We start from the raw sequence: 144179 nt of genomic DNA, 5'->3' as shown, positions 1-144179 counted from the left end.
AGTTGGGGCAACTTTGGTGTATGTGATTCAAAGTGCTCCGTTGGCAAGGTACACAGGTATCGCAAGATCACTAGCCCGGCGGTGTGCAGAGGATCGTGCCCGTACTCTCTTTCGGTACGTATCAGCGCTCTCAGTTGAGTCTGGGCAACACTGCAATCCCCATGCACATACATCTCTTATTTTTGTGTCTTGCAATATGGCTGTCCGCAGCCAATCCCGCACTAGTTATGGCTGATGTATGTAGGAAGAGGGAGAGGGAGAGGGGGGGGGGGGGATTGATGACTGACATGGACAGTCATAGGTGAAGGAAATTCTTGTGTACACGTATCTACTCTCATTCTAGACGGACAACCTGCTTGCATGTACCTGCTTTCAGGCATGAAGCACCTCCTAGTATTTTAACCCTCCTTTATTAGTCTTGCCTGTCGTTATTAATGTGAACTCTCTCTCCCTCTCTTCCTCTGTCTCTCTTTCTCTGTGTGTTTGTCTGTCCGTCTGACTCTCTCCTCTCTGGCAGGATTCAAAATCATGTGGATTAGTCAACGGTGGTTGTGACCAGCGCTGCAACAATGGAGTGTGTAGCTGCAATGCTGGCTACTATCTGACCGGCACCACTACGTGTCAGGCAAAGTCCTGCAGCGCTCCCACAATCACCTCCTATTGCCCCAGTGGAAAACTCTGCAAGAAGCCCTCACCCTCCTGCACCAGCAGTAAGTGCCCTCTACCCTTCTCTCTTGCACTGTTAGCATTGTGCTGCTTCGTAGCAGGCGGAGCTGGTGGTCCTCGGTACTTGTCAGTGGGTGATGTTTAGAAGTGCATGGCATCATCGTTGCCGGCAGATGACGTCGTCTGTGCATGAGCCTTGACGGCAAGTTGTTGTCGTCATTGTTGTCGCTGTCGTCTCCAACATCCTCATTAGCGTTCTCATTGTCATTGATTGTATAGTTTTCCCCGGGAAGTTTGAACAGACTGTCTCCCAGCCTTCTTCCTGGGTGCCCCCTAGTCGATTGTATGATTCTGATTCGCAAGCAGCCAAAGTGGCAATGGGGGAATGAATGGTTAGCGCTAGAACAATTGCTAGCTAGATGTGCAGCAAATACCAGTTAGGTTGTTATGGGCTTCGGGGAGTGTGTTTGACAGGTATGGGTCATTGTTCTCAAGTGGTCCAGGTCCACTTTGGTCTACAAACCGTTATTGTGTGTGTGTGTGTGTGTGTGTGTGTGTGTGTGTGTGTGTGTGTGTGTGTGAGAGAGAGTGTGTGTGTGTGTGTGTGTGTGTATGTGTGTGTGTGTGTGTGTGTGTGTGTCTAGGCAAGTACCTGTACTCCTCAACATGTACACTGAAGTGTCCGCAAGGTTACAGTTTGAAAGGTAGCCCATCGGTCATCATTTGCCTGGCCAGCACAGTTTGGACTGATCACAGCACTGCCTATTGTGAACTGGATAACAAGCCACCTACTGCTGTGAGTAGTAATAATACTACCCGGTTATAACGTTGTTCAGACATTTCTTCATCCATTATCACATTGGACATTGGACATCTTAATCTTTGAAAGGAAACGGGTGTGACTTGTCGGAGGAGATGTCCTGCACCATAATAATGCATGGCTTGTCATGCTCTTTTCGTGTGTGTATATAGACTTAGGAATATGCTGTGATGTGCCAGTTGCGGTATGTACATGTATCATTCATCCCTTACCTCTATTACCTGTCGCGTGCTCTCTCTCTCTCTCTCACTCTCTCTCTCTCACTCTCTCTCTCTCACTCTCTCTCTCTCTCTCTCTCTCTCTCTCTCTCTCTCTCTTTCTCCCCTCTTCCTAGCTAGCAGCTACTTGTGCTGGATCTTGGTAACAAACATTAATGATGTTTTGAAGTTAATTGGTCAACTGATCGTGCAATATTTCTCTGATTATGAATGGCCTTGCGTTACTGTTTCCGCTCAGATTTCCATTTCCAGGACGTACGTCAATGAGAACTCACCCAGTGGTACCGTGGTCGGCTCGTTCACAACTGCAGATCCTAATCCTAGTGACTCGCACTCGTACTCGCTTACCGACTCTGCCGGTGGAAAGTTCCGCATCTCTGGCAGCACCCTGTACACGCTGTTTGTGCCCAACTACGAGACGCAGGCACACTCGTGAGTACTCGCCGTCCTACCCATGCTATGCCCGGCACTTTCTAGGTCCGGTAATGCTGCACTGTGAAGATTCAGTGTAATGTCCAGTGGAACTCATTTAGTACATACCAGTGCTCTTGCTTAGATCCAGAGCACGAGTGCATTGATCCATCCTGAAGTATGTTGGGACAGGAAGTACGTTGGGTACTAAGTACGCATTCCAGCTGCCCATGGGGCATGCCTCATTACAATTCTATTGTATTTACAAGGTCCGTACAAATCTGTACTGTGCAGCCGGGTTTCGGTGTATCCAAGGTCAATCGTTTGGCCTAGTGTAATGAAAAATCATCAAAAATTGTATGTAATATCCCAGGGTAGGTTTTATCCATAGTACATGTACGATATATTTCACTGTATCCAGTACTATCCACAGTCCACTCAGATGTTCCTCTTTACACTGAGTATGATGATCGTTAAAGCATTCGACCTTCCAAAAATACAATGATGTTCCTCTACTCCTCTACTCCATGCACTCTTCAGCTAACTAGCTGCTACCCTCCATAGCCATTCAGGGGCGTCGCACACGGTACGGTCACTACGGTATTGACGGTACCACTTTTTGCCCCAGATACCACGTGAATCAATAAAATACACTGATCTGGGATCTAAAATTCCACAACTTTCGTCTCACCCACCTCTCCCCCACGAGTAAATTGTACTTCAGATGGCTGACCGTACCACACTAAAATACCTTCCGACGCCCCTGCCATTACATACACCAAACAATTCCAACAAAGAAGGGTTATAGGTACTGATACTGAAATTTCTCCTGACAGCTGTTTCGCCGACAAACAAAAGGCTCGTCAGAGAAGGCGATACTGTAGAAAGATAGTCTGATAGATGTGGCCAATTTTTTATACCGTAGAAAAAGGGCGCAAGATACTGGGCCAGGTGTGAAACTGAGAAAGAAAAGAGAAGACTGGCTGCGATGGGTCCATGCTATTGTCACACTGCAGTCGATATCACACTGCAGTGCATTGAGTCAATAGTGTGATGCGAACGTGGGTGCTTTTTTTTACTGTATCTCTTCATACAGGTATTCGATTAAAGTAAAGAGTACGGACACTGGTGGATTCTTTCTCGTAAAGACGTTCACAATCAATATCCGCGATATCAATGAGAAGCCGACTGCTTGCAAGGTGGGTCTGGGTCTGGTCAGCACAGTTCACTTTCTCTTCTTTCGTGTGCTGCCTACTTGGGGGAGAAATCGAACTAATATTGTACATAATGATTGGATTCTTTGTAATGATTTTGCATAGTTATTTGAAGGCGAGCAGTCCCAGAGTAGTATACATGTGCCGGACCATGACAGGCTCCTCAGTTGATATAGAACATTTATGAAAGGAGTTGTTGAGATAGTGCTCTTCGCCATATCCTCTCGCAGCTGTCATCGACCACAGTCAGGGAAAACCCCTACCTGGACACCACCGTCGGCACGCTGTCAACATCCGACCCAGATGCATCCCAGAGCTTCACCTACTCCCTGTTGAGTTCGGCCAGCGGCAGATTCAAGTTGATTGGAAACACAGTCAAGGTGAGCACTAAAAATTAAAAATGACTTATAGTTATACGCCCGCTTGTTTGAGAGACTTATCCCCTCTCCCCTGACTCACTTTTGAGACGGTCTGCATTCAACACTGATGATATATGGGCGAAGTGGTGGCCCACCAATCCGAATGTCTTCGCTTGATGTATTCCTCAACACGTAAGGTGATGTGGCCGCAAATCCGGCTAACTTTATTTACATACTTCCATAGCCATAAGGTCTTGGTAAGCTACAGTTGTACGTTTGTGAGTGAAGTCAAAAACTAGCAATGCATATCTCAGGTTGATGTTGACATTTTTATGAACATAAAAATGAGCGGGCTCCTGGCAGGTCTCCCTCCCAGGTTTTCGAGCAGCTTTCTAGCCATACAAACGTTTCCTGCAGACCGATCCCAGCATTTTTCCATACAAACGTTTCCTGCAGACCGATCCCAGCATTTTTCCGGACGCATTGTGTTGTTTGTGACTGCTGCTGTATCATCTGTGTTCTCCCCTCATAAAGATTGCCCTGGCCAACACCAGATGCCTGGCAGAAGGTGGTGGCAAGTGTGTGATCAACTACGAGTCGTCATCGCTCAACAAGTTCTCCATCACGGTTCGCACCACAGACAACGGTTCACCTAGTCAGTACTACGATTGTAAGCTGACCATTGACGCGACCAACGTGAATGATCAACCCAGGAATCTGCAGCTCAATGGATACACGATTAAAGAAGGCAGCGCCATCGGCACTCAAGTCGGTACGTACGTCTTTCAGGAAATCACCGCGCTTCTTGGTTGGGGTCCCACTGCAAGTGTCAGTATGGTGATTGGACCTAACATTTTTTATTTGAGTGCATGTGTGTGTGCGTGCGTGTGTGCCTGGGAAGTGGAATGTAAATGTTCTGGGTTTCTCGAGCTCATTCACAAGCTTACCCAGTATTAACTCCATGGAATTGGAAGGCATCCTAAGTTTAGTTTGGAATGGTAAGCCATTGGACGCAACTCTCGCCTCCCCCCTTGAAATGCTCGAAAATTAGACCTGGAAGCATCCCACTTCATTTATTCACGGCAACACGGGATAGAAGATGATACTATGTGTACTACTGTAGTGATCATCGTGATCTTAGTGTGTCCTGCATGCCTATACCTGTGTATCAATCTATAGTGTCCTCTAGCATGAATGCATGCCACTGTGTCTGGGAGTAAGCTGCATCAGTTTGGAACGCGTGCATGTCGTACGGGTATGGCATCACTGGAAGCACCTTAATTAAACTATGTGACTGGATATCGGAATCACGATGCTATGGTGAAGTTTTGGCCAAACCTCTGAATGTTCATTTATGGTACTGTGGCGAATTGTTCATCTCATTCTTTTCCACTGTAGGTTCTCTGAGCAGTTCAGATGAAGATGTCAGTCAATCAACAACCTATTCACTTGTAGACGACGATGGTGGCAGGTTCAAAATTTCCCAGAACAAGTTCATTGTTGCGGCAAAGGTGGCTAACTTTGAAACGCAGACTAGCCATCACATCACCGTGAGAGCCACTGACAACGGCTCACCCGCCCTATACGTAAGTCCTGCATGTCTTGTGTGTGCTAGCTGTTAGTCTGTTGGGCTGCGCGTGCCCAATTCACCACAATGTCGTACAGGACTGATATCGTGTGTTTCTGCCCAGCATGTTCAGCCTGTGCATTGTGTAGATATCGTACATGCAGTTGTATGTAGTACTATGTACGCACGTGCAGGCATGCACGTGCTTGTACCGCTTTATGTATAGCACGAGAGAGATGACATGGCGCACTTCTGATAGAGAACTAAAGAAGATCTGTTTAGCACAATGGCTGTCTTGTGAGTGACTGAATAGATGTCTACATTGGCGCAGTGAACGAAAATGACAAAGGGCAGGACGCCCAAGGAATTTATTCCTGACTATGCTGCGAGCAACGTCGGTGCTGATTTTGAACTCTGGCTCGAGGACATAAATGATTTCCTTTCAATCAGTGAAGTGACGGCAGCAGCTGACAAGAAACGCTTGTTCTTGAATCTGGCTGGATTAGCAGTGAGGCGCATTGTGAAAGGTCTGGTTGTCACGGTGGAGCAGACACAAGATGGCTCACCTGGAGATGAGTACCAAGCCTTGACGGACGCATTGTTGGCACACTTTCGACCGTCAACAAATGTCACGTCTGAACGTCACAAATTCCGCCAACTCCGCCAAATGGAGGGCGAGTCGGTGACTTCGTTCGTTGGGCGGCTGAGAGAAAAGGCAGATGTTTGCGAATTCAGCTCCACTTCTGTGGATACCATTGTCAACTGCCAAATTCGAGACCAGCTGATCGTGGGCCTGCGTTCTGTTGAACTTCGAAAGGAGCTGCTGAAACAGTCGAAGCTGACCCTGAACGACGCCGTCACCAAGTCAGTGGCGTTGGAAGCGTCGATTACTGACAGTAAACTGTACGATAGTACCAGAGCTAGTGACCATGGTGACGCACCGCCTGTGTTCCCCGTGCCCATCCAGCGTGTGCAAGCTGTCTCTGCAGCTGGTTCTGGATCAGAGGGAAAGAAGTGCAAATACTGCGGACGTAGTCACAAACCAGGCATGCGTAACTGTCCTGCGGCCAACGTCACCTGCAACAAGTGTGGCAAGCGAGGGCATTTTGCAGCGGTCTGCATGTCAAACAAAGTGGAAAGACACGAAGAAAGAGCCCGGCCAGTAGAGGATGAGCCTGATGAGTATGAGCATGCAAGTCGCATGTACGACTCCGCTTTCGCCGTCAGTAGCTCGGCACTCGCAGGCGACAAGACATTCCAGACTACACTCAAAGTCAATGGTGAGCTGTGCACTGGACTGTTAGACACAGGTGCAACTCGGACGATCCTCACTGATGATGTGATCAAGCCCACGCGCAAGAGTGACCGCTTGCTGAAAGCGTACAATGGCGGTGTCGTAGAGACTTTGGGCATGGCTGACGTCCACATTTCACATGGTGGCAAGAACGTGAAGTGCAGTTGTTTCGTGGTAGCAGCCAGTCAGCACTCCGTTCTCTTCGGACAGGATGTCATCAAGGAGCTGAACCTCCTGTCACAAGCAAACGTGGTGAACGTGTCACCCATCGAAATCTCTCTGGAAGACGGTTCAAAGCCTCTAGCCCAGCCACCACGACGCCCAGCTTTCAGTATCCGGGCTGACATCGAGACCGAGCTGAAACGGCTGACCAAGTTGGATATCATTGAACCCGTCAAGGAAGCCACGCCGTGGGTGTCACCACTTGTTCCAGTCCGCAAACCGAATGGAGCATTGCGACTATGCGTGGACTACAGAGAACTGAATAAGAGGGTTACACGTGAGCGCAACGTTCTTCCAACCGTTGACGAGATCACAGCTCAGCTTGATGGCGCAGGGGTCTTCTCAGTTCTGGATGCGGAATCTGGATTCCATCAGCTTCTCTTGTCAGAAGAAGCAAGGCCTCTAACGACTTTCTCATCGCACTGTGGCCTGTTCCGTTTCAAGCGTTTACCTTTCGGTATTGCATGTGCGCCTGAGATTTTCCAGCGAGTGGTGTCCGACATTCTGGAAGGCCTGCCAGGAGTCATCGTCTACATCGACGACATCCTAGTGTTTGGCTCCAATCAAGCAGAACACGATGCACGGCTAGAAGCAGTCAAGCAGCGACTGCGAGCAGCTAACCTCCAACTCAACTGGACCAAGTGCCGACTGAACCAGGACCGTGTGAAGTATCTGGGACATTGGCTAAGTGCGACCGGCTTGTCCCCAGATGATGACAAGTTACAAGCCATCCAGGAGCTGGCCCCTCCGAAATCTATCTCTGATGTGCGACGGTTCCTGGGGATGGCTACGTACCTTGGAAAGTTCATTCCGAACTTGGCCCAGATCACGGCTTCTCTGCGCAGGCTAGCAAAGCGTGATCCCTTCAGTGTGGATGATGAAGTCCTGCAGGCATTCACCTCAGCAAAGGCTGGTATAGCGTCAGCTTTGCAAGCGTTGGCATTCTTTCAACCAGCATTGGACGTCCCTACTGCTATCAGCTGTGATGCATCGCCAGACGGTTTGGGAGCAGTCCTGTGGCAGAAGAATACCAGTGGCTGTTGGGTACCAGTGACATGTGCCAGTCGCTCTCTATCAGATGTTGAGTCACGCTATTCTCAGCTGGAACGAGAAATGCTGGGAGTGGTATTCGGCCTGACTCGCTTTCGGCAGTATGTACTAGGCCGAGAAGTGCAAGTGTTTACGGATCACAAGCCGCTTATTTCTATCGTCCAGAAGCCGTTCGACGAAGTGCCACCGAGGCTTCAGAGATGGCTGGTCGCATTGATGCCCTATCGCTACAGCTTGGTGTTCGTCCCTGGCCAGCAGATGGTTTGTGCTGACACCCTCTCTCGAGCTCCTCTACCTGATCGCACAGCTTCACCTGCAGAGGCACGTTCAATGGCGGAATTCGTTAGTCTCATTCTCGAGGCTTGTCCGGTTCGTTCCAAGGATATTCGCCAGGCCACGGACTCTGATCCGACACTGAGCAGCGTCCGACAAAGAGTGGGCACATCAGTTTGGTCAGGGTGCATCCAAACGGAAGAGCCTTACTTCCTGCTACGCCATCAGCTGACAGTCATTGAAGGGATTGTCATGCTAGACAATCGCTACGTCATTCCAGAAGAGCTCCGCCCAGCGGTGCTGCGACTAGCACATGAAGGTCATCCAGGCATCGATGCATTCCGGGATACCCTTCGCGAACGGGTTTGGTGGCCAGGTCTCATGAAGGATGCCAATCTGTTTGCAGAGAAATGCTCTGAATGCTGGCGTAAACGCTCCAATCCAGCGCAACAGCTCCTCCCTACAGAGATAGAAGGTGTCTGGCAGAAACTGGCCATTGACCTTGTTACCATTGAGGGAGCCACGTTCCTGTCTGCTATTGATTATGGTTCCCGCTGGCCAGAGCTTCTACCACTGTCCAATACTACGACAACGGGTGTGATCGACAAGCTGATGGAGTTGTTCGCACGGTTTGGTCTGCCTTCAACACTCGTCTCGGATTGGGGCCCACAGTTTGCATCCACTGAGATGTCCAAGTTTCTCGCTCAGTTGGGTGTTGAGCATTGCAAGTCTAGCCCCCGGTATGCCCGCTCTAACGGTATGGTGGAGCGACTACATCGTCTGGTGAAAGAACGAGTTGCCAGCCTGAGACCTCATCTACCGCTACACCGCCGCATCACTCAAGTCTTGTTCGACATTCGCAATTCGCGGCACCGGATGCTAGGTACATCGCCGAGCGAAGCGTTGTTCAGCAGAGTCATTCGGACACGGGTTCCAGCATCCATCACCCCACAGATCGTCAACCCATCTGAGCAGATCAAGGCGAAAGCAGCAATGGTTGAAGGTCATGACTCACGCCGAGGTGTCCGCAAGTTACCCCATTTGCCATCAGGTACGCGGGTAGTGCTCCATGATGGGTACAGCGACCCTCGAAAAGAATGGAAGGTAGTAGAGCAGTATGGTCGTCAGGTTGGGGTCACTGATGGGTCACGCATACTGCTCCGGAACCGTCAGCATGTTACCGAGTTTGTAGCACCAGCAGCAGCAGCAGCGGAGAAAGCACCCATGAGTGAACCTCCGGCACAGTCAGAGAGGGAGCATGTGCCAGAGCCAGTGTGTGCTCCAGCACTGCCAGTGTCCGACCCAACAAGCCTTCCGTCAGCGAGCAGCGCAACATCCAGGCCCGAAGCTCCGGTAACTGCGCTCACATTGCCGTTGTCTCCTGCAGCTTCACCGGAGACGACAGCATCACCTGCAACACCGGCCTGTATGTCACTGTCACCGCCAACATCTCGTCCAAGTGTATTCCGCGAGGGCGTACAGACCAGAGCTGGCCGTCAGATCAAGCTTACAGAGAAAGCACGTGAAGCTGGCATCTGAGTCGTCGAGTCATGCATTACCAAATGAGTGGCTTCAATCGCTACCAGATTGGCGTTGTTTAGAATCTTCTAACTACCTTGTGAATATTTAGATTTTTCTTTATTTTTTCCCCTTATTGGTCGAGTTTGCATTGTAACTCAAACTCCTGGTGTTTTTGCCTCAAGTTGCGAGTCAGATTATTTCTAATAGTTGCAACACTTCCCGTCTCTCTTTTTACTCCAACACATGTACGTACATTCCTCTGCTTTTTTCTTTTTTCTTTTTGAGGGAAGGGGGGTAATGTAGATATCGTACATGCAGTTGTATGTAGTACTATGTACGCACGTGCAGGCATGCACGTGCTTGTACCGCTTTATGTATAGCACGAGAGAGATGACATGGCGCACTTCTGATAGAGAACTAAAGAAGATCTGTTTAGCACAATGGCTGTCTTGTGAGTGACTGAATAGATGTCTACACATTGTACTGATGTGCCATCTAGTCGAAAGCAAGGCTACCATTAGATGTCACTAACCAGCTAACTTACGCTGTAGAGATGTGTACTGGAATCTTTTTGAAGGAGTGGCTTAGAGTGGACGCTCACAAACTACTGTTTCCTTATCTTGCCCCGTCCAACTATAGGTTCAGAAGGCGTTCACCGTCACTGTGCTGGATGTAAAGGAAGCACCGGTCGCCATCCAGGTCACATCCGCAGGTAGGCGCACGCGTGTACTGCTTTCAATGCCGTGTACCGCTGTGACCATTGCATCCATGCATGCGCAGGGACTGCACGACTTCACCATTTGAAGACTGAGTTCCATGCTAGAATTTTTTCTGATTGTCTGTGTTGTGTCAGACAGAGTTTATTTCGTAAGCGGCAAGGAGACCAACAAACGAAGAACTACATTCCAAAGCTGTGTGCTGTGTGCGAAGGAGTGCGTGCGAACACAAAAGGAATGTGTACGAACGCATAAGGAAGCAGGAGCTCTAGGCGCATGCATATGGGGTGCAGCAGTTTCACCATATACAGGAGTATGCCATATACATCAGCCAGTAGCCTGTAGCCAGTATTTTCCAGCTCGCCGTCCTTTGCATGACACGAGGGAGTTCAATCCACTCAGCATGTTGCTTACATGGGTTCTTTGTTCTTTAACCAGGTGCTCAACTAACCTTCGGAACGAATAATCCGACCGTCAACGAGAACTCGGTCAGAAACACGGTGGTGGGAACAGTGGTGGCGTCTGATCCGGATCACAACGCCGTGATCACATTCAGCCTAGATGACAATGCTGGCGGCCGATTCAAGTTGGACAGTCCTGGAAACGTGCAATGCAAGACGGCATCTAAAGCTGATCCTGTAAGCTGATGAGATTGGCGCACGGACCTGTGGGCAACTTCAGGAATCTGAAAAAGCGTAATCACGTTACAAATTCAATGTACATGCCCCGTCATCAGTCTATTATGCTATTGATTGTTGCTTTCGTGGTCAGCATGTGTGTGTGTGTGGAGTGGGGTGTGTGTGTGTGTGTGTGTGTGTGTGTGTGTGTGTGTGTGTGTGTGTGTGTGTGTGTGTGTGTGTGTGTGTGTGTGTGTGTGTGGAGTGGGGTGTGTTTGTGTGTGTGGAGTGGGGGGGGGGGGGTTAGAGCTGTTAGAGAGGATTAGAATGATAACTATGAGGATATGTGTTTTCTTACCCCCCTCCCCCCCCCCCATACACACATCGTACACACACGTATTGTACACAAATCTTTCACACACACACACACACACACACACGCACACACACACACAGAAACACACGCGCAAACACATGCCAAAGCTCCTAAATTTTCATTTTGAAATTGAAGTGAACAGTCCAGCAGTTAAAGATGGATGGGGAGGGGGGGGGACGTGTTCTCTACTTCTCATTTGGTACACGCTCTTACTTTGGTTACATGCCGGTCTTGGCCGTCTTCTGACCATGTCCTGTACAGACTGCAGAAACCGTGTGCTCCGTCAGAGTCCTTGTAGCTGGCATTCTCAATCATGAAGTCGATGCTCTGCACACTATCATTGTCAGGGCGACTGACAACCATGGCCTGTTCAAAGTTCAGAAATTCTCCGTCAAGATTGTGGATATGAACGATGCTCCTCATGTAAGTAGTAATGACGAATGTGTTTTTCTTCATGCCACGGCTTTCCCGGTGTGTTACATTCACGATTATTCTTCTGTGTCTGACATGAAATAGCATTATTATATTTTCTTTCGCAGATGACACCGGACTATATATCTGTTTCTGGGAGACTGGAAAGTTTAACTAGCCTAAGACCTTGTGACCATTTGCCTCCTCTGCTAGGACATTACCTCTGTCGGAGGTGCACCGCACGTCAAAGAGAACCTCAACAACTTGGTGATAACTTCGTTCCTCTCGAGCGACGAAGATGCTTCTCACAAGCACACCTACACGATCACATCAGACCCGGACAAGAAGTTCAAGATTGTGGGATCTCGCTTGATGACCACTGCATCAGCCAATCTGAACTATGAGGCGAAGTCGACATACTCTGTCGTGGTTCGAACTACAGGTGAAATGCTGTTGCTTAATTAATTATTTTATTTTTATTTTATTTTATTTATTTCTGCACCTCGTGGCATTTCAAGACGGCCAATTGAATTGAGGAGAGGGTGAGACCAACCACGGAAGAAGAGAAAAAAGAGAATGAAGAGCACGTACACAAAGTGGGAAGGGATATCATTATGAAAACTTGTGAACACCTCCATCCCCAAACAGGCTCTCAGCTGCACAACAAGAAAAAATTACTGCCAATATTTTGCCCATTGGGCATCTTCAGGGTAATGATAAGGAAGGTCAGGCAAGCATAAACTATAAAGCAAGAAACCAAACAGTTTGGGTTTAAGGAAACATCACGAAAACCGTATAGGAAAATTGTATAGGAATAACCCCGCGCACACCGAGGCTATGTGCAAAAGGGTGGTGGGGAAACACCCGGAAGAGAAGATTTCCTGATTCACACTGAGAGCTATGCCAATGACCCCTTTCCCTTCCTTCAGAGCTCTGTTTCCATGCCCTTAGCCCCAAGGGGTTCCCACCACTTTAAAAGTCCACGACACTTTTATATGTAAAGTTTTAAGACGGCGTTAAAACATGTGGTCTTACGGTATATTCCAGCATTCTCCGCTGACATTTATCATGACACCAAACAATTGCATCAATGTATGTTGTCTGGCTTACTTGAACTATGCTGTGTTATAGATAACGGTTCACCGGCTCAGTACTATGAGAAAACGTTCACAGTTACCGTCGTGGACGTTAATGAGGTTCCAACGTCCGTGTCGCTCAGTGCTAGCGATGTAAGTGGTGTCTTGCTATTTATATTCATTTTACTTCACTCAACTCGTGGTCCATGATCAATTGGTACAGAAAGTGCGAGAGAGGGGTGATAGCCAACCACGGCAAGAAATATCACTGCGACCTTTTAGCACTGTAGATTGTGCTATATTATCCCAGATGAAACAATGTTCAAGCTGAGGAGTAGAGTTTGCAATTCGGACACTTCAAATTTTGTTTCCTGCCCAGAGTTGCATACCGTATTTTTCGGAGTATAGTGCGCACCTTTGTATAACGCGCACCCCCAATCTACATTGGGGGTGCGCAATTCAATCTTCATTGAAGTACATGCATTTCATATTCGGAGCATAGTGCGCACCTGCGATCTCGGGCCTAAAATATCACATCTAAAGTGCGCACTATACTCCGGAAAATACGGTAGCTGACTGGTGGCTCTCTTCACAGTTTTTCTCTCTCTCACAAAGGCACCTTTGCTATAGACCAGCGATGCTCTAATCACTAAGCTATAGTTTAGCCCCATGTTTGGTGCAGCACAATGTAGCTCCTCCATCTTTAGTAGATTGTCATATATTCTAGAATTCCCGAGTCACACAATGCCGGATTCTTTCAACAGGCATTTTCTAGTGGTGTTGGTGTCGCTATGTCCGTGTAAGCATTTTGAGTTGATCCTGATTATAATTATTATGTATATGACTTGCACTCTTCATCCAGTGACTGATCAATGGTACATTGCTGTTGTGCTTCAGGTGTTTGAGAATTCCGCACCCGACACTGCTATTGGTACATTCAGCACCATTGATCCAGATAACTATGCGTCAAAGAGGCAGACATTCAAGTACTCTTTGGGAGACTCGGCACAAGGCAGATTCCAGCTCTCCGGAACATCGCTTCAGGTAGCACTGCGAACAATTCCCTTGTCTGTTCCATGCTGCTGTTGTTGTCGTCGTTGCCGTTGTTGTTTGTTTGTTTGTTTGTTGTAGTCTGAGAAACCTGAGGACACTTTGGAAAGTCCACTTTCCCAGCAGCCTCATTGCTTGCTTAGCTGCCCTTATGAACCAGTAGTTGCACCAACCTGATGCTGTGCTGAAACTGTGACACCCCCTACTGGCCTTAGGCATTCAGTGACCATCATGGAATGGGTATGTTTTTTTCGTAGATAGTCCTTGACATTTGACTTTTGCAGTCTTCCACAGATTTCCCTCCCCGTGACATTGGAATGCATGTGATTGTGCATATTGCAGGTCAAGGCACCTAATGCTGAATGCCTCAAGTACGGTGGTTTGTACTGTAAGCTGAACTATGAGGCGGCCAAGACGCACACTATCATCGTTCATGTCACAGACAGTGGCTCACCACCTCTGAGCAAGGACTTCAAACTGACAGTCAACGTAAAGAACATCAACGACAAGCCAAGGCACATTGATGTCAGCAACACGATTGTAAGTTCATTTACTTGCTTTCTTTTCCAGTCATTCCTACTATGTTCATTCTGTGTGCATATTATGCTGTTTTCTACGTGTGAGGATGCTTTTAGAAACGTTCAGGGGCCGCTCAAACAACTTGGATAGTGAAGTTTTTTGTGTATTTTGAAATTTAGTACGCTGACCATGCTGACTACCACCATCATGGGGGGGGGGGGGGTGATTAAAGAAGGGCCTATAGATGGTATTCGACACCATCATGGGGGGGGGGGGGGAGTGATTAAAGAAGGGCCTAAAGATGGCATTCGACACCATCACGTACTGCCCTGTCGTACCAGAGTGAAACTAGCCACACATGCTACTCATACCACAGGTAATTTCTTGTTGTGGAGCGTGCTGCCCTCTAATGTGTTCTACATAGCAACTCTATTGACAGCAAAATCTTTCGATTGTACAGAATCTTATGAACGGAGTTTGCTCAAGGAAGAGGTTTTTAGAGCAGACCCGCTCTTTTCCTTTCACTCTGAAACAATCTCGAATTCGTTTGGCAATCAATTATTACAACGTTTCGCCAAATTTGCCCACATCAGGTATGCAATCGGATATGCAAGACTATGCTATGTATTGCTGTTCGTTTCTCCGTCCAGGTGAAAGAGAATGAGCCGGCGGGTACGAAGGTTGGCACGGTTTCGTTCAAGGACGAAGACATTGGCCAGAAACACACCGTCACCATGACCGACACAGACAATGGCCAGTTCAAGCTTAGTGCCGATAGCTTGAGCGTGCTCAAAGCCAAGCCAACCGACTACGAAACAAAGAAGGCACATAAGATCACTATCAAGGTCACCGACAACGGTTCGCCGCCAATGTCAGTAAGTTCAAGCCAGATCACGGGGCGTCTGATTTCACTCATGCTGTTCATTCTTTACTACAGTGTTGCTCAATGAAATCCAGTCACAGTGTTGCTCAATGAAATCCAGTCACAGCGTCGCTCAATGAAATCCAGTCACAGCGTCGCTCAATGAAATCCAGTCACAGCGTCGCTCAATGAAATCCAGTCACAGCGTCGCTCAATGAAATCCAGTCACAGTGTCGCTCAATGAAATCCAGTCACAGCGTCGCTCAATGAAATCCAGTCACAGCGCCGCTCAATGAAATCCAGTCACAGCGCCGCTCAATGAAATCCAGTCACAGCGCCGCTCAATGAAATCCAGTCACAGCGCCGCTCAATGAAATCCAGTCACAGCGTCGCTCAATGAAATCCAGTCACAGCGTCGCTCAATGAAATCCAGTCACAGCGTCGCTCAATGAAATCCAGTCACAGCGTCGCTCAATGAAATCCAGTCACAGCGTCGCTCAATGAAATCCAGTCACAGCGCCGCTCAATGAAATCCAGTCACAGCGTCGCTCAATGAAATCCAGTCACAGCGTCGCTCAATGAAATCCAGTCACAGCGTCGCTCAATGAAATCCAGTCACAGCGTCGCTCAATGAAATCCAGTCACAGCGCCGCTCAATGAAATCCAGTCACAGCGTCGCTCAATGAAATCCAGTCACAGCGTCGCTCAATGAAATCCAGTCACAGCGTCGCTCAATGAAATCCAGTCACAGCGCCGCTCAATGAAATCCAGTCACAGCGCCGCTCAATGAAATCCAGTCACAGCGCCGCTCAATGAAATCCAGTCACAGCGCCGCTCAATGAAATCCAGTCACAGCGTCGCTCAATGAAATCCAGTCACAGCGCCGCTCAATGAAATCCAGTCACCGCGCCGCTCAAGTGCGTGCCGGGCGTTGCGCAGCCCTAGACCTGTGAACACTGGGCTGCAAAATGATGCCAGGTGCAAACTTGAGTGACACAACTGGATTTCATTGAGCAGCACTGGACTTATCATGGAGTCACGGTGCTGGAGATTTCATGCACTGTGCAACTCATAGTGTGCTGGAGATTTCATGCACTGTGCAACTCATAGTGGCGAACGCTTGGGTAATGCCTTCTGGGGTGCATTTTCTTGCCATGCACAGATCTCCAAGGATATATTCATCAGTGTTACGGATGTCAACGAAGCTCCGATCAATTCCATCTTCACCTCTACAAATGGTCAATTGACATTCGCTGATGACCATGCTAGGATTAACGAGAACTCCAAGATCGGAACCATCATTGGTACCATCGTTGCCAGAGATCATGTAAGGACACTATTCTTTTTGTTCACAAGTGTGTATGTTAGTGTGTGCTTGTGTGTGTGTGTGTGTGTGTGTGTGTGTGTGTGTGTGCGCGCGCGCGTGTGTGTGTGTGTGTGTGTGTGTGTGTGTGTGTGTATGTGTCGTCGCGCGAAGTGTGTGTGTGTGTGTATGTGTGTGTGTGTGTGTGCAGAAAAAGTCACTTCAAACAGCTGTGTGGTGGATACCAGGCTACAAATAGTGGCGGTCAATTCATCAGCCTTGCAAGCTGTTGAATGGTGTAATCCCAGCACAAGTTGCTATGTCTAACATAGCTGTTCGCTATCATCGCTCCCGCGATGGGCATGTCTGAGGTCTGAGGTCTGAGGTGTGTGTGTTTGTGTGGTAAAGTACAGGGATAGAATGATAACTCAGATCAGAAGTGATATTACAGTAGCAGAGCAGAACGGGGAACAAGACCGTTTTGTTTATTCATGCCGGTACATGAGAGCATGCAAGGTTACATGTACCTTATAGCATCTGGGTGTGCATGCCAGCGGGTGGATGCTGTGTACATACCGGTTCTGGATGACACATGATTTTCTCTATCCCTGTTATAACTTTTAGTCGTTCTTCTAAAAGATTTCGTTGCGAGAATGTTGAACTGTCGTTGCTTGGATGACGACTACACCATAGGTCAGTGGTAGAGCATCGCTAGCTACAAGCGAGGATCCCTGGTTCGAGTCCTGGTGGTGACAGTCAATTTGTTTCTTCAGACTTTTCCCGTTTGCACCTTGACCTTGAACTAATGAAATTCCCTGGTGTCATTGTTCTATCTTCTAGGATGCCAACCAGCAGCTGACATTCTCCCTGGACGACAACGCTGATAACCTGTTTGCCGTAGCTCCCACTTCTACCTGTGACTTTGTAAGTACCACTGGCTGGCTGGGGAGTTCTCACGTGAGCACTGCGCCTGCTGAGGGCATGTAGAACAGCTGCAGCTGGAGAGGTCAGGGGCCAACCTAGTTGTAGTTATGCAGTGCACATGTCCGACCTGTTGATAGGCAAGGCCTGCAATTTGGTGACATCTTTTAATCAGTCATTCGCACGTCAAGACAATGTCATGTCCAATATTTCGGGTGGACCCCTTACTTGGTCACTTTCATCGGAATTACCGAAGAGGATTTCGCTCACAGGCGTGTGTGTTGCATGCATGGTCTATTCTACTGTAATACATCCTCGCAACACTCTCCAAACGGTCTCTGGATTGCACCAATCAATGAAAAGAATAAAATTATCCGAATTTTCGGGCAAGGCCCATTTCGCTCTACTCTATTGTAATATACTTCTATCATAGCATTGCAATATGACCACATAGTATCATCCTCCCAGGCCCAGTTACTGGATAACAGTTATGTAAGGGTGTGTCGCCTCTGTGTGAACGATATGATGTACCCCGCAACCCCGTGTGTCCTGTCCCTGCACTGCCTAGACGTCGGGCAGTCTGTGCAGTGCCCCGCTGACCGTGTTTGGCTCACTGGATCACGAAGACACTGATCAAGAGTACATCGTGGTCCGTGTCTCCGATCCGCACGGCAAGTTCAAGGTCACGAAGTTCTTCATCACCATTGTCGATGTTAACGACGCTCCAAACGTAAGTAATTTTTTAATTTTTTTTACAAGATGCACAACTCACCAGCAGGCACATGGGACTAGCATGGGGCTAGCATGGGGCTAGCATGGGACTAGCATGGGACTAGCATGGGACTAGCATGGGGCTAGCATGGGGCTAGCATGGGACTAGCATGGGACTAGCATGGGGCTAGCATGGGGCTAGCATGGGGCTAGCATGGGGCTAGCATGGGACTAGCATGGCGTGAGATGGTGTTGATGAGGAATATCTAATTATGTGGTACAACCCCCCCCCCCCCATCATCACTCAGACCAACACACACACAGAGGAAACCATGGAGGTGCATGCTTGATATGGATAAACGGAGACACTCTAGTTATATTCACCTCTAAACGTTAAGCCCTCGTATATTGCTTTTCCTTTCGAGCAGGTCCAAAGCAGGGAGAGAATGAGGGATTCTGCAAGGTACTAGTCACGCCGTCTCTCTGTGTCTCTCTGTTTTTCTTGCGGTAGAATATTGATGTCCTTGCGACAACACACCATTGCCTATTCGTCAATCCATTCTCTGTTTCTCTGTCTGTCTGTCTGTCTGTCTGTCTGTCGGTACGTCTGTCTGTCTGTCTGTCTGTCTGTCTGTCTGTCTGTCTGTCTGTCTGTCTGTCTGTCTGTCTGTCTGTCTGTCTGTCTGTCTGTCGGTCTGAATGTCTGTCTCTCTTTCTCTCTCTCTCTCTCTCTCTCTCTCTCTCTCTCTCTCTCTCTCTCTCTCTCTCTCTCTCTCTCTCTCTCTCTCTCTCTCTCTCTCTCTCTCTCTCTCTCTCTCTCTCTCTCTCTCTCTCTCTCTCTCTCTCTCTCTCTCTCTCTCTCTCTCTCTCTCTCTCTCTCTCTCTCTCTCTCTCTCTCTCTCTCTCTGTCTCTCTCTCTCTTTCTGGTTTGTTTGTGTGTGTGTGTGTGTGTGTGTGTGTGTGTGTGTGTGTGTGTGTGTGTGTGTGTGTGTGTGTGTGTGTGAACCTTTTTTATTGTTCAGAACATGACGATAACCAGTGCACAAGTATCCGAGAACCAGGCTGGTGCATTTGTCGGTGCTTTCCTGACTGATGATGACGACCCACGCCAGACCTTCAACTACACCCTGGTGAATGATGCCAATGGAAGGTTTGCCGTAAGTACCATTATCCTTTCACTTCTTTCTGGCAGTTGATAAACAGCAGCAAGATGAGCAGCATTTGTCATTACCCGAACCTTAGGTGTTTTTAGCCGGAGGACTACCAACTGCGTATCTTCGGCCATCTTTGGGAAGCGTGTGAACGCTGTACTTGGAAGTAGTTGTGCAGTAGAGGTATTTCAAATATATCTGACATCGTTAGTATAATTCCGTGATGCCATCTATATTTGGTCCATCCATTCATTTAAGGACCAGACAGGACCACACGACACTTGCAGATAGCAGCACACACTGCTGTTGTGGAGTGGTACTGGTGGACTGTTCGTGCTGGTGTCTGCAAACGTCGTGTGGTCTCGTCTGCTCGACAAAAAGACTATTACTACTATTGTGAGTATAGCTGCTCCGAGGCTCTGCGGCTCTCAGCCCGTTCTGGCACTGTGCGATGCCTAGAGCCCAGAGGATGTAACAGCATGCCTGCTTTATTGTATGTTCTACACCTGTAGTAGTTTGATGTGGTGTGCATGTCATTAATAACGTTTGATTTAACGTGACTACGGGACTTGCATTGTGTGATCATCTCTTTCAGTTGTTTGTTGATGATCTGCGCACGGTGGGAGCTCTGAACTACGAGTCCACGCCGACACTGACTATCAGAGTGCGTACCACCGATAGCGGCACGCCACCACTCAGCTACGAGAAGGACTTTGTGATCAGTGTCATCGACGTCAACGAGATTCCCACCTCGCTGCACATATCCGGCAACCATATCGACGAGAACAGCCCGAGCAACACTGCGATTGGTGCACTGTCCACGCTGGACCCAGATAACACAGGCAAAGTGCCATGGCAGACCTTCAGCTATGCCCTGCTGGGCACGGCTGGTGGAAGGTTCAAGATTGATGCTGGAGTGCTCAAGGTACAGACTATGGTACTGCTGCTTACGATCTTGAATGGTTCTGGCAAGGAGTTTTGTTTATCTTTAGGCCATAGCAGCTGATGGTAGAAGGTAACTTGAAAATGACCTGAAACGGGATGTTTGCACTATGCCCTACATTGTGTACTGTGTTTTTCATTACGATATTCCTTGCTACAGTGACAAGTACGTTCCAGAACACTACTTGTCCAGCCATAGGAATGTGTGTGTGTGTGTGTGTGTGTGTGTGTGTGTCTGTGTGTGTGTGTGTGTGTGTGTGTATGTGTGTGTGCGTGCGTTTGTCCTGGTGTGCATGCGCCTAACACTGGCCTTCTGTCTATTATGTCCTGACAACACAGGTTCGCTCGTCCAATGTGGCATGCTTAGCTCTTGGCGGCACGGCGTGTTGGTTGAACTACGAACACCAACCTGTATACACGGTACTGGTCAGGACAACCGACTCTGGAAGTCCACCGCTTTTTGCCGACTTTACTATCAACATCACGCTGAGGGATATCAACGATAGGCCACGTAAACTGCAACTCAGTGACTACCGCGTGCACGAGAATCAGCCCGTTGGCACGGTCATCGGAATGTTGAGCGGCTTCGATGAAGACGCCAAGCAACATCTATCGTATGTCCTGAGCAATGACAATGGTGGAAAGTAAGTATGGCTGTAACAGTAGGCACAGTGGGCGTACACAGATAAGCGTTAATACTCCTCTGACTACTAGTACACAGGCCTTCGCATTAGTATCATCAGTGGTTTGTGCGTTCAATAAAACACCTTTTAGTACAGTAGAATGAAGTTGAAGACACCACTGCAGCTGTACTTATGGTGTGTCTTTACCACCATACTATTCAACTTTTAGTACAGTAGTAGATCTACTATCTTGTACAAATATCGACGGGCACGGGCATATCAGGTTCACTCATGCCCTTAAATTAGGGAGTTGTGAAGTACCGTGCACAGGGGAGATGACTTCCGCAGGTCTGTTTGTTATTCAGCATTCACCCGCACCCCTCCGTCTTTCACAGAGAGTGCTGCATGAATGTCAGCTTGTCAAGCCCGGCACAGCCAGACACTATGATTGGTATGTGTTCTTACGAAACCCCCACACCATATCTGTGCTCGAAAACGACGTTGTCATAGCACACCACCAGTAAAGCGACACATCCGTCGGTACTGAATTCCTTCATAAGCTGTACAGGGCCGAATGCTGTTGCTTACCCATTTGTTTGCTCTTACCAGTATAGTTTCTGTTCTGCACCATCTTTTTGCAGGTTCAAGATCGTTGGCAATGAACTGCAGAAGGCCATGCCGGCTAACTATGAAATCTTCAAGTCACACTATATAACTGTAGTGATGAAGGATGATGGCACGCCCAGCCTGAATGTAAGTGAACCAGTGTGCTACGGCTGTATGACGCAGGGGCGTAGCTGGTCCCCCCTTTTTTTGGGGGGGGGGGGGAGGGTGCACGGCCGCATATGTGTAGGATGGCATATGTGTAGGATGGCTGGTGCATGTCATTCATGGTCAATGTGTGCATGCTGAACCTAGGTCGAAATGTTTAGGGGGTGCACATGCCCCCCCCCCCCCCCCCCCCCCGGTGCCCCATGCCGCAGGGCTACGCGTCTGTAATTGTCAATGCGTATGAACATACCGTGCCCGCTCTATCGCTGGTTTCTCCTGCTCTTGATTGCGTTGTCTACAGATCAGCCAAACATATCTGATTGAGGTATTGGATGTCAACGAAGCACCGGTCACCACCAACATCACAGATACTGATGGTCAGCTGACCTTCACCACGGTGAGCCATTTACCTTGTTGATGATGCGAGTGGGTATGTGTATGTATTTAGTTTAGTTTCTTTCCAAGCAATCCATGACTGGGGCAGCCACTGACTTCTTTGCATGGCGGTTGCAGGGTTTTTATAGCCAACCGTATTTCACACCTACCTGCTACCTAATCAAGTTGTAGTGCCCAGTGAACAGTCTCTCTCTCTCTCTCTCTCTCTCTCTCTCTCTCTCTCTCTCTCTCTCTCTCCCTCTCTCCCTCTCTCCCTCTCTCCCTCCCCCCCCCTCTCTCTCTCTCTCTCTCTCTCTCTCTCTCTCCAGCAAGGTGCATATCACCCAGAATGTATGACGTAATAGTTGGGCACGTTCATCTCCCTCTTACCAATGTCTTCGTGGAGTTTCAAAACCTTGCTTTGTGCTGTGTGTCCTCTGTGTCCCCTGCCTATTGCAGGACATTCCTGAAGTGGAGGAGAACAGCGCAGTCGGTACAGTTGTGGGTACAATTGTGGCTGTCGATCCTGATTACAATCAAACTCTGACATTCAAACTGGATGATGATGCTACCGGCCTGTTCTCACTGAGTTCTTCGGTCTCCTGCCAGAAAGTCACTGATATACACGTAAGTCCCAGAAGCAACTGGTATTCACTTACTCATCTGATGAGGTCATAGTCTGTTTTCCAGGTGCCTGTGCTGAAAGAAGGCACACGCAGCTATGTTGGTACAGGGGCAGCCATTCCATGCAGTTGCAAGTCATTGAAGTTGTGTTTGGCTTGTACCTGTTGTTGGACTCTGGTGGAGCAATACTCTCTCTGCCTTACCACTTAATCTGGGTGCACGTGTCTATTTCAGTACTGAATACGAACTGATTCTTTGTTAGTGTTTGATTTGGTAGTCCAGATACAAGTTTACATGTTTATAGACAGTGAAATTCTCATCACTGTTCCGCGTTTACCTCTTGTCTGCGATGCAGGGTCACCATTCTTCCTGTCAGACAAAGCTGCTTGTAGCTGGCGCATTGAACTATGAATCAGTGAAGACACATGATGTCGTTGTGCGAGTAACTGACCAGTCAGGTCATTTCAACGTGCAGAGGTTCACGGTCAAGGTGGTTGACGCCAACGATGTGCCACACGTAAGATTCTTGACCGAGTGTTCTCTGTGTCCTCTGCTGGCCAATCTCAGGCTGAATTGTCGTCAATTCGGCATTACCGGAGGATGTACCCAGTGTGCTGAGAGTGCTCATACCGCGGAGGCAGCCCTAGCCCTGAAACTAACACAGCCCCCACATCAGTGCACACAGTTTTTCCACACTGCACGATAGGTTTAAAAGTACTACCAAACCGCCACAAAACCACACGTACTCCCTCTCCAGGTGTAAATACTGGCATGGCCAGCAGCATCTATATGTCTCACCTGATGATTGCATAGCATGAAGCTAAGAGTTGCACCAAACTAACCTTGTGCCTTGTTCTGTGTTGTCATTGCATATTATGTAATGTGTTACGGTTGCCTGCTATGCTGGTGCTGGTGATTATGAATGCCAGGCTAATTTCACAGTGATGCAATATCTGTATTCCAGCTGCTCATTATGATTGTGGAGGGCGGCCTGAAACTACTAGCACAATTTTGGCTGTGATGGCAATTTTAGTTCAGCCAAAGTCTGTTCTCTCCTGATGTACAACTTTATAGGACATTCAAATCCTGGCCAGGACTATTGACGAGAACTCACAGATGGTCTTCATCACAGACTTTGTGACTCTGGACGAAGACAAGACACACACTCACACATACAGTCTGGCCTCCAATCCGAGCAATCAGTTTGCCATTGTCAACAACAGTCTGTACACCTCGGCTACAGCCACACTCAACTATGAGAAGCAACAACAATGGGTGAGTTGCTGGTAATGGTTGACCGGATTTTGCTGAAGAAGTTTCAACATGTTATATGCACTGGCATCAGATTCACTCTGGACCTCTGGGCAGTCATCATTAAGCAAGGATCTGCATACAGGGTAGCAATGAATGAGGTTAATGTCAGCTTGCCATTCGGTCTCGTGAATCTGGTGCTGCTCAGACAGCTTGACCTTGACATTGGCATTTTGGTCTGATTGCTAGCAAAGAATCAGATGAAAGTTATAATATCCCTCTCCGTCATGAAGATAATACTGGCTGAGTTTCCAATGGACATATTGCCGTTTTGTGTAATTTCTTGTTTTCTGCAGACGATTTCTATCCTGTCAACTGATGATGGAGTGCCACCGTTGAGCATCAAGGAACAGTTTGTTATCGATGTTATGGATGTGAACGAGGTCATCAGCAGCATCAACATCACTTTAGACAAGGTGAGTGGAGAGTGCCTCTCCGAAATGACCACGGTGTGCTTGGAAAATGGCTCCTTTCTTCTTGAAAGCGAACACTGTGCATTGCACGTCTACTACTTAGCTGTGAATTATGAGACATCAACTTACCGGCACTTCTTTATCGTGGGTATTGCTAGCAGGAAAGTATCCTGTGTGTAACTGTGTTTGTTTTCTTATAAAAGCCTAAACTGACTGCTGTGGCATGTTGTTATGCTGTGATAGATCGATGAGAATAGTCCGGTCAACACTGTCATCGGCGAGCTGCGCACCATCGATCCAGATAACTTCGGTCCGAAGGGCGTGTGGCAGAATGCGACGTGCATGGCAAGTGACAATGCCGATGGCATCTTCACTGTCTATGCCAACATTCTGAAGGTAAGGTGAACGTGTTTCGATTACAAAAATGGCCATTGTTCTTTTTGCTAGTTGTGCACAAACAAGAAAACTAAGACTTGTGCATGAAGTATTGCCTATCATCATATTGTTAATCTAGTTATGTACTAGTGAATTTCTAGCTAGTTTGTATGTCACTTTTGTCTTGTGTGTGTGTGTGTGTGTGTGTGTGTGTGTGTGTGTGTGTGCTTGCAGGTTGCTCAAGCTAGCATTGACTACGAGCAGAACAAGTCGTTCACCGTCACAGTACAGTGCACTGATGATGGTCAGCCGCCGCTGACGCAGTCGTGGACGTTCACAGTGCACGTGATCAATGTGAACGAAGCGCCAACATCCATTTCCATCTCCAAGAGTGAGTGGTCCTCACACAGTGTATAGATCTCATTCGATGCACGCAGACTGCACTGCTGTATTTCCGCGAATATACGTCATGCCTTTTTACACTTGACTTCTTGGGCAAAGAAGGGGATACAACTTACAATTGAGTGTGCCGTCCTACCTGTATGTGAATATATTGAAACATTAGGTAGGGCTCAAACCGGAAAGCGGGGGTGCGACTTATCATCGTACATATACGGTACCTGTTCATGTCCAAGTGCCGTCCATAGTTTGCCAATCATTTGGCACATTCTGACTATTCCCTAAATCCTGCACAGTTTTTCTGTTATGCACAAAATTAATGATACGGCCCTAGACTTTACGTCGATTATCAGTGTTTTTTAAGCATGTATTTCGTCAGTTCTATTTATGTCTGTGCAGAATGTTAGAACTGATACGTTGTGTTATCAAACTTGTACGCTCTACTTTGTGCAGCTGAACCCTGTCGCAAAACACTGCCAACTTAGCTTTGTGCTATCTAACATGACATACTTTCTGTTCATTTTGTGTTTACCCTTTGCAGATGATATTGATGAGAATGAGCCGACTGACTCTGTTGTTGGTGTGTTCTCCACCGTTGATCCCGACAACAAGAACTCCATTACTCAGGTACTGTGTTGTTCGTGATTTCTGCTTTGTATTCCAACCTTTTAACTAATGTGTTGAGTATGAACACTTCAGTGGCATGAGATCACGTGTGATGTCACTACATCAGCATGATTTCAATATGACATCAATATGACATCACTGATCTGGCATGAAATAAGTGTTACACGAGTATGTGAAATGTATGCCACGCTTATGGAAATAGCATGCCAGCAGTATTCAGTGAAACCTGTCTAAGATGACTGCTCAAGGGACTTTCAAAGAGTGGTCTCTGTAACCAGGTGGTCTCCTTATCCAGTGCCATTTGACTGGAAATAGTATCCCTTGGCCCTGGCTGCAGTGGTCTTCTGGGACAGGTGGTCGCCTTGACAGGTTTTACTGTAATTTGGTTTTTCAGCTGTGAATAGATAACAGGGTATATGGGGCTCCTAATAGCGGCAAAAAGGCATGGCCTGTTAGGAGCTCCCTAGTAAATAGTAAGAATCTTATATACTTCTACTACTACTGTTGCTGCTATTATCATGGCTTCTGCTGTTTTTTCCTGTACATGTATTTATTTTCTGGTGTTGTATACGCAGACATTCACGTACAGCTTTGTGCACCCGCTGCCTGGACTGCCATTTACCATCGTTGGTAATCAGCTGTTGACAGCGCGTCCGTTGGACTTTGAGAAGACGGCTGTCTGGCCGGTCGTTGTGCAGTCAAAGGATTCCGGTGGCCTCTCAGCTATACACGTGTTCCAGGTAAGAGATTACGTGATAGTGGACACCAGGGTCGCACATCTCTTTACGTCGATGGCTCTATGTGGCATGTGTGACCCCCCCCCCCCCTCACCATGCACACATATAATATTATATTCTTCGACGTCGGGACTTACCGTTAAGTCGCGGATAAAAGCCGGGCTTATAACCACATAAGCCGCTTTCTGCATCAGGCTTTAATGCAAACCAGGCTTGTATGCAAACCATGCTTATATGCACCACTGATATTTTTGCCAGGCTTGTATGCCAGGCTTCTACGCGCGACACGCGTAGATCTACCACTGACTACCGGTATGGCGGCAGTTTTACTATGCACCGTACATAGCGCATGCACTCTTGACCTACCCGATCCGCGCTTGCATAGAAGCCAGGCTTCTACGCGCGACAGGCTTATATGCATTCGACCCGTTTGATTTTCAGGCTTCTATCCGCGATGTGCTTGTATGCAAACCCGGCTTTTATCCGCGACTTTACGGTATTAGGGTGCAACAATAACTTCGTGTTAGTCACTACTATCCTGTAAATGCTTGTTCATTGTGACTTATGGCTTTCAACTATCATATGTTGTCTCCTATAGGTCATTGAGCTTTAGAATTAAAAGTGTTGTGCACGTGGATCACTGAGCTGGGGATGGCTAAAATTCTGCTTTCTGGGAACATCTGTTTTGTTTTAGGTCAACGTGAACGACATCAATGAACCGCCGACTGGATTCCTGTTGATTGCTGCCGGCGATGTGGCGGAGAACAGTCCGGCTGGCTCGTATGTCGGCGATGTCCTTGCTGTGGACGAAGACGCCAATCAATCTCATACGTTTGTTGTTCTGGGAGCTGCACCAGGCACTCAGTAAGTTGATCTCAGCAGGCAGTGTCATACTACACTCGTCTCTTGTGGGCTTGTTATCAAGTGGGTGGATCACTATCCGAGTAGAAAGTATATATAAAAATCAACCAGTCTTTTGCGACATGCAGAAAACTGGTAATATTGAAAGGTGGTGCCTCTGCATAGATGAAAGTGTATGCTGAACCATGTTCTGTCACCTGAGGTTATCTGTCCCTATAGACAGGTGATCTCTACAGAAAGATGGTTTGAAAAGACTGATTGTCTCTAACTACAGGTGACCTTTTGAAACAGGTGGCCTCTACAGAAAGGTTGGCTGGAAACACAATACACATGGTCTTGAAAGACAGGTGACCTTAAAAGACAGGTGACCCTGAAAGACAGGTCTCTTCTTGCAATGGCTGCTTAGCCCAGGTTTACTTAAGCTATGTAACACATCATGCTACTGCTCCTTCTCCACGTACAGGCTGAACAGCTCTTCCATCGATCCCAGCCTATCCGATGCATTCGAGATCAACCAAACTAACGGCGTGCTGTCAACGGGTAATTACACGTGGAACTATGAAATCACACCCAACTACACTGTCTGGATACAGACCAGGTGAGCTTTTTAAAAGATAATTCTGAACCTTTGCTTATCACTAGCGCTACGAATGGGTTGTCTTCAGTAGAAAAAATGTTCTTAATCTAGCTGCAATCAATGACATGGCTTACTTTGAAAATTCTGACGCGATTGTCTCTATTTACTGAGTTGCTGATGACTGTTGTGAACAAGTTTGGTTGGAAATTTGCCTCTTAATAGGGTGCCCCGCTGGTTATCGGGATGCTCTTGGAGTTGGAAGCCACCTCTCTTATATTATTGACGCTTTGATTGTTGTTCTCTGCTCGTGTAGTGACCATGGCCTTCTACCCAGCCTGCGCTACACCGACGTACTGGTCGTGCACATCAGCGATATCAACGAAGCTCCCACAAACATCACACTGGATAATGACAAGGCAAGTGATGAATGTTGGCAGGCATAGCCGCCCTTTAAATGACCACCTTATTATACATAGGTACTGGACCGTGTTTATAATGTGCATGCGCAATATGGGAGATGTGAACAAGGTAGTCGTAATATTATAACTACATGTAAACAGCAGGTACCCAGTGTACAGGCAGTCTGTACATAGAGATGGTCAAGTTATGATCAAGTTGCGCTTGTAGACATGTGGTACTCGAAGTACATGTATCTGCAATTCAGTGGATGAGAGTGTGGTGCATGAGTTGTCTCCGAATCAAAATGCTCGCCTACTTGTTAAAATCGAGCCTCTTGTGTGGGCAAAATGGTCCTCAACTACTGCCGAGATCAATTTGCACAGGTTTCACGGCGGGCTCAAGCTTTCCCAGTATCATAGGACTCTGCTCTTGTACAACATAAGCCTGGATGACTTTTATTCACTTCTTTTTGAATTCCTTATCCTTGGCTCCGTGCTTAGGTTGCGGAAAACAGCCCGATCGGCACAGTGGTGGGCAACCTGGCGGTGACTGATCCGGATAACTACGGTGTTCATGCCGGATCTCAGGGTTTCAACTGCCTGGTGCTGGATGCATTTGCTCACTCATTCAAGGTACTGTATGCCATTGGATACCTCCTCCCCTCCCCCCCCCCTCACTCACACACACAAGACTCCGATCAGCGATGTATGGCCGTGCCGGGTTAGGCAACACAATCTCCAACTTTTTGGCAGTAGAAACCAGCTCCCTACCTGTCAGGCATTACCATCATAGGAACACTGTGCGACATTCACTGACTGCGAAGTTATTTATTAGCCGTACGGTTAGGCATGAGTTGGGATATGACAGTATCCCTGACATCATCTCTGACATCATCTGGATTGTTGTGCATAGGTTGTCAACCACACCGTACTGGTCGTCTCCAAGGACAACCTGGACTACGAGAACGAGGTGTCACATGACATCGAGGTGAGTGCTGCATTTACAAGTACATTGTATACCTTATCAGGGATCACATCCAGAGCCTGGTGATTATGGCATTTTGAACTTATTTTACTTGTGTTGTCACTCTCTTCCTTACAGGAGGTGGAGAGAAATACAGAGACAAACAGATAGACAAACAGAGAAACAGAAGAATATAGATAAGCAGACAGACAAATGACTGACTGACAGACAGGCAGACGGGCAGGCAGGCATGCGGACAGACAGACAGACAGACAGACAGACAGAGTGCGGAGACAGAGAGACAGAGGCAAACAGCAGGAAGACTGAATGAATGTCTGTGCATTGATATTGCTCTCGTGCAGATTCAATGCTGGGATGATGACAAGGTCAATCCTCTCTTCATGAACAAACAGTTCACCATCAACTTGACCAATGTCAATGAGGCACCGATCAAGCTAGCCATGTCAAACTCGACCATAGATGAAAACCTTGGACCACACGCTGAGGTAAGCTGCAATTACGATATTTCGTGAGCTGCTCCTTTTGCATGTCTCTACAGTCACAGTCGAGTTAAGTGACCACCTTGCCCTTGCCAGGGTGCATGGGACACCTGGTGCTTATAGACAGGTGATCTCTTTAATACCGGTCAAAGTGCATAGCAAGCCATGATCGGGGTCCTCGGAAGAGTCTATCTGTAAAAAGTGAATCGTTTCTTATGGCTTTGATTGCTTAGCACAGGTTTGTACCTACATATGTTGCCCTGGCTGTTCTATATCGTTGAAGAAGACGAGAAATTCTTGCAAAGTCTTTGCCTTTTCCTTACCTAGTATGTAGCTGATGTGATTGTGAGCGTTCAGTATTCTTTTCTGTCCTTCGTTTCCTTTAGCTTGGCATTGTCACGGCCATTGACCCGGACAATGAAGTCGAGCAGCTACAGAACCTCACATTCAACCTGCTTCAGGAGAACACGACGGACGTGCCGTTTGTACTGGTGGACGGCTACATCATCGAAGCCACCACCGACCTGGACTACGAGACCAGGGACTTGTACACGCTAACTGTGGGTGCCACAGATACCGGAGTACCGGCACTGACTACCCAAGCGGAGTTCAATATCTCGGTAAGTACCAAGAACGTTGTATTCGGGAATAACTTCAAAGGTACTCCTACTGCATGCGGTAAAGACAGTGAGGAGTGATAATTATGATGTAAACTCGGAACTCCCCCCCCCCCCACCCCAGGAAAAGAGAAAAAGTGCTATGGGAAGTGCTATGGGAATCACTGAGCACCGACCTGCTTTTAAAATACAATTGAGTTGGGATATTACGAAAACAGAATTCAGATTGGAATTTTCTGCATACATTGACCACACCATCACCACCACTGTTCCGCTCTGTGGCCGACCACACACACACACTTCCAACAACAGGAGGTTCCTTTGGACTTCGGATATTCAGACTGGAACATGTGTCTGTAATTAACTGGACAAGCTTCCGCTGACAGCGTGTTCCTTTACTGCAATCATGTGACAAATCACCATAATTTCATTGCATATTGATGTCAGATTCGCACGAGGTTCATAGTCACCTGAGGTCATTTGGCTCAAGAGCTTGATGTGAAACGTTTTGTTTTTTCACGGCTGAGCGTAGCGAAAGAGTGCAAAAAACGTATTTTTCACTCACAAATATTTTCGTGCATTTGCTCTTGTTCTGCGCAACTCCGTTGAACCTGCCATCGTGGTCTTTGTTTTTCCTCGTGGTAGTTGAAGTTGCCCGCCCACCCACCCTGGTTTCATGGGAGTCGTCCGCTGTTCTTCTTGACAATCTATGCCTATGTGTGTGGCTTATGATTATGACATACACCGGTTATTACATACCATTTCTTGCTATCTCTATTCTTGGGTCTGACTGGCAGCGGGGCAGGAATTAATGAAAATAGAAAGGTTTTTTGGCCGAAAGGCGTGTTTTTCCTCTAGCCCGGTTGAGCGGTCGCGGCTAGGAATGTAGGGAGTCATTGTTTTTCAGGCGCTCCCCTGCTGCCCAGTCACCCATGCTCACCACTGGCCATGCTGTTTCACTTGATTTCACGGCCTTTTCTCCCGCTTGCTGGCGGTTCTTTGATGGATTTAGATGTTTTTCGGCTATTTATCTATTCTGTGGCTGCGAGTGTGGTTTTTTGCTTCTACTCATTTCTGGAAAACCACCACGGTGGTGAGTGTGATTGCTCTGGTAGACCACTACCCCATGTACTGAACAGTCGCTTTGTGAGTGAAAATGTGCTGTTGCAGCGTTGAAACTGAGACTACACGGAGAGTTGAAGTAAAAACTACATAAAAAGTTAGCTGGATTCGTGGCCGCATAGAGTTGAAGTACAGTACACTTGCTGCCATAGGAATGACACTTTCTGGTCTGCGGTGTGTGCATGCTTGTGCGTTCGTATTTCTTGCTAGGTTATCAATGAGAACGATCCACCGACTGAAGTTGTGCTGAACAGCACCGGAATCTTGGAGAACTCACCGTTGGGTACTGTGATCGGCACACTGTCCACTGTAGATAGTGATATTGGACAGACGTACACATACAGCGTGCAGGAAATCGTCAACATCAGTGACGACAGTGAGTTCAGTATCACCTAGCTAGAGTCTGTCTAGGTTTGATATGCTTCTCCATGGCTGTGTGACAATAGTCTAGCATATGTTATCCTCTCTGTTGTACAGCCTTGGCCAGAGAAATCAGACCTCGTGAATACGATTGCACTTGGGGCTACGTGGTCCTAGAACGACGCACGCACACACACACACACACACACATACACACACACACACACACACACACACACACACCACACACATACACACACACACACACACACCACACACATCGCTCTGCGCACTTGATCTCGCGGCGCTACTATTCAGGAGGTCAGATTTCTCTGGCCAGAACTGTAGTTTTTCAAGTACTCGCAAACTCCTACTAGCTCCCATGGAAAAGTCGAAATAGCATGCCTGCAAACTCCAGATGAATTGTTAAACACTGCACACCTGATCCTCCTATGTTGCTTTCGAATTTGTTCTTTATTCTGTAGGCATGTTTGGTATCCGTGGCAACCAGCTGATCCTGTTGACCAGTGTGGATTATGAGACCGAGGATGTGTGGCAGGTGCTGATCCAGACCACTGATAATGGCCAACCAGCACTCAGCCACCAGGTATGCTGACCACACACCTGAGTGTGTAATGTAATAGTGTACTGTGCTATTCAAAGGATCTGTCGGGGAAGTGAACTGCCTGAAAAGAGAAGCAGGCATTCCGAGTAGCTTCAGTCGTCAAGTTAAATATTCCAAACCTTGGCCTATACACTACTCCAGTGCATGTGCACTGCGCCACACCTGGCAATCCACTTGAAGCAGACATTCCGAGTAGCTTCAGTCTCAGTCGAGTTAAAAATTATTATTTCAAACCATTTTTCTGGCACGTGCATCCACACCTGTCACAGTGGATGATGGTTAGAAGGATAAGCCTTTCCACTCTTCAATCCAATCCACCTGGTTGTTCACTAATTGGCTTATGGACTAGAGCAGAAGGTAACCATACTCGTATTTCGTTCCCGACCAGTTTTGAGCTTTTTGCTAGAACCTGGGTCTGTGTGCATTGGGCTATACACTCCACTGTGTGCCTTGGGCTATACACTCCACTGTGTGCATTGGGCTATACACTCCACTGTGTGCATTTGGGCTACACATTCCACTGTGTGCATTGGGCTATACACTACTCCAATGGCTGTGCTTTGTGTCTTGACCAGAATATCGTATACGTCAAGATCCTCGATGTCAACGAGGCACCGTCGGAAATCCAAATCGATTTCAACACAACATTCGACGAGCATCCAGCACCCGGCACTGTCGTGGCAAACTTCACAGTCATTGACGAGGACTTGAACCAGACGCACACGTGTCGACTGATGACAGGACAGGACAGCTTTGTTATTCTCAACGCCACCATCAGTGGCGAGGGAGAGATCATCTTGGAGGTATGTACCTTGGCGACATGTAACAAGTGGCCTGCATACACTAACATTTGTGTGTGTGTGTGTTTGTGTGTGTGTGTGTGTGTAACTGTGTGACGTTAATGGGGTCTGCACGCCATGGGAAACGGCAATGCATTTACCAAGAGTACGGAAGCCAGAGTGGGCAAGTTCCTGTGTGGGTTCAAGGCAACTCACATTGACGTTTACGTCATCCCGCTGTGTATTCATAACAGTTCCGCTGTGTGTCCCCTAGGTTCATTTCACTCCCGGGGTGTTTTCTGTAGTTCATAGCAATTCTGCTGCTGTGTATGCCCCCGGTTTATAACAAGTCCCGATATGTGTTGCCAGGTTTATAGCAATTCTGCTGCGTGTATCCCAGGTTTATAGCAATTCCGTTGCGCATTCCCTAGGTTTATAGCAATTCCGTTGCGCATTCCCTAGGTTTATAACAATTCTGCTGTGTATTCCTCAGGTTTATAACAGTTCCGCTCTGGACTACGAGGCCGACCCCATAGTCTACGTCACAATCAACTGCACCGATGACGGCGAGCCACCCCTGTCCATTGCCAAGACGATTGCGTTCAACCTGAAAGATGTCAACGAGCAACCAACCGGAGTGGCCCTGTCCGGAAACCACACTGTGCCGGAAAATTCATTGCCTGGATACGTTGTGGGCCAACTGTCGACCATCGATCCAGACAAGGGACAGATCTACACATACGCTCTCTTCGGCAATGGTTCAGACTCTTTCTTGGTAAGGAATGTTGTGTCGTGATGATTTTTCCATCACCGTCATCACTCCTGGATATGCTACTGCTGAACAAGCCACGTAATGACTTCCTTTTTCACACAGTTTGTTTACATAGTCAATGCGCTGTCCACTGCTCCTCGTCTGTGTGTGTTTGACATCAGACATTGCAAATCTACTGGAATTTCTCACTCGTCCGATTTTTACAAAGGTTGACCGTGTCTTCCGATTCTTTTGTGTGCTTCTTCTGTGCCAGATCAACGAGGGTCTGAGTCGACTGGAGGTGGAGAGCTCAGGATGGCTCAACTACGAAGCTGTCACCAATCCGTACCTGGAAATTGTGATTGAGACCTCGGACAACGGCAGTCCGCCCTTGGCGTTCAACCAGACGATCAACATCACCATCATCGACATCAACGAGCCACCATCTGCCATTCGCCTGATTCACATCAGCAACTTGAGAGAGGATGCGCCGGACGGGACAATAATCGGGCAGCTGGTCTGCACGAATCCAGAACTCAACCAGACGGTATCCTACACCATCAACGAAACAAGTCACCAGGATGGCGGCCCAGAGTTTGGCACTTTCACCAATGCCACTGGCACGTATATTCAGATGAAATCCCGTGGGAACTTCACAGAGTACCAAGACAATTTTGTGTTCGAAGTGAACGCTACCGACAGTGGTTGGCCGGCGGAGTGGACGCTGGGTACTGTCGAGTTCAACCTCACACTGCTCGATCCGTGCTCGACGGGAGAGCTGCTGTGCGGTAATGGCTCCGACTGCGTGCGTGTCAACACATCGGCAGGCTACTGTGAATGCCAGAGTGGATTCCTGCTGGACCCGTACCTATTGTCTTGCGTGGAGGTGGATGACTGTTTCTACAATCCGCAGGTTGTGAACTTTTCACCCGACGAGTTATCAACCGTGGTCACCACAGTTGCTGTTGGTGCAACCCCCATGCCGAACAGTACCATGCAGCCTATCTGCCGCAACAATGCCACATGCACAGACCTGACAGACGGCTACAATTGTACTTGCCTGCCGGGTTTCACGGGATTTGAGTGCGATTCACGCATCGACCGCTGCCTGACGCAATCATCCAACTGCATGAATGGCGCTAGCTGCGTCGATAGTCCATCGCAGATGGCGTGTGTATGCGCGGCGGGATACACGGGTATCACTTGTGCCTCGGACGTCGATGAATGTGCCACTGCTAAGTGTGGTGCCGGCCAGTGCATAGATGCTATCAACGCATACAGTTGTCAGTGTCCCGAGTCGTACACCGGCCAGAACTGCGAATACCTGACCAGTGCTTGCGCCGTCGACTCGTGTGGACAGGGCGATTGCGTGCCCTTGAAGGCGGACGTCAGCGCGCCAACTTCGGGAGACGGCACCTCTAGTATCATTGTGTCCGGTGGAGATACCGAGCATCCTGCTGAGGGCCCGAGCTATGTGTGTGTGCCTGTAAGCAGTGCAGTTCACGATCATTTCGAAAATGGCTCGCTGACCGCCGATGACCTTAAAGCATGGAAGGAGCTCATTTTGGGTACACCTCTTCCCAGTGGAGATGGGGAATTTGATTATGCTGATGATGTGTATATATTGGATGGAACAGGAGGCGGTGAAGTCATCCTTGCCGTCATATTAAACGGAGAGCCTGTCAACCCTGTACTGGTGAATGTAGCCTTGAGTGGCTCCTGTCGGAACACCAGCGAACTGCCACCCGAGGTTGTGGCCCTGTGCGGGAGATGGAAGGACATCTCACCTGTCTCGGCACAGCCGATTGTACTAACTACGAGTTCACCAGAGGCACAACGTTCCTCGTCCAAAACATCAACGCCACTGGTGTGGGGAGTTGCCGCTGGTCTGATTGCTGCGCTGCTGCTCATCTCTATTCTAGTGACGTGTCGTGTGTATACTGCCAAGAGGAAGCAGCGTAATGAGTTGCACCGCGAGAGACTCCGGACAGACCCATTCATGAATGACCGCGCGGCGGACGAGCATGCAGCAGAGTTTATGTACGATAGTCCCACACAAGGCGGAGAGACCTTCGTACCGAATCCTCTGTACCACGACCCGAAGATTGGCATCTATGGAGAGAGTGGACGGGAGGAGGTGAGTCTAAGGTTCTAGCTCCTTAAGGCAGTAAGCCCATTGCACAATGACCTAATTTGTACCGCAAACACTCCACACAGCCACCTAGGCATCGTTGTGTAGGGTGCTGAACAGTGTGTTGCTGGTTCCAGTGTACTCACATGCTTTACTCATGGATTCCATATTAATTTTAGCGATGCGCAATAAGTTTATTGCATCCTTCTTCGGACATTGTAGGTAATAGGCAAATCTTAAAGGACGATACGACGGTGCAAGTAGCACCGGGCGCCGAAGAACATCCACGCCAGAAAATCACCAAATTTTAAGAACGTTTCGGGCATTAAGAAAATATTTAAGAAGTAGTTCATGTCACACTGCATGCACAGTGTACGGGTCATACCTCATGTTCTATGTCCACTGCATGCACAGTGTACGGGTCATACCTCATGTTCTATGTCCACTGCATGCACAGTGTACGGGTCATACCTCATGTTCTATGTCCACTGCATGCACAGTGTACGGGTCATACCTCATGTTCTATGTCCACTGCATGCACAGTGTACGGGTCATACCTCATGTTCTATGTCCACTGCATGCACAGTGTACGGGTCATACCTCATGTTCTATGTCCACTGCATGCACAGTGTACGGGTCATACCTCATGTTCTATGTCCACTGCATGCACAGTGTACGGGTCATACCTCATGTTCTATGTCCACTGCATGCACAGTGTACGGGTCATACCTCATGTTCTATGTCCACTGCATGCACAGTGTACGGGTCATACCTCATGTTCTATGTCCACTGCATGCACAGTGTACGGGTCATACCTCATGTTCTATGTCCACTGCATGCACAGTGTACGGGTCATACCTCATGTTCTATGTCACTTTACGGCCTCAGACTACTACTTCAAGTATAAACAAAGAAACTGGAATTTTGAAAATAGAACATTACAAGCCTGAAAAGCAACTGTTCTTTGGCACCCGATGTCACAGTACCATATCCCACCGTGGTTCCTGTCAAATTTAGCCACCAAATATGCCCAAATCGTCATTAGTCCGGCATTTAATTTAGTCCAAAAGCTCCACCGACGAAAAAGACGAAATTATATTCGAGACGAATATTTCTGCTTATACAGTAGATGATGCAACTAAATTCAAAGTCGACCGTAAAAGAACTTTGCAGAGCTGTGCACGCTTCAATGTAGATTAACATTTCACAGTCTTCAAATAGATTTAGTTCACCTGGCGTGCATGTGGCAGAATTCACCTGGCATGTGAGTAGATGCCAAGCTAGGATTGTTATACTCGAGCCGTGTCCGTTGCTCCTGCTCCGTCTCATGATTGTGAATTATGTGTGTGTGTGCCTGGATGTGTGTGTGTGTGTGTGTGTGTGTGTGTGTGTGTGTGTGTGTTTGTGTGTATGAGTGTGTGTTTGAAAACTTTGCTTAGTGAGCAATGAACTGGCTGCACAGTGCGCTTGATTGCGGTACCAACATGACGTGTGATTGGCTTGTCATCCACGGTCTCTGCTTGTGTTTGTTGCTCGATACGTGTAGGTTTTCTCACCGGTGTATGCTGGAGGCTCTACTGACGGTGGCTTGAATGGTAAGGGATGTAATCTACGCACAGTAAAAGCAGAAGTATAGACATTGCTTTGATTCAGGTTGTTTCCTACTTTGTAGGATACTTCCGGTAGTGATATTCTTACTATGACCACTCAGAGATGGCTGGATTACTTGCGGTTCCTCCGAAGTCGCGGGTACAAGTACACTGTATGTGATTCCCACGATTCGGTTCAATCAACGATGTATGTCGTTGACAAAGGGTGCCTCAGAGCGTTACTTGAGACATGTGCATTTAGGTGTAGCCAGCCCAGTTATAGCAACTTTGTTTTGATTGGGTGCGGCCAACTTGTACGTAAACCAAGTGGGGACTGTAAGTTTGAGGTTGTTGCTAGTGTAGTACATGTAGTATATGTACCTATTATGTGTAAAGTATGGTGGATTTATATTTGCACTACTCAAGTATGGCTAAACACTAAAACAGGTTTTGTGTAATGTTGATATTGCTCTGCTATTTCGCAGAAGATACCTATGCGCGCATCGAGCAAGATTCAGGTGAGTTGATGAGGTGCTAATTGTAGGGTGTTTATATAGTGCTCATGAGCAAGCTAGTCGCGCTTGAAAACATCTGCACGCTCGTCGTCAGAATGAGGACAATACCGGAAAGCACAATGATGCCGGGAGGAAAAATGAATGTACTCAAGAAGTGGATGCCAATTTCACCGCAGACAGGAGTCAGTCAGACTCACTTTTCTACAGTCGTCGCCAAACAATCCGGCCGGCCAATGCTATGCTAGCTGTAAAACATACATCATGGGCTGTGTGCACTACCACTTCTAGCCACTACCTGTTGTTGCACGGCACACGCAATGATTACACCCTGCTGCCGGGCCTGCTTGCAGACACTCAGTGCCGCAGTGCTCGCTCTACTGTGCTCTACTCAGTGTGTGTGTACTGTGCTCTACTGTCACGCTGTTCTGTGCGGGTACAGTAAAAGCATGCATGCCACCATAATGCATGAAGCACCGCCGGTGCCACCGTGTACCACCATACCACTCACTGAATCCATGGTATCAGGGTGGGCCGGATTTCAGTACTGCCATACCACTACATGTGTGTCACTGTTCTCAGGCCTGTAACTGTTATGCTTGTAACTGTTATGCTTGTAACTGTTATGCTTCTACTGCTCGTATGGTGCAGCTGCTGGCCTCGGAGTGAGTAATCCTATCTACAACATGGCTCGCGCTGACAACGACGCTGAGCCACTGTACGACAGCCCTCGGGATGCTTTGGCTCCAAAGAGCAATGATGGAACGGCACAGAAATCGGACGCCTTCCAAATTGATCACCGGGCCGACCCATTCTCGGTCAACGCTGATGGCAACGAGTATGACGATCTACAACGTCTGGTGGATGATATACAGTGGGGAGATGAATAATACTGTCCTACCGGTTGTTTCTTTTGCCAAATTCTCATCCGATTTTGCGTTTAGTCCTAGTTCGTTAGCCAAATTTAGACTTAGACCTCCATCATGATTATAGCTTCCAATTGAATTATTTCTTCTTTTTAGCTCTGCCTGTAAGGCCAGTCAGGGCATGTCAAAGGTGTGCTCAATCAAGAGCCACAGTGTATTCACAAATTCCTATTCGCTTATCATACTTTCTCCAAGGGCGGCATCGATTTTGCGTTTAGTCCTAGTTCGTTAGCCAAATTTAGACTTAGACCTCCATCATGATTATAGCTTCCAATTGAATTATTTCTTCTTTTTAGCTCTGCCTGTAAGGCCAGTCAGGGCATGTCAAAGGTGTGCTTAATCAAGAGCCACAGTGTATTCACAAAGTCCTATTCGTTTGTCATACTTTCTCCAAGGGCGGCATGTAAGATCTCGCAGGAAAATATCGGCCCACGCTTACACTACACTCACACACTTTTCAGGCCGACTTTCTTATTCGTGGAACCCTTTGACACAAAGTTTACGACCACTTATCCTACTATTTTTGTTCTTGTTTTGTGAAGCAAATTTATGAATGTGTTCTTTTTCTACTATTTTGTTCTTGTTTTGTGAAGCAATTTCATGAATTTTTTTGTGAAAATATGATCACCATAAGGGTGTCAACGGGAGTAGGGTACCCGTGCTACCCGTAATTAGGGTGGGTATTCGGGTAGCAGTTTGCTCCTGAGGACCCAATAGGGTAGGGGGAGTACGGTGTTTTTACACGCACAGCTATGTTCTTACTGGACACTTTCTATGTAGCGCAAATGCACACTTACTGCAAACTATGTCAAAAATACTCGATAGGGTACCCTTGCCACCCGGACAGAATTACCCAAACTCATTACCTGACCAAACCCCTACCTGTTGCAGCCCTAATATGTATCCGCATTCTGTTGCCTAGTTGGAGGGTCCGTGTTTCTTTCCTCTTGCACTGAATGAAGAATGATCTGAGAAGCACAAGCAAAATTAATGATTTGAATCCTTTTTTCAGTATGGAGAGCAAAGATTGTTGCCTGTGAATGTGATTGAACATGCACACCTGGGCACCGGATGACAAGTCAAAAGCTGTCTCCGCCTGCGTAACAAACTTGTTGTATATGTTGCCCTTTGGTCTGCGCACCTAACTAACTTCCCCCTAAACAACATTATTGTCCTATGCCCATGGTTTCTAAAGGTGATTCAATGAAGAAAAACTGCCAACTTACCTGTCCACTGCAAACGTCAACTACTGTACTTCAGCTTGTATTGTAAAGTTCGACTGGTAGCAGCTCATCGATTGCGTGCTGATTCTCTCACCGGATTGGCAGATCAACTTGTTGACTGTGATCTGCTGGTGAGGAACTTCCAGTTTGAGGCGAGACATTATGCCCTGTACTGAAATAGAAAACTGTACTGTTGTCATCGTTGGATTTGGCACACTGTCCGTCACTGCACAACTTAACCAGGCATCCGTACCTGCACAACAAATTAACCAAGCAAGCAAGCATCCGTAATTGCTCAACATAACCAAGTCTGTGGACAACTGATGGACGGCCTTTGATGGGCAGTCTCGTAGCCAGAGTCTGGTCCTTCTTCGTGATGAATGTAACATGTCTGCTTTCCGTAGATGATGGCACATTTAGTTTCTTCTTGGTGTTAGTCGCCGATTCTTGGTGAGCCTCATTGCGGCTAGAATTGTCTGCTGGGTGGAACGTTGGTTACGGGGATTATTGCTTCTCACGCAACATCCAATGGCAAGTCTCTGAGCAACTGCCAATAGCATCCCGCCGTACTCATGAAACATTCTTGCCTTGATGGCCTGTGGTCAGATGGCAATAGCAAGGTCATGTATTCATGCTGTCACTCGGCGCTTCTTAACGCTCATTGTTTTGAAGTTTTATAGAGAAGATCCACAATGGATGATTTCCACCGCACACTTCCACACTTAGGCTTCACATCAATTACGCTTCCCGTGTATGTACGTGTACGACTGCCCATCTTAACACCTTTCATCATTTCCGAAATGCTCTCCAATAGGGTTTGCACTGTTGTTCAGGCTAGTAGCATCCTGACAGAGGCCGCATTCACCAGTACTTGCTGAATCCTCCAGCGGTGGCATTCACTAGTACTTGCTGAATCCTCCAGCGGTGGCATTCACCAGTACTTGCTGAATCCTCCAGCGGTGGCATTCACTAGTACTTGCTGAATCCTCCAGCGGTGGCATTCACCAGTACTTGCTGAATCCTCCAGCGGTGGCATTCACTAGTACTTGCTGAATCCTCCAGCGGTGGCATTCACCAGTACTTGCTGAATCCTCCAGCGGTGGCATTCACTAGTACTTGCTGAATCCTCCAGCGGTGGCATTCACCAGTACTTGCTGAATCCTCCAGCGGTGGCATTCACTAGTACTTGCTGAATCCTCCAGCGGTGGCATTCACCTACATGTACATGTCTCCCATTCAATTTCTGGAGCAGCTTCATGTCGAACAGTCCTACCTGTTGCAGAATCACCAAATCCAACGCCACCACAAACACATATACATTATACCACAAGTAAGAGAAACCCACACTCATGAATAGAACACAACCGCGCACCTTGACCAACTCCAAGAGAAAGGCAACTCACTCCCGCGCTCCTCGCACATTTTCATAAAAAAAATACTTTTATCTTTGTGTCCCTGTACACAGCTCACTGCCAACCACATATGCACAACTCACTGCATTCATACATGCTGCAGATCAGCAAAAGAATAAAAAGTTATAAGCCGCACTTTGAACACTCAAAGTTCACCCAAAAAAGGGGGATGCTGCTTATACTCCGATGATCAAATTAATGGTAATAAATAGGATAGATGTCTTTATATTTTGTGGCAAAAATTGTGGGGGTGTGGCTTATACTCCCGAGAATACGGTAGGAAGAATGTTGCCATTATCTTAGACGAACTGACTCAATTTCATGCCCCCCAACTTTACTTTTATCTGGTAACCTTCATGGTGACCTCTGAAATTATTATTTTCAAATTAGGGAAGTAAAATCCAAAAGACACTCTACCTGTTTCACTTCAGCTCACCACTTCGGTTGGACAGAACGGCACATGGGGGAGGGGTAGCCATCTGGGTGAAGTCGTCACTCCCCTCCATGCTCATTCCTGAACTCATGTCCCCCACACATGAGATCATCTGGGTTTCTCTCCAGCTGGCCCCAGGTCTCCGCACCGTCTTGGGAGCAGTGTATCGGCCGGGGTCCTGTGCCCCTGGCGATCTTACCTTAATCGATCATCTCTACAACATCCTCCCAGAAGCTAGACACCAGGGCTCCCACATTATCCTAGCTGGCGATTTCAACGTGCACAACCGGGCTTGGCTGAACAGCTCGAAAACTACGCCTGCAGGCGAGGCTCTCGAAGATACCTGCGCTGCCCATCTTCTTGTCCAGCATGTCACAGTACCGACTCGTGGAGACAACCCGCTAGATCTCATAATGTCAACGTTCACGTCCCCAGTAACTACACGTATACTTCCGCCCCTCGGTCAATCTGACCATGCAGTTGTACTGTCAGACTTTTCTTCCGTGCTCCCTAGACGTGAACAGTGAACAGTGTTTCGCTACACCAGGGCAGACTGGGATCGCCTCAGGGCGCACCTTCGCAACGTGGAATGGGGTGATATCATCACGGAGGACCCAGAAACTTCCTGTGAGCAGGTTACCGCTTCAATTACTGCAGCTGTTGCACAGTTTGTCCCATCCAAAGTTCTGGAAACGAGGCCTTCCGATCCGGTATGGTGGACGCCTGAATGCACCCAGACCGAGAGGGAGAAGGAGAAGCGCTGGCGCGACTGGAGAAAACACTCTTATGACCCAGCACTTCAGCAGGCATTCACCGATTCCGTGACTCTAGCGATCGCCACCCAGTTCCGATCACGACGTGCAATGGAGGACAGCCTCCGTCGCAGCCTCTCAACTGGGTCCCTCAGAGACAAATAGTGGTGGACGAAGTTGAAGAACGCTGCTGGCAACCGCACACAGCCCGAAATTCCCCTAGTTGTCGACTCTGACGGCCGCGAGTGGGCAACGAGCTCAGAGAAAGCAGAGGCATTCGCTCGCTTCTTCTCGAAGAAATGTATCGTTGCCAGTCCGGACCTTGTGGAGGCTGACCTACCGGACCCTGCTCCCTCAGAGGCTCCACCTCTTTGCACCATCCGCTTCCGCCCACAGGTTGTCCGCCGCCTCCTGGCAAGGCTCAACGTCTCCAAGGCTACCGGGCCTGACGGTATTTCTGCTCGCGTCCTTAAGGAATGTGCTCATGAGCTCTCAGAGCCACTGTCCAAGTAACAGTTATTTGCTTTATGCTTCCGGTCTGGAGTCCAACCTAGGATGTGGAAGACGGCCAACGTGATCTCGAAAGTAATGGAAACTCTTGTAAACAGACACATCGTAAACTATTTCGAAGACCATCATCTGCTCACGTCGCACCAGTTTGGAGTTCGCAGAGGCCTCGGAACATCGGACGCTTTGCAAGCTCTCCAAACTGCCTGGGCAAGCGCTGTGGGCTGTGGAGGGGCGGCTCGTATCCTTGCTGTGGACATCGCAGGAGCGTTTGATTGTGTCTCGCATGTCGGCCTCCTCCACAAGGTGCGTAGCCTAGGCATAGATGGTCCGCTTCAGAGATGGCTGGCCTCGTACCTGGACACCCGTTCCCTACAGTGCCTCGTTGGAGGGCGGACGTCATCTAGGTATACGACCTCCACTGGAGTCCCGCAGGGAAGCATCCTTGGACCAACGCTTTTCCTGGCCTATGTCAACGACGCGCCAGATGTTCTCGCTGACGGCGCCAGCTTGGAAGCCTATGCTGATGATACAACTTTGTACAGCTTAGTCACCTCCCAGCAGACCCCAACAGTCGCCTCGCAGTCACTGCAGGTGTCCGTTGACCGACTGCACGAGTGGGGTCGTACGTGGAAAGTGATGTTTGAACCGACCAAATCCCAGGCCATGACAGCCAACCTCAGACGCACCGGCTTAGATCTCCCCCACTCCTGTTTGGTGGCACACTGGTGCCCGAGACAACCACCATCACCCTCCTGGTGTGAAGGTGGACGCCAAGTTGACCTTCAGCGATCACCTACGCTCCGTAGCCACCCGTGCACGCCAACGGCTTGGGGTCCTAAACAGAGCCGCCCGCATACTCGACCCCGCCGGCCGGACGACCGTATACAAGGCGTTCGTACGACCAGTCATGGAGTATGCGCCTCTTGTATGGATGGGAGCTGCGCAGAGTCACCTCCAGCATCTGAACAATGTTCAGCGCCGCGCGCTTCATGCTATCGGCCCTGGGGCACACCTACCCAGCCTGGCCATCCGCCGCACTGTTGCCTCGCTTGCCTGAATGTACAAGCTGCACTACTTGCCTGGTCCTCCGCAGCTGCTCTCTGTGTTGCCACCGCGCCACATCTCTACTAACCCCAGAACTCGCAGCGAGCACGGTGCCGTCAGTGGCCATGACCACCAGCTCCAACACCAGCTGCCTGCATCTGCCCCACTGGCACTGAAGCGCTCGTTCCCACACTGCAGCATCAGCGATTGGAACTCCCTCCCTGCCGCTCTCCTATCCCAGCCTCCCCACAGCAAGAGAATGCAATCATTCAAAACGAATGTTTACCGCCATCTTCGCAGCACAAACTGGCTCTGGGCAGTCGATTCCCTAAGAATAGTATGATGCAAAGACAGTTTCTCCCCCACAATCGCTCGTGTTAAGCCTTGGGTTTTTGCATCTTTCTTACCTGCATAGCTCTATCTAATACTTTCTTTCATTGTTTTTGGTGCGTGTTTTTTGCCGTGACGCCGAGACCTCAGGTCGGCAGAGTCATCAATGCCCCACCATCACTGCTGCGTCTCGGTGTAGCGCCTGCTCATTAGTTGTCACGTTTGTCCTAGTCTCCGTACCATTGTCTTTCCTTATTCTTTTCGAGCTGGTTATGTGAACATAGTAATAAAAAAAAACTTCGCGATGACAATCTAGCGTATCTTGTGAATTTAATCCAGATGCAAGGAGATATTTTGGTGGGTACATGTGCCAACATACCTTCTTTCAATCGTGCCTTTGCCGAACCTTCGAAATTAAAATGGTCCATAACTTCCATCGGCACCATGGGTTAGCAGAATTGAGAATCAACAATGCCTACAACCCCGGGAAAGTACTTACCTAACGTGATAGATTGCTTTGTCGGCCCTCACCGCCATCCTCTGCCAGATTCATTCATTCAAGTAGAATTCTGCTGGCAATGTACAGTGAAACCTGGCTAAGACGACCGCTCAAGGGACCTTTAAAATGTGGTCTCTGTAACAAGGTTGTCTCCTTATCCAGGGTCATTTGACTGAAAACAGCATCCCTTGGTCCTGATTGCAGTGGTCTTCCTGGACAGGTGGTCTCCTTGACAGGTTTTACTGTATAAGTCACACACTAGCATATACACAAACACACATAACCCTAGCACACAAACTACTGCTCTCCTGACATTCCAAACAAATCACTCTCCCCAATCCCCCCAATCGAAACAACAAATCAAACTAGACGCCCAAAACATGATGCGCGGCACCAACCGGCACAAGTGCACCACGTGCACCAGGAAAAAGGATTTCCTGCTCCTACAAGTGAGTGTATTGTTTCAACAACACCAATCTCCTCCACAAAGGTAACCGTGCAAGCTTCTTTTTTTATGGTGCAGCCATTTTTACGGTCACAGTGCATTATCTGAACAGGCAAATATTGAAAAAAAACTTTCTTTAACCCTAATATCCGACCATCAAAGTGGACAAATTCTCAGTCCCAGCGAGACGCCGCGGCTCATTTTGTTGATAACTTTAGTTTCCCTTGGGTGATATGGGCAACCTTGGGCTTTTTGGAAAGCTTGAGCCATAAAGAGTTCTCTAGAAACAGTTTCTGGCCTTCATTTGCAAGAGGAACAAAAATACATCTCCACTTCCATTTTTTGAAGAGAAGCACGGCTCATCGACATGTGGACTATTTGTAGACCTAGTTTTGTACTTTCATGCTAACACATTTTGAATATACCATCAGGGAAGCCCCCAGGCAAAGTTTTAGGAGGGCAATATAATCACTGCCAAAGTTACACCTTTTGGAAGCGGTGTGAAAACAGCCCTCATTCAGAGACTTCTCTTTGGAACATTCTAACACGCTCCGGTTTTATTTCAAATGAATGGAGGGTCTTTCTAGCTTCTTTTGAGACCAAAATGGTGCAGATTCGATCAAAAATAAGCGAGTTACAGCTTGTTAAAGTCATCGACGGATAGTCGTCGATTTTTGACTGGCCGGTCGGATAAGGGTTAAACACCATAATTATTATTCTACACCTGAATGCCGTACAAGCAAGTAGTGCATAGAATTCGTCGGCAATGCCGAGAGACAATGCCGAAGAAACCTAAGCTCCACATACCGAGTGAGATTTTTTGCTTATTGTTGCTCCTCGCTGCCATCTAAACACCCGTCGTCAATCCCTTTTTTTTTTTTTTTTTTTTTTTTTACTATGTTCACACTCCCAGCTCGAAAATAATAAAGAAAGACAATGATACTGAGACTAGGACGAACGTGACAACTATTGAGCAGGGGCTGCACCGAGACGCAGCAGTGATGGTGGGGCATTGATGGCTCTGCCGACCTGAGGTCTCGGCATCACGGCCAAAAACACGCACCAAAAACAAAAGATAGAGCTGTACGAGTCAGCAAAATGAAAAGAAAGGAAGGGTTAACATCAGCGAGTGTGCGGGAGAAACTGTGAGACTATTAAAAAACCCTTTGAGCACGCGTGACGTTCTGACACGTCATGACCACTGCCACTGTGACACGCGTGACGTTCTAGAACGTCACGAGTCTGTACGGTACTACATCGATTATGCTGTTCTTCCGTGGCGTCGATCTAAGCTGTACCGCTGCACAGTGGACTCCTAGTATGTACGAGTACAGTATAAAAAAAACTGCGAGTCGCTCCGTAAGTTTGAACTGGAGTTACATGCGCGTGCATACATTTCAAAAAATTGAAATTTGGCCGATCTGTAGAGATGGCTCGTCGTAGGTTTGCCGCGGAAGAGGCCCTCCAGGAGGTTTTCATGGACCCTGACAGCGATGTCGAGCCGTGGTCAGGGGATGATAGCTTCGATTCTGGCGACGGGAGTGACGAGGAGTCGCTCCCGGATCTCGTATCGATACCTGGTTCGCCTGACGATATTGGTGTGACGCACGGCGACGAGCGCGATCAACACGACGTAGGTGACGGCGCTGCCAGTGCCGCGAGCGGGGAGATTGAGAGCGACGAGGACCTTTCATGCAAGAGCCATGTCCTTGCCACCGAGAATCTGAGCGCCCATGACGATGGTTCTGAAGGTAAGAATAAATTTGACGACTTGGAGAATAAATATTTGCAATGTGAAAATTTGAAAATTTGAAATTATCACGACTTGATGTGCAATGCGTGTACTGGCTACAGACTATACTATTACTATGGTATATTTAGGTATCTCTTTACATATGTGCCACATATGTAGGTATTTGGAAAAAAGAAGATAACACACCTCTGCTACCTCAGTTCACTGGTACACCTGGCATGCAAGTGGAAATGCCTGACGATGCGACTCCATACGAGTATGTGCGCTTGTACTTCACCGATGCTATGTGGAGTCTACTTGTTGACGAGACCAATCGCTTTGCCCGACGGTACATAGACGCTAATCTGGAAACCCTGGCACCGCGCGCCCTTGCTCGGAGCTGGAAGCCGGTGACCATGTCCGAAATGAAGATCTTCCTGGCGCTCTATCTGACGACAGGCATTCTCTGGAAGCCAGCACTGGACCAGTACTGGAGTAAGGATGCACTGATTTCCACGCCATCGTTCTCGGCTGCCATGAAGCGGGACAGATTCATGAGTATCCTCATGTTTCTGCATTTCTCGGACAACGCTGCACCGGACGAAGCTGACAAGCTACGGAAAATTCGCCGCCTGTTAGATCTGTTTATCGATCGTTTTCAGGCAGTGTACACGCCACGCAAAACCATCTGCATCGACGAGGAATTGGTGGCGTGGAAGGGCCGACTGAGCTTTCGCCAATTTATTCCATCTAAGCGTGCTCGATTTGGTATCAAGATTTTTGCCCTGTGCGAGGATTCTGGATATATGTATAACTTCATTGTGTACGTCGGCAAAGATAATGTCAATCTCAGCCCGGACATGGTGAAGCAGCTTGGAGCATCGGGCGCTGTCGTCGCGAAGCTGATGATTCCACTTGAGAATCAGGGACACCACCTGTATGTGGACAATTGGTATTCCAGCCTGCCACTCGCCAAGTACCTCAGTCAGCACCAGACCGGTGTATGCGGCACCATCCGCAAAAACCGGGTTGGTTTGCCGAAGCGACTGACTGGCTATAAGCAGCTGAAGAAATCAGAATACACTTACCGTAGCTCGCAAGGAGCGCTTGTCGTAAAGCTTCAGGACACAAAGGAAGTCATGTTCCTCTCCACTTTGCACCGTGCCAATGCTGTGCCAACTGGCAAGCGTGATCGAGAAGGAAAGGCTGTCAAGAAGCTACAGGTAGTCCATGACTACAACCGGTACATGGGTGGTGTGGACCGGAACGACGCCATGCTCTCAAACTACACTGCTGCACGCAAATCCACCAAGTGGTACAAAAAGCTCGGCACACATATCCTGGAGGAAGGGCTACTGAACGCGTTCATCTTGTACCAGAAAGCTGGCGGCAAGCGAAAACACTATGATTTTATTCGAATTGCGATGAGTGAGCTGTTGGCCGAAGGTGTCAAGGGACGACATCTAGATGCAGCAGCACCAACAGCAGCAGCGCCAACAGCGGCAGCAGCAGCACCTGCAGCAGCAGCGCCAACAGCGGCAGCAGCAGCAGCAGCACCTGCAGCAGCAGAAGCACCAGCAGCAGTACCAACAGCAACAGCATCCGGACCAGCTCCAGCTGAGCCAACGGAACCTCATCCGGCAGCAGCGACAGCAGCAGCAGTAGTTGGACCGCTACCAGCAGCGGCAGAGATTGCGGAGCCAGCCCAAGTATGCCCAGCTGCCCCAGGACGCCATCCTGATGTTGTTGCAGCAGCACCGACTCGCACACAGACTCACCACCAAAGCCCAAGCAGGTTGACTGGACGTCACCATCCAGCATTTGTCCCACCAACACCCAAGAAGGAAAAGCCGCTGAAGCGGTGCGTCGTTTGCTGGGCAAGAGGCAGGCGCAGGGAGAGCCGCGAGTGCTGCATGTCATGTCCGGGGCAGCCAGGCCTGTGTTCAGTGCCTTGCTTTGGAATCTACCACACCGAGTATGACTATGGCCAAATTTGATGGTGCTGGAGCAAAGGAGCACAGCAGTTCACTGTTATCATGTACATACTGTATATATTGTAAATATAACGCCAAATTAGCGTAAAACTACCTTTCTGAAAACGGTCATAACTTTTGTAATTTTTGTTGTATTTCCAAAACAAAAACAGTTCTGTGCTCAGGATACATGAAAGAATCGTTTGAAATAAAGTTTGCTCACATAGAGTGAATTTAAAATTTTGTCATTTTTGTACTGCGTGGCAGAGGTTTTCAATGGGCCCGGACTCAAAAGGTTAACAAATACAAGGGCTGTTACTGAGAGGAGCATCATCATGGCTGATCATGGCGAGTCGGTTGTCTGAGCCAGTTGTGGTGCATAGATAGGGATAGAGGAGAACGACGAGAGCATCATCATAGCGAGTCGACTGCCCAGAGCCAGTTTGTGCTTCGCAGATGGCGATAAACATTAGTTTTGAATGCTTGCATTCCCTTGCTGTGGGGAGGCTGGGACAGAAGAGCGGCGGGGAGGGAGTTCCAGTCACTAATACTGCAGTGCGGGAACGAGCGCTTTAATGCCAGCGGGACAGATGCAAGCAGCTGGTGTTGGAGCTGGTGGTCATGGCCAATGACGCTACCATGCTCGCTGCGAGTTCTGGGGCTGGATGAGGGGAAATGGCGCGGTGGCAAAACCATGAAAACAGAGAGCAGCTGCGGAGGGCCAGGCAGGTAATGCAGCTTGTATAGGCAGGCAATCGAGGCAACAGTACGACGGATGGCCAGGCTAGGTAATAGTGCACCTGGACCGATGATTCGCAGAGCACAGCGTTGGATATGATCCAGGCGTTGCAGGTAGCTGGGCGGAGCACCTATCCAGATGAGGGGGGCATACTCCATAACTGGTCGAACAAATGCCTTGTATACTGTGGTGCGGCCGGCTGGAGAGAGAATGTGCGCTGCACGGCGCAGGAAGCCCAGGCGTTGTTTGGCTCGAGTGGCAACCTTCCGGAGATGAGTGCTGAATGACAGCTTCGAGTCAAAGGTCACTCCAAGTAAAGAGAGCGCCTTCTCCTCAAGGACAGGAGTGCCGCCGAAGACAATACGAGGCAAATTGATGGGGGTTCTGCGGAGAGTGGCGGTCATGGCTTGGGACTTCGACGGTTCGAAGGAGATGCGCCATCTGCGGCCCCACTGATGCAAGCGATCAACAGAAGTCTGGAGGCTCAATGCTGCGTCGGCTGGGGATGTGTCGAGGGATATCAGGCTGTACAAGGTAGTATCGTCGGCGTACGCCTCCAGGTGGGCTCCGGGTGACAGGGTCTCTGAGGCGTCGTTCACGTAAATCAGGAAGAGTGTAGGGCCGAGTATGCTCCCTTGGGGAACTCCTGCTGATATGGTATACAGCGATGAGGTTTGGCCGCCCACCAAGCATTGAATGGACCGTCCACCTAGGTAGGAAGAGAGCCAGGTATGCAGGGGACCGCCAATGCCAAGATGGCGGACTTTGTGGAGGAGGCCAGCATGGGACACACGGTCGAATGCTCCGGCAATATCCACGGCTAGAATACGTGCTGCACCGCCTCGGCCGACGGCTGTGATCCAGGCGTGGTGTAGAGCCTGTAGCGCATCTGAGGTCCCGAGGCGGCGACGAAACCCGAACTGGTGGGGTGTCAGGAGTTTGTAACGCTCAAGGTGATTCATGAGCTGACGATTGATAACGCTCTCCATGATCTTAGAGATTATGCTCAGCAGTGAAACTGGACGATAATTCCTTAGGGCGGATCGTGAAGATCGCTTGTGGATTGGAACCACGCTGGCAGTCTTCCACATTTGTGGCTGGACTCCGTGCTGGAAGCAAAGAGCAAAGAGCTGACACAGTGGCTTGGCAAGTTCTCTGGCGCATTCCTTCAAGACACGAGCGGAAATACCGTCGGGTCCAGTCGCCTTTGAGGCATCCAGGCGAGCTAAAAGCCGGTGGACTGCATCCGGGCGAAAGTGGACTGTCGTTAGTGCAGGTGCGTCAGCGAATGCCGTGTCCGGTAAGTCCATCGTGGTAAGGTCGCGGCCTTGCACACTGCACTTGTGGGAAAAGAAACGTGCGAAAGCCTCCGCTTTCTCATAGCTTGTGGCCCTCTCGCAACCTTCACTATCAACGAGCAGGGGAATGTCAGTGTTCCGACCCTCGCCACAAGCACACTTTAGCTTTGTCCACCATTCCTTCTCCTTCAGGGACCCATTCGACAAGCTATGTCTGAGGCTGTTCTCTTTGGAAACTCTAGATCTAGCGAGGACTGCGATAGCATTGTTTACAGAACGGGTAAACTCATGTTTCAGTGCAAAATCGTGAGGGTGCTTCCTCCAAGTGCGCCAGCGTTTGTCCTTCTCTTTCATGGCGGCTGCACACTCAGGTGTCCACCATTTCGGATCCGTTGACTTCACTGTCAGTGTCTTGGACGGAACGAACTGGGAAACGGCTTTCATGATTGTGGCAGTAACGTGCTCACACGAAGTTTCTGGGTTGGGAGTAATGACGGTTGACCAATCAACCTGGCGGAAAAAGGATCGGAGGCGGTTCCAGTCTGCCTTTTCATAGCGCCAGACAGTTCGTTGCACCGCCGCTTCATGGGTAGGAAGAACACCTGTGAAGTCCGAAAGAATTACAGCGTGGTCAGATCGACCAATAGGGGACATTATCTGCGTGGTCACTGGAGAGTTGAACGTGGACATCACCAGGTCGAGTGTGTTATCCCCGCGAGTAGGACTCTGAACGTGCTGCGTGAGAAAGTGGGCTGTGCAGGTGTCTTCGAGGGCTTCCCCCGCAGGTGTGGTCTTCGAGCTATGGAGCCAATTGCGGTTATGCACGTTAAAATCACCGGCGAGTATGAGGTTGGCACCAAGTGCACGAGCAGAGGGAAGGATGTCATCGAGATGGTTAATGAGCGTAAGGTCACTGGGCCCCGTCGAACCTGGCCTGTAAGCAGCGCCCAAGACTATCTTTTGTCCAGGGGACAATTGAATGGATAGCCAAATGAGTTCGTGATGTGGAGAAAATAACTCATCAATTACCATGGCTGGGAGTGTAGATCTGATCCATACCGCCACTCCGCCACCGCGTGCTGTTCGATCCAGCCGGAAGGTGGTGTAGCCAGGGAATGTGGAGTCGGATGGTGGAACGGTTTCAGAGGAAAACTTTGTTTCCGTCACTACTGCTATGTCGGGATTATGCTGGTGCAGTGTGTGCTGGAACTCAGCTAGCTTGTTTCCTAAGCTAAATGCATTGGTGCAAAGGAGTCTGAGTGAACATTTTAAAATGGTATTGTGATGAATGACAGAACTAGGCATGGGTGTAAAAATGAAAGGTAAATGTGTATCAAAGCGGTAAGTTTCTGAAGTGACTTACTGCAGGACTTGTTGGCCACTCTCAGGAGATTTTCGTTTCCGTTTTTTCCGTTGCTTGGATCCAGTGGTGGTGGCACTCTGGTCCCGATCAGGTGTGACGCTATGGCGTGAACGCTTGGATCGGTTGACTTCCCACCCGCCAGAATCAGGATCATCGTCGCTATGGCCTCCCAGCTGTGGGCCTAGGGCTGTACATGCATCGCTGTCTGCCTTCTTGGCCTCCCTGTCGGAGTCGCAGGGCAAGTTAGACAGCTGCTGGTTCTCTGGCTTGGATAAGCTTTCGTTGTCGACCAATGATTCAGTATCAGCAGAAAGAGGCAACTCTTCAGACTCAGAGGAGCTGGAGTCGCTCTTGTCAGCTGCTGGAAGATCAGCCTGCTTAGACTTGGATGTTGGGCATTGTGATTGGGCTTTACTTTGCTGCTCTGTCTGGGGTGGGTTTGCGACCACATCAGACAGGAGTCGACGTGTGCGTTCAGTGTCTGTACATGTAGGTGACGTTGAATGCTGTGACTGCTGTGTACTACCGGTACTGGCAGTGGTACTGCGGGCCTCAGGGCAGTCCTTGGCAAGGTGCTCTGGCTTGCTGCAAATCCGACACGTGGGCTTTTGGCCACTATAATGTACGCGGAAAGTGCCTTTCCCGTCTCTGGATTTCACGTACGAAGGTACGGCTTTATTCGACCCCAGTACAAAGGTTGCAAAACGGACTCCGGTTGCAATAACAACGTTGTCCCGTACCTTAAGTTTACCGTGGCGGATGGCGCCCTGCACGGTACCGTATGGAGCAAGTGCGGCTGTAATGGCGCCATCCGACACCCACACAGGAACATCGTGAATGTGCAACTGAACATGAGTGTTTTCTGTCAAGGATTTTGGAAGGATATGTTGTCCATTGATATGGAAGCCATTCTTCACGACTAACTGGGCAAGCTGGATATCTGTGAACGTTAATCTGCATTGGCCTACCGAACTGACCTGGATAGATAGGATGAGCTCAGCTCCTATTCCGTGTTGCTCGAGGCAGCTCACGTACTCGGCGAGTTTCAAATCCTTTGGAGCTGGAAATAGCACAGTTCGGGCCATCAGGTCCCTGGCGCTTACTTTCCGCCATGGGTCGACTTCAGCTGGTTCCCGAGATGTATCAGTGGTCTCCATGATCCCGGAACGGGCATATGTGGGGCTAAAACGCCCAACCACGAGATTTTTTCAGAGCTAAAAAAAGCTTTACCACACGTCACTGAGACAAAAAAAAAAAAAAGTTGGTGCCAGCCACTCTCATCCTGATCTACATAGATATCTGCAGACACTTTGCAACACAAAGTCCAACACACGCATACACACACACACACACACGCACACACACACACACGCACACACACATACAAGCACACACTCACGCACACACTCACGCACACACACACACACACACCTCAGACCTGCCCATCCTGGAAGCGATGATAGCGAACAGCTATGTTACATAGCAACTTGTGCTGGGATTACACCATTCAACAGCTTGCAAGGCTGATGAATTGACCACCACTAATTTTAGCCTGGTCTACACCACACGGCTGGTTGAAGCAGCTTTTTCTGGCCATTGAATCTCTATTTTTCATTTTTTACACACATACACACACCACATACTCCGGCATACACTGGCTTGGTAACCACCCAGGAGAATGAAAGAAGAGCTAGGAGAATGAGAAAGAGAAGAAAGACGTGTGTGACCATAATCGTCGGGAATTGAACCTGCAACCTCTCGATTGGAAATCGACTGCACATACCACTGCACCATATGGGACACACACTGTACTGAATTGTACTTGTTGCTCACTGCCAAAACTGGTCACGTGAGTCCCCCCGGGAGAGGGGAGAGAGACTCAAAAGGAATCTTAGAAAGATGACTCAATTGGTTATTGAACCGCCCAATGGCCGACACCCCCTGAAATCCCCAAAACTCTGGGTGGACTTGAAAATGATTCCACTTATGGGCTCACCACACCTCACAAAGTGGGTGAGGACAAGGTGCAGAAAAAGGATTGACGGCATCAGGTATCCGTCCCGGGATCCAACTGCAGTTACCCCTGCCCCCAGTGAAGGTAATATTTGCTACGAGTGTGAGTGGCTAAATCAGAGTGGATCTGATAAAAGCTTCACTAGCACCATTGATTACACAAGAGTTAATCCAGCCAGAAGCAGTCCATGGTTAACAGGTATGTATACTTCAAATAGAAAGTATATGAACCCTGGAACCAACAAAGGTGGCAGGTACAACATTACACCTTCAAGCAGCCGAGCCTGTTGGCAACAGACCCAACACAATCAGGCATAAGTGTACCTACCAGCCGAACTAGCTGGGACACACACACACACACACACACACACACACACACACACACACACACACACAAACTTCTGCTCTCTTGCTAAATTCACTCTCTCGTATCAAAACCACAACTCAAAATCGTCGCCGAAACGGCAGACTGAAACTGAAAGAAGCTTAGTAACTGAAATCATATTTGGTTCGGCCGTCCGATAACCAAACCGAGACGCACCATATAGAGAAAGAGAGGTGTACTATATTTGTGTTGAAAAATCAGATTATGTGACTGGGAGTGTATGGCAATTGCCTACAGCATTTGTCTATGGGATTGGGCTGCACCGCAGGATGCTTTCTTTCACGTACCACCTGCCATCTGGCTTGTTTGTTGAAATGTTAAATGGGAGAAATTTTTCTCTGAGGATGCTCTCCTGGGTGATATTTCGGATACAATCTCTTTGCATGTCATAGCCAAAGACTGTTGGTGTGCTGCGGGTTGGACGTTAATAATAATTATTGGACAAAATGTTACCTCATACCCAAAAGTATTTTTGTCATATCTGTGTTCACTGAGGCGGAAATCGAGGATCCATTATCATGCACTCAAAGATAAAGACCAGAGCAGCTCCAACAAAAAGCGGACGATGACACATCAGCACTCAGAAAATGCAACATTGTAGTCTACTACATGTACTTTTGTAGATCTATGGCTATCAGATGGGTACCTAGGCAACCACCCGCCCGCGCTCTGAACTAAGTAAAGAATACTTTTTTCCCCATTTCTAGACTAAAAATTTGTTGGGAAATGCGAAAGGCACGCAAGACAAGCCGGCCGCGCGCGGATGCATTGTTTTTTAAAAGTTTTGTTCACATCGCATACCTGTCTGTTAGACATACAGGAGGATTTCTAGCACCATGGCTCGGCCTAAGCGCTGGAACAGTACCACGGAGATCAGTGTCGCGTTTACTCCTCCTTCCATGGTTATTAGGCACGCAACTACTGTCCGTGTTGGTGTCCATAGATCTACGTCACCGACTCAGTCTCCGCCGAATCAGTACTGACTGTGAACAGCACCGGGGCTGCTAGACTTGTTTCACGCCAAGCGGAACCTAAGTCCTTTAAAAAATAATTGTCACTACCTGGTCACCTGGTACATTGTAACTGCACTTCAGGGAAGGACTGAAAAGACCAAGAAAGAGTTCGAACGTCGCTCAGCCCTTGGCAGAATTTCTTCCCTTTGACTTTGTTATTTCCTGGCAATGGTCTCCCAACCGTCGTACTGTACCGTCTCTGTACCGTCTCCAACTTCTGCCCATGGGCCATGGCGTCCTTCCCTCAGCTCGTCAGCTGACAACAGTCACTGTCACCACAGTGAAACTGTCGTGAGAACGTGCTCGCCGTAGAACATCATCGGGTAGAAGAGGTTGGTGATGTCCTGACGTGGCCATGGGACTGACGTAAGGACGCCATAGGCAGAAGTTTGAGAAATGAAGAGAAGAATATAACAGAATGGAAAGAAGACAAACATAACAGGGGGAACGATAACAAGAACCAACGCTAAAGGTAAAAAACAACCCAAAAGGATCAAGAGGATTTACGCAGGACTGACATCCAAAAACGAGCAAGGAATACACAACTGATAGTGCTACTATCCCTTCGTCATGGGGGTTGTTGTGGAAATCTCCTACAAATCTCCTACAACATTTAATCGCACACAACCAGCACACTCACTTCACGAAACGGCCACTGTACGGCTACAGTTAGATTCTATCGAATGAAGTGAATGCATGGGATATTAGTACTGGTGAAATTATGTGGGAGAGCACTAGGATTGGCTAGTCCAGGCAGACAGAGACAGAGACCTGGATCGTGCGCGAAAGGAAACCATGGAATGCCATAATCAGACTAACAACACAGATGATTGTATAATGTACCAAGGAATGATTACTGCCGGCACACCTCCGTGCAGAGTGTCTAGTCTTGTCAGCCAGACGTTCACAATATGCTTATGATAATAATGACATTACATGCCTCACCCAATACTGAGAAGAGCCAAACCACTAGGTTGTTACAAGCACCTCTACACTCTCTAGGCAATGTTGACACGAATCAATGCATGCTCTACAGTCATATCTACACAGGGAATGCATGTCACACTGTACTGATGATGTCACCACAATTCCATTTCACCCCTCCGCCTGGTGACATACGAGGGCAGCACTAGAAGTCATAACACGGTTTGTAGTAGCAGATAGCAGGACAGTGCTCATGGACGATAGCGAGATGGCAAGCTGATCGTGTTGCGGTCACGCAACTGCCTTTGCGGTTCAGGGAGGCGAGCGAGCCGATAGCCGTGCCAGTCAACGTCTTGGTCAGCATCGTCATCGGTGGAATCTTGGATAGGCGGGAGAGGATCGGCACCCTGAGTGGGTGCGGGACTTGGAGGACGGCCGTCAGACTTCAGGAGGTCCACGTTGATGACCTTCTCAGCACCATCACGGTTTATTACGACGGTCGACGGGGAGATAACTTTCGTGACCGACCAGCCCGGTTGAAACGGAGGCAGACGCTTCTGGTGGCGCGAGGGCTGTTTCAGTTGGACAGCATCACCGGATTGGAAACGGCAAGCAGCATCGTCGGCACGGAAATCACGGGAAGACATGGCCGAGTCGAGGAGATCGCGAACACGGGCACACCGTTCGGCATGCTCAACCTGCCAGGCAGGCGACTCCAGATCGGCGCTCAGAACGATCGTCTTCGGCTGCCAGCCCAGCATGGCCATCATCGGGGTGATGCTCGTAGCACGGTGGGGTCGGGTTCGGTAGTGATGAAGAAGTACCGGCAGATCTGGCACCCAGTCAGTGGTGTCCTCGCCTAGCTTCCGGATCATGGTCAGCAGGGTGCGGTTGAACCGCTCGGCGGAACCCTGCGACTGGGGATGGCGCACGGCGCCGGTCTTGACGGTGATGCCAAAGGCGTCAAACAGGGACTTCACGAGGGCGTTGGAGAACTCTGAGCCATTGTCCACGCGGATAACGTCGGGGGCACCCCATCTGTAGCACAGCCGGGTGAAAGCGGCAGCGACGGACTGCCCATCGTGGCGAAGCAGTGGTACGACCTCTGCCCACTTGGTGTAAGCATCGACGGCGACGAGAACACAGGAGTATCGACCACTGCGGTCCGTCCCAAGCTCGAGGGTGTCGATGACCACAGTACTCCATGGGCGGCTGGGAATATCGGGTCGAGTGGGCGGAGCGGAACGAGTGCCAGAGGTAGTAGCGGCGCGGCACTGGCGGCATTGCTGGACGTGCGACTGACACTTCTCGGCCATGTGCGGGAAGTAGCATTGCTGCCGGAGCGACTCGTACATGGCCTGCCAAGCGGCATGGCCCGACGCGGAATGCGCGACGGTGATGGCAGCATCCTCCTGCGAACTGGGGAGTACCGGGACAACAATGTCGCCAAGTACAGGAACCTTTACACTGCGACACAGAAGATCATCACGCAGGCACAGTTGGGATCGGACGGCTTTGAAGGCACTGGCGGACACAGGTGTATCATCGCGTACCTGTTGGATGGCTTCCTGGAGCTGTGGATCAGCCGGCTGCGCAGCCCGCACCTCCGCCAGTTGGAGGGGGCTTGGGACAGCAGCACTCACGGTCTCGGGAGCAGCATCCGCAGCAGCTTCTGGACATGGAGTCTTCGGCCAGGCAGGTGGGACGCGGGTCAAGCCATCCGCCTTGTTGCTGTCGGTGGGGACCCAGGCGACTACAACGTCCATGCCTGTGGTGGTGATTAGGTCGTTGACGATTTGGAGCCGGCGCTGAACGAGTACTTCGTGCAGACCACCAACACGCACACGTTGCAGGCCCCCAACGACTTGGGTCAGCCAGGCAGCCACGGTCTTCGAGTCAGTGTTCAGGATGACTCGGCGGACGTGCCATTTAACGGCGAGAGATAGGCCCTTGATGGCAGCGTCAAGCTCGGCGACGTTGATATGCCGCTTGTCCTGGACGGGGCGAAGCCAAGAAGCGTCCTCCACGATCTCTCCATCCAGCTCCAGTGCGACGCCAGTGGCCAGATTCGACGCGTCACACCACACGGCCCAGATAGAGTGCTCGCCGGCGTTAACATCCCACAGGCCGCGGACGGGATCGGCAGTGCTTAGCTTCGCAAACAGCATGTCACAGCACTCGACAACGGCAGGTGATACGGGGTCGTCCCAGGAACGGCAGTCGCCTGTAGCCAGTCGCTTCAGGTAGCTGCAAGCCGGGCGGAGCCACGCACATACAGGGTAGTGGCCAGTCAGACGTCCACACCACGCAAATACTGAACGTCGCGTCGGGCTTGTGGGCGGGGCAAGATCCATGTCACGGCGGCGCCAGATGGTGCGCCCTTGATCGTCAGTTGCCAGCTGCATGCCGAGTACGCGGGACGTCGTGAGCGGCTCCGGAGATTTCGTTGGTAGACCGTACGCCGACAGTTGGGCCTTGAGTGGGCCCGTCTCGGTGGCAGGAGTACGGATGTCGTCAACGTAGTTGTCCACGGCGGGACGGTCCCGAGTGACCCACTGGACGATCAGGTGCATAAACTTCGGCGCAATCGCGAGGCCAAAGCCCATCCGGGTCATTACGAACATCTTCCCCTTCCATACGACCCCCTGGTAGCGGACGAGGGCAGGGTCGATGTGGACTTGAAGATATGCCTTACGGATGTCGAGCATGTCCCACTCACGGCCATCCGTCTGACGCCAGGCGCGGACCTTCTCAGCACAGACGGGGGCTTCGGACCCAGGCTGGGACTTCAGGAGAGCATTCAGTTGTCGATAGTCCAGGCACGGGCGGACTGGAGTGGAAGACTTATGCTCCTGTACGCGAGCCAGCAGGGGCAGCACACCTGCGATCTTCCCATGGACGCTTTCATCGTGCGGAACCAGCCAGCCGTTGGAAATCCAGCCATCGATCTCCTGACTGAAGTGCTCCTCCTGCTCCGCGGTCAACCCCTTGCGACTGTATTGACCAATGCCAGAACCCACCGGAGCTGGTGGCGGGTGACCATCGGCCCAAGCCCACGTGAGGGTCCAGCGGCGAGTACGGCTGCACCACCGGATGGTGCCGTCGCCAACGCTGAGCAGCACGTCGTCGCCGTCAGTGGTCACATTGACGTGCCGAGATGGGTGTGGGACGTCAGCATCCTTCGGCACAGCGACGGAGGCAGTGGCCTGGTCAGGACCGAACTGAACACTCTGCAACTGGCCATCGGCATAGGCTAGGCGCAGACCGCCGCTACGGCTGCTGACATCCGACCCGAGGAGCAGGTCAGCACGAACCACACTCAAATCGGCAGCAACCAAGACAGAGATGGTCTGCTCCGGAAATCGGACTGTATCGTCCATGCGTTGCAAAGTCACGGTGGCCTGGCCGAGGATGCGCAGGGGTTGTCCATCGAGGGCAAGCAGCTCGGTAAACCCGGAAGGAGCCGACCAGTGTAGACCGCAGGCGAGTGCAGACTCCTTAGAGATGAGGGACCGGGTTGCTCCGGTATCGATGACTGCGATCACACAGTGGTTGGCCTGTTGCTCCTGCCATATGTTGAGGTGAATCCGTGGTAACTTCCCATGAGAGGGGACGGCCAAGGAACAGAGAACTTGGTCAGAAGCATGCGCAGCTGCCGATGCAGCAGTGCCCTTCTTGGCCTGTCGAGCGAGCCAAGCCTGGCGCTCAGGACACTCCGACTTGCGATGCCCTTCCGCATCGCAGAAGTAGCACGTGATCCTGGCTCTTGGCGTGCTGCGCGAAGTGGGAGTTACACGGGTCGACGAGCGCTCCGGGCAGTCACGACGCACGTGTCCCACGGCCTGGCATCTGAAGCAAACGACGTTGCTACGTGTAGCTGAGCCTGCGCCTGCGGTTGAAGAGCGTGTACCTGTCCCAGCGCTGGACCCGCTGCTCGGACCACGGCTCGAACCACTCGAACTCGAAGTACCCCTGGCCCGCCCGCCAGTCGTAGCAGCCGCGTAGTCGAAGTCCGCGTCAGTGGCTGACGCAGCAGATGGAATATCGGCAGGCTCCTGGTCGCGCTCCGCGACACGAATGGCTCGGAGGAGCTCGAGGGACGCACTGACGGTCAGAGCTTTCCCAACCATTGACAAACGAATTTGTTGGGCCCAAGCAGGAGGCAGGCCAGCAAGAAGTTGCTGGACGATGATACTGTTGTCGTCTCCAGTGGCGTCATGGCCAGCGAGAGTAGCAAGGCGTTGCAAATCAGCGACGTATGCGTCCGGGGACTCTTGGCTGCGATACCTCCTCCCCGTCAGCAGTTTGAAAGCCTGGGACTTTGTAACGGAGAACGCCTCCTCCAGCTTGGCTTTCACAGCGTCCATCTTCTTCTGATCCTCTTCCGACATCCTGGTGAAGACTAGGAACGCGTCACCGTCCAGGAAGAGCGGCAATTGCTTGGCCTTCTTGGTATCGGTATCCCAACCATTGATGCCCGCCAAGACTCCGAACTTCGCCCAGAACGTGTTAAAGTCATCACCTGGGCGCCCGCGGAACGGCCGTAAGTAGCCTTCCGCTTTCGAATTCAACATGGCAAGTGTACTGAAAAACCTGGTTGAGACAAACGCCGGGTTTCGGCACCACGCTGTTGTGGAAATCTCCTACAAATCTCCTACAACATTTAATCGCACACAACCAGCACACTCACTTCACGAAACGGCCACTGTACGGCTACAGTTAGATTCTATCGAATGAAGTGAATGCATGGGATATTAGTACTGGTGAAATTATGTGGGAGAGCACTAGGATTGGCTAGTCCAGGCAGACAGAGACAGAGACCTGGATCGTGCGCGAAAGGAAACCATGGAATGCCATAATCAGACTAACAACACAGATGATTGTATAATGTACCAAGGAATGATTACTGCCGGCACACCTCCGTGCAGAGTGTCTAGTCTTGTCAGCCAGACGTTCACAATATGCTTATGATAATAATGACATTACATGCCTCACCCAATACTGAGAAGAGCCAAACCACTAGGTTGTTACAAGCACCTCTACACTCTCTAGGCAATGTTGACACGAATCAATGCATGCTCTACAGTCATATCTACACAGGGAATGCATGTCACACTGTACTGATGATGTCACCACAATTCCATTTCAGGGTTAGACAAGAGGAAGTAGTCATAGGATTCAAGTGGTCACAAGACCGGGCCTCTGCCAACCGTGGAGGTTGTAGAAAGGAGCACTGTTTTCGAATACAGTGCATCCTCCTCCTTGTAACATGCTGTCAACCAAACAACGTGTTTTCCACCAAGCAAGGCTAGCTTAGTACAAGTTCAAATTAGTACAGTAGTCTGAAAAACAAACGGCACCGTCACGCTACGATGTAGTACAGACTACAGTGTGAGTGTTACACACAAGCACTTGAAAATACACCTACCGATGAGCTGGCTCTTTTCCGTTGCTGAAAGTAAGTTATGAAGAAAGTGTCTGCTCCAAACGTGGGAGCTCACGCTTCCTGCCGACTTACTTGACACTTGACTGACTCAGTCACGACTGCCACCCGGAGCAGATGAAGCCCGTCACGCTTCCTGCCACTCGACTAACTCACGACTGCGTCTAGAGCACACAAGAAGCCCTGTCGAACCTTCCACTCGGCAAACATGCAAGAAAGCACCACTCCCTGCTAAATACACAGTTTTTCAGGGAATTCACCCCTTATCAGTTGAGCTGGAGTCAGTCGGCAGGAAGCGCGAGCTCCGACATTTGGAGCGGAAACTTTCTTCACATGTCGCGACATACTGAAAAAAGTAAGTTGTAGTTTCCAGAATTACCGTACTCGCACGATTAGTGCCCCTAGCCCTGGGTAGTCTACTAGTTTTCAGTGTCCCTCACAGATGGGGCACTATTCAAGAGAGGGCACTATTTTTTCAATGCTACTGCATTTACGTCATCCAGCATAGAAACAAAGAACTCCTGTACTGCGAAGTAGAAGACAAAGAAAAACAGAGCCTAAAGTGTGCTGTAAACTATCACGACTTAACAGAAACGGCAACAAGAACTGCGATTGTGAATTTTGTGATCCTGAAATCACCAGTGCAATGAGATGGACAGAACGCAGAACCAACTACAATGTACTTGAAAATGCGCTTGGTTACAAGCCCGGGGAGGGGGGCTTTCTAAGAGAGGGCTTTATTTTCACAATCACAGGCTCTTTAGACTGGGGCACTGTTCGAGATAGGACACTAAGAGAGGGCTCTAGTCACACGAGTACGGTATTACTATAGCCGCCAACCCTTTGACAGTTACTGTAATTTAAAGTGTTCTTTTCGTGTAGCTTTCCTTCAATTCCGATATTTTTCACTGATGAGCGAATTGCGAAAATTTAGATTTCGGAATACTCGTATACCGGTAATAATAAGCTTCAAAAAAACTCTACAACGTCGTATTATGTTGTTGTTGTTGTTGTGTTTATTTTAATTCGCAAACCAAACAGGCAGATCTGCCCAATGAAAAGGTGGCGAATGCAGATAGAAAGCAGTAATAAATGAAATTGGGGACTGATGTAATTAGGATAGAGGTGGAGAAAAACTAAGCCAGCTGATCATCAAACAGGACGTTTGGTACTCATGTGTGTTTGGCCATGCCTGCATCGATTATACTCTTGATTGCTACCCAGTATAATTAATGCTTTCTCCACGCCGACTTTTAATATTCTATTCAGAAGATGTAAAGATTTGCCAAGAAACCTGCAACCAGTTAAGACATCGCACTATGCACAAGTAAGAACCACATGCATGTGAGTAGGCTTTCCCCAAATCGGCCCGTTTTTCGCCTATTCGGCTTTTCGCTATTAAAGCTCAAAAGTACATCAGATTCGGCTGCAAAATCAGCTGATCGTTCGGAAATCAGCTGCAAAATCGGAATATATTGGAAAATCAGCTAAAAGAATTGTTGGCATATCGGCTTCAAAATTGGTGAGATATTGGAAGATTTGATAGATTTTCGGCGATTCTCAAAGAAACCTTCCAAAATCGGCGAAAAGCTTGGCGATTTTTCGATAAGTCTCGTTTTCTGCGAATTTTTCGGCCGGCCGATTTCTGGATTTCACTAGTAACGATCTTCCTAATGGCTAATGTTTCTTTGACAGAGGTCAAAGGATACGAGTCACACCTAGCCCTTTCCCAAAGGTGCTCTTTTAATTCGCACTTAGTGCTAGCTTTTCATGTCCCTCAAAATATGCTGAAAAAGTGCTCTTTTTTCAGTGAAAACAGGCAAAAAGTGCTCTTTTTTCGGTGAAGCATAGCCATGATACATGTTCAGATATGAACCCAAGCTGACAAATGAATACGCACTCTTCCATTTATGGGTCCACGAAAGGCAAAACAGGAAATAAAGTTCAAAAGACCCACTTTTTACAGCATTGTGTACATCGGGTACAAGCTTCACCAACGTTACTTGTTGCCCCCCCCCAAAAAAAAAGCGGCGTGCCAAGGCCCATCGATATCGAGCACTCGGAAACTGTGATCGCATGCTTGAGCAAACAGATTTTTAGCACTTTTCAGCTAAAAAAGCTTAAAAAGGCGATATTCACCAAGAAACGCAATAAAGGGCGAAAGAAACGGGCTTTTCCAAAAAGGGCCAAAAAGGGCGAGCACCTTTGGGAAAGGGCTAGTCACACCACCTCAACGCACTAGCACTACAAGCACTGAAGTAGAGAGCTCCAGCTTCCAGCAACATCATTCATTCGTAAACGCACTTTGCAACAGCATTTGGTAGGTTTTCCGCGATTCTCGAAGAAACCCTCCAAAATCGGCGAAAGGCTTAGCGATTTTTCGATAAGTCTCGTTTTTGGCGAATTTTTCGGCCGGCTGATTTGGGGAAAGCCTAGATGTGAGTGGCAAGTAATAGTTGATGCTATGAATATTAGTTCTTCATGATCATGTTCATCTGCGTTTTCTAGTCTCTCATCTCACTCAATACAAAAAAAAACATTAATAAAACTCACTAAACAATCTACAAAATTAATAGCACAGACATGCAAATGATGTAAGTCGTGTAGATGCAAAGAAATGATCACATAATGAAATCACCAAAAGCGAAGAGTTCAATGATGCAAATTCTCTCAGCGACAGTCCACAATATTCGAAGAAAATTATGAAAAGAAATCATCCAATTACAAGGTCCAAAGTCTAAAGATCAAAGGTCAACACAGTGAATCCTCGAAAAGGAAGGAAAGAATGTCCAGCCGAAACGCAAAAGTACAGCCACACGTACACACGTACACATACACATACACACGTACATACACACACACACACACACACACACACACACACACACACAAACACTCAAGTATACACACATACATGTACACGCACGTACAAGCAGAACTACTACCATGCCTGCACACACAGAGACACATGTGTACTCCAAAGAACATACACAGGCGGACAGTATGCCAGGAGGAAGCAATAGACCAACACGAAGCTTTCTTCATCAGGACAAAAATCTGTCTTTGTAAATTCTCCCACCTCCTCATTCCTCACTCTCACTTTCTCCTTTATTGTCGTACTCGTCTTCTTCGTCATTCTCCTCTTCGTCGGGCCAGCGAAACCGCCTATACTGCACACTCAGATCATCTCTGGCCATGGCACATAGAGCCTCATGCAGCCGTTGAGACACTAGAGCTCTTTCAGGCATCCGCAGCTCCTTCAGAGACAAGCAGCTCTCAACAGCGGCAGCAAACAGCTTTGCTTCATCGGCAGCATCTCGGAAATCATTCCTCCCCACTCTGAGCATGGAGAGCTTGGGTAGACTGAGCAGGAGTGACACAAGCACCGGTAGAGCTCCTGAAGAGAGGCAGTCGTCGTCCAGGTGCAGCTGCTGTAGGCGTCGGCACTGACTTAGCCTACCACGAACGGTTTCCAGGAAATCTCCAGTTAGCTCATTGCGACTGATTGATAGGAACTGCAAACTCTCGTGTTGCTGGTGAATGATTCGGCTCACGATCGTAACGGAGTTTTGCTTCATCCCAACCTTGTCCAGCCACAGCATTCCCAGCCTCAGTGCTCCTAACAATGGTGCTAGCTGGGCTAGACCTTCCATATCCAGTACGTAGTCAGTGAGACCGACATACTGGAGATCTGGGCAGCTGCTGCATACCCTAGTTATAATATCAAGGTTGACTGCTGGATCGGTGCAGCCTTGACCTCCAAGGGGCACTGCCAGCAGTCCCGTACAGCGGTGTGTGTTGCTGTGGACGGACGGTGGCCATAGCATTACTGCTGAAGAGATTCTTGGTGGCATAGAGTTCTCGCATTGTTGACGTGTTGGATGCGATACACGCTGCGATATGGGCCGTGTGATGATCTGTTAGGTTGTTCAGTTGCAGGTTGATGTACGTAAGATTGTATAGTAGAGCCATGCCATCAGCTATGCATGCGTACCCGGTATCACCTATACCATAGTACGACAGGTTGATGCGGGTGGTGAACTGGTGGTGGTGAATCATGACTGCGTTGGCGGCCTGGCAATCGGATAGTGTGAGAGGAACCTCCTTGAAATCCACTCCATACTGCTTGATGATGTCTTGCATGCCGGGGATGTCTGTGATGCTGCTTCGCTGGGCGTTGACGTGCTCCGCGAAAACCCGGAAGGCGTAGCGGATTTGTTGCTTTCGTTCCGTGGCACTGACATTGTCCTGGGCTGCGGATGGCTGAGCTGCTTCATCGGATGGAGGAACTGGAGATAGCTTTGACTCGGGAGTGATGGTGAAGCATCGAAAGGCCGATCCGTGTGCCTCGTTGGCCACGCAGTCATGCAGAGTTTGTGTGCTGGCACTGGGGACACGATCCGTCCAAGTGGTTAGCAGTGAACGCACAAAATCCTGGCAGGTGATTTTGGTGACGGCTGGGTCAATTTTGCGGCGGACCACTTCTGAAGTAGACAATGCCATGTCGATCCTGCCAGCCAGCAACTCTTCTGCAAGATGCTCTGCTTCGGCCAGCGAGAGGAAGGAGGAAACGTGATCAGCCCATTTCATGATGTGGTCGTGCGTTGTGAAGAGAAAACACATAATGTTGTGCCCCTGTGCTCCTGTGGAATGCTGGTCGGTATCATGTGGCTGAGTAGAAGACATGGTCTGCGGATTGAGAATGGCTTCAATCAACACTTTGACCGACTCACTGTTCAGATCAGTGGCCAGTAAGTGCCAGAACATGTTGAGGCTGCGTGTGAATGCTCCAAGGCGCTGCACAAGCCAGGCGACATCAGCTGCACTTGGACTGCGGCTAGCGATGTAGCGAGATGCTGGAGCTTCCTGAAGTTCCAGGTGGCTGAAACGCCACTGAGCCCTGGACTGTGGTGTTGCCGTGTCGCAGCCGATGAGCATGCCGAGTGTGCAAGCTGCCGATGACAGTGAAAACAATTTGAAATCGGCCGCGTTGAAGACAACTGTCTGACGGATGAGCATGTTAAAACTTAAAAGCGAACCGGCAGAGATCATGTACATAATTCTGGAAGTCATCGGGAACATCGTCCCGATTGGTAGTGATCACCATCATGCGCTTGCTTCGATTTCTGCTGTCGCAGTATATGAAGGATCAGCGAGTTGAAGATTGCAGACGGCGTGTTTGGCAGGCAATGGTTGTGTCGGTAGAGGTTGCAGGTTGCTTGGGCGAAAAACGGTGTGCGCATCATTGTGGCCAGCTGTGGATTGGTGCGAAGCTCTGTTAGCAACTTTGCTGCATTGTCTGGAGACAGGACATTGCGAATGTAGTGCTCCAAACCCTGCTTCTCAAAGCCTAGCAGCTCCAGACGACTTTGGGAGACTATCTTTAAAAAATGGCTTTTTGCTAGCTTCATTGCTTCTGGTGAATGGTGCGACGTGATGATCAGGTTGATTCCTGGCCATTCTTTGCCACGGATGGCGTCGATCATTAACTTGCTGCAGTCGGTGAGCTTGATCTCGTCCAATCCGTCGAGAATGATACAGACAGATTCAGGATGATTGCGAACAAAACAATGACTTCAGCCTGCTCACCTGGTGTTGTGATGCCATATTTCTGCAAATCCAGCAGCTCAGCGATGCTTGTGATATTGCGCACTTCTGCTAAGCGCAGCTCCAAAGCACGCAGGACAACAATATTTGGCCCGATCTGCCCCCTTGCCCATTCATACGGACCCTTCTTAGTGAAGAGCATGGTTTTGTCTGCTCCAGGCGATGAGAAGGCAATGGCACGGAAAGCCTTCCCGCGTATGCGTTTTCGCATGGCTCTCTTGGCAGTGATGATTTCAGCAAGTTTAACCTTGCGCTGCTTCCTAGCTTCAGATGCAAAAGAACGAGCCAGCTGCTCATTGCCCACAGTTGTGCTGAGTTCATGGAGATCAGCATAAAACTCGTCCATTTGCAGGATTCTCTCCTTCTCTTCATTGGTCACCTCTATGCAGAACTGCACATTGCTGTAAGCAGCACACAGACAGTCATGGTATTTCTTCACTGCAGCATGAAGTGAGCTTGCTCCTGGCCCCATGCTGCAGATCCACAGTAGGAAAGGCAGTAGCTTCACTAAAACAAACAACAGTTGCTAGCTAGTGGGGCAAGCTAGAGTTATCAGCACAGATCGCTGTATGTACACTGTATGATTTGTTAGCGTGCAAGTCATTTCTCTTGTACCTGTGCGGTGTTTATACTTTATGCATGACGTACTAGTAGCTGCACTTAATACAATACACTTCACTGTACACATACTGGCAACAACAGCAGCATTATAATTATCTTGCTAGTATGAGTACAATGTGCATTTATGTGAGAGTTTGACTGAGTTCGGATACCTGTGCCTACAATGTCATGTATGTTGCTGGCCTCCCTCTCACACGCAATAACTACACTGCTGTAGTCAAGTGTGTTCCTTGGGTACTACTTGTCTGTCCCTGCGGGAAATTGCGGAAAAAACTCTCGAAAACTTGCGCAAGAAATTGCGGCAGAACAAAAAATGTGACGAAAAGTGCGGAATGATGCAGAACTTGCCAGGAATTCGCGGAATTATTTGCAGAAAATTGCGGATTTGGGCCAAATCACGAAATTATTTGCATCGTACATCTACTCGGGAGTCGTACTGTGCAAATAACCTACAGGATCATGGAAAGAACTGCGTGAAAAGTGCATACAAATGTGAGATATAGTGCAGAAAACAACAAAAACGCGGGAAATCGCGGATTTTGCTGAAAATCGCGGGTTTGGACCAAAATCGCGAAATTTGTTGCATCCGTGGAATCGCGGTTTCCTGGAGGGACAGACTTGTGCTACATCACGACTTAGTACAATCCTGCTGAGAGCTGCTGCTGTATGCCGCTTCATTATAATAAACTTACTTTAAAAGTTTGATATCACGGGCAAGTGCTGGCACTTAACTTATGCCTAAGTTTTGGCACTTGTGCTTGTTCACATTATACTACACAGCAGCAGCAGCACAGTTAGAAACACAATCCACTTCTGTTTGCAAGCCGCAGGATGGTAAATGTGTGAGACACTCACCTGTACTGTGCTGTCCCTCCAGGAAATCGCGATTCCACGGATGCAACAAATTTCGCGATTTTGGCCTAAACCCGCCATTTTCAGCAAAATCCGCGATTTCCCGCGTTTTTGTTGTTTTCTGCACTATATCTCACATTTTTCTGCACTTTTCACGCAGTTCTTTCCATGATCCGGTAGGTTATTTGCACAGTACGACTCCCGAGTAGATAAACGATGTAACAAATTTCGTGATTTGGCCCAAATCCGCAATTTTCTGCAAATAATTCCACGAATTCCTGGCAAGTTCTGCATCATTCCGCACTTTTCGTAGCATTTTTTGTTAATTTCTGCCGCAATTTCTTGCGCAAGTTTTCGAGAGTTTTTTTCCGCAAATTCCCGCAGGGACAGACTGTGTCTCAGTCCTTGCCGCACAGTATACGGTCATGTATCACTGCACTGCCTGGTCACTGGTATGAATGCAGCAGGGAATAGAATTCTCCATCAAGGACCACTTGTCTAAGTAAACGGGTAAGCAGCAGTATTCGGCCGTGTACAGATTATTCATCAGCCACCACAATTATAACTGCGCTCTCCAGCCTACCTCGAAAACGACGTTGTCATAGCACACCATGTATACATGTACCGCCAGTGCACCAGCAAAGCGACACATCCGTTGGTTCTGAATTCCTTCGTACAGTGTACAGCTGTTTCCAATATAAAGACAGCTTAGTATAATACAACTCTGCGTCTCTCGTCAGTGAAGGTACATGTAGATGTTATTGTACCGTAGAATGGCTAATGAAGTGTCTGCTCCCGGTTAACGTCGGAGCTCGCGCTTCCAGTCGACTGACTTGACTGATTCACAACTCAGTGCGTCTGGAGCACCCGAGAAGCCCGTCGAACCTTTCACTCGGCAAACCTGCAAGAAAGCACCACTGCCTGCTCAATACACAGTGTTTCAAGGAATTCACCCCTCACCTTGACTCAAAATGAAATTATTTCTGCTCCGAGAGCACTATACTACATAATCATTAAATCGCGCTCTCTGACCCAAGCATCACTAGGGATACCAACTAACTTACACTGTACTACTACCGGTATTACTAAGAAGGAAGTGACGTTCCGCTTCCAGCGCAACAAACACCTCGTGAGCACCATGTAGACCTACCAGATAGCAGCGCGAGTCAGTTTCGCACATGGAGTTGTGAGAACGTCTAGACATTGATGCAGTGCTCTCGGAGCAGAAATTTCATTAGCCTTCTCAAGCTCAACTGATGAGTGGTGAATTCCCCGAAACTCTGTGAGCAGGGAGTGGTGCTTTCTCGCAGGTTTGCTGAGTGAACGGTTCGACGGGTTTTTCTCGTGCGCTCCAGACGCAGTCGTGAGTCAGTCAAGTGTCAAGTCAGTCGGCAGGAAGCGCGAGCAACGACGTTCGGACCAGACACTTCCTTCACTAATCACCGCCAATGTCGCAACATCTTTCGTAGAATGGCTAAGATAGTGAAAATCGCCCATGTGCATAATATATCTGCAAACAAAAGCCGAATCAAAGAGTTTAGAGTGTGGAGAAAAAACTTGAAACAAGGTGAAGTGCAAGGAGTCGTCAAATACCGGTATTTGACGACCTAACTTTCCCCATGCATGTTATATGTGTTGCTATTCGTGACCAGATAATTGTTGAGAACGTACTATTGCCCCTGATGAAGGTTTCTGGAAAAATGTTGAAAGGTCTCTGCTGGGATGACAGCTACACCATAGCTCGGTGGTTAGAGCATCGCTGGCCTCAAGCGAAGGTCCCTGGTTCGAGTCCTGGTGGTGACAGTCAATTTTTTCTACAGATTTTTCCCGTCTGCATCTTTCCCCTCAAACTAATAGTCGTATTGTTATGCCATGATTTTGTTATTGCTACGTACAATGTCTGACTCAGTACAGATCTTATCTCAGCGTCGCCTATTCACAAAGTATTATGTGAACGATTATGCAAGACAAGGACAATTTTCTTTGAGCAAACAATTTGATCTAGCTGGGAAAGATAAAAAATATTTAATATTCCCAGCATGTGCAACAACAAAGAGTGAAAGAAAAAAGTGCTATAAACGCGGATCCCGCGAATATTATATTATTATATGGAGCTTATAATTTAGACAGATGTGGAGATGAGAAGTATTGATCTAAACTAAAAAAGTTTAAAACGCTCACTTTCATGTTTTCACGGCTACATTCTGGTTATAGATGCGGATATCATTATAGTTACGGTAACATTATTTAGACACACGTGGCATGCATGATACCGGCTGAGGAAATGATGCCGGGTGTGCATTATTTTCCAGAAAGGCAAATATTGGAATCTCTGGAAATAGATACACGTATTCCTCAAAGCCGTAAATAGCTACTTTAGGGAATACTACATGTACATGGCACACTGGTACATCATCACAACCAGCAAAGTGTAACACAGTGGGAGCGTGCCGTGGAGTGACAAGTCCGTGAATGCATCCCTATCAACCCGTGAACAGTGCATGGCTAGCAAGACATCAGAAAACGGCAGACATTGTACATGATTGTGCTTTTAGGCATGTACTAGCAACGTGGTGAATATCAAAGAGGGTGCGAACAAAAAAGCAATTGTGTGATACGAGAGAATTTTGACAAACGAAACAGTTCTGAGGTTCTGACTCAGTGAAGGTTATCCAGACCCGCCCATATAACCAGGGTTACTGATGCCAACACCTGCATCAATGGGAACACACACACATACACACATACATGCACACACACACACATGGACACACATGCACATATGTACACATACACGCACACATATACACACACACGCACATACACACACGCGCACACACACACACACACATGCACACACATGCACACACATACACACATCCATAACTTTATAATGTAGATTGAAGAAGGAGAAGCATGGGCACAGAGTGGAAAAGCAATCTCACAGTGACTGAATATTCGCAGTCCATATGGATATACTCCAGATAATACAGAACTGTGATTGTGCACATTGGAGAATTTTGCCTCACTCACATCGCCATTCGCAGATAAAAACAAGTGGCTGTTTTGTACAGTCACCACTCGTTCGGCTGCTCAGAAAAGAGCAGCCGAACGAATCTTCGAATCCAGCTGACAAGTCAGATGGCGATTCATACTCGTGCACGAGTTGCACAAACTCTCTATTGAGTATTGGTGGTATTCAGCTGCAGATCATCATGATGAGCACGCTAGCTTACCTGGTGTTTGGCCTATGAGGGCGTATGTATCGTCATCACTACCATTACCGCCTGTTAACATAGTACAGGTCAGACAAAGACAACAGCAGTTCGGAAAATGCCTGACACTGGGTGCAAACAAAGGATCATCATCGGCTAACCCTCGGCAAGTGTGATAACACTGTAGTAGTAGTATATATTATTTTAATAGGGGAACCCTACAGACGGTGTCGTCTTATTACAGGGAACCCTATGAATGATAGACACCAACAAGCTCTGAGCGACTGTGCATACCTGCACATGCCGGGCATAATGGGTATTTTCACAGAACACACCTGGTATTAAAGGTTACTAATGTCTTATTGTCAGCTATCACGTAATACACTCAATTCCTGTAAGCCGCATCGAATAATGAAAATTCACATCACTCATTATTGATGCACTCTATTGTCCGGAGTATAAACCACACTTTTAACAGCAGTATTTCACCTAAAACAAATCGGGGGATTTATACTACGATGGTCAAAATCACCGTGGTTAAAACAGGGTGAGATGTCTGTATTTCGTGACAATAAATCTGGCTGCGGCTTGTACTCCACTGTAGCTTATAGTCCGGAAAATACGGTACAGTCAGACCTCGCTTATCCGGTCCTCTTTTATCCGGATCCCTCACCAATTCGTAAGAAAATCGTTGGTTGCCTTTTTACAGCATATGGCATGCATACACGCAGTATGTGTGTTCGATTATCTGGCTCCCTCGCCTATCCGGATACTTTTGTGGAAAACGGATGTGTGCAGCTAAGCGAGGTCTGGCTGTACAAGTATAAACATATTGCTGGCAGTGCTTCACAACAACCCTGAGTGTGGTGCTACGCTAAGGGGACTTACCGTCTCTGTTCAACTTGTCATAATCCATGTTTGCATCGGGTGATTGTTCATATATTGGTGAGGTGATCTAAACAGCACATCAACAGATTCATTTGCCTTCAGTAGATTGTTGAGAAACCATTGCAAGAAAGAGTTTGCTCCCCACACCGGAGCTCGCGCTATTCCGCTATCTGGTGTTCACGAGGTGTTTGTCGCGCTGGAAACGGAGCGTCTCTGTAAGTTTGTATCCCTGGTCAGGGGCGTAGCCAGGATTGTGGCTGAGGGGGGTGCTCACTGGAAGTGTGGGCCTGCGGGAAAAAAGGGGGGGGGTCCGGGGGCCCTCCCCCGGAAAAATTTTCGATATTGAGTGCCAAATCCTTCATTTTTGCATCTATTTCATTATTTTCCATTCCACCAATGATTCAATAAAAAGTCAGATAATCGTATGAAACGCACAGTACTTTGCTACAGAAGTTGGATGGTAAGAGATTGACAGGGTGTGGTTAGACCCAGAATATAATACAGACAATTGTTGAAGTTCGTTCAATCCACGCAGACTCCGCCGGAAAGCGAAGGGCTAAACACCAGCCATGGCTTGTATACATCGAGCCAGCGGGGCTGAAAAGACCGGCCACCATTCTTCGGGAAAACAAACGAACTATCCGGTTGGACATGGTCCTTTAGCAGGGCAAACATCACGTCGTCGTCGAGCGGTGCACCCTTCGCAATGTCCTCCATAAAGGTACCGATGTCATTTCGGACGACTGCTACTGGTACAGCCAAGGGCGACAACTGCGGCTCTTCCGAGTCTTCGACTTCGACAATTTCGCAATTAGATTCGTCAGATTCGGAAATGGCACTGGCACTGCTGCTACTGGTATCTGGTCTCTTCGACTTCCCTCGACTGAAATACTTCAAGATCGACATTTTCATAAGAATCCATTCGACTTGCGGATCACAAAACGACGTTGCCACTTCTCTTTCACTTCTACCAAGTCTAGCTACACAAAGTGCGAGTCTATACCGGTAGTTGTACAACGCACGTGCAGCGCAGCGTCTTGTCGACGTCGAGTCTCGATCGCGGGCGGGCGTAGATCCACAGCAGTACGAAAATGGCACCTGAAATTTTTGAGGGGGGTGCTTGGGCACCCAAAGCACCCCCCCTGGCTACGCCACTGCTGGTGATGTTTGTGCCTGGAGAGCACTATATAAGTGGTGCTCTTCAGGCACAATCTTCCTCAGCCTACTCAAGCTCAACTGATGAGGGGTGAATTCCCCGAAACACTGTGTATTGAGCAGGGAGTGGTGCTTTCTTGCAGGTTTGCCGAGTCGAAGGTTCGATGGACTTCTCGTGTGCTCTGGATGGCTGTCGTGAGTCAGTCAAGTGTCAAGTAAAGTCGGCGGAATAGCGCGAGCTCCGGTGTGGGGAGCAAACTCTTTCTTACAAATTATCGCCGAAGTCGCAACCACTACTTCGTACCATTGCAAGAATTAGACATTAGGTTCCACACTGCGTTCAGTTGAGCAACTTAACGTAAGTGGTCGGAAAAACCCGTGAATTCGCGAGTTTGCACTCCATTTACGGAAAGCTGTCTACGTAGAGTACGTAGATGGAGCTCTATTGTTAACGGAGGTGCTCCGTAAGTGTGGATTGGGGTATAAATTGATAATTCTCTCCTCAGGCTGTACACTGTCGCGTTTGGAGCTGCCAAGGGCAACTACGTGATTCGAAAACTATGTATGGCGGAACACAGTTACACATACAGTGTACGTAGTGTTGGGTTTATCGGGTGTTAGTGGCCGTCGTGAGTTCCCTTCGGGAACGGACACGGTAATTTACTTTCTTTTTACTTTTGTACGTATTGTTAGATCGATTCAACCCGGCCCTCAGCCAATCAGAGCTCAGCAAGTGTTTTCTACTTGGCTTGCTGATGGCTGAACTCTTGTGTTTCTGCCTGCGGAAGGTGAAACAAGCTGAACAATTCTACCGGAGAAGAACGTAATAACTTGAATAACGTTGTTCGGAACCTATCTGTTACTTTGCAAACGGAACAATGGGCTTCGTTTGTGATAGTTGGATGCTGCAGCTGGAAAGAGAGTGATATAGAGATAGAGAGAGGGGAGAGAAAGAGACAGAGAGAACCATGAGAGAACACACACAAATGCACACACACACACTAGCATGCACCGATGTACACACACACACATACATACATACACAAACACACACACACACGCACACACACTGAGCTCACCTCTTCTCGTCCAGTCGTTTGAATGTTGTTGATACTCGGATCGTGGTACAGAGGGTTCTGAACAAAGGGCGGCGCGGCCCTGTCTGGCGCCTCGTAGGTGCTGCTGTCAAATGTAAACTCCTCTGCAGCTCGATCATCCATAAGTCCATCCCTCGCTCTGTTTTGCTCCACGCTCATACGAAGCTTAGCTCTGGATGTCTTGACCTTGTACGTAACTAGAGCAGTAATGGCAGCCAGGCCAGCAAGCAGACCAGCAACTACTCCCCATACAACGGGTTTGGAGACCGTCGATGATGGAACATCCGTGGCCTTGTTTGCGTCACTCTTTGGACCGTTGCCGGTCGATTTCCCCTTGTTTGCCCACCTCTGGCACAGGCTAGCTGCATCCGCCGGAACAGTGGGCCCCTTGCAGGATTTAGTGACGGCGGCATTAACCTCTTCTGGATCGACTGGCAGTCCATTCAGCAGAACGGTGAGAATGACTTCACCACCTCCAGATCCAGGCAGAATGTAAACATCGTCAGCGTAGTCCACTTCACCATCCGGACTTGGCAGTGGACTAGTCAAAACCAGCTGTCTCCATGCTTCCAGCTGAGCAGGTGTCAGCGGTCCCCCCGGAAAGACGTCAGTAACTACACCACTTCCAGGAACACACACGTATACTGACGAGGAGGATGCGGAGGAGTCACCTTCTGCTACACCAATGCTGGCGCCACCCTCTTGCGAGGTGCCGCTAGTTGATGTACCAGTTACTTTCCTTGGCACACAGTCCGCTTGGCCACACGGATCGTCCTTGCAAGCGTCCGCCAAGTACTGGCAAGTTGTCCCGGTGTACGACTCAGGACACTGACAGTCGAATCGGTCAACATCATCTACACACTTTCCCGGTCCGCAGTCGACAATGGCGCAATCATCTATATTTGTCTCACACATATCACCAGAAAACCCTGCAACACATGCACAATACATCTTGGCAGGACTGTCGCTACATCTAGCACCATTCAGACAGCTCGATGCCTGTGTCAAGCAGCGATCAATACGTTCGCCGCATTCCGTGCCGGTGAAACCCGGCTGGCATGCACAGCTGAAGCCGTTCAGAAGGTCCGTGCAGGTGGCATTGTTCTGGCAAACTGGCTGCGGTCCTGTAGGAGGTGGTGGAGGTGTGGGAAATAGCCCACCACCTGCTGGACGTGTGGGGCCATCTTCCACTACAAAGTCTCCAGGGTCAACTGTAAACGTGCAGTCATCGATCGGTGCGCAGGTATTAGCCGTGGTGTTCAGTCTGTATCCACTATTGCACTCGCAGAAAGCGAAAGATATATTCTCTCGAACACACATAGCCTCAGTTGGACATACCAGTGCTCCTGTGCTGCACGGATCAAGCAATGTCGCATTGAAGCTGACTGAGCCGAGAGACCATTCCGGGGGCATTCCATCGTCGGTGGCATTCACTTGAAGCACAAAATTACCTAGGTCTCCCAGGGGGTCTTCTTCAGCGTAGTCTGCAGTGGGGTCTTCTGGGCTGTCTTCAGTGCGGTTGCCGCGTGATAAGAGTTGTATGTAAGAGGAAGTTCCATTCACATAAACTCCAAACTGCGGCCCACTTTCCTCACCACTACTGGCTTCAATAGCGTATGATACGGTTTGGTTTGGTTCGGGATTTGTGCACACCAGCTGTCCAATGATAGCGCCTTCGGGGGTATCCTCTTTAAAGTTGCTGACGTCGATCAGGCGAATGTCAGACGGAGGTTCATTGACATCGATGATCGTGATGTTAAGTGTCTGGTTATAGGACATTGATGGCTGGCCATTATCAGAGGTTTCAATGATTAGCTCTAGGTAAGGGTTGGTGATGGCTTCGAAGTTTAGCCAAGCTGAGCTTTCCACCTCAAGTTGACCCAAGACCTCATTGACCTAAGGCACAGTAAAAACATAAATACAAACATTCATCAAGATGAACTCGGATGGAGAGCCAAGGATTATTTATATAAACATTAAAAGTAAAAAAGGACCAAGGAACTACAAGTAAAAGTTACACCATAATGTCCACTAACACTACCGGTTACGTAACAATCAGCTCATGCGATAACATTGCACGAAACTGACCGACGGTACTGACGTTCTACAACTAACTGGCTAACAGCTCTAGCACATCTTGGATGCGCACTCCAATAGCCTTCCAACTTGGAAGGTTCTCTAAGTTATAAATAACATCCACGCAAGTTGTGTGGAATGTTGCTTTGCGTCCTTGAATCGTGATTTGACCATATTGTCCAATGGTCTTGCCAGTATCGTCATCAACATGCATGAACATCCGCCAATGTCCTTCACAGCTGAGACTTTCAGCTCGTGCTTATCTTGGTTGCGCTCACCTTCCCCTCCTTATGTTATTTCTATAACTTAGAACCTTCCAAGTTGGAAGGCTGTTGGAGTGCGTATCCAAGATGTGCTAGAGCTGTTAGCCAGTTAGTTGTAGAACGTCAGTTGTTTTCGTGAGATCCTAGTGCCCCGTGGCACAACCCTCGTCACAGACACAAGCTCCTAATTCTCTTGTTGGTTAGAAGGTGTTCTTTATTGATCTGTCCCTGTTCTCGGGAGTTGTGTGATTATAGGAAAACAAGTGTGCAAAGTGAGTCGGACATGTATGGCAAAGTGTTGTATCGTGCCCTTTACAGTGGGTGCCCAATCGGGCAGAGCACAAACGAAAAGGGTGCCGTGAGTCAGTGCTGTCATGCAGCAACATCAGTACCGTCGGTCAGTGTCGTGCAATGTTATCGCATGAGCTGATTGTTTAGTAACTGGTGGTGTTAGTGGACATTATAGTGTAACTTGTAGTTCCTTGGTCCTTTTTACTTTTTTATAAATTGGTCAAGATGAAAGAAGATTCAGGAACAACAAGTCCAAAGTACAGCATTTTCACTACATCCTGCTACAGTCGCAAAGACTCGCAATAGTAAATGTGCCAGCAATCCTGTTGCATTGCTGCATGAGGCTAACCAGGGAAGATGGCAAGAGGCACACCTGCTCGGCCGACTCCCTTGCCTCTACTGGCATCAATCAGTCAACCTACACATAGATTTCATTTGTTTCTCTTATCTATAAGAACTATTATTGGTGTTTAAACGTGGACGTCGAGCCAAAGTAATCATGGATAAAAAGGACGAAATGTTACGAGTTATGACTAACTGCCTACCAACGTAACCAGATCATATACAGTCAGCGAGTGCGACAAAATGGCAACAAAACTGACAAGGAGTACTGAGATATTTTAGTGGTCACTGGGCTTATCTAATTGTCTATGGGACTTCAATTCAGCCGTCGACACATGATCAACTCTGCTCTTCAACACCAGAAATAGCCTATTTACTGTTGCTATTATCTTGAAATGTCATCTAATTTTGCGGCTCACTGGTCAATCATCAGGGTGACCATGGATCTCAGTGCAATCAGCTCGGCAATCAGCTCAGCCAGTTAACTGTTACTCTGAGCTCCAGTGATGAGACCTCACAGACGGTCAAAACAACCAGATGTACAGAGATTGAGTGGTTACTTGAAGCTTATCAGAGAGTATTGCAATCCAAAATTCATGTGGAGTCAATTCTCAGAAGAGAGAGAGAGAGAGAGAGAGAGAGAGAGAGAGAGAAAGAGAGGGAGAGAGAGAGAGAGGGTGAGAGAAAGAAAGAGAGAGAGAGAGTGAGAGAGAGAGAGAGAGAGAGAGAGAGAGTGAGAGAGTGAGAGAGAGAGCGAGTTAAGATGGAACCACATCTACCTCATGACCCTTACCGTGAAAGCATCGGATCCTTCTCCGAACAGAGCGTACGTAAATGCCTGTCCCTTGTCAGGATCAATGGTGGTTAGCTTGCCCACAACATGCCCAATTGGTGAGTTTTCGGACACGTTGTGCGTCCCAGAGAGTAGCACAGCTGTTGGCTGCTCGTTGACGTCCTCAAGAGTGAAGGACAGTGATTTGGCAATGGACAATGGCGGCTCGCCATCATCTGTGCAGTTGATGGTAATGTAGGCTACAGGACCTGATTCATAATCCAAAGCTGTGCTGTTCGAGACCTATGAAAACAAAAACACCAGAAACCGAGTATCATTATCACACCCTTCTTCAGGACTAATATCTGAACCGTATTGTTTTAACTCAGAAGTAAGGGCGAGGCTTCTTGCAGTTTCATTAGAAGAAAGGCATTCAAGCTGACAAGCTCGTTTCCACAACTCTGCAAAAACACTGTACATCATGTTCACATCAATTTCTATTTTATTTCTATTTCGGCATTTCGCCTTCATCAGGTCATAGTATCACTGTAAGATAGCTCAATACCTAAAATCGGCCCAACGATGGGACTGTTCTTATCTTTAGCACCTCTACAGATGCATGCAGCAAGAAATGACCATTTCCCATCGGAAATAGGAAATTTCAATCAACAAAATCATGGACAAAGCAGGAAAAAAAGTCGTGCACAAGGGTGTGTCGAACTGGCGAGGGGTGGAAAGTCATAACATTTCAACTCATGAAATCAGCAGAAAGATGCGCAGAAGACCAGTTTGTGACTTTTGGTAGCAGACTATTATTTTCCTCCGCATGTAATAAAGGAAAGTTATATTTCTACAGTTTTGCAACACACTAAGACAAATACTCTGGGAATTAGCTTTTACCAGGATATTGTGGGATGTGTGCTTAATGCTCTTGCATTTTGCCCTGACCCGTTTACCGCAGTGCAGTGGGATACTTGAAGGAGTAGGGTCACGCCTCCATGTTAACACACAGTTGAAGTTTTTGGAGGGCTAGGGGTGGGTTGAGGGCCCGGGATGGGGGCGCAGGGGAGGGGTGGGGCAGAGGGGAGGCCTTTGTCAATGCTCATCTCAAAAGATACACATTCATCGGTAAAAGAAACACTGCTGAAGCACAATCTGTTGTCAGGAAGAATACAGCAGGGCATGCAAGATTGGTTTTTCTTTTCAGCAAAACGGGCCGGGTGCCATTTGTGATTACACAGCAAAACAAAGCGAATGACGCCAATCTTGAATGCAGTACCAAGCAATGCAGTGCAGCGTGTGCGCTAGTTCGGATTGTTGCTAACAAGCACCAGCACAGCTAGTACCCCATAACCATATGTTTTTATCTGCTTGCCGGACTCACCTCCACAGTGATCTCCTCTTCTCCCATGATCACGGGATTGATGAGATCAAAACTCTCTCCACCTTGCTGCAGCCAACACGTGTGCGTTTGGTTCTGGTCTTCGTCGACCACTGTGAAATTTGCAACAACTGTGCCGTCCATGGGATGTTCCTCAAACGTTGCATTGTAATCAATTTGGATTTCACTTGGAACTTCATTCACGTCCAGTATCTTCACATACACAATGTTCTGCATAGAGATAAAAGGGAAATGTTTGCCAAGCGTGAGTGCTGGGAACAATGGCCTCTTGCAGCCTCAACCAAAAAGATAATGAGAGCTGCTCAAGAGAAGCTCTCTGCAGTATATTGATAATGAGAGCTGCTCAAGAGAAGCTCTCTGCAGTATATTGATAATGAGAGCTGCTCAAGAGAAGCTCTCTGCAGTATATTTATAATGAGAGCTGCTCAAGAGAAGCTCTCTGCAGTATATTGATAATGAGAGCTGTTTAAGAGAAGCTCTTTGCAGTATATTGATAATGGAGTACAATGTAGATGATGCTGATGCCAGTAGAAGACAAATTGTTTGGCTCGAGTGTGCTTTTTCAACAAGTGCACATGCATGTAAATTGTACATGGATCCGTGTTCGGGTACTGGGAACTAGTTTCGAGCATGTTGGGAACCTTTCAAAATCTTTAAAAAATAGTAAAAGTGGGTTGTGAGCACCGCTAGCTCACATTCATTCACTGCGTTTCACAAATTCATTTCAGGAAATAGTACTTCAACGTTTCGGTCGTAAAATACCCATCATCAGGAATGAAGAGGGGATGGGCACGGCTAGGATGGGTTTAACAATAGTGTTAGCAAAACAATCCTTTAAACAATTGATTGTACCTGATGACTGAGTGGTGGCTGTCCACTATCAGTGGTCTGCACGCGCACTTGCCACTCATTCCTGGTCTCATGATCGACACTTCTCAATAGGATCAGCTGGTCGCCATTGATAGCAAACATGGCTGCAAACAAACCGAAGTACAGAGTGTAGACATCACATCACATCAGGATTCATAAGGTGGGCATTGGATATTGGTGCATGAAGAGTTTGAAGGTGTTGGGGGCAGGTCGACTAATCTCAGTGATTCTTAATACAATTATTAATTTGTGCTGCTCTGGACAACATAGCAAACATTGCCTCGGGATGCATATCGGCCAGAAAGGCTAGCAGAGAAAATACAGTACAGCGGCGACTCGTGTCCGCTCGTCTAACTCACTGGCATCACTGACGTTGGCAATTTCCAGCACTTGGTATGTGTGCGTCTGTCCCAGATCCTCATCCTTAGTTGACAGTGGGCCAATGATGGTACCAGCTGGTGAGTTCTCCGGAACACCAGTACTGTTCAGGACCACCTCAGTTGGTGGGTCATTCACATCCACAACCTATCAAACAGACACACAGGAATGCAACAGTGAACACCCCACACGGCAACAAAGTAGCGAAGGCAATTTGCCGCAAACACCGACCCAGCTAGCGAACTGCGAGAGCATCCTGCACTACAAAGACTGAACTACACTGACCGTATGGCCTGCTGCCTGCCTCATCGTGGATGATTGGTGCCAGCAGTACTTAATGCTGCTTCCGCTCTGGCCATGGACGCCAAATGACGGCAGACTGAGTAAGTGCTGACAGTCAATACAGGGTCCTACTAGCATGCCCACATCTTTACAGTATGTACATTTTATACAATGCACCATATCCCCAGTGCCGAGAGACCACCTGTCACTGAGGACCAGTCATTTCAAATTCCTTTCAACATACATTTAAACCTGTGCTGAAAGACCACCTCTCTTCGAGGACCACCTTTCTTTGGAGGCCACCTGAATTTAATCACCACTTGGCTTGGAATACCGATTGTATTTCAGAACCAGCGTTCAGTCTCAGCGCTATGAATGAATGGTTAACACAAGTTTTACACAGGTTTTGCACAGGTTTCAAACAGGTTTTACACAGGTTTCACAGCACTACCACCATACAATGTTATGTATGATAACGTTGCTTACCGAGACATTGAACTCCGCTTGGGTAGTCAGTGGTGGTACTCCCGTATCTGTGGCATTCACCGTCAGCGTGTACAAGTCCCTGGTCTCGTAGTCCAGGTCATCGCTAGCTTCAACGATGTAGCCGCCCACGAGCATGAACGGAACGTCAGTTGTGTTCTGGTTCAGCAGTGTGAACGTGATATTTTGCACTTTCTCCACGTCATTGTCAGGGTCAACAGCTGAAATGGTACCAAGCTGCACAGGAGAGTAGAAGTGATACACGGAGAACAAAGAGCACTATTTGTAGGAAATCTTCAGAATGATTTGTGACCTTACTTACCATACAGCTTCTAGTTATGATAATATTGTACTATCGATACCTGTTTGCTCAAACTAAGAGAAACGAGCCTGAATGTTAAAGGTCACGCCAACTACAGAAGAGCAAGTGAGAGACCGATATATTGTGCAAGCCACCTTTGATCAAGAGTATGACGTCAGCACATGCTTACCTCGGCATGGGGTCCCAGGTTTTCATAGATTGTCACGTTGGACAGTTGGATCATGGTTGGCGCCTCGTTGACATCGGTCACATTGATGGTGAACTGCTTGTTGATGAAGAGGGGACTGACTGCATCATCATCCCAACATTGTATCTACGCAAGACCAGCATGATAATACCCACAATATACAATATACAGTACTTCAGTATGACGATATACACACAAAGGATGCATCTGATGATTGCACTACATGTATGTGCTAAAATTACAACAACACAGCCTTGGTCCGCTGTTGCATTGCATACAAATTCAAAAGAAATAGATTCTTTCGCTATGCTTGATGCCTGGAAGAGAGAAAATCAAAACTCTCGAAGTCACTGAGTCAAGGCTTTTTAGGGTATATTCTGTACTCTGGATGTCCGAGAGTCAGTCAAACTTGAATTTCAGTGGGAATTACAAGCTCACTTTGAACATGCCCACCTATTCTGCCTTGCGAGTGTAATTGTCCGCATGAATCTGCCTATACGATGTGGCACTCACCTCAATGTCATGTGACACCTCGTTCTCGTAGTCCAGGTTGTCCTTGGAGACGACCAGTACAGTGTCGTTGACAACCTACGCACATGCACAGTACATGACAGTAGGATAGACAGGAACGTCGGGAAACTTAACCCTGTACTGTCTGTACATACAAGCATCGATCCAATGGGATCGATGGGGTAGGCATTTCGAAATTATCGTCACTTGGTCAAATCTGTCAGCTGTTGCCTCGACAAATACCCAAAGCGATGTTTACGTCACTTGTTTGCAAGACTACACCTATTCAACTTCAAAAGTAGGTTCCCGGGAGTCTCCACAAAACAAATTGAGCTCGATACGGGCAACGGGAGTGACATGGTGGATGGAGACCGATCTCGAGCGTGAGCTCAGCGCTGGAGAGCGTTCCCTGGCTTGCAGCGCTGGACCAGTGCATTCTGTGGGATCGAGTGTGGGCGCATTGCGTTGTCTCGTCAAGGCCCTTCCAGGATGCCCAAGACCGTGGAAATTGTCCAATTCAAACCAAAGTTATGTCTCATTCTAGGTTCAGATTTGGTGATTGCGTGGGCTTGTATACATTTTTAATCGGACAGTAAAGGGTTAATGTTACATCTATGGCTGGTAGTATAAGCTTACCTTGAACGAATGAGCCAATGCGTTCAACACCAGGCAGTTGAAGCTTTGGGAGCCAGCGTGATCACCGAAGTTGTCCGGGTCGGTCACAGTCAGGTCTCCCACGACTGTGCCAATGGGGCTGTTCTCGGCAATCTGGGCACCACAGGCGAGGAAACGGCATGATGGTTAGCTTGATAGCATGATCGGGCCAATTCCGGCAAAAGGAAGCGTTCACTAGCCTTGTGTACACAAATATATAGGCTAGAAAAGACCGCGCGCGGCCATAACACAGCGAATTAAAATAAAACCGTTCCTGAAGGACGTGTGCATGTGTTGTTCTTACATGAGTATAGTCCAGGGTGATGTTGGTGGGTTTCTCATTGATGTCACTGATGTTCACAACCAAAACATCGATGAAGCGGAGACTGGGCAGGAGACCATCGTCACTGGAAACAGAAGCAAACACAGACCATGCACAGACCGGTTTCAGTTATGCCAACACTACCCACAAAGTCCATCCATAGTAAGGTCAGAGCAGAGCATTTAATGTTGGCTTCGGAGAATATGCGCACAATGAACAATGTAGCCCGTCACCATTGGAAGCTGTTGTGTTCGGAAACTATTCATGAATATAATTGTGATGCTGAAGCTGGTGTCACAAATACTTACAATATCACGCTGCTCTACGACTTGCACCTACTCCAGTTGCACACTCTTGTTTACTCTATTTTTTTCTTTTATTCTTTTCCCTTTTCCTTATATTTGTGTGCCTGTAATCGATCTCATGTAATAAGGCAACACTGCCAGTTTGTTCTTCGACATTAAATACACCAATCCAAAGTGCCTCTGGCTAACATTGAAGCTAACATACCTTGTTTGTATCCAGACAGTGAAGCTCGCGTTAGTCTCAAAGTCCCATGTATGATTGCCGGTAGATAACACGCCTGTCAACGGGTCGATTACAAATGCATCCAGCAAACTGGAGTCCATTGATGAGCTGTTCAGCCTGTAGCAAATCAAACAAAACGAAATCAGACGGTGAAGAGCCTGGCACATGTTTCTACCGTATTGATGTATACAAGTACAATGGTATAGGGTCACGGCTATTTTACAAGCTACCCTGGACGTATAAGATTTCTTTCCCCTGCCTTGCTTCTATTGGCGAGCTTTCACTAAATGTACAAGCTCTTCTTTCTCAGCTGCCTTGACAAGTAAACAGCTCTGCAATATTTCTGTTCAAGTTCATTCATTCTACATTAGGAAAATCCAACAATCCAAAAATCATACATTGTCACCAAGCTGTGCATGACCAGATCCCGGTGGCCCACTTACAACACTCCAGGTGCAGCGCCGAGAACTTCAAAAACGTGCGATTGATTGCTATCTTCATCTATAGCAATGACGTCACCGATGTACGAGCCACCTGGACTGTTCTCAGCTACATAGCCGGCAGCAATGAGCTCTAAAGCGGTCGGTGGTTCATTCAGGTCGTTCACATTAATCTGCAGCATCACGCACACACGCACACACACGATAAGCAGTGATCGAGTGCCCGCTTCACTGGCAGAATGTTATGTTTGGTGAATCATAGTTGACTGTACCGGCAAGCAGCTAGCAGCAGCTAGAGATAGAATTTGAAGGATTTCACAAATACAGTCATTTTCCGATTTTTACAGCCAGAATTAGCTCACATTTTAACTCATTATTCAACAAATATCCAGAGGTCCTCATTTGTAATTGGTGTTAAAACATGTGGTCTTGCAGTGCTCTGAAGTTGCTTTACAGGCAGAAGTTGGACAGGGGATGGAAATTGGAGAGGGGGCAGATCAACATTACTTTGCAGTATACGTAGGCACACAGCTACACTGATTGACCATAGTGCATAACATGTAAGAACGGCCTAGGCAACGATGATAGTCACCCTGTTCTTGAGCATGCACCCGGCCGCTCTGTATGGCTTGGATTTTTAGAATAGAAAGACGATAGAATTGAAATGGGAATGAGACATCACCTATCTCTTAAAAGTGCATGCTCGGGCTATTGTGAACGCATGTATATGTGCACATGCAAGGAGTGACTAACAGTGGCTATTGGCAAAGTGTGCAAGCAAGGCCTAGCAGTGCCCACCAACCTGGAATGTATGCAGGGTTGAGAGACCACCGGAATCCGTGGACTCCACGACCAGTGGCCACACTCCATTCTTCTCGTAGTTCAATGGGCGCGTGGTCATCAGCTCGTCACCAACAATGGTGAAGGGAAGACCCGGCACTGGATGCACTATGGTGTACGTGAATGTCTGAAACAAGAAACAACCACACAGTGAAGGAAATACTGCCATAAGGGTCGGGCAGGAAAAATCATGCCGAAATGCAACAGGGCATGTACTTTGTGTCAGGTTAATCACAAGATTATTGATTAATCTGTTGTAAAATGTACCCATTAACACAGTCCTTATTACTCAGCCAGAAACATTTGATTGCATAACAGATTGCCATAAACGGTATATTCTCGGGTCAGAGCCACATCGTATTTCACGGAAACTTGGCCAGAACAGCCCCTGCCACTTAAGCTCGGAACTCATTCTTGTACAAACATATGCCATGCTTGAAGCATGCATCATGAGTTACTCACCTGCGTGATTGTAAACTCATTGTCAGGATCTTCTGTACTGAATGTTCCAACAGAAGAGTTTGCTGGTTCGTTTTCATCGATGTAGTCTGAAAGTGATAGCATAGAAATATGCATAAACACAGGCTTTCAGCGATGCAAAAAAACTTTCAAAACACTCTGAATATGACTTCAGGCAGCTGATTGATTGGATGCACAGGTGGGAGCGACATAAGCAGACATAGCATGAAATCACCGTATTTCTTGAGTGATGTTACCACGCACCGTACCCCCCCCCCCCCCTCCCCAGCCCCAGCCTCACCCCCCCCCCCTCCCCAGCCCCAGCCTCACCCCCCCTTTCATTTCAAAACTTGGATGTTTCCAAGCTAGTGACATTGATCTAGGTACCAAAAGTGTGCACAACACACAGGACACAGGTCACTCCCATTACAGGTACCAAATTAAATTTCTGATTTAATTAATTTGGTGTACACATCGTGTACTTGTACTTGGCCGGAAAGGCACTGGACAGGCAATCTCAAACTCACTGTTTGTAAGGTTGATCATCGTTGGAGGCTCGTTACCATTGATCACATCCACCGTAAATGTCCAGGACTTAGACAGCGGTGGCTGACCATCATCCGTGCATTGCACTGTGATTGAGAATGAGGAGTTTAGCTCATAGTCAATGCTGGCCTGGGCAACCTGCAGCGCCGGTATAGTAACACATACACACACAACCAATGATGGAACACCCACATACTATACATGTGCAAGTACGACCTTATGACACAACCAATGATGGAACACCCACATACTATACATGTGCAAGTACGACCTTATGACACAACCAATGATGGAGCATACACGGAAAAATCTTTGCTATGTTGCCTAAGCAATAGGATACCACCAACGTTATGGGATCGGGCTGCTGGGACCTTTACACTGAAGTGTTTCACTTAAGTAGCAGTGCAGGCTGAATGTTCAGGGCACGGGCATCCAGACCATTTCAGACATTTCACCGAGACATGCACAATGTGTCATAAACGCGCTGACGCGACACGCTGGCAATCTTACCTTGAGAATGTTGGCGGTGACGACGAAGATTCCATCGGCATTTTCGGTTGCCACGCAGGTGGCGTTCTGCCAGTCGCCCTTCGGCCCCAAGTTGTCCGGGTCGACGGTGATAAGCTCACCGACGACTGTGCTCACGGGACTATTCTCGTCCACCTAATAGAATGGAAATAAGATAAAGAATACAACGAGCAGTTCCAGCCATGGGCAGACTGTTATTGTGCAGTAGAGGTGCACTGCCATTATTATGATCCCGCTGCTTTTTTATCATTCGATTTACGATGTCCCAGATATTAAATTTTATATAAAGTCATAGTGAACAGTTTCCTCGGAAACTCGGAAAGTCATTTAATTCTTTGGGTACTGTTCGACCCTCCACTGTGGGCACTGCATCGTGTTTTGTCTATGTCATCGACACAAGACGACCTACACTAATACACATATTGCACATCATGCCACCACTGCTTCAAGCACGTACCGTGTTTCCAGTGATGTTGATACTGCTTATGACCTCATTTACATCCACAACATCAATAGCAAACGATTCCTCGATATTCAATGCTGGTACTCCATCATCTGTGGACAAGATGGAAATATTCTGCAACCCAGACAAACACAAACAAACAAAAACACACACACATACACACATGCAGGAATAAAATCCCTCAGACATTCAAAAAGAAGGTAAAGAACTGAGTTACATGTTCATACCATGCAAGAGAAGCATTGTGCATAGGTCAGATCGATTCTCTCAACGTGGGAAATTCAAAGGATGTCATCATGGATTACTGTGTCCTGTGTATGATTAGATCAGAATGAGCAGTCATTTTGCCCCGCTGGAAATGGAAGAGCATCTCCCTCAAAGTCAAAGCCCAAGCGGAGTTTTGACAAACAACAGTGAAAAAAATGGTGTACAACACTTTCCCTTTCATAATACTAGGTTTCCATAGTGATAATGGTGGTGATATTTTGCCTAAGAGATGTTGCATTGTCTCGTTATGGAGCCTCGTAATACGGAGACAGGTTGCAGAAGCCCTCAAAATTCCTATGCTTTCTTCCATTCAGCTTACCCATTGTTGTTGCTCTTCATAGTTGAGTGTTGCCAAATCTGATGTGTATAGGCTGTTGTTGACGATGGCAAACTGATTGCCCGGGTTAGAGGTGAGGCTGTATGTGTGAGTGTGTGTCTGGTCCTGGTCCTGTGTTACAAAGTCTGTGATGTACACCATCTGTGAGTTCTCATCAATAGTCCTCGAGAGGATTTCAATGTCCTAAAAAACACACACGCACGCACGCACACACACACACACACACACACACACACACACACACACACACACACACACACACACATACACACAGAGTGACACACACACACACACACACACAGTGACACACACACACACACGCGCATACACACATACACACACACACACACACACACACATACACACACACACACACGCACACAAAAACACACACACACACACACACATACACACACACATTACAGGATAATAGATATGGTCGACTTGAAGTATGAGATTATAATAGTGTTGTATTAAAACATGCTGTGGCATATGCAGTAGGGGTGAAACGATTAGTTTGAATATTCGAATAATCGTTTTATACAGTTACAATAATGGGAGGTATGACATATGAACCTTTTGACAGCTGGAATGTCTCAATGGATGCTGTAGAACTACAAGAAGTAGACAACAACGTCCGCGTGACTTACGTGGGGTAAATCGTTGACATCGACGATCTTGATAGTGAACTTCTGCACGCTGAAGCGGTTATCCTGGTCAGTGACTCGCACAATAATATCATGCGTCTTCACTGATTCGAAGTTCAATGCACCAGATACAAGCAGCTGTGTCTGGCACAAAGAATGATGACCCTGGAGCATAGACAGAATCCACAGCATTGAAAATAGGTATAAACGCTGGTATGCTGATGATGCCAATCCTGCAGCATAATTATGTATAGAACTCTACCTGCACTTCCTCATTCCCCGAATACGTGGATAAGAGCCGAACACCAAAGGCTGATGTCAGGCCCTCGCATTACTTCTTGGACTGAGTCTATAAAATGTTTTGTGATTTCTACCACTCAGCCTATGGTCAAATTCACGTACAGAATCTGTATCACTTATCCCAGAGACTGACTCGGAGTGAGCAAAGAACATTCAATGCACACTACCATCCAAACCAGGATGAAGCAGAATAGCTGTTTCTGACGTCGCCCAACTTACAGTCAAGTCAGTGAGTCTCCCGCATGAGTTATTTGTACCCAATGAAAACAGACCGCTTGCGTCATCATCCAGCGTGAAGGTCAGTGTCTGCTGGTAATCAGGATCTATGCTGATGATTGTGCCCACAACCGTACCGAGTACACTGTTCTCCTCCACTTCCGGAAGGTCCTACATGGCAATCATGACAGAAAGATAGGTGGATAGAGAGGGAGAGAGAGAGAGAGAAGAGAGAGAGAGAGAGAGAGAGAGAGAGAGAGAGAGAGAGAGAGAGAGAGAGAGAGAGAGAGAGAGAGAGCGAGAGAGAGAAAGAGAGAAGAGCAGTTTGATTGGAAATGTAGTGTGAGCCTATCTACACTTGGCATCCAATCATCTAAGAAATGCATGAAATCTTGAAGCAGGGACATCTTTTCAAGAGTCTGATTGCGTTCAACGAGCTGTATGTGGATTTTTGAAAACACTCAGCAATACAAGCATATGCATTGATTGGTTACTTGCTGACCTACAGTTTGAAGTTCATTTCTGTAAGATATGCATAGGCCACATAAGATATGCATAGGCCAGATAAGATATGAATAGGCCAGATAAGATATGAATAGGCCACATAAGATATGCATAGGCCACATATGATATGAATAGGCCACATAAGATATGAATAGGCCAGATAAGATATGAATAGGCCACATAAGATATGCATAGGCCAGATAAGATATGAATAGGCCACATAAGATATGAATAGGCCACATAAGATATGCATAGGCCACATAAGATATAAATAGGCCACATAAGATATGAATAGGCCAGATAAGATATGCAAGGCACATAAGATATGAATAGGCCACATAAGATGTGCATAGGCCACATAAGATATGCATAGGCCACATAAGATATGAATAGGCCACATAAGATACGAATAGGCCACATATAAGATATGCACAGGCCACATTCCAATGGTACACAACTAGTGGAAGACGACGTGAAAAAACTCCAGCAGACTCAAAACGTTAATCCATTTGACCGACTTAAAAATACGGTCTTCAGTGCATAGTAGGTATCGCATCACTAAGACTGAAAAAGAGTTGCACATTATGGTAAGTGCCACCAGGCTTTGCATGTACCAAACAAAATAGCACACATGGCATAATCCAAATACATTGTACAACACATTATTACCTTGGCGAAGGCCAGCTGTCCGTCAGTAGCGGTGATACTGGTGTTGACCGGTGCTTCATTTTCATTTAGAACCTCGATGGTGAAGGTTTTACTGATCTGCAGTCATATCAAACAATATTTTAAAGTAAAAAGAGGTCAAAGTTACTGCCAATATCTACATGGATTTACATCCAGGCCACAGAAAACATTCCGACTCAGCAGCACCAGGAGCAGCACACACACACACACACACGCACGCACGCACGCACGCACGCACACACACACACACACACAAACACCTCACAGACCTCACACATGCCCATCGCGGAAGCGATGATAGCGAACAAGCTATGTTAGACATAACAACTTGTGCTGGGATTACACCATTTAACAGCTTGCAAGGCTGATGAATTGACCACTACTAATTTTTAGCCTGGTATCCACCACACAGCTGGTTGAAGTGGCTTTTCCTGGCCAGTGAATCCCTATTTTTCATTTATTTTTTCATTTTTTACACACACACGCCACACCACATACTCCGGCGTACACTGGCTGTTGGTAACCACCCAGGAGAATGAAAGAAGAGCTAGGAGAATGAGAAAGAGAAGAAAGACGTGTGCGACCATAATCGTCGGGAATTGAATCCACAACCTCTCGATTGGAAATCGACTGCACATACCACTGCACCATATAGGACACACACACACACACACACTCACACACACACACACACACACACACACACACACACACACACGCACACACACACATACATACATACATTCCTACTTGTTGCTCACTGCCAAACCTAGTCACGTGGGTCTCCCCCCAGGAGAGGTGAGAGAGATTCAAAAGGAATCTTGGTATGATGAATCAATGGCAATTGAACCGCCCAACGGCCGACACCCCCTGAATTTCCCACACTCTGGGTGGAGTTCGAAATGATCCCACTCATGGGTTCACCACACATCAGTAAGTGGGTGAGGACAAGGTGCAAAAAAAAATAGGATTGAAGGAATCAGGGTATCCGGCCCGGGATCCAACTGCATTTACCCCTGCTCCCAGTGAAGGCAATACTTGCTACTAGTGTGGGTGGCTAAATCAGAGTGGATCTAATAATTATGAGCCTCACTAGCACCCTTGATCATACAAGAGTTAATCTAGCCAGAAGTAGTCCATGGTTAACAGATATGTATACTTCAAATAGACAGTATATGAACCCTGGAACCTACGAATGTGGCAGGTAGAAAATTACACCTTCCAGTAGCCAAGCTCGTTGGCAACAAACCCAACGCTATCTGGCATATGTGCACCCACCAACCGAACTAGCTGACACACACACACACACACACACACACACACACACACACACACACACACACACACACACACACACACACACACACACAAAGACACACAAAGACACACAAAGACACACAAAGACACACAATCACACATATATACTTACATCCACACATTTAGCAAAAAGCAAAAAGCACATTGCAGGAGGTTCTTACGCTTAAGGGTGGTGTGCCGTCATCTGTCACACGCAATGTTATTCTGTGCTGTGTGGTGATTTCATAGTTTGCAGGCTTGGCCTTCTGGAGCTCCTTTCCGACAAGCTTGAACCTGGGAACAGAAGACCAAATCCCAAGATTATGTGTAAGACACAAGTTTCGTATGTGCCAACTCTCGTGTCCGGGTCAAAGTTTGCCACTACGATACTTTCCGGAATACAAGCCGCACTTGAAACACATGCAATTCACGCAAAACATCAGTGCGTCTCATACTACGCTGGTCAAATGCACCGCAAAATATTGGGTAGATGTCTGTATTTTGTGACAAAATATCTGGGTGCGGCTTATACTCCAGTGCGATTTATACTCCGGATTATTCCATAACATGTCTAGGTGCGATTTCGTCACCACATAGCAAGGCTAGATCAATTTCATTCCATACGACAGTCTTGCAAAAATTGCTCTTATCTTTCTGGATGGACAGTAGAGCGATTTCCGCCTACTTACATTCCATGGTCATCGCTCGTCAGCTCATACGTGAGATGCTGGAAGGCGTCCTCATCAGACGCACCAAACGTTCCCACGACAGTGCCATTAAGGGAATTCTCAGCCACCTTGTAGTCGGTGATGTACAATTTCCGCGGCCTGTCGTTGATGTCCTTCAGTGTGATGTTGACGACAAAGTTGGCCGAGAGTGGTGGCGTTCCCGAGTCAGTTGAGCGCACTAGCACGCTGTATTGGGACTGCGCCTCGTAGTTCAACCAGCATGATGTGCCACCCAGGGCTAGGCATGCTACATTGGATGGATTGACCTTCAAGCAACGCAAGGCAAAACACACAACGTTCACAGAAGCACAGCAATGAACATCCATCACTGTCCACGCAGGCAGTTCACGCATGTGCACTTGAACATTTCCATTAAATCTTCCACGGATGATATCCGAGTCAACGTGACTGGCAATTTCCATAATGATATATTTTAGTCCGCCGTTCCTCTCAAGGGTCAACACGTCAGGTATATAGTCCCTAAAGCTCACGTGGATGCGTGTGTGTGTGGGGGGGGGGGGATATCAAGCTCACGAATGTGGACAAAGGCTAAAATCCTATTTGCAACAATTATGCAGCCCTTGTGCCTGGTACCAATGTCCAAATGAACAGGTGTTGGGTGTTGGGCGGATGCTTTTCACTGGATGTTTCCAGTATACATGTAATTCCAATGAGAAACCCCATGAACTCCTAAACCAGGCTGGCCGTGACATCTCCGGACGCAGAACCACTGTACAGGGGCGTCGGAAACGCTATAGCCACTATAGCCACTATAGCCACTACGGTATGAACTGCACAACTTCACACTCCACGTACAATTATTTAACGAAATCCTGCAGTTATTTCAGATCAAACTTTTGAAATGTGTTTGGGCGATCCCGGCCCGAATGGTAGCTACAAAGGCTAATCATGCCAGCATAAAGTACCTACCGTCACACCTGCCTCATGAACACACATTCCCTCTAGTTCTCATTTCCAGCATAGGACATAGAGATAGAGTAATTTATGAGTGGTGTGGATGTACCTTGAGAACTCCTGAGTCGATCTTGAACCTTCCTCCGGCAGTATCTAGCAGGGCATAGTTGAACGTCTGCAATGGCGTTGTTCCAACATTGTCCGGGTCCTGTGTGGATAGACTGCCTATGGCAGTATCACTGGCGCTGTTCTCGTCCACCTGGTCGCTGGTAATGTGCATCGACGTTGGCTTTTCGTTGACGTTGATGACGCGGATCACGATGTCTTTCTCGTAGCTGAGCGCTGGCGTGCCACTATCGGTGGTACGAACTCTGATTGTCAGTGTTTTCGTGACCTCGTAGTTCAATGATCCAACCGTATACAGGTCATCTCCAGTGATCTGAAAAGCACAGCAGAACGAGTGACATTCGACGAATATTAGCAGCTCCTAACCTGCTGAGGTGTTCTAATGTAACAACCTTCACAAGCTAGAGCTGAGTTGCTGATTGGTTGTTCATGGACTAACACATGCACACATGCACACACTCACACATGCACGCATACACACACTCACACATGCACGCACACACCAACACACGCACGCATACATACACACACACACGCACACTGACACACACACACGCACGTACACACACACAAACACACACACGCATGCATGCACGAAAGCGCAAAAACACACACACAAACACGGACACACACACCACAGGTCCCCTCCCACTTACAATGAATCGTCCATTGGCACTGTTGAGCAGCGTGTACTTATGGGTCTGCGTTATATCATCATCCGTGGTTAGGAATGCACCCACAAATGCGTCAACCTTATTTTCATGTACTTCATCACTGGTCATGTTGATATCCTGGAATGATAGCATAATTATAGCACACAAATCAGAAATCATTGCTTAGCCAAGGCCACAAAAGAATAGGGCTGCTACAGCCATCATCAGCATTATTTTCTTTTTTAGTCCACCACTTCTCACCCATTATGTCAATACGCATAGCGGGGATAACGGGCAGAGTAGCTGGCATCAGTCAAAGGCTGAGTAGGAATAGGTAGGGTGGCGGCCGACCCGAAGAGCACAGCGACTGTGGATGGTCAGTGTACATGTGAGGTAAAGATAGGCAGCCGGCCTGCTACGGGCAGGGACCAGCTTGTTGGGCTACAAGTACATTTATACAACAGGGCAGCTATAGAGCTACTGTAGTGTAGTGTAGATGAGCAATGGCTGCCAGCTACATGACTGTATGTAGGGATAGAGGCCCTCCCACAATTTATTTTCGGATTACGAGTGATAGAGATACGTAAGGAGGGGGAGGGTGGGAAAAACAAGCAGTGTCCCAGCAGTCCGGCAGGAGAGGAGTCAGCGTAGTACGCACAGTGTCTGATTCAGGAAAAGTACAGGTGCTAGGCAGGCACTTTCGCCTTTGCCTGCTGGTCATGCACCAGGTATGGAACCCTGCCGTATTTTTGGGCTCTCTGATCATGCATCGTGTACGCACGGTGTGCATGTGGGCTGCGAATGGAGGAACGCACATGAGTCTATCAATCAGCAAGGAAAACAAGACCACGCGAGTTTGACAGTCGCAAAGTTAACAATGTTTAGCTACGCCAATCTCCCAATATAATATCTATCCCTTTTACATCTTGAAAGGCAAAATAAAATAAAATAATGCCATTTCAATGACTGGTGTATAAGAAGAATCCACACCAAGCCATGCTCTGAACTTTCATACATACCCGTCCTTTATTGAAATCAAAGGATACTTACACTTGGAGGATCGTTGACGTCGATGATGACAACGGTGAATTTGGTCACCTTGAACTTGCCCTGCGGGTCAGTGACCCGTACTACAATGCTGAGCGAGGCTGATTCTTCGTGATCCAGCGAGTCAAACACCGTAAGAGCTGCACTGCACTTGCTACCAGTAGTCTGCAAGCAACACACATGAATCACCAGAAATATGGAAGGTATGGTAAAGGTGATGTATTCAAGACATTCTACTGTATCTACCGCACTGAACTGCAGTGCACATCATGTGCTTGTATAGCACGTTTTCGCCAACAACTAAAGGGCAAATGCGAAGGTAATATTTACCACATTAAAGTATAAATCAGAAAACAGTGCATACAGGTATGTTATGACACCAGATTGACAATGAATATGGACTTGAGCGTCAATTAGCAACAGGTGATTCTGACCTAGACAGGATATGTGATGTTACGCATCCTTTTTCATTGTGCTCGGCCAATAAAGGACTCAGTTCAACTCTCCACTGTTGGCGTCGTCGCCGTGCCAACAAAGGTCTAGGAAATGCTGCAAAAGACTTCTCCTGGCACTTACAAAGAAAATTTAAGCTCATTTATAGGATACGGGTGCACGCTAATGAGTCCCATAAAACGTCCACCTGCCTGGCCTATTCTCAAGCGGGATACACTTACAAAGTCACAAGTAGCAGTAGAGGCAATGGCAAAGCGACTTCCTGCACTATCATCCAGTGTGAACTTCAGCTGCTGATTATTGTCCTATACCAGGGCACAGAAAGCATATCAGGAATCCACTGAAACCAGCAGCTTCACACACAACTTTATCCCCAGACAACAGCAGATATCTTCTCATACACGATTTCTCACATATTGTACTTCGAGGTACCATGACATAAGCAGGCGCGTGTGCCGGTGCCCTTTAAGGGGGGTTCCTGGGGCCTCCCCCGGGAAAAATTGCAAAAAATAAAGCAAAGTCCTGCATTTTGAGCGATTTTGAGCGAAAAAAGGGGGGTTCCGGGCACCCAGGAACCCATACGGGGCACGCGCCTGATAAGAATACATGAAATGAGCCGCGCTGAATAATTGGCACCTTCAGTGCAAGGCTCTCTGCACCTGGCTCAACCTCAGAATTTCAGAAGTTGCACTTGAAGCGGAGAAAAACGTCAGATTCAAGACATGCTTTCACAATCAGTCCTATCCTAGACCTCTTTAAAAGGAGGAAATGAGAAGAACTCAGGTCCCTGTGTGTGGACCAATGTTCCCCCTCAATTATACACATCCCAAGTGGAACAAAGTGATCAGTACCCAGCAATTGACAGTATTCCACATACGCACTTCACTCTTTCCACTTACCGTGTCAGTTGCAACAATGGTACCAACGGTCGCTCCCACGTTGGAGTTCTCATTAACCTTAGCATGATCATCGGCGTATGTCAGCTGACCATTCTTGGAGGTGAAGATGGAACTAATCGGCGCTTCATTGATATCAGTAACACTAATTTGAATATCCTTGATGATCTACAAGCACACACACACACACATGATACAATATCCACCATTTCACATACATGTACCAGATCACCACACATACTTCCCCATCTCATATACGAGTAGAGTAATGGCTGTCAAGGCAACCAAGTATATAATGGGGGGGGGGGCACTGCACCAAGACCAAGTGTTGACATACCCAGTCACAAACCCTGTCCAGGACGTGAGGTGGAACACATCTGCGTGTGTGGGCATCTGCAGTGGGTCACTTGAGTACCCGCTTACATAGGTCCTTGGAACCCTATCACAATCCACAGACCAGCTGATGTGCTGATTAACATCTATTTTTAGCATCCCTCAGCGAATGTAGCAGTCTGAATGTAGCAGGCTGTATCATCTCCTTTGCTACAAGAAAAGAACACTCACGATTGCATACTCCTCTATACCCCACTTTTAAAGGTATACCCATACTTTGCTGCACATGTATGCCCATACTTACCGACATCGGAGGGCTTCCATTGTCTGTGACCTTGATGGTCACGCTGTGGACCGCCTTGGTTTCGTAATCCGTCGACTTTGCCTTGAGGATTTCTGTCCCATCGGCGCTGAGCTTGAACTGTCCACCGTCAGTGTCTGTCATGGTTATGGTGTGCGTCTGGCCAATATCTTCATCTATGTATGCAATCTTGCCGACCACTGTGTCCGCAGGGTCATTTTCTTTCACCTACGGTTGGGAATTCAAGATTGGACCAAGTGCACACACAGTAATGTGCAGTGGTCGAAACACTGACAATGAAACGCAAAGCCTTTCACAGTAGAAATGCTGTACTTCTCATCAGATAACTGTCATGTTCACCTAGCTCATTGCTCCTTATCTTTACCCATCACCGACAACGAAGGTTCATACGGACTATACCTACACAAAGCTGTTCACTGCGCCATGTTACGTTCACCTCTGCATGTCCGACTTGCACTCTAAAATAGCACAAGGAATTCCGGAACAGGCAACTGACTTCTTCTTGAAACTCGAACGAACAAAGCTCACAGGCAGGATCACCCTGACTCGTGGCAAAGCAGTTTCTATGACGTCACTTATACATACACATCAGCAACTAGCAAGCTGGGAAATACCCTAACCCCCAAACTAATGCTGTCATAAGGAAAAGCACGCACACACACACACACACACACACACACACACACACACACACACACACACACACACACACACACACACACATACACAAACACACACACACACACACACACACACACAGACAGTGAGTTAGTAACCACACCACAAACTGGCAATATCATACACGTATAGGCAACATTAAACAGTCGTGTACTCACAATCGTGTTGCTGACGGTTAGATGCCTTGGCTGATCATTGATGTTCTCGACGTTGATAGTCAGCTTGAAACTCTTACTTAGAGGTGGTGAGCCACTGTCTGTGACTTGCACCACAATATCATGGGTTTGGTCCTTTTCAAAGTTCAGCTTGCAATAGAGACCGCCAATCGAGAGGCAGTTGACGTTAGAGGTAGCCACCTAAACAAGCAGCAGCAGTCAATCAGGATGCAGTGGATGAACAGCATTAGGTATGCCGTACTGTCTTCTGTGACATAAATCATGTATAATGATGTCATTCAAATCACGCATAATGTACCACGTCAATCAAATCACCTAACATGTACTTAGGATGGTGCCATTGACATCACCTGACATGTACGCCATGATGTCATTCAAATCACCAAACATGCACGATGATGTCATTCAAATCATGAACCACTCATATACCATGAAACTTACCTGAAGCTTTCCTGATGAAAGCTTGAATCGCCCTTGAGCTGTGTCCACCAAAGCATACGTGAATGTTTGCCGTGCAGATGCGTAATTGTCAGGATCGAGGGTGGAGAACGAGCCAATGATTTCATCCAGCGGTGAATTTTCGTTCACCTAAACCAAGCAAAGAACAGTGAACGTGGCAGGACATACAGTGCAGTACCTCGATGGCTACGTGAGATTGCCATTCAGTGTAAGGTTGTGCGGGAGAAGGTTATAAGACCTAGAAATGGTTGGTGGCATGAGAATCCATCGTGATAATGTTGCCCTGAAGTACATGTGCTGAAGCCCATCAAGTTAACTAAAGGCGCTTGCCTTTTTGCCTTGTTCAGACACACAAACATTACGGGATCCGGTGGGTGGTGACTGTAGAATAGGTACTGTATCACACGTAATTAGTACACACATAAAATCACTGAGAGTGTACAGTAGGTGTACATGGTAAGCTGTGCGCATACTCAGACTGCCTTCGTCTTCTTCCTCTCCTTGTCAATGGACAACTTACAAACCGTAACTGTGTACCTTTGAGAGCAAAGAGTGTTACAATATCCCAGCACTAAAAGAAGAAGCAACCCGCATAGAATTCCGACAGGCAACAGCACCCCATACATGATACTTGAGCATAGTGATTCCAGACAGACCGCTCTGCTATGATGGCTGTATCCTGGTTCACGGAGTGTAGAACAAACGGATTTTATTTTTATTTTTATTTTTATTCAACTCAATCTCGTAGCATGTGCACGCAACACTAATATGGAGAGCAGCACCGGAGATGAGGGCGATACCCAGCCATGGGAAAAGTATTTTTTAAATACCTTGCTGCCGGTGAGTGACACTGAAGTTGGCACTTCGTTGACATCCTCAACAGTGATTGTGAAGGTCTTCTCATAGAACTGAGCTGGTATGCCATTATCTGTAAGCAACACAGGAATGCACGAATGGAAAGAAGTTACTAAACAAGCAAACATCAATAACACGAGGCAACTTCACTTTCCATACTTCGTACATATTGTGGGCAGCGGCGGATCCAGCGATCTCTACAGGGGGGTTCCAGTATAGTCAAAACTGAATAGCTGATACATATACATGGACATGGACATATACATGGACATGCCTATAGTTTCCAGTAGTACATTTACGAAATTTAGAGGGTTCCGCGGAACCCCTGGAACCCCTCCTGGATCCGCCCCTGGTGGGTGTGCAGTAGTTGGACAAGTGGAGTCTCGTGTGGCTGTCTCCATGGGACGTTTCCGTTGTTATTGTTCTTCTTGACAAGTTTCCAGACCACAATCCCGACCTAGGCTGGCCATATTCCAGGATACCAATCGTTAACATGCACACAATCATGTAAGATCAGGAATGCCCCTGTTTACCTGTAGCTCGGACTACGATGGAATAAGATGATTTAGCTTCGTAGTTCAAGTTCGCCGTGGCAGTGGTCATCAGACGAGACCCGACCATCTTGAACTTATTATCCGGGTCCAAGGTGATCGTGTAGGTGTGCGTGTTCGCCGTGTCCTCGTCCTTGGTCAGGAACGACGTGATGACAAAGTTGTTGAGATTCTCCTTGACATGTGGTGCACCACCGACACTAATTATGTCCTGGAAGAGAGGACATGGCATACAGTAGAACTCTGATTAAACGCACCCCCATAGGCAGCAATAAGTGTACTGAAGTAATTACTATCCAAGGTGTACTTACTATCCAAGGTGTACTTAGTATCCAAAGTGTACTTACTATCCAAAGTACTACTTATCCCAACGCACTTCAGTTTGGATCGATATGCCAGTGTCTGTACTAAGCAGGAGGATGGCGAATCAGAGTGCATACTAATTGAGTTCCACTGTACACACCATGACTTGAAAACATGTGAAAATCTGCTATACTAGAGTCAAGTGTACATGTACAGATTTAGAAAATCAGCATTCTACAATGCATTTCAAAACTATAGACGCGTAGGGTTTTTGAAATATTTCAAATTTGGCTGGAACGTTTTGAGAATAGTTTTCGGTATATTGCTCAGAATCGCTCCACAATTACTCTCATATAGTTTCTAAAGGATTAGATAACAGACGCCCAATTTGGAAAAATTTATGCACAAAGTGATCACAGATTTTATGTGGTATAGATGCTGGCATAACGGTTTTTGCCTAGGTACGCGTCTATAGTTTTGAAATGGACTGTAGATAGGGCAGACATGGCATTGATCAAGGTCATATCTGATTGCGAATCAAACCACAAGTATACAGAACAATAATGTGGAAAGACAGCCTGGTCTACTCGAACCGGAATGCTGTGACTTGGTACAGCAGCCTTCATTACGTACGTGCGGAATGTCGTTCACATCCTGAATCGTGACGGAGAATTTGTGAACTTTGAACAGGCCGTGGCCGTCGGTTGCCCTGACTATGATCGTGTGCAGAGCGTCGAGTTCATGATTGAGAATGCCAGCTACAAGAACTCTGATGGAGCACACGGTTTCTGCAGCCTGCACAGGACACAAATAACCCAACACAAGAACACACACACACACAGAGGTCATACAAAGCAAGGTTGCCACGGTCACGCTTGGAGACAAAACAGGAATTCACTCTAGACATACAAAGTGTAGACCAACACCATACTAGTGACTGTGTCTTATAGCAGAGGTATAATGGATGTACTTAGCGCTTGTCCTTCCTAGCATGATAGTAACTATGCCTCATTACACCTGGGTGAGGACATACCTACCACTACATCTACTTCTCTCCCTAGAGGCTTTTGTGCAGCTCTCTCACCTCATCATCCATCAACAAGCATCTAACCATTTGTTCTTTTTTTCCTTCTTTTTCACACCTCTCCTCACAGGCTCCTCACTTCCCCTCACGTCATCTCTTTCTCCCTTTCTCTTCTCTTTCTCTCTCCCTGTCCTTGTCTCTATTTAACTCCTCTCTTTCTCTCTGTCTCTCTCCCACCCTCTCTCCCCCCCCCCCCCTCTCCCACCCTTTCTCCATCTCTCTGTCTCTCTCTTCCTCTCTCATATTATTCACTCACGCAAGGGATGATGGACAGCTTCAGCCTAACTGCTGCAATACCAATATAAGTAGATGATGTGCTGCGCTGACGAGTCCACAAAGGACGAAACAGTTCTGTCCGCAGATTGAGTATTTCGCTCCTGCTCTTGTAGCAGTTGAGCACTCTTGCGTGGGGTAGTGCCTTTGCTGTTTGCGTTATGCAGAGCTCACTGACTTGTCAGTTTGAGCACTCTGGCAAGGTACGTTCGGGCCTGATTGGAAATTTTTATTTCCATTGCTATCAGGTTCGGCCTCATTTCCTCTGTGCTGCGCTGACGAGTCCACAAAGGACGAAACAGTTCTGTCCGCAGATTGAGTATTTCGCTCCTGCTCTTGTAGCAGTTGAGCACTCTTGCGTGGGGTAGTGCCTTTGCTGTTTGCGTTATGCAGAGCTCACTGACTTGTCAGTTTGAGCACTCTGGCAAGGTACGTTCGGGCCTGATTGGAAATTTTTATTTCCATTGCTATCAGGTTCGGCCTCATTTCCTCTGTGCTGCGCTGACGAGTCCACAAAGGACGAAACAGTTCTGTCCGCAGATTGAGTATAAGTAGATGTATATAAAGTACACAAAGGCCGGTACTCACGGGATCCGATGCCGATGCAGCCTTGCAGACCACGTTGCTGGCGCTGTCCAAAGCAAAGCGACCGCCTGCATTATCGTCCAAGCTGAATGTGAGCTTAGCATTGAGATCCGGGTCGGAAGCGACAATCGTCCCCACAACCGTGTTCTTAACTGCGTTTTCCTTGATCGTTGGGCTGTTGGTTGCGAAGCTAGTCTGAGCACCTGTTTGGAGAGTACAAGCAACACATGCATGTACGCTTTTGTTAGCCTCTCTGCCGTGCATTCATCAACTATTACACACAAACCATCTTTGGAAAGGAATAACCTGCCTTATACAGAATAGTCTGAGTTGCAAAATGTCCATATACGAGTATTGAAGAATTGCATATGTAATTTACTTTCACGGATGGAAACTGAGTGTCAAAATTTTGTTATGTCTATCTACTTGTAAGTATCGAGGAAGGTGTGTACCGTGCATGTAGGTCAAGCTGCAATTGAAACCGACACAGAATACATAGCAGTACAATAGAAGTGGGTTTAAAAGTATAGCCACTGCTGGGCCATACTAACCAGTGGAAGTAAACTGAATTGACACTGGGGCTTCTTTGGCATCAAGTACAGTTATAGTGAAGTCCTTCTGGACCTGTATAGCAGCAGAACACAAGAACAACAAACATACAAAGCACGCACACACACACCCACACATACATACACACACACACACACTTGTACTTGCTCATGGCCAAAATTGGTCACGTGGGTCTCCCTGGGAGAGGGGAGAGAGGCTCAAAAGGAGTATTAGAAAGATGACTCAATAGGCTATTGAACCGCCCAACGGCCGACACCCCCCCCCCCCCCCCCCCTGAAATCCCCAAACTATGGGTGGAATTGGAAATGGTCCCACTTATGGGCTCACCACACCGCAGTAAGTGGGTGAGGACACGGTGCAGAAAAAGGATTGACGTCCCGGGATCCAACTGCAGTTACCCCTGCCCTCAGTGAAGGTAATACTTGCTACTAGTGTGGGTGGCAAATCAGAGTGGATCTGATATAAGCTTCACTAGAACCGTGGATTGCACAGGAGTTAATATAGCCAGAAGCAGCAGTCCATGGTTAACAGGTATATATATATATATATATATTAGCCTATTTAGCTCGTAGCTGTACTGATGAGGCCTTTATGGCCGAAACAGCTTGCTGTCTACAGCATTGGGTATATATATATATATGTATATTTCACGGTTCGCGTGAGACTCGGCTGGAAGCCGGGTTTTCCGCATCCGTAGGAACGCCACCATTCTTCAAGGATCAAGGCGCAGATGCAGCTCCTAAAGCGGTGGGAGGTGAGTAGATCAGCTCACCAGCATGTGGTCAAAGACCGAAAATCCCATTCACTGCATCCATGTTAACAGGTATGTATACTTCAAATATAAAGTAAACACACACACGCACACAACATCAGCTACAGGTCCTCACAACTCATGTGGACAGCCCCACAGTGTCAAGAAACCTCACAATTCAGGTTTCACTGCTGGAATCCGAATGAGCAATCAGCCTCACACTCTCACTTCTCATAGTATACTTGCAGTGCACGGATGCTTGGCGATGCGCCAACATGTTTTAAATGTTCAATTGACTAAAACTTACGTATAGCGCAGGTGATCCATTGTCAGTTGCCTTGACAGTAATGTGATGGCTTGTCTTTGTTTCAAAGTTAGCCACCTTGGCCGCAACAATGAACTTGTTCTGCAATACTTTGAAACTTCCACCATCGTCATCAACAATTGAATACGTTACTGTTTGACCAATGTCTTCGTCAGAGGAAGAAAGAGTGCCTGCACAGTGGGATAGAGAGAGAGAGAACTACTGAGTAAGAGAGAGAGAGAGTAAAACAGTTCCAAACCGAATGGGGGGGGGGGGGGAAGAACTCGGGTATGTTGAAAATTGAGATTTTTACACCAACGCGGTCATCGCTTTTCACCTATCAGAAAGTACAATGCAAGCCTATAGATGGCTACAGTGGAGGCTGCGCATATCTAAAAATGCAAGCCTATGTTGAAAAAATGATACGCAGTATCATACCGATAGTGGAACCAAGAAAAGGAGCTTTCACAAATTAATGAAGCCAGGGACAAATCTATCAGTTGTGGAGTCATCTCTGCTAGCTGGTGTTCTGAGCAGGAGATCTCTGCACTCACAACTGCAGGATACCACTGAGATAGTGACAACACTGACAACCAGGGTGTACAGAGAAACCGTCAATGCATGCATTGTTATAGACATGTACTGTGGCTGTTCTATTTTGCAGATTACTGTTGTAAGCCTCTCTCAGTGATTACAGTTATGCTGGGACTGATAAAAACCGAAATCTTTACAGCATAAGTCATTTCCCTTCTCCTTTGTAACACTGAATCCTAATAACTTGAATTGCTTGAATAGCATGCTAGTGAAAAAGGCTGCAGGAAACAATCGGCTGGCCTGCACTCGTAGCTTTGCTTTTCTTACCGACTCTGGTGTCAATGGCACTGCCTTCCTTGATAGTGTACCCGGCTAGCTGCAGGTTTCTGGGCTGATCGTTGATGTTGCGCGTGTCGATTGTCAGTTTGCAGTCATAGTACAGGCTTGGTGAGCCGCTGTCGGTGGTGCGTACCGTGATGGTGAATCGATTCAGCGTGGCCGATTCAAAGTTGTATAGGCACGCCGTGCCACCATCTGAAATACATCTAGTTGATGGCAGTGCAACCTGGGCAGATGGTCAGAGAGGAACTAGTCAAAAACAATATCTGCTTTTTCAACTAGCACCAACCGTTCAATGATCACAAGTAAATTTTGGGGATATGTCAACCAACGAAATTTCTCAAGTGTATCTTGGCCTCTCTTGACACCTTGAGAGGAAACAATTGCTGCCTTGAGAGCTCCATCAAAATTATACTCTGACTTGTTCGCTAATCCATGTTCCCACACCGTACTGTAATGTTAAGTGACCAAGGGAGCTGTCCTTAAAAATAACTACGGCTAGCACCCTGCGGGAGTCAAACACACACACAAGTCATCACATATTGAAGGACCATAATTATAAACACAAGTCGGGTATGCCATTACAATTAGACCTCGCTTATCCGGTCCGCTTTTATCCGGATCCCTCGCAATCCGGAAGAAAATCGTTGGTTACCGATTTACAGCATATGTCATGCATGCATTCAGTATGTGCGTTCGATTATCCGGTCCGCTCGCCTATCCGGATATTTTTGTGGAAAGCGGATACTAGCACAACCGCACCATTCTCAGATTCGAAGAAGAACTGCAGCTGAAGGTCGAACATTACTTTGCCTATGCATGTGCCAATGATGAATAAATGCATGACTAGATCATAGCAGCAGTACCAACTCCTACCTTCACAGTGCTCCCGTCCAGTTTGAATCGTCCGCCAGCCGAGTCCAGGAGTGAGTATCTAAATGTCTGAGCCGTGTCCGGGTCAGATGTTTTAATAGCGCCAACGACAGTATTCAGCATTGGATTTTCCTGGATCGTTGTAGAAGACAGCTGCGAGAAGAAAACAGAAAGCTCATTATTATCTTATAATTGTATTAATCTATTGCAACATTTTAAGGCGCAGTGAGTGTTAGCCAACTACAGGAGAGATTAGCGGTTGTGAGGGAAATAAGAAAGTTAGCATGCTCGTACTAATGAAATCACATACTTATGAAGACCTGCTTGCTATCACCGACAAGGAATGTTTGATAATTCATCAAGGTCAAAGATACATGACCATATTACACAAAAAATACTACTATTGTAAAATAGGAGAAGGAAACACATGGGCACGAGTTACGAAGCAACTATCCACGACTGTAACAAGATAATAAGCAGTCAGGACGTGTGATAACAGGGCACAAAACTGACAGCGGCTACTGAGACATTCAACGACATAAGATCTAGCTCTAACTCATCCCCAGTGGTAGTTGGCCGCAGCCAGATGTGAACCGGACAACGAGTGAGGTATAGAAGCAAGGACTGAGAACAGAGTGTCTCAGATAGAATAGGCATGCCTGTGGATAGCAGAAATACTCCATGATGCAGAACCTCTTGGGACCGTCAGATTAATTTTCCTGGACCGAGCCAGCCAGGGAAAAAACCCTCGCGCCGACGGACGCAGCCGACGGACGCGGTTGTGAGGGAAAAAACCGCAATGGCGATTTAAAATCATCATGTAGGCATGGCAAGCACATCACGGGGGCAAAACCTGATACAAAAAGCAATGATAAGATGCACAGAAATGACGGGTGGCAAGGCAAGGACACTGGTGAGACTCAAAACTGACTGAAGAAGTCAGGAAAAGAATCGACAATAAAGAACACACCAGATGCCATATTTGCAACTGAAAATGTTTCGCGAGAAATCATTACTCGCCTATCTCGCTGCGCTCGGCCAGCGAGAAATACAACTACTATTGCTTTGCACATTTCGAGCACTCTATTCACGCTGCCTCGACCGGCCCTGTCCATGACAGCATATCAAATTACAATCTTTGTCATCACCTTGTACACATCAAGCATTATCAAATCATTTCCGACTACTGTGAGTTGGGAACGATTGGGCACAAGGATAACATGGATGTGGCAAATGGGATTTCAACCCAGTTTGGCCTCTGGCTGGTGGATCTCATCCATGCTATCCCACCATTAACTAGCTGCATCATGGGGTGGTGGCGTCCCACGGAAGTGGAAGTGTGGTTCTTGACCTGCCCTGTAGGCGGATCTGTAATGCTTATTTGTTTTTAGAGAGATGTGCTGCACAGGATGAACAGGGGTCTCACCTGGCACGCAGTTGGCTTCTCATTGAGATCTTGGATGGTGATCGTGAACTTCTTAGTGTACGACATGCCCCCGGAGTCTGTACTCTTTACATCAATCACATACCTGCATGGGCATAGAGAGAGAAACTTGAACGTCTTCAACACTGCACGAGTCCGCTCTGCCTCTGGCCTGGCCAGATCATTACATTTCTAAGAGTGCTTCATGAGATAATCTTCTGTGGACAGCTAAGCAGTGCCAGAGTGGTAACATGATAACTGTCTAGCATGGTTTTTGGCAGGCTGTAGTGATTTCTATTCGCTGCTTAAAGGGGAAGTCCGGTGAAAAATTTAAATTTCACAGTCCGTAGAGTTCGGGTCGCTGAGTCGAATGGTCTTTGTCCGAGGAGGCTGCGGCTTATGGTTCGTCAGATACGCCCAATCGAACATGTGCGAATTTGAGCGCGCATCACCCAGATCCAGGTGATGACGTCACAGCGTGCAGCCAGGTAGCCACACCATCTAGTTGTGTACAAAAATGGCCATATTCGGAGCGCGTTCGATTGGGGAACCGTTTGTTGCAGCTTCTTCGGACCAAGACCATTCGATTCAGTGTTACAAACACTACGTACCCTGTGATTTTCAGCTCGGTAAACCTGGAGGTTATACCGTATTATAGCCGTTTCCGAGTTGGACTTTTCCGTCAGCCTCTACGCGCACTGCGCTGCGTGCATGCAGTGTGTTATCTAGCTGTAGACTGTGTAGTGCAGTCAACAAACTCATCACAGACGGAACTACTCCCGCATTGCCGTGCTGGGGTAGTATGTAGATCTACAAGACTCGAGTCACAACTGACACAAGACTCAGAAAACTAGTCAACACACGGACTTGTCATGTACTACACTCGTATCAGTCGTATTATACAGTCATGCAGTCAGAGAACGTGCGTTTCTCCTTGCCGGTGCCGGTGGTTGTGCTTTGACAGTTTGAGAAAGAAAATTTTAGTTTTCCGCACCCGCCTCATTATTTTTATGTTACAGCGATGAGTGCACAACCGTGACAAGTGACAAAACAGCGAACAGCTCCCGGACCTAGAACTTTCAGATTCCATAGCGTTGCGAGCGAAGAGGCGTGCCCTTGGTTCAAAGAGCCTGCACTGTTCTCCAATTGAGTAGTCCGAAATATTCCAAGTTCGCACCAAAACATCACCATGTGGCAGGCTACTGGAGTCTAAGCGAATCTAATCGGTATGGAACAACATTTAGAGCACTCGCATCATTCTTCTCCATTTTGGCGACCCTGCTCTCCAGCGATCTGATCAGCCTCGTCTGCAATAGCTGCTGCTTCTTCATCAGTCGGAAACTCAGTAGCACTCACTCTTGACCGGCCCGCGTGGCCATTTCTTCAGCTGAATACCGAGGTTCTCAGCCCCAGACCGAACTCATGAAGGTCAGCCATGGCTGCATCCTCACTCTCACAAGGAGTTACAGGTCTTCGGGGTCGCTTGCACCAAACTATCAGTCGCCAAATCATTTGAAATAGCACTGACACTATTGCTTTCACTCACTCCTTTTGACCTAGCTGCACGCTATGACGTTGCAGAGGGTGTGGCGCGGCCGCATGACGTCATGGCGCAGCCCCCGAAACTCAGTTTTTCAAACGGAAATATCTTGAGAACGCTTTGTCGGAGACACGTGGGACCAACACCATTCGACTCAGCGCCCGAAACTCTACCGACCCTGAAATTTAAATTTTTCACCGGACTTCCCCTTTAACTTCAATAGGGGGGGGGGGGGAATGGGACTGTGCTGTGTGCAGAGTGGGGGGGGGGATGGACTGTGCTGTGTGCAGAGTGGGGGGGGGGGGGATGGACTGTGCTGTGTGCAGAGTGGGGGGGGGGGGGAAATGGGACTGTGCTGTGTGCAGAGTGGGGGAAATGGGACTGTGCTGTGTGCAGAGTGGGGGGAAATGGGACTGTGCTGTGTGCAGAGTGGGGGGGGGGGGGGGGAGGGGGAATGGACTGTGCTGTGTGCAGAGTGGGGGGAAATGGGATTGTGCTGTGTGCAGAGTGGGGGGAAATGGGACTGTGCTGTGTTCAGAGTGGGGGGAAATGGGACTGTGCTGTGTGCAGAGTGGGGTAATGTGTGCTGGGAACAGAGGCAAGCACTTATAGGACCACTGTATCATCTGAAAATGAAAGCAGCAGAAGTGAACACGTTTTCCCTTCTACGAGTTCAGCTAAAATCAGTGCCAGAAGGAGAGAGTGGATGGAAAGCGAGGCCTGTTCTTTATTGAAATGGAAAAAGGGCATATAAGTTGGTGAAAATGAATTTTCGTTTGGGCCTGGTTTAAATCTGGCTTAGGAAAATTTCTTTTTCCTTGCTATCAGGTTCGGCCTCGTTTTCTCGGTGCTGTGTCGATGAGTCCACAAAGGAGAAAACAGTTCTGTCCGCAAAGTGAGTGAATTCTCATACACATATGCCAACTTAAACCTAGACTGTACTCTTTATTCACAATCTTTGGCTCATATCTATGACATACCACACCAAACACGGTTCATACAGCACGATGCCACGGCCCACACACAGCAAACACAGCGAAACACAGCAAACACAGCGAAACACAGCAAACACAGCGAAACACAGCAAACACAGCGAAACACAGCACAGCACACACACACACACACACACACACACACACACACACACACACAGCACACAGCACAAAACTCACGACTTTGCCTGGGTTTCGTAGTTTGGAACAAACGAGATATACAGAGTGCTGCTAGAGATATAGAACTTTCCGGGCGCCGAGCTGACAAGTGTGTAGGAATGTGTGTCACTGGGGTTGGGATCGTTAGTGGTGAACGATCCGACCGCGGTTCCACTTGGAGAATTCTCCTTGATATAGGTGTGTGACAGGCCAATCTACAGTCCGCAGAGAGAATAGGGTTGTTAGCTGACAAATTCTCTCCTAAGATGCTATTCTCGCATTCTGAAAAGTTGGATTAGGCACTTCAAATAATAAATCAGGCTAGGACCAGACATAAAGTTAACATAATAATTCTGTAGAACGTATTGGAGAACGGTTTGTTGGCACACAAGCCATGGGCTTCGCACCCGCACACACAGAGAGTACTCACATTTGTTGGTGCCTTGTTCAGCAGCTCACAGTGTGTTTTGCTATGGTCTGTCCAGACTAGACTGGCCTGGCAGATGACAGCCGATGAACCACCATTCAAACCGTATCCACTCGGACACGTGAACGAGCACGTGGACAGGAACAAGTATTGAGCTTTGAAGGTAAAACACAAATGACGCACATTGGAGCATATCACGGACTATCCACATAGCATCCTCCCAGAGACAACCGGGGACTTGCGGGGCTTCGTAGAGACTTGAATGAAACCCCAGCTCATGGTCAGTTGATGAAAACAGAGAAAGCTAGCCTTTTTTTTCAACACTGAGCAATCAGGTGATCTAGGAAGGTGCATGCATCTAAAACACTGTGTGGTATTCCCCATCAGTAGTCTCTGTACCCTAGTGTGTAGATATCATGCATCTAAAACACTGGGTGGTATTTTCCGTCAGTAGTCTCTGTACCCTAGTGTGTAGATATCAAGAAAGGTACCATGCATCTAACCCATGTGGTCTGTTCCCATCAGTAGTCACTATACCCCAGAGTCTAGATACAAATAGATTTCTATTGGAAGTCAAACGTCTTCCGATAGCTCATAACCACTCATGGACTTAAGGATGGGAGGGAAACACATGGTGCTGTTAGGTTTATACCATTTCGAAACCGACTTACAGAAAAGGATGATGCTAAAAGAGGCGACAGTATAACTGTACGCAAATTCATCATGTCCGCAGGGTCAATTACTCGTACTGTCAATTACAAGTGTAGAGGATACTCCAGGGCACAATCATACACTGTCATCAATACATATACTGACATTGCACACATGAACAGCGCTGTGCAAGCCAAAGTCGAACTTTACAGCTAGTCCCTAATGCAATGCGACACCTGTGTCAAGGAGAGCATAGTTCAAGAATGCACGGTGCTCCGCTGGATGCAGGATATATCAGTTGACTTACTGTCGGTGCAGGTAAACGTTGGTGTCTTGCAGGTTTTGCCAGTAGGACAGTAGGACCCGACTGCAGGAGCCCCGCAGCCGATAGCAATGCATTTGCATCCACTCTTCTTGTAGCCAGGTTTGCAGGAGCACACGCCATTATTACAGTTTTGCTCACAGCAGCCATTAGCATTTCCACAGTCCTTCGAGTCCTACAATGATAGCGTGCAGCGGGGAAAGGAAAGACATCCGTCACAAAGCCATACTATTCATCTCATTCATTCATGCGCTCTAGTCTCTCTTTCTAAGCTTTTTTTTTAGGGCTAAGCAATAAGAAGACCTGAGCATGGCTGGTAATATGTAACACTTGCGTTCTCTGCCAAGTTCACACAGAATCTCTTATCAACGTAGAATCTCTCATCAACGTAGACAGAAGGCACGGGAGCAACAACAGAAGGCCACTCCCGGAAAACTGAAGACAAGCCTTGCTCAGTGCAGAAGTCAGACGCGAGCCTTTCTATGCATTCTTCCCATGCTCCATGCTTACTGTGAGCGCATATGGGCATATCCCTTGACACACAAGAGCAGAAGTAATCCTCCGATATCTGTAGATCTTTCCGACGGCACACTTTTGGCTGCACGCAGTCCAGGTACCCCAATCAGTAACCTGGCGGCGAGACAACACAGCAACAAACACAATCCAGGTAGAGCTTCAACAAGAAAATATATTTCAAGAAGAAAAACCTCCTGTTGAAGTAGGATATCGGGAGCTCCTAGAATTATTCACTTGGTTGGCACTGAGTGGTTTCTGAGTGGTTTCTGAGTGGTTTCGTATTTCTATTTGTATTTGTATTTATGGATTCTCCACAGGCCTTAGCCTAAACCGAGGGAGTCTCTGTTCAAGTGGAAGTTCAATGTGTTCATAGAATAACTTGTTATAACAGAGGTGCAAAACACACTAGGCTTGCAAGTGCCCACCCCAGTGTACCGGCCTAGCAGATCCCGATGAAAGTCTCCCCAAGTGCTGAAATACCATATTTTCCCCGAGTATAAGCCGCACTGGAGTATAAGCAGCGCACACCCCATTTTTTTGCCACAACATACACACATTTATCGTACTATTCACCCCCGTTTTTGGGTGAAATTTGAGTGTTCAAAGTGCGGCTTGTACTCCGGAAAATGCGGTACTTGCAAGAAAGTATGTGAACATGTGCCAAGCTATGTCTGGGCATTATAGTGATATTCTCCTCCTTTAATTAAGTGGTGAATAGTGTGAAATTCACTGTTGTAGGACACATCCTGCGCAATTCATCTCCACTGTGTTAAAGGATGCCATCGATTGCATTGCACCATGATGCCTCACCACCCAGCACAGCAAGTAACTGAAAGGAATGAGGCCAATGTGAAGAACCCTCTGCTGTACTCTGCCTGTTCAGTTCATGGTGAAACAATGCAGCATGCACTTAACAGATGACTCAGAATTCTAGCTTCAAATGGTGCAGGTAATCTGCAATCGTGCTTCACTAGCTTGGAAAAGAATGCATTGTTCTTTTCGGAAAAGCACCGCATACCCGGCAATCCTCGTTGATGTAATCGGTGCAGGTCTGGCTTTCGGTGGTGGGGGGGCATCTTCCTCCGCATTGCGCTTGTGTAACCACTGGCCGGGTACGAGATTGTGTACCTGCAGACGAAAGATGATTACACCCTCGACGTATCAATCTGGAGCGGAAAAGCACTATTCTACAGTGCTGGCAACTGAAATCCGACCCCCGGGCGGCGTGCCGCGCCGCCCGGGGGGGTCGGATTTCAGTTGCCAGCACTGTAGTTATCATTTCACCATGTGCAAAGGAAATCATCACAGACTCAGTGCCACTTTCCCAAACCTGGAACTGTCTACAGATCTTTAAATACCACAGGCTGCGGCAAAAGAAGCCAGCACCAAAAGCTCCCGCAAACTGTTGAATAAGATCAGTTTGATTTCATAATGTGTCACTGCTTCAGCCGTACATGAGGGCCATGGAAACGTAGTAGGCGTGCCATGGCGCAAAGGTAAGTAAAATACTTTAGAAGACACGATGGAGAGAAGACTGTATAATCAATTTCTTGGTGCGAACCATTAGTTTGTGGCAATAATTATTCATGCAATATCTAACAACCATACAATATTCCACAGATGTGATCCACTTTCCCCCGCAGCGCTTAGGAGCTGCATCTGATGCCTGATCATGAGGTGGTGGCGTCCCATGGAAGTGGGTAGGTGGGCCTCGACCCGCCCTTTACGCAGGTCTGTACTTTTCATTATAATTCTTACGGGTGATCTTCAAAAACAGGTCGCTCAGCATAGATAAGGTGGTCATCATGATGCGGCACAAGCTCCACTTCATGCACCTCACAAGCGTACAGCATGCTTACCCGATCCGCATGGATTCGTACAAGGTGTCCATGCACCCCAGTCTCCCAGCACACAGGTTTTCATAATGTTTTGCGTGCACCCCTCAGTGCCTGTTCCAGAACCAACGCACGAGCCACCACAAGAGGCTGTTGTCCTCACTGAACGATATCGATACCTTCAGGGCAGTGGGGGACAGAAAATGCAGCAGTTTCAGATGTTGGATATACGCTTTCTGACAACGCGTACACTTGCATGCACCACATACCATATGCATCACACCTCACACGTTACTCACACATGCACTAGATTATATGACATCAGACATCGGACTCTACAAGTCAAGAACCATAATGCAACAACGTGCACAAATAATTCTCGAATCGAATTTTGCAACATGCCATGACAACAGTGCCAATGATGTCATGACTGGGACTCCGGGGACCCATGTCATGACTGGGACTCCGGAGTCCATGATGTCATGACTGGGACTCCGGAGTCCATGATATCATGACTGGGACTCCGGAGTCCATGATGTCATGACTGGGACTCCGGAACCCATGATGTCATGACTGGGACTCCGGAACCCATGGTGTCATGACTGGGACTCCGGGACCGATGTCATGACCGGGACTCCGGAACCCATGTCATGACTGGACTCCGGAACCCATGATGTCATGACTGGGACTCCGGAACCCATGATGTCATGACTGGACTCCGGAACCCATGATGACTAAGACTCCGGAACCCATGGTGTAGTGACTGGGACTCCAGGACCAATGATGTCATGACTAGTGAAGCAGGACTGATAATGATATGAATAGAAGAAGGCTACACACAAACCACTGTAATGCTTCTATCTGAATCGTGAAAAACACTGTTGCGGCGAACGAAATCCGATCTGTGAGCCGAAACTCGAAAGCAGCGCTAAAGGCCCTCAAAAGTGTCTTTGGACCGTGCATGATGTAATTGAAATGGAAATGCTTAGTCGATTTTATGCAATAAGGCAACACTGCCTGTGATTCGACATTAAATAAACCAATCCAAAAATCCAATCCACAAATGCTGCAATTTCTTTGGCCCGGACTGTACAGCTACAGCAAGGAACTTACCGGGATCCACTGCCGCATGTTGCACTGCAGCCAGTCCATGAATTGTAACTGTTCCACACGCAGTTAGTCGGGCAGCAGCCACCACAGGTGCTGTAGGAAAGGAGAGTTGGGCAGGCGGCTCCACCACAATATGCATTGACCCTCACGTTTCGATTACGGTACCGCACGCCAGTAGCACATCGAGAGACCGAGCATCCACCCCAGCCTCCCCAGGAATTGACCTGAAACGGGAAAGAGAATCACATCAGAACGGAGCCTCCTGATGATCGAAATTTCTATTTTTAACAATGGACAGGGCTTGTGTAAATGACGAGAACGGTAGCCACTAAGTACCTACAGTTCATTGTACATGCTAGCAGAGAAACCACACTGTTGATAATACAACCCACTGTTGACAGAAGGATTCAGGACAAATCAAGAACTTAGCAGTACAGCAGACATTTCCTGCACAATTTTCAGAATCCAACATGCCCATATACTGTGCACTTCTCACCCTCAACGTTCATCTCTGTGCTGTTTATATGGAGTCATCCTGGTGATGAACCATGGCCGAACATTTGGTGAAGATAATAAAAACCTAAAAGACACTGGCGTCGCACCGACAATGTGGTATGACTAGTGAGGTTGAGTTCTGCACGGTGGTGGATGTGTAAGCGTTTGCATCACAGTGAGCTAGCTAACCTGACAGTTCCTTGCTCCACCAGTGCCAACGCAAGCAATATTCTGAGACCTGGTATTGGAGCACGCCGAGCCTCCACAGCTGGCAGACCTGGCAACATTGCGATAGCGAGTCTGAAACACAACATTCACGGACAATGGCAGCGCTGCTTCTTCTTACAGACAAACATGATGGCCTAAGCCCCTTGCAGATTATCCCCGTTAGTAGTGATTCTCTTTTCTGCTTGACGTCCAGCCCAAAATTTGGCCTCAAGGAAGAAAGATCCCTAGTGGTTTGAATCTATAGTTTTTCCATTTTTGCCTTGTCTCTCGTACAAACGAGAGTATGAGAATAGTATCGTATAGACCAGTAATGTCAACGAACATTTAATTGTAATATGGAAAATGTGGGCACAAGTTATGCGATCGATGCATAACTGCATAACTTGTGCCCACATTTTTTCTACTTCGAAGTATATTACAATTTTTCCTTGCTTCACCATCATTCTGCATTCTTTAAAATGAACAATAAATTCTATTGATTTAACGCATTATAAAAAGCGCTAACATTTGACGCCGATATGTGCAAAACGATATGTACATGTACAGTAATTTGCCAGTTTTGAGACAGAATTCGTTAGAATTTTGCCTCGCAAACCCACAGAAATCTGGAGATCGTTAACTTTAATTGACGTTAAAATATCTGGTCATACAGCACAGTCAACTTCCTTAATAACGACTGTGAATATAGTGACGATTCGCGAATAACGACAGAATTCCCATGCCCAGAGCAAAGTACGATCTAGCCGTAATACATATGAGACTTCGGGTGTAAGGACACTTCGTGAATAAGGACACTTTTCTGCTGCCCCGCTGAGTCTCGTTATACGCAAAATTGACTGTACTTGATGGATAATTTAATTCTGATATTGACTTGAAGCGAACCATGATAAAGTACTCCATGACTCGCTGATGGAATAAAGGGGTTTAGCCACTCTAGTTCATCTGGTGCAGTCACGGTGAAGGCTAGGTTTCAAACATACTGGAACTTTTTATAGCAATCCCGGCAGACGAATACTGCAGTGATGCGGCATTGGGCTTTCTTCAATGTCAACCTGTTCCCACGGGGACTGTATTCTTTGTTGTATGCTTGTATTGAACTGAGCCAGGGGAACACTGAGGCCACAGGTTACTTTATGTGCATGCTCTATTCGTCCAGCTGTTGCTCCATTGAAGCAGGGGTGTTGGACACGCTACGGCCACTACGGTATTGACTGAACCACGTTTCGCCCCAGATACCCCATGCATCAATAAAATACACTGATCTGGGCTCCAAATTGTTCGCCGCGCGGCTCGCCACCTCTCCCCCACGGATAAACTGTACTTCAGATGGTTGACCGGCCCTCACTAAAATACCTTCCGACGCCCCTGTGAAGCGTTCACTGAGCTATCCCTCAGCCCTGTTCAAAGAATGTGTTTCAGTAGATGAGAGAAGCCCAAAACCATATTCTAGTCTGCACTGCAAAACAGCTAATTTTAGCGCCGGCGATATTTTAGCGATTTTAGCGAAAGGAGTATTTTCGCTAAGGCCGCGCCAATCCAAATTTGGCATGTACAGTGCAATAAAAGTCATCGTCTTTTCTTTTTACTTTGAAACTCGGATCACTAAAATATTTCCTTGCGAATTGACCCCGATTCAGAAATGCAAAAAAAATTACGCCCTAAAAATTTCCGTTCTACAGTATTATTGATTTTGTGATGCATCTTCACACTGAACACCAACCAAATCCAAAACTTACCCTTGTTCCCGCCCCGCAGCTGGATGAGCAACCACCGTAGGCACTCCAGCTGTTCAACAAGCAATTCTGCGTACAGCAGCCTCCGCATTTACCGGTGTCGGACAGAACAGGGCAAGCAGCTCCGCCACCCGATGCGCTTCGTGTGACGGTTCGGTAGCGCATGTGAGTCCCAAGGGAAGTGCAGCCTCCGCCTGAGCAAGTGCCCCAGCTTGTCCAAACTGTAATGGAAAAACAAGCAAATGGCTAGTGGATTATCAACATCCTTTTTTCATGTGAGTGTCTTGCTAAATATGTAACGCACATACAGTAAAACCTGTAACTAACGACCACCCCTTGGTGCCCGGAAAAGTGGTCGTTAGTGGCAGGTGGTCTTTAGTTAGAGGTTTGCACCGCGCGACCATATATGGATCCCATTATAATTATGATATGTATGTCAAAATGCAGATAATACAATCCCCCACCACTTGCGCACTGACATTCTTCTTTCAGATCATACAACACTTGGAGAGAGAGAAAATCAAGTTTTTTATACACCGGAAGCGATACGACCTTTTGACACGTATGTCGACTCACTGGGTTTCCAGAGCAGCGCTGGCCTGGCCAGGCAGTGCACTAGTCACTATCGACTCCATCCTCATCTGTGTGCGACTACACCGGCAACTGGTATCAGTGTGTTGATCTACAGTGGAAACTCAGTCGCTCCGACTTGGATGTAGTGTAGCGTAAACTGTACTGGTGTGTACCAGTACGTGATGCGGCGATGTTGCGAGTTTTCGCACCTTTCACTGTAGACTATTATCCGCCATCGTATCCTGGCCTGTGTTCCGTACAGGTGAGTACATAATACCGTAGCATGCTAGCTAGCCAGCACAGACTGTCAGTGTGACCTGGTGTAGTGGTGAGTCTGGTGACTGAGCTGTGTGATTGCACTTCGACAGAGAGCCGCTCAGTCTTAGTTTCTCCTTCGAGTAGTAACATCGATCAAAGAGCTTTGGATGCGCTCTCCAAGACGTTTCCTATCATGTTTGTTCTTGACAGCACTTGAAATTATGACAGGTGTAGTGCAATCCACACTGATTCTCAGTAAAAATGAGCCTGTGCTCATTTGTCCAGCTGTAGTATCGAAACGACCATGGAAAATCATCAAAATTTCGAGAAGGAGCTTCAAGCAATGTTTGATTTGCTACATCGCGGTCGCTAGTTACGGGTCAAAATTCGACATTGGGACAAGAAAAGGCGGTCGCTGGTCGCGTTCAGCAGGTAGTCGCTAGTCACAGTGCATTTTGAATGTGAGACCGTCCGTGCCTGACAAAGTGGTCGGTAGTACCAGGCCGGTCGCTAGTCACGGTGGTCGTTAGTTACAGGTTTTACTGTATATGCACATGAAACGTTTCCTACTATATTGCGTTTGTATATGTCAGCTCACTGCCCTGTCCCTTTCAACATAATTCACATACTGCAACAGCCAAAAAGGTGCTTTCGATACCCTGCACAATCACTAATTGAGATTTAGCATTCACCCAGTTTCTTCGTGACCCTCCACTCCTCGGCAATATGGTCAAGGCATCGCTCAACATGTTTAAAAGCTCTGTCGCTGACTCACTGACCATCAAATCCCAGGTGAGTAGTGCGTTGGTAATGCTGGGCATCATGGACGACAGCCGCTGACCGTCGGTAGTCACAAAGTCTAGGTCATCTGCGTATGCTGTGTCTGCTGGCGTACGCAGCTGGATGTCAGCTGTTGGCCTAAGCGCCGCACAGGCAGGGTCGACCAGTGCGACCAGTTGGATGAGCCACCAGAGTGTACACGGCCTGCTTTGGTGTCTGCCTCTACACTGTTTGCTTTGGACATAACTCCTCTGTTCCTGGGTGCACTTTCGTCCTCAGCCAAAGCACGGTATGTGGATGTGAACGTAAATGACTCCGCGATCTGCTTCAAAGTGGACACGGGCGCGGAGGTCACAGTTATTCCCAGCTCCATTTACGAGTGCATGACTGTTCGACTACCGTTGACACCGTGCCATGGTGGCTTGTTCAGTGCTACCAAAGACCAGCTAAGAATGCTCGGTCAGTTTTCAGTCCAGGCCAGCCACCAGTGACAGCGCCAGATTACGTTGCACAGGGCTTATGCGACAGCCTTCTCAGTTGTGTAGTTTCTTGCCAAAACCCTTTTCTTTCCATGATCAGCTAAGTATTTACATGCTCGTAGACTGTATCTGTGGTACATTACCGAGTCGTGCAAAATGTCAGCCACTTGTGATTGGATGACAATATGAATACAGTTTCTCAAATGCTATTTTTCCTAGAACCCTGGGCACTGCGTGCTGCTTTGAGAAGGTTCATGCAACTCAGTTCTCAGTGTTAAACCTTGCCAAGTTTCTTGCGCCCATAATATACCTAACTGTCCGCCAAAGTAACCAGGTCATACTTACAGTCAGCGAGTGCGGCGACAAAATGGCACACAACTGACAAGGAATACTAAGACATTCAGAGACCTGACACTTAGCCCCAACACTTCTCCAAGGTGCAAACTAACAACCTTAACTTGGAAGGCTCAGTTTCGGAAAAGTCCAAGAGGGGAAGGAAAGCGCAACGCAGAAGAGCACGAGCTACGCTCCACGGCAACAAAGAATGCCAAACGTTACTGGATGATGACGAAACTAGTAGGACTATTGATCTTTTTTCTACATGAAAATCGATTTTGGAAAACTTTCATGACTTCGTTGTTGTCTGGCGATGACAGCAGAATTTGTTCTCTTTATTGCTTAAAATGCTTAGTATTATAATTTTTTTACCATGTCAATTACAATATCCTTTTCAGTGTCACCTTTCTAGATGTTCGGGTTTTTAACCCATTTGCCCCCCTCAAATCGGAAACCAACGATCGCTGGCAGCTACAGAAAGCATGAAGAGGAGAAAAGGAGGAGTTACGAGAGTCGCATTCTCAACGTAGAGCACACTTCCTTCATCCCCGTGGTATTCAGTACGACTGGTGGCCAAGGGAAGGCAGCCTCCACCCTCTTTGGCCGCACTTCATGCATCAAGTCTGAGAAGAATGGTGAGCCTTTCTCTGTGGCAATGGCTTTGATCAGAGCCCAGCTGTCCTTTGCTCTTGTGAAGGCGGCCGTGGAATGCCTTCGTGGGCATCGCCACAAGTCGAGCAGGTATGACCCTCATGCATATCCTGCCACACTTGCTGTCTCCAAGTGTCATCTGTAGGCAACCTGCCTGTTTCCCCCAGCCTTTCCCCTTTTCTCTGTATCATTTTGTATGTTATAATTTCCGCGGATTCCAGTTTTTATCCCTTCATTATAATTTAAGCGCAGTTTAGCGCGTATTGGCTTATGATTCTTTTTCTTCTGTTTGTATTTAGCGCTTGACCGGTTATTATTTTCTTCTCTTTATTTTGCGCTACATATTATTATTTTTCTGGTTTTAGAGTTTGTACACTCGTACTCATACTAGTAACATTTTGGTAGGAATTATGCGAAACTATCGCGAAACCATTCTGACATTCAAAACAAAAACAAAAAAATTTCAGTATCACCTTCTCGAACGAGCCGTTAGTAGGCAAAACAGCTGTCAAAAGGAATATTATCAGTAACATTACTTGAAGTACCCGTAGCCCCTTCGTTGTTTCGAATTATTGGTGTGTGTAATGGCTACCGAGGGTAGCCATATATCGGCTGAGAGTGCATGGAGGAGAATAGGGGGAAAGATGTTTGCATTATCGAACAGCCGAATGGTACCGTTCACAATGTTTTGAAATTTTAGATAATACATTGGATATAATTATTTACTTAGTTTGAGCACTTTGGCAAGGTACGTTTGGGCCTGGTTTAAATCAGGCTTTGGGAAATGATTTTTCATTGCTATCTGGTTCGGCCCCATTTTCTCTGTGCTGCGCTGGTGAGTCCACAAAGGACGAAACAGTTCTGTCCACAGATTGAGTATGTTGGCTCCTGCTCTTGTAGTAGTTGAGCACTCTCATGTGGGGTAGTGCCGTTGCTGTTTGTGTTATGCAGGGCTTGTCAGTTCGAGCACTCTGGTAAGGTACGTCCTGGCCTGGTTCAACCTTTTTTTTTAATCTGGCGTTGGAAAATTTAAACACACGGCGAGGAGAAAATAATTTGATAACCGCAATCAATAAACCTAGCTGAACCGACATTTGTGTACTTTATTCATGCAATGTAAAAACGGTGGAGACGATGTACAATAAAACGATGAAAATATGAAGAAATTCATCTGCTAGCTAGTCCTGATTGTTGCAATTCGTATTCCGATTCTTCGTTCACTGTATTGTGCCGTGGTCGTCATGGTTATGGACTACAGTTAAAAGTGTTGGAAGCTATCTATCAGCGTCTGTATAAGCCTAATTTGTGTGTACAGAAAGATAGTATAATTGGGTTGAAATTGTTCAAGTAACGTGTCGTGTTTAGTGCGGCCAAGCTTGGCCGTTACTGTTCTAGGTGTAATGTACTGCTGTTATGTGTTATCACGTTGTCTTTCCTTCCTTTCTCCTTTGTTCATTTCTCGCTTTGATTGTTAAAATTCACACTTGTAAATTTCACTGCTGTTGCTCTTAGTGTTATTTCTCTAACTTAGATTTTCTATAATAGTTCAATTTTTTGTTTCAGTGTCCTTTAGTACAACGACGATTCCTGATGAGTGTTGTACGAAAACTTGTTAGAAAATTTATTTTTCATTGCTATCAGGTTTGGCCTCATCTTCTCTGTGCTGTGCTGATGAGTCCACAAAGGATGAAACAGTTCTGTCCACAGATTGAGTATGTTGGCTCCTGCTCTTGTAGTAGTTGAGCACTCTCATGTGGCGTGCCTTTGCTGTTTGTGTTATGCAGGGCTCACTGACTTGTCAGTTGGAGCACTCTGGTAAGGTACGTTCTGGCCTGGTTGAACCCGTTTTTTTTAAATCTGGCGTTGGAAAATTTATTTTTAATCATTGCTATCAGGTTTGGCCTCATTTTCTCTGTGCTGCGCTGATGGGTCCACAAAGGACGAATAACCAGATCTGACTGCAGATTGAGGATTTATCTCTTTCTATTTATTGGGTTCCCCAAAGGCTAAAGCCTATCTAGGGTAGAGGTCTCCAAATAAAAACCAATTGTCTTACCATTGACTATGCAGTTGACTGGCGGACATCCGGCGTTGCTGCTACACGACACAAATGTGTACAGGTTGGGACAAGCCGTTCCAGTGCCGCTTGGATATTGGCGGACGGACCTGATATCCACAGCACAAGCGAAATGAAAATCAACAATATCGAGGTGCTTCTTGTAAATTTTACACCACACGTCCCTGAATCGGTTCCACGTCCACCACATGCGCTCTCTGGCTCACCTCATTCATACCAGCAACATGACTTGAAGTTGTAGATATTGGCAAATAGAATGTCCTCCATATACAGCGCTGTTTCGACGATTTTTAAAGGGTCTCTACAGTGGCTGTGAAGAATACTCAACGGGCCGCTCAAATGTCCTCAAGCGTGCATGGCTGTGTTGTGTTGTACACTGACGAACAAGCCGAAAGCTTCTGCTCACCCTCCTGTTGCCATCTATTCCCTTTAACCCATTTACGGCTACGGGTCATGGCACCCAGGCTCTGCACTCCTGATTTGGCATTGAAAAAGACGTATAATTATACGTCTTTACGACTTTAGCGCTGAATGGGTTAAAAACAATCATTGCTGCTCACTAGACTTCATCGGAAATGACGTAGCCTGGCACTCTGAGATCCACTGATGAAACCGAACAAGATTGGAACAAACAGCTGCCCAGAGATTGAGTGCAATCGGTTCATGGAAAGGAAACCAATTTGAAAACCAGCACTTAGTCCCATCCCTCACACAAACAAGTCAACAAAGAGGCGCCTTTGGAGTGAGGAGTTCTGGTTTCGATACAACTGGTTTCGGAAGCTCAAAGTAGAGCTGCTGTTAGCTCAAAGCAGAGCTGCTGTTAGCTCATAGCAGAGCTGCTGTTAGCTCAGAGCAGAGCAGGTGTTAGCTCAAAGTAGAGCTGCGGTTAGCTCAAAGTAGAGCTGGTGTTAGCTCGAAGTGGAGCTGCTGTTAGCTCAAGGTAGAGCTGCTGTTAGCTCAAAGTAGAGCTGCGGTTAGCTCAAAGTAGAGCTGCTGTTAGCTCAAAGTAGAGCTGCTGTTACCTCAAAGTAGAGCAAGCAAGATTTGTTTTTCTTTTCAGCAAAACGGGCTGATGCCATTTGTGATTACGCAGCAAAACAAAGCGCATGACGTCAGTCTTGAATGCAGTACAAAGCAATGCAGTGCAGTGTGTGCGCCAGTTCGGATTGTTGCTAACAAGTACTAGCACAGCTAGTACACAGCTAGTACCCCAATTACTGTGTTCAGAACATATCAAGCATGGCAAGAAACCATACAATTATGTGAGGATTATAACGAGAGAGCTTGGAAGCTCAGGGCCCTACGCTATGCTTTTTTGCCTTGATGACCTAGACAAAAAAAGCATAGGGATGTTATAAATTCTTTAAAAAATTCCTTTTTTTTTAGACATAACCTGGGATTCGAACCCGCACTATCGCGCGCCCTGCATGCATCCCCCGATACACTTCGCATACATACTAATTCTTCCAAGTTGTTTCACATTGTGATCTTGCATTTGAAAGCCCTATTTGAATATGCATTGTGGCCAGCCGTCTTTGATGGCACGGTACGGTAGGGGATAGGTACGGGACAGGTACGATCGAGGGTAATACGACACCGTCTCCCGTACCGTACCGTACCATCAAACACAGCTGGCCACATACAGCTGCCCGCAATATTCAAATAGGGCTTTCAAACGCAAGATAATAACGTAAAGCAACTTGGAAGAATGGGTATGAATGCGAAGTGTATGGGGGAATGCATGTAGGGCGATAGTGCGGGTTCGAATCCCAGGATATGCCTGAAAAAAAAGGAGAATTGAAAAATTTATAACATCCTATGCTTTTTTGCCGTCAGATACGGATAGCGCCAGGCGTGACACAAACAAACAAACACACAAACAAACACCAAATTAAAGCTGTGTGGACCCTGGCTAGCGCCAGACGTTACTGACGTAACGTCTTCTGCATAGCTACGGGAATTATTATCTTATTGGCTACAGGTCGTGGTCAGAATAAAAAAGACTTCAAGCATTGGTGTACGCGAGCACTCTTTTTTTCCACAAATTCTCTGCTTCATCCACTGGCGACACCTCAATAAGGCTTAGGACTGTCGCGGCGACCTTGTCGCGCGATTTGTATCATGTTTGTGCCTGTTCTTGTTTCAGTACAAAACGCTAGTTCCATGCCCACGTTCCCGTGCTTTGTATGACTTGTTCTGGCCCACGTATGCATGACTGTACATGTACTTGTCAAGGCACGTGCATGCAGCACAGTTTGGCGCGCTTTTGCGAATGTGTTTGCTTCTCCCACGGTGGTGGGTTTTTATGCTGCTCTTCTTGGACACGAGTGGTTTTCAGTTTTGTTGTTCTCTAGTATTATTCTTCGAAAGAGCGATTACTACAGACTCATTTGTCCTATGATGTGTGCCACCTGTAGAGGTGAGATCGGACTTGTGACCTGTGTTGATAAATCGAGAGATTGGGAATTCTAATCTTTCGACATGGTGCTTTAGTGACCAGAGATTTTCCTCAGTTTATTTAGTAAATTCCGACCAGAGTGATGGAGACTATCGCCCAGCTTGTAAAGTGTAGAGCAAACACGAAGCGACGACTCACACGCCTTCGCCACAATTTAACCCGGGAGCTTGCCAAAGACGCTCCATCACCACACTACCTGCTACGAGATTGGCAGCAGGCTGAACGCCTTGCAGCTGAAATCAATGCCACACAGGCTAGAATCCGCGATCTGACCGAACAGGCGACTTCCTCGGATGTTGAGGACCGCCTGGAGCAACTCGACAAGTGGGAGTTCGAGTTCGATGATGACCTGGAAGTCCTGAGGGACGCACGTACCGTTCTACAGAGGGAGAACCCGTCCGGACTCGCCACAGCAGATGCGGAACTGGAGGCAATCGCCAACTCGAGTCGATCCAGTGCCCCACAGCCTCCCCCACGACGTCCCCAGCCGCTGCCTTGACCAGCGTATCCTCCGAAGCCCATCAGCAGTGGTGGTCCACTCCAAGGGTCCACCTTCCGCTCCTGCGAGCCCTCCCGTGACTGCTGTTAGTCTTGTCCCTGCTACTGGCTCTCCAGCCACTCCAGTCGTCCCGTCTCCGAATGTCTCCGAAGCCCATCAGCAGTGGTGGTCCACTCCAAGGGTCCACCTTCCGCTCCTGCGAGCCCTCCTGTGACTGCTGTTAGTCCTGTCCCTGCTACTGGCGCTCCAGCCACTCCAGTCGTCCCGTCTCCGAATGTCTCCGAAACCCCCAGCGACCAACTCGTGCGGCAGCTGACAAGGCCCGGCAGAATATTGCAAAGTGGACAGCTGTATCGTTGCTGCACGTACACATCCCACACGCCTGATAAGTTTGACCGTGTCAGAGTGTGAGGATTAGGTGGTGCTTGGTCCAATTGGCAGTGACCTCACAAGCACATAAAACTCTCTGTATGCCTGTTTACCTGCTTGCTGTGTGTGTGTGTGTGTGTGTGTGTGTGTGTGCGTGTGTATCTGCATTGCTTATGCTCTATAAGTTACCTCCCGGTGTACATTCCCGGTCGGCTGGAGTGTCGCGGCGACCTTGTCGCGCGATTTGTATCATGTTTGTGCCTGTTCTTGTTTCAGTACAAAACGCTAGTTCCATGCCCACGTTCCCGTGCTTTGTATGACTTGTTCTGGCCCACGTATGCATGACTGTACATGTACTTGTCAAGGCACGTGCATGCAGCACAGTTTGGCGCGCTTTTGCGAATGTGTTTGCTTCTCCCACGGTGGTGGGTTTTTATGCTGCTCTTCTTGGACACGAGTGGTTTTCAGTTTTGTTGTTCTCTAGTATTATTCTTCGAAAGAGCGATTACTACAGACTCATTTGTCCTATGATGTGTGCCACCTGTAGAGGTGAGATCGGACTTGTGACCTGTGTTGATAAATCGAGAGATTGGGAATTCTAATCTTTCGACAAGGACAGGTGAACCATGAATTTTGGATAATGGAGGCGAACAATGCATGTCCATGGTGCCAGTATTCCATCCCCTTCTTACCTTGACCTAGTATAATAGCCAGTACCACAACGCGCGTTGCAATTAGCGGTAGTTGCCCAGCTGTTAACCAAGCAGTTCTTATTTGTTGGGCAGACGAAAAAGGCGCAGTTGGAATAATCCAGTAGGTTAACTCCGGCACAGTTTGAGGTGCGGCTCCTGGACAAACATATAAATGCATGCACACATGCACACGCCCATACGCACATGCACACGGACAGACACACACACACACACACACACACACACACACACACACACACATACACATCCACATTATGATTATATAAAATTAATGTATAATTATACTAAATCCGTGGACAGCATGCTGTTTCGTCCTTCGTGGACTCATCAGTGCAGCACAGAGAAATGAGGCCAAACCTGATAGAGGGGAGTCGGAAAGTGTTTTAGTGTGGTACGGTCAGCCATCTGAAGTACAATTTACTCGTGGGGGAGTGGTGGCCGTGCCGTAAATTTTGGAAATTTAGATCCCAGATCAGTGTATTTTATTGATTCACGGGGTACCTGGGGCAAAAGGTGGTACGGTCAATACCGTAGTGACCGTACCGTGTCCGACGCCCCTGTGATAGCAATGAAAAATATTTTCCGAAGCCAGATTTAAACCAGGCCCGAACGTACCTTGACAGAGTGCTCAAACTGACAAGTCAGTGAGCTCTGCGAAATGCAAACAGCAAGTCACTACCCCACATGAGACATTGAGAGTGCTCAACTACTACAAGAGCAGAAACAAAATACTCAATCTGCGCACAGCACGCTATTTCGTCCCATAGTACTTATACACACACATGTATAGAAACGTAGAAATCATCCACATTCGCCCAGTCGCCTTTGGAGTTTGGTAGTGAAGCATTTCAGGAGTTGGATTCAATGAAGCTAGTGGGAGTCATTCTTGGCTCCACTCTATCCTACACTACAGTGCATTTCAAAACTATAGACGCGTAGGGTTTTTGAAATATTTCAAATTTGGCTGGAACTTTTTGAGAATAGTTTTCGGAATATTGCTCAGGATCGCTCCACAATTACTCTCATATAGTTTCTAAAGGATTGGATAACAGACGCCCAATTTGGAAAAAATTATGCACAAAGTGATCACAGATTTTATGTGGTATAGATGCTGGCATAACGGTTTTTGCCTAGGTAGACCTACGCGTCTATAGTTTTGAAATGGACTGTAGCTCACCGTGACCCGCAGAGTGGCACCACACTGCTCACGAAAGCTGGGCTACCGAATTCCTACAAAAGCCAGTACCCATCCCGCACCACCATGGTAGCGTGAGGATCAGTTTACAAGTGCTTGGTAGACCTACGCTACTGCAGTAGTACGCTCCACGTGCACCATGTGCACTGGGCTGGTCAACTGCGTAGCCAAGACGAACACTTCCCAGCTGGACACGGTCCAGCAACTAACTTGCTCTACACTTCCTGCGACCTGGCACCATTCTCCAAATGCCAGCTCATATCAAAATTTCAGTAAAGGCTACACTGAATCGCAGGGCCTCCCCAGATCAGAGCCATGTTGCCACCAACCAAGGCATCAGCGTACAAATTCTCATGGTCAGCTTGCTTACATGACAACAACTTGAGGAGCACCATGGCCTCCAAGTACGTACAAGGCGTACAGCCGCAGACTACCTTCTATTACATGAACATTATACTATTACTAGGCACCTCCAAATCTTCATGGTTACCGTATGTAAGGACCTAATCCGGGGCAACTGACTGTATGAGCAGTCTACGCAGTCCAGGGAGTAGCGTGTTCGCTATACAGACCAGCACACATAATAATTATTATCATTTCCACTAGACCACCGATGTTCTTTATCGACACACACGTACATTACACAATAATAATTATATATATACATGTACATGTACATGTCAATTTGTCCTCAACTTTCTGACTTCCCAATTCCCCTCTGGACCGGCAGTATCGTACTCTTGGGTGTTACCAGTCGTGCTCCGTAACGCTTCCTCCCATCGATGGTGTTGTCATTGGTCAGCACCCCCCTGGCCTGGTGTTCCGTCCGCTCAAGGCTGCATACCAGTCCCGTCCTCCGCAGCCACACTGCAGCAGCATGGGGAATGTAGATCTTCAGCCACAGTTCAGGCGTGTTGGATCGGTTCCGTAACAACTAAAACATTACCTACACGCCCAAGTCTCTCGAAGAATTTTTTTTACCAAGAATCAGCGGGTCGGTGATGCAACAGCCGAGCAGTTTGTCTTCCCTGCTTAGGCTCGGTACCCTCAGCTGTGTGTAGTGGATGCTCTGCGGCAGTATTCTGCACAAACAAAGACTTTGTAACCGGCCGGCTGCCCGACATCTGCCACCCCTCTGCTTCTGTCGATCCGGTGACATCCTCACAAGCCGGTCCCATCGATCACCCGTGATTGCAGATAGGTGGCTCCGCTTTCATCATGTCGGATGCTGGTGTGAACACCGTGCCACTACAGTCTACACACGGACACGGTTTTCAAGGCGCATTCCACGCGTAGAGCGACCGTCTCCGTTGCTCGTTGGAAGGAAACCTCTGTAGCAGAAATCCTCACGGCCGTCGACTGCGCGCAATCCTCTGCGTTCCTTAGGTTCAACTCTCGTGACGATCCACCTTCCTCCACTGCCGGCACAACCTTTGCCTTTGAAGTTTGATGCGCCAGCCCTTTGCTGGCTCTCTGTTATTCCGCAGTTCATGCGCCGATAGGGTCCTCTGTTTTCTACAAATCCACTGTTCCAGTCAGCGGTTATTTTCTGAAAAGGGTGCGTGGCATGCCGACATGATCTGATGATAAACTAGCAATACTACAGCCAATACTGCAATAGCATACTACATGTCCAATTATGATGGCTCTTGCACGGTTCCGAGGGGATTATTTTTCATAATCCCCGCGGCGCGCAGATCCCCTCGTTTGAGGGGATTATGAGCCATAATCCCCTCAAACTATTGTAGGGGAAATATCCGTAGATCACCTGAAAAGGTACGCTTTCCAACGGCCAAAGAGAGTTGGAAAGCTTGTGTCTTTGTGGGTAACCTGAACATTTGGGCTCATGCAAAATCGCACCGATTTTGGGATTTCCCCACAACTTTTTGCGTCCGCAAAAATGTTGTGCTGGACCGCATTCCTGTCACTTCGCAGTGGCTTTTCGTTGGTGCATGTTGTATCCCACCCTCCCACCCCTGACTTCTGGGTACGGGTGTGTGTTTATATTATCGTATTGGTTTTTCTTATTGGCCATGTGGCTGTTGCAGTAAGGGCCTATCCACACTATGTAATAAAAACGGCGTGCCGTTTCAGAGTACGTGACGTACACGCGATGCTCTGTCCACACTGAAATCTGTCGCCAGTGTAACTACGTCGTGTCCCTGTTCATTATTTTCTCTAGATGCCGCGATTGCACAATGTCTGTAGCGCGTAGACCAGGAAAGGACTCCCTGGCTTGGTCTAGACCTACCCAGCTAGCTACAAAACAAGTGGCGACCCAGCGATGGCAGCACTGACGCCGAGCTCAAGGAATATCACCCTGAACTCTGTTCCAGGTGCGGAAATTTGGCCACCGTGTGACTCTCGCGGTAGCGCAGCGCCAAGGTCGAGGCCGGCTGTAGCATCGCTTGACGAACCAGTGTTGGTGGCCGCCGTGTATTTCCAGTAAAAGTCCCTGGCTTTGGCCTTCATGTTGTCAATTTTTGTCACAAGAGGGTTCTGCTTCCTCTCCAAACTAGATCAAATTTTCAGTGAATTCTCCGAGTCTCGCTACTACACCGTCCTTTTCATCAGACCCTGGGATTTCTCTGCATGTCCAGCCATGACTGTATCAATGTCGCCTCCGAGTGGTCGCTGAAACGGACGTGTGACAACTCCAAAGCGAAAACAAGCGGCAGCTGGAAACAGCAAGAAAAAACTGCGATCCACAACCTCCATCGACTCCCACACACCAAACACTGCGAAAACGGCACGTAGATGAGAAACGTGCTTTGTACAGGGGTCCGCGACTCACGTTCCGCATGAATCCCACGTTCCCCGTTTTCGGCCATTTTTCGTCACTCACCTTGGCAACAAGCATGTTTACGGCGTGTTTACGTGGTTTTCTACCTAGTCTGGACAGGCCCTTACGACTGCTTTTCTTTTTTAGTTAAAAAACATAGGGGTGGTGTGTGCGTCGTGGGCCATTGTATGGTTACATACAGCTTCAGATTGTATGGCTAGTGACAGGGGGGTTGAGTCTGCAGGGGAAGAATACAGTGATTGAACTGAAGCTGGATGATGACCGTGTGGTGAGTGTGTGGGGGTTTCGAGATGCCGTCCTGGGGCAGGGATGTCGGTCCTTTAGCTTGGACGGGTGTTGTTACATTCATTGTAACATTTTGTCGTTTTCTGTGTGTTTTGCTGTGCTACTACAGTAGCAGCAGTGTCTTGTGCTAATTTTTCTTATGATATCAGGCCCTATGCGTACAATTATTCAAACAAAAAAAAAAAAGAAAAAGAAAAAAAAAGAAAAAATATCAGGAAGGAGATATAATAATATCAATAATAAAGCCATTGCCGAGCCACCGTGCTCACAGCAGAGACTTCTGTGTGTGTTATTGTTGTGAAGTGGACCACAAAGACGGGTGTGTTAGGTACCACCTCCCGTACCTTTTCTAGCTGGCCTGCGCTGCATGCACTTACGTACTCACCTTTTGTCTCCTTTTGTTCCGTTGGCCTGGGTAGCTACTTGCGCGCCCATATTTGCCATAGCTTCCCAGGCCCTTTATCTTGCCGTTTAGACTTGATCTCTTTCTCTCTTTTCTCACTCTTCAATGTAGTCGTTTCGTTCGTCTTGGTCTCTTGTCTCGTCGTCTATAATAAATGTCGTTCCCCCAACCTACCTGTTCCCGTTGTAATGTCTGGATAATGTGTCGTCAGTCGTCCTGTTTCGAATTCAACATTGGCGCCCGATTATTGCCATGATCGACCCACGACCCTGAGATCATCCCATGCCCAGCCGTCCTCAACCGCCATTCGTCTCGTCTATGTCAACCTCGTCTCGTCCATGTCAGTCTCGTCTCTCCTACGCCAACCTCGTCTCGTCTCTATAAACCTCGTCTCGTCGTGTCGTTCAAGCCATGCAGCTCAGGTCAGCTACCTTTCTCTCTTTCTTTTTTTTTTTTGTATGCGTTCCTTCTTCGTCAAATTTATTTTCGTGAATTTTTTTGTAGTGTGTGTGCGCGCGGGTGTCCTTCATTAAAGGGGAAGTTAAGGCAAAAATTAAAATTTCACCAGTTGTAGTCTTCGGGGTGCTGAGTCGAATGGTCTTGGTCCGAGAAAGCTGAGACGCTCCCTTCCTACTTGAATCCCAATCGAACTCGCGCACTTCCACCGAAACTGGGTGACTGCGCCCTACGAGATGGGGATTTGTATGCAAAATGTCACTAAAAGCGCCATTTCGTTCTTATAAAAGCACGGATGACCGCGATTGGCCCATATGTTGTAGTCCTTTGGACGCTGAGTCGACTGGTTTTGGTCCGAAAAGGCTGCGATGCAGCGTTCCTCCTTTATTCCCAATCGAACATGGTTGAAGAAGCGGTCACGTGCTCCTGGGTGCCAAAATCACCTGGTCACCGCGCCAGCAGGCGACAACTTTCACACCAAGGTTCAACTCGAGTGACAGGACTGCACCCAAAAAAGGTCAAAACAGGCTGTAAGTTGTACCCTGCAGGCACGGTGACCAGGTGACTGGTGTACGCAGGAGCACGTGACCGTTTGTTCAACCATGTTCGATTGGGAATTAGGGGCGAACGCTGCATCGCAGCCTTTTCGGACCAAAACCAGTCGACTCAGCGTCCAAAAGACTACAACATATGGGCCAATCGCGGTCATCCGTGCTTTTATAAGAACGAAATGGCGCTTTTAGTGACATTTTGCATACAAATCCCCATCTCGTAGGGCGCAGTCACCCAGTTTCGGCGGAAGTGCGCGAGTTCGATTGGGATTCAAGTAGGAAGGGAGCGTCTCAGCTTCCTCGGACCAGGACCATTCGACTCAGCACCCCGAAGACTACAACTGGTGAAATTTTAATTTTTGCCTTAACTTCCCCTTTAATATTAGGGGTCCGATCATGGTGAGCCACGCTCTCTTATTTATGTCGTATAATTTAAAGTGTAACTAGGCTCTATTAGCCGTGCAAAATACTAGTCCTCAGAATACAATTCAAGTCCCTCGTCGAACTCCAGTAGTAATTTTTTGTGCCATGTTTTGAAGGGGCGTTTGGGCCCGTTGTTATTGGCAATGTACACACTATAGTATGAGTAGTACAGGAACGTTGACGGTTGTAATGATCTGTAGTGCATTTTTTTAGTACACACTTTTGTGAGGCCCGTGCGTTGTGTGTGTGTGTGTGTGTGTGTGTGTGTTTTTTCTCCTTCAGTCATTTTTTTAAATCTTTTTCTCTTTTTTTTCTCTCCGCGAGGACGCGGGATTTTTTCATGGAGGGGTGGTATGTTAGGTACCACCTCCCGTACCTTTTCTAGCTGACCTGCATGCACTTACGTACTCACCTTTTGTCTCCTTTTGTTCCGTTGGCCTGGGTAGCTACTTGCGCGCCCATATTTGCCATAGCTACTAGTACCCAGGCCCTTTATCTTGCCGTTTAGACTTGATCTCTTTCTCTCTTTTCTCACTCTTCAATGTAGTCGTTTCGTTCGTCTTGGTCTCTTGTCTCGTCGTCTATAATAAATGTCGTTCCCCCAACCTACCTGTTCCCGTTGTAATGTCTGGATAATGTGTCGTCAGTCGTCCTGTTTCGAACTCAACAGGTGGTCTATGTACTAATGTAGTATTACACGCTGTGGCCCGGCTGTGGCAGGGTAGACCTACGCGTACCTACACTACACACTGTCTACAGCTGGAATCATTTCCATCTGTACTGCCATTGGCTGTGTTACTTGTTACCATGGTTACATATGCCTGGTCCACACATCGCCGATTTTGCGGCCGACATGGACCATGTGGACTCGTACGAAATAGGCATGGGCGGGTAATGCTAGCATTATGGCTGGCATTATCATGATTATAGTCCCTTTTTTCCAGGTGGCATAATGCTGGCATTATAACACCATTTCGCATGCAAAATTGGCATTACAAGCGTAATTGCCGGTCGACAACGGTGTCATGCATGAAGCTGGCTAGGTCCAGTTCCAAAATCGTGCATCTGAACCCATCCGGCTTCGTCCGGAGACTTGACGTTGCAAATCAACCTTCTCAGTGGATTGTTTCAGACAACATGCTCACTGCTGTTTAAGGTTTTCTTCTTCTACGCTTTGGCCTTGATCCAAGGGGACTTTTCCAACTATTACTTTCAAACTGGCATTATGGAGTAGTGTGAGTATTATAAGTGGCATTACATGTATATCCTCATAATTATTATGAGCATTATGAGCATTGCATTATCGCAGCAAATAACTAGCATTACCCGCCCATGCCTAAACGGTGTTGCCGTAGTTTAGTTTCCGACAAATCTGCGTTGGCGCCGGTGAGTTTCTTGTCGTAGAATCTAAGTCGGCCAATTAATATTTTTACTATTAATTTTTAGTGCTTGAACGTGGATGTGCGGCCGCGCGGGGCTGCTAGCCCTTTCCCAAAGGTGCTCGCCCTTTTTTTCGCCCTTTTAGTCCATCAGCCAAGAACTCAGAAGTCGTCAAATTCAAGCACCCTGTTGCACTTAGAAATCGAATACTTGATTTTGGCCTCAATGGGGAGGTTAGGTACCCTGTACACCGAATCCGCAAATAAAAAGAGTAAACGACTTGCACGCTCTGCAGGGGGAAGCCGACAAAGTGACCATTTTTGGCATTTCATCGACAGCCATTGTTGTGACCTAAACCCAATCTCCAATCAGTGCCATGCGCGTTTCAGGAATGAACTTTCAGATTTTTGTGAATTACGGGAAAAATCTTGCAAATCGAGAAGATTTGCAGTGTAAACCATTGCAGTTTCCGTATTACACGTGTGCCTGGATTCAAATTACAATAAAATTGTTGTTCGCTACTTGTAGAGTGTTGTTCCATTACACATCTCTTTCACTGTTCTATTTAATTGAGCATCCGAATACATACCTTCAGGAAGATTACAATGAGCTAGTATTGAACATCATCCACCTTCGGGTTTCCGAAGTATGCACCCCGAGTCATGTCAAGCAGGTTTTAATCGTAGTTTTTACTGTTTGTCAAAAGTGATCTACGCTTCCACCCTGAATGGAATCACCCCGGGAAGGTCCTGATCCCTGGGAAAATAAGGAACGTGGAGAGCTAAAAGTAAGGAATCTGCGGCGATGGATGTTCTACATCGAGTGAATGCCATGCAGTTCTTTTCTCCATTACGACAAACTAGCAAACGCCATGACTCTGGATGCTGACAGCAAACAGTTGAAATAAAGGCAAGGCTGCTTTGAACATGTTGCAACCAGGTAGTAGTACAGTTACAGTTGTACTACTTCGAAGTACTATCTACCGCACTCGAGATCACCCAAAGATAAAGCGATTGAATTCAAAATCAAAAAAATTGTTGGGGATCGTCTGAAGCATATTCAAGCGAGGTACAGTCGGGCTTGATGACTGATCAGAGCCCTCGGGCTGGTCCCTTGGGCTTTGATCAGCCATCAATCCCTCTGTACCTCGCTTGATTATCTACTTGATACCATTGTAGTTGCAAACAAGTAACTACAACAATTGCAGTACAATAGTCATTATAGCAATAAAAACTGCTTTATGGCAGTTTTCTAAAAAAAGTTATTGTGTTCTAGTCCATGGACGGACCCCGTCTAAAAAGTAAGAAATTAACGAAATGTGATAGCCGAAAATTAAAATTTCACACAAAACCTCACAATAATCACAACACTTGAAATGCTGCTTTCAACACTAAACTTGTACTGCACCAACAATTGGCAACATGCATGTCATGCATGCATAGGAAAGAGGATCACGAGGGGAAAAGGTCTTCTACATGTACATGTAGCTTTTCATTCTGTGTGTGATTATTGTGAGGTTTTGTGTGAAATTTTAATTTTCGGCTATCACATTTCGTTAATTTCTTACTTTTTAGACGGGGTCCGTCCATGGACTAGAACACAATAACTTTTTTTAGAAAACTGCCATAAAGCAGTTTTTATTGCTATAATTTCTTTTGTTTTTTCTGTCACCAATCAATGGAATGTCCTAAATGATGGTCTTCACATCATATCAATACCGTATTATACGCATTGATGTGCAAGCCTTTCCTTCAGAAAATGGCACTAGCATGTTCTTCTGCGGGGAAACATGTGAGTAGTGGTGGACCGTGGTGATACTTTTTTTTATACGGAGGTCATTCTGTGCATGTTGCTGTAGTATGACTCTATCATCAAATTGTCTTGCCTTTCAGATATTTCAGATTTCCCCACCCTCGATCAGATTTATTTGAGAAATGTAACCAGGTGCGTGTCACACATGTTTTTGTTGATTCTGTGTTTATAATGGTTTATAATCATGGGTTATCGTGATAAGGTCATCTTGCATCATATTGCACTGAAATCGTAATCCTGTTGATGTCGATACAACTTTTGGAAGTAGTTCAATGACTTCAAACTGTTAGTCCACGATTTTCTAAAACAACACAGCAAAGGAGGAACAATAAACATGTATTAAAATGTAAACAAATACATTGCGGAGTCCGACACCTCGTTCCAACAACTACACTGATCCTGAGGATAAAAGGGGCAAGGCTATGGTTGGAGGTACTGAGAGATAAACAAGGCACTCCATAATAATAAAATCTTACACATCTTTTGGTGAGTATGAATGATATCCAGTCTAACCTCTTTAGGACGAACACCAAGGGACCGATGGTATTTATTCTGTGTAGTTTGTCTTAACCTATTTTATAACCAGTGAATACAATTATTTCTCCAATAGACATACAAAATAGGTTTCTTCTACAGCGAAAGATTCTAAGCCACACCAACTCATTGACTCGTCTCGTATGAAAGAAATGAGTGACTAGAGAGGTTCCGCAAACCGAAAATGCGTACAAACTTTCGTTCTACGTCATGAAGTGCGAAACTTCGCACGAATTCGCAACTTTGGACGCGAAACTTGCAGGGGACGCGAAATGAACTGTCGTACACACTTTCGTGAGATCGGGTCATGGCGTACGTGCGCTTGGCCCGCGCAAACTACGAAAATGTGCAGAACGCAAAGTTCGTGCAAAAATTCGTACACACTTTCGCAAGGACTGTCGCGAAACTTCGTTCGAATTTTCGTTTTGCAGAACCTCTCTACTGAACGTTTCTTTAGCAACATGACGGCAACTGAAACAGCAACAGAGAAAGTACGATACATGTACAGCACATTCTTGCAGGTACAACAAACAGATTGCAGATCGTAATTCTTGCTTTGGCGGCACGAAACTTTATTTGGGGCAGTGCAATCTCGGCGGTACTCACAAATAATAAATCAAACAGCCCAGACTCGAGTAAACAAATCCAATCATACAAGTACGAGATCTTCACGAGACGAGACTGCACCCATTGGCTTGTTTCGTATGAAGCAAACAAGTTTACTGAACCTCTCCACAATGGAGATTTTCCCTGATATGCGAATTTATTATGCAAACTCGGTCAATGGGTCCTTGAACCTTTCCCTCCAGATTGGGAACTGCCAACGATAGTATGCCACTGACCAGTGCCTTACTTGTAACGTACGTACCAATGTACAATGAATATGAGTACTTCGACAACACATCTAACATAAGCCTTACCGTCAAGAAGGTGAACTCGCGTTCTTCGCACACTGTAGACAAGGGCAAAGAGATAAAAATGGATCTAAATCCGAATAAAATCTGCACACGTTTCCGTAAATGAAAGGGTGAGCATAAGCAAATGAATCGAAGGAAACCGGTCAACTCAGAGATCACCTGTCATCGAGTATTCCGTAAAAGGAGGCCTCGGCAGCGGAAAAGCTAAATTTAGAAAAGAGATCCTGTCAGCTTTTCCATTATTTATTGCATTCCGCCCAAAATCAGCACACTTTTCGTAAATGAAAGAATCAACACAAGCAAATGAATCAAAGGGAACTGGTCAACTCACCTGTCATTGAGTAATATTCCGCGAAAGGAGGTCTCAGCAGCGCCGAAACGAAATAAGCGGTTATTAAGCCAGGCCAGGAGACGAAATATCCGAAACAGCTCATACAAGAAGCAGTTCCAAAGGAGAAAGTTCCTCGCGCATGCACATCCAAACACGAACTGCACTGCAACACAATGTCTGCAGTGCACGTGCACAGCACGCGGCTACCACCCGTTAACGAGCACCTTACGTAGAGACTTACGTAGCCTAAGTGAAATACCGAGCACCTTACGTAGAAACTTACGTAGCATAGCGGTGTCGTTTTTCTTGCCATGTGAACACAATAATAGAAAAGCTGACAGGATCGCTTTTCTAAATGTAGTTTTTTGAATTTGTTATTTGAAAATGGTGAGCATCTTCATCTTCTTCCCGGTGCGCATGTACACATATTTTTTGAATCTGTACGTGCTCCAAGCCAACTCACCTCTGCTTAAATCGACGGCGATTTATTTCTCGATTTTAGGTCGATCGCCACGGAAAACCACACCAAACGTTGACAAAACTCCACGTTTTTCACTGAAGACGCATTGGATGTCCTGATAAAACGGATGGAAAACCTCGTAATGGCTGTTGAAGAAGAAGAAATTTGTCGAACTTCCAAGGCGCACTGCAAAAGGAGTGCAAGAGTTTCGCTAGGGAAAGTAGGCAGGTCGGATTCAGTGATGCTTTTGCTGTCGATTGATGTCAGTTCCAGGTGTTCGATTTGTAAGTGCAACAGGGGACTCACTTTGGCACCACTGGCTGATGGACTATTTTTGGCCCTTTTTGGAAAAGCCCGTTTCTTTCGCCCTTTATTGCGTTTTTTGGTGAATATCGCCCTTTTTGAGCTTTTTTTAGCTTTTTTAGCTGAAAAAGTGCTAAAATCTGTTTGCTCATGCATGCGGTCACAGTTTCCGAGTGCTCGATGCGGATGGGCCTTGGCACGCCGCATTTTCGGGGGGGGGGGGGGGGTGGGCAACAAGTTGGTGAAGCTTGTACCCAGTGTGCAGAATGCTGTGAAAAGTGGGTTTTTTTAAACTTTACTTACTGTTTTGCCTTTCGTGGACCCATAAATGGAAGAGTGCGTATTCATTTCTCAGCTTGGGTTCATATCTGAACAATTACATGTATCATGGCTATCCTTCACTGAAAAAAGAGCACTTTTTGCCTGTTTTCACTGAAAAAAGAGCACTTTTTCAGCATATTAGGGACGCGAAAAGCACTAAGGCGAATTAAACCGTCTGTTCTTTTCTGCGTGTGTTTGTGTGAGAGTGATTGAGGGGTGGGGGGGGGGGGGGGGAGGGCAGGGAAAGAAAGTTTTTAGGATCAATGTCCTCTACAGAACAACAAGGACAATCAAGGCTTGTTTGCTGCTACTTTAAGTTTCATGCTTACGCAATCATCAGGCAACATGAAGATCGGGTGCCGACCATGCCGGTATATATGCCAGGAGAGGGTGGTATAACTTCTTTTTTGTTCCGTCCTTTCATTGAGACGTAGTGTGTACTCCTTGTGGCTGGGCAAGGGGATATTCTTCAGAGAGTATCCGAGGTTGACGCGCCTGGGGTGTCCATTGTTGGGGTAGCACAGCTAAGGTAAGAGTGCTCTACCACGGGAAGTGGGAGCTAATTCACCGAAGGATGTACCCAGAGTGCTTGACAGTGCTCAACACCACAAAGGCAGAGCGTAATGTCTGTAACGCTAACGACCAAACATCACCCGACATGGCCAAATTTCCAATTTCGCGCAAAGTTGGCTCCTTTTATCCCCGAGGTGGACATCATTCACCCACTATTACAGTTTGGTCTGGAGACCCTCCGTTGCTGAGAGAGAGAGAGAGAGAGAGAGAGAGAGAGAGAGAGAGAGAGAGAGAGAGAGAGAGAGAGAGAGAGAGAGAGAGAGAGAGAGAGAGAGAGAGAGAGAGAGAGAGAGAGAGAGAGAGAGAGAGAGAGAGAGAGAGAGAGAGAGAGAGAGAGAGAGAGAGAGAGAGAGAGAGAGAGAGAGAGAGAGAGAGAGAGAGAGAGAGAGAGAGAGAGAGAGAGAGAGAGAGAGAGAGAGAGAGAGAGAGAGAGAGAGAGAGAGAGAGAGAGAGAGAGAGAGAGAGAGAGAGAGAGAGAGAGAGAGAGAGAGAGAGAGAGAGAGAGAGAGAGAGAGAGAGAGAGAGAGAGAGAGAGAGAGAGAGAGAGAGAGAGAGAGAGAGAGAGAGAGAGAGAGAGAGAGAGAGAGAGAGAGAGAGAGAGAAGAGCGAGAGAGAGAGAGAGAGAGAGAGAGAGAGAGAGGAGAAAGAGAGAGAGAGAGAGAGAGAGAGAGAGAGAAAGGGGGGGGAGTGGAGGGAGAAGCAGGAGGAGGATAATACTCCTGAGCCCTGACTCACCGTTTTCTCGTGCCGAATCCACAGTTAACGTTACACGCTGCCCTGACTGCCAGCCATTTGTAACGCAACGCCGCCGTCTCCGGCGAAACCCATCCTTCAGCATCCTGCATCACCATTGACAGAATCACGAAGACGATGAAGAGGCGAAGCAATCCCGCCGTAGACAGACGCCATCCTGGACGAGCCGACGGAGGTTCTCCTGCTCTTCTTTGATCACGCCCTCCGCTACCTAAGCGCTCACTCGCACTCGCTGAGTACTAGTATTCCTCTACCTATCTTCGTCTTCTCTATTTCAACACACTTTGCCTTCATTGCCGCTGTGCAGTTCTAGCGCGTTATGAACGCCATGACAGTAGTCCTCCTCATAACGACTTTAGCCGAGGGACCAGGACTCCTCGCGTCTATCCCGTGATGTAACTTTCCCCTATCGCGCGATCTGTACGCGCGCATGATCAGCTACATTGTACTACAAATCTGCAAGGTCATGCATCCACGGCGCGTTGAGCATTTGCAATGATATTCCGGAGCGTGCACTGCATGCACACATGCCATGGTCCGGGGGAATTATGAGACATGTCGATATCGATTCGTACCATGCGCCAATCAACTCCAGTTGCATGTACATTTTGGACAATGTTAGTAGTACAGCACTGTGTTATGCATCATGCTTGCTTCCACATGCAAGTAAAATCTGTCATGTGCTATAAGCCTATAATGACACATACCAGATATGACACCAGATATGGCACCAGAATGACTGCCGGCATGCCAGGATGCTTCATCAAGCGGCTAGGCTGTCAAAGCTGGAAGACAGTGTCATGGCGGCAGCTGCTGTCCGCTGGGCTTTCTCGCACTTCACCTAGTACATAATTTATTGTGATTATTGTAGCTGTAGGTGTACGTGTGAGCTAAGATGCCCCGACTTCGGCGTTAATAAACGGTTAAAGGGTAAGGAAGGTGGCTGTTCCGAGCGTTGGGTCTTGTGTATGTGTGTATGTGCGTGTGTGTATGCGTGTGTGTGTGTGTGTGTGTGCGTGTGTGTGTGTGTGTGTGTGTGTGTGTGTGTGTGTGTGTGTGTGTGTGTGTGTGTGTGTGCGCGCGTCCGAGATAGTACTGTACAAATCAGTCTTGGGGAGATTCGACACCAACCGGGGTGCCACTGACCCGCCCACATCTGTACCGCTGGCATTGAAGCGCTCGTTCCTGCACTGCAGTATTAGTGACTGGAACTCCCTCCCCGCCGCTCTTTTGTCCCAGCCTCCCCACAGCAAGGGAATGCAAGCGTTCAAAACGAACGTTTATCGCCATCTGCGAAGCACAAACTGGCTCTGGGCAGTCGACTCGCTATGATGTTGCTCTCGTCTATCTCTATGCACCACAACTGGCTCGGACAATCGACTGCGGTCATGATCAGCCATGATGATGCTCCTCTCAGTCACAAGACTCACAACCCTTGTAATTGTTAATAGTCTCACAGCTTCTCCCGCACACTCGCTGGTGTTAACCCTTCCTTTCTGTTCACTTTGCTGACTCGTAGCTCTATCTTTTGTTTTTTGGTGCGTGTTTTTGGCCGTGATGCCGAGACCTCAGGTCGGCAGAGCCAGCAATGCCCCACCATCACTGCTGCGTCTCGGCGCAGCCCCTGCTCAATAGATGTCACAATCGTCCTGGTCTTAGTACCATTGTCTTTCTTTATTATCTTCGAGCTGGGAATGTGAACATAGTAAAAATAAAAATAAATCCGAATCTGCATCTCATTTACTGGCACTTGAAAAGGGTTTTTTGCAACTCAGCTCTCCATAATGTTACTCACCGGGGGGAGTGGTACATTTCCTTATGGCAATAGTCGTAGTCGGCACCCTTTGTCGCTGTTATCTCTCGGATTCTCGCTCTGGACATCTATCGCCTCCAGGTACTTGCAAAATGGAAGGAAGGCTCCCTGCCAAGAATCTTAACGGAAAGTTTGATGATAATGTCTGCGATTCTCGGTGCTGGATTTTAATATGTATCCAACGGCCTTCCAACTTGGAAGTTTCATTAAATATTAGCGACAATTCCAAAGAGGGGCAGGAAGTGAGCTTGAGCTCTGCTTGATAACACTAACCTACGGCCTTCAAACTTGGAAGGTTCATCGATATTAGTGATAAATCCAAAGAGGGGAAGGTAAGCGCTATCAAGCCGAGCACAAGCTTAATTCCCAGGCACAATGGAATGCGTTAGAGTCCACCAACTAAACCAGATTTTGAACAGTCATACGTGCACAAGGTATTACCAGACTGACAAGGAGTACTGAGACATTCCACGACAAGGAAGTGAGCTTCAGCACTGCTCAATAGCGCTAACCAACGGCCTTCCAACTACAACTAATTATTTGGAAGGTTCATGGATATCTGTGATAATTCCAAAGAGCGAGGGGCAGGTAAACGCCGGCAGGCCGAACACAAGTTACATTCCAAGGTACAGTGGAAAGCTGGCTTGGTACGATAAGGGAAAAAACTAGTTTAGTTGGTGGACTATAACTAACTCACTTGCCCCACCGTTTTCCTTGTTCCCATTGTATATAATTATAATGAAAAATGTAAGGAAAAAATGGAGGCGTATCCAATTTCGAAAGAAAAGGTGTCAGCACCGACGCAATTCACACAGTCAAGTAAGCCAATTTGGTAACCGAACGTTTTCGTTCCCTTCTCATCATGAGTAAGTACAGGGAATAATGGAAAAATGTCAAAGTACAGCAATTTATAGAGCTACAGCAAAAGCAAAGATCGAGAACCTCGCGCTATACATGTACGTGTGGAAAAAATGCAATTCAGCAGAACCAGGTCAAACACAGGGTGAAGGTGAAGAAAT

At 47.6% G+C, this 144179-nt stretch overlaps 4 protein-coding genes across 4 annotated transcripts in view; 2 read left to right on the top strand and 2 right to left on the bottom strand.

Annotated features, from left to right (window-relative positions):
- The window catches only part of LOC135823656 (cadherin-23-like), a 46018-nt gene extending 6134 nt beyond the window's left edge, over positions 1–39884 (top strand). Inside the window, exons 9-55 of the mRNA XM_065336505.1 lie at positions 1–114; positions 518–710; positions 1311–1462; positions 1943–2136; positions 3212–3314; positions 3560–3709; positions 4223–4460; positions 5087–5274; positions 10255–10327; positions 10770–10969; positions 11586–11747; positions 11949–12177; positions 12867–12964; positions 13709–13855; positions 14204–14401; positions 15031–15255; positions 16405–16569; positions 17386–17469; positions 18035–18196; positions 19200–19334; positions 19924–20253; positions 20610–20914; positions 21535–21646; positions 21966–22061; positions 22499–22666; positions 23019–23180; positions 23738–23938; positions 24271–24390; positions 24631–24783; positions 24997–25153; positions 25703–25788; positions 26364–26528; positions 27220–27389; positions 27850–27984; positions 28277–28379; positions 28863–28994; positions 29275–29349; positions 29688–29831; positions 30212–30445; positions 31775–31940; positions 32410–32531; positions 33125–33352; positions 33822–34103; positions 34354–36216; positions 37757–37805; positions 38285–38317; positions 38963–39884. The exon at positions 1–114 is cut by the window's left edge and continues 6 nt beyond it. Of these exons, the coding sequence (XP_065192577.1) occupies positions 1–114; positions 518–710; positions 1311–1462; positions 1943–2136; positions 3212–3314; positions 3560–3709; positions 4223–4460; positions 5087–5274; positions 10255–10327; positions 10770–10969; positions 11586–11747; positions 11949–12177; positions 12867–12964; positions 13709–13855; positions 14204–14401; positions 15031–15255; positions 16405–16569; positions 17386–17469; positions 18035–18196; positions 19200–19334; positions 19924–20253; positions 20610–20914; positions 21535–21646; positions 21966–22061; positions 22499–22666; positions 23019–23180; positions 23738–23938; positions 24271–24390; positions 24631–24783; positions 24997–25153; positions 25703–25788; positions 26364–26528; positions 27220–27389; positions 27850–27984; positions 28277–28379; positions 28863–28994; positions 29275–29349; positions 29688–29831; positions 30212–30445; positions 31775–31940; positions 32410–32531; positions 33125–33352; positions 33822–34103; positions 34354–36216; positions 37757–37805; positions 38285–38317; positions 38963–39201 (9240 nt within the window). The 3' untranslated portion in view covers positions 39202–39884. The remainder of the gene's footprint in view (positions 115–517; positions 711–1310; positions 1463–1942; positions 2137–3211; positions 3315–3559; positions 3710–4222; positions 4461–5086; positions 5275–10254; positions 10328–10769; positions 10970–11585; positions 11748–11948; positions 12178–12866; positions 12965–13708; positions 13856–14203; positions 14402–15030; positions 15256–16404; positions 16570–17385; positions 17470–18034; positions 18197–19199; positions 19335–19923; positions 20254–20609; positions 20915–21534; positions 21647–21965; positions 22062–22498; positions 22667–23018; positions 23181–23737; positions 23939–24270; positions 24391–24630; positions 24784–24996; positions 25154–25702; positions 25789–26363; positions 26529–27219; positions 27390–27849; positions 27985–28276; positions 28380–28862; positions 28995–29274; positions 29350–29687; positions 29832–30211; positions 30446–31774; positions 31941–32409; positions 32532–33124; positions 33353–33821; positions 34104–34353; positions 36217–37756; positions 37806–38284; positions 38318–38962) is intronic.
- A 7171-nt stretch (positions 39885–47055) lies between these two features.
- On the top strand, positions 47056–49809 carry LOC135822461 (piggyBac transposable element-derived protein 4-like). The gene is made up of 2 exons (XM_065335231.1): positions 47056–47636; positions 47798–49809. The coding sequence occupies exons 1-2, from the start codon at positions 47315–47317 to the stop codon at positions 49612–49614; spliced, it is 2139 nt and encodes a 712-aa protein (XP_065191303.1). The 5' UTR covers positions 47056–47314; the 3' UTR covers positions 49615–49809.
- Positions 49810–57576: 7767 nt separating this feature from the next.
- Positions 57577–61899, bottom strand: LOC135823655 (uncharacterized). Its single transcript, XM_065336504.1, has one exon. It carries the CDS (start codon positions 61897–61899, stop codon positions 57577–57579), a length of 4323 nt encoding a protein of 1440 aa, XP_065192576.1.
- A 9850-nt stretch (positions 61900–71749) lies between these two features.
- On the bottom strand, positions 71750–141740 carry LOC135822462 (protocadherin Fat 4-like). Its single transcript, XM_065335232.1, has 55 exons — positions 141330–141740; positions 127827–127982; positions 123788–123897; positions 118658–118875; positions 116883–116993; positions 116202–116422; positions 115113–115267; positions 114272–114381; positions 113248–113367; positions 112723–112912; positions 111768–111919; positions 111359–111552; positions 108650–108752; positions 107227–107376; positions 106339–106576; positions 105481–105668; positions 104404–104476; positions 103856–104055; positions 102544–102705; positions 101590–101818; positions 101032–101129; positions 100184–100330; positions 99725–99922; positions 98871–99095; positions 98237–98401; positions 97559–97642; positions 96888–97049; positions 95841–95975; positions 95168–95497; positions 94105–94409; positions 93598–93709; positions 92102–92197; positions 90932–91099; positions 90416–90577; positions 89748–89948; positions 89156–89275; positions 88681–88833; positions 88152–88308; positions 87628–87713; positions 87128–87292; positions 86329–86498; positions 85868–86002; positions 85340–85442; positions 85018–85149; positions 84385–84459; positions 83854–83997; positions 83366–83599; positions 82579–82744; positions 82202–82323; positions 81332–81559; positions 79969–80250; positions 76186–78099; positions 73952–74018; positions 73085–73135; positions 71750–72560 (listed from the first exon to the last, which is right to left on the bottom strand). Exons 1-55 carry the CDS (start codon positions 141443–141445, stop codon positions 72517–72519), a joined length of 10332 nt encoding a protein of 3443 aa, XP_065191304.1. The 5' UTR covers positions 141446–141740; the 3' UTR covers positions 71750–72516.
- Between the last annotated feature and the right edge of the window lie 2439 nt (positions 141741–144179).

The sequence above is a fragment of the Sycon ciliatum genome, chromosome 8 (assembly GCF_964019385.1).
Source record: "Sycon ciliatum chromosome 8, ocSycCili1.1, whole genome shotgun sequence".
Lineage (NCBI taxonomy): Eukaryota > Metazoa > Porifera > Calcarea > Leucosolenida > Sycettidae > Sycon > Sycon ciliatum.
Note: the sequence above shows the minus strand (reverse complement) of the source record. Positions and strands in the feature narration are given on the sequence as shown.

Bases quoted from the DNA above. Each gene is read 5' to 3' on its own strand.
- LOC135822462 (XM_065335232.1), bottom strand. From the start codon at position 141,445: ATGGTGATGCAGGATGCTGAAGGATGGGTTTCGCCGGAGACGGCGGCG. The intron at 100,331-101,031 runs GTATTTAAAAAA...TGCTTGGTTTAG, and splicing joins TGTCACTCACCGGCAGCAAG to GTGAACGAAAATTCACCGCT. The intron at 84,460-85,017 runs GTAAGCTTATAC...GCATGTGCGTAG, and splicing joins CATTGGCTCATTCGTTCAAG to GTTGTCAACGACACTGTACT.
- LOC135822461 (XM_065335231.1), top strand. From the start codon at position 47,315: ATGGCTCGTCGTAGGTTTGCCGCGGAAGAGGCCCTCCAGGAGGTTTTC. The intron at 47,637-47,797 runs GTAAGAATAAAT...CCACATATGTAG, and splicing joins CCATGACGATGGTTCTGAAG to GTATTTGGAAAAAAGAAGAT.
- LOC135823655 (XM_065336504.1), bottom strand. From the start codon at position 61,899: ATGTTGAATTCGAAAGCGGAAGGCTACTTACGGCCGTTCCGCGGGCGC.